This window comes from Coregonus clupeaformis, chromosome 31, assembly GCF_020615455.1.
Source record: "Coregonus clupeaformis isolate EN_2021a chromosome 31, ASM2061545v1, whole genome shotgun sequence".
Classification (NCBI taxonomy): Eukaryota; Metazoa; Chordata; class Actinopteri; order Salmoniformes; family Salmonidae; genus Coregonus; species Coregonus clupeaformis.
In genome coordinates, this window is record NC_059222.1 from 2,754,360 (window position 1) to 2,863,636 (window position 109,277).

Sequence of the window (109,277 nt, forward strand, 5' to 3'; positions counted from 1 at the left end):
AGCTTTACACTTAACTAGCTAACAGTAGCTACTAAGAGTAAGTTTATAACCTACACTTATTTTTTTACATACTGGTAACCAGAGTCGTTTAAAAGGAATTGAAGACATGGGTGACTAGTTAACGTTAGCTTGGCTTTCTCTGTGTGTTTCATACCGTGGGAGGAGGGGTTGGTTCGTTGACAGAGAGCGATGGCTAGCTAATAAGCTAACTATTCTAACTAGCTAACTAACTGGCTGAATAAGTTGACGACGTACTCACTTAAACTGTCAAAACTAACCCAAAACTTTACACAATGTTAGACAAGGACACAAATGATCTGTTTAGTGTGTTAACACACTATTGGTAGTTTGTTGTAACTGAGTATTGGTGCTAAACCGTGTGTTTTTGGAAGCTAGCATGCTAGTTAGCTATGGCATCATAGGATATGGTGCCCTGGGCGGTTTTCACTGAAGAATACTGTACCAAGTTAGCTAGATGAATAAACTAAGTTAGTCTATTCCTAGAAAACATTGAACCGCTGTAGTTTACAACAATTATAATTTCTAAAGTGGAAGTTGGGAGTTATATTTGAGTGTTTCAGTGAAAAGTAAGTGAGGGAGGCCCCGCTCTCTCGCTTCCCCAGATGTTTAGTTAATTTTATTCTGATCTCTTTTGCATTATTGTAGCCTTTTCTGTAGCCTGTCAACTATGTGTCTGTCTATCCCTGTTCTCTCCTCTATGCACAGGCCATACAAACGCGTCACACCGCGTGGCTGCTGCCACTCTAATCTGGTGGTCCCTGCGCACACGACCCACGTGGAGTTCCAGGTCTCCGGCAGCCTCTGGAACTGCCGTTCTGCGGCCAACAAGGCAGAGTTCATCTCAGCCTATGCTACCCTCCAGTCCCTCGACTTTTGGCGCTGACGGAAACATGGATTACCACAGAAAACACTGCTACTCCTACTGCTCTTTCCTCATCTGATCATGTGTTCTCGCATACCCGAGAGCATCTGTCTATCTCCTCATTTGAATTCCATGCTGTCACAGTCACTAGCCCATTCAAGCTTAACATCTGTGTCATTTATCGCCCTCCAGGTTCCCTTGGAGAGTTCATCAATGAGCTTGACGCCTTGATAAGTTCCTTTCCTGAGGATGGCTCACCCCTCACAGTTCTGGGTGACTTTAACCTCCCTACATCTGCCTTCGACTAATTTCTCTCTGCCTCCTTCTTTCCACTCCTTTCCTCTTTTGACCTCACCCTCTCACCGTCCCCCCCTACTCACAAGGCAGGCAATACGCTTGACCTCATCTTTACTAGATGCTGTTCTTCTACTAAACTCCCCTCCAAGTCTCCGACCACTACTTTGTATCCTTTTCTCTCTCTCCTCCAACACTACTCACTCTGCCCCTACTCAGACGGTAATGAGCTGTCGCAACCTTCGCTCTCTCTCCCGCTACTATCTCCTCTTCCATCCTATCATCTCTTCCCTCTGCTAAATCCTTCTCCCTCCGATCTCCTGATTCTGTCTCCTCAACCCTCCTCTCCTCCCTTTCTGCATCTTTTGACTCTCTATGTCCCCTATCCTCCCAGCCGGCTCGGTCCTCCCCTCCTGCTCCGTGGCTTGACGACTCATTGCGAGCTCACAGAACAGGGCTCCGGGCAGCCGAGCGGAAATGGAGGAAAACTAGACTCCCTGCGGACCTGTCATCTTTTCACTCCCTCCTCTCTACATTTTCTTCCTCTGTTTCTGCTGCTAAAGCCACTTTCTACTACTCTAAATTTCAAGCCTCTGCCTCTAACCCTAGGAAGCTCTTTGCCACCTTCTCCTCCCTGCTGAATCCTCCTCCTCCTCCCCCTCCCTCCGATCTCTGTGGATGACTTCGTCAACAATTTTGAAAAGAAGGTTGACGACATCCGATCCTCATTTATTAAGTCAAATGACACCGCTGGTCCTGCTCACACTGCCCTACCCTATGCTTTGACTTCTTTCTCCCCTCTCTCTCCAGATGAAATCTTGTGACTTGTTACGGCCGGCCGCCCAACAACCTGCCCGCTTGACCCTATCCCCTCCTCTCTTCTCCAGACCATTTCCGGAGACCTTCTCCTTAGCTCACCTCACTCATCAACTCATCCTTGACCGCTGGCTATGTCCCTTCCGTCTTCAAGAGAGCGAGAGTTGCACCCCTCCTCAAAAAACCTACACTCGATCCCTCCGATGTCAACAACTACAGACCAGTATCCCTTCTTTCTTTTCTCTCAAACTCTTGAGCGTGCCGTCTCTAGCCTGCCTCTCTCTTGCTATCTCTCTCAGAATGACCTTCTTGATCCAAACCAGTCAGGTTTCAAGACTGGTCATTCAACTGAGACTGCTCTTCTCTGTGTCACGGAGGCTCTCCGCACTGCTAAAGCTAACTCTCGCTCCTCTGCTCTTATCCTTTTAGACCCATCTGCTGCCTTTGATACTGTGAACCATCAGATCCTCCTCTCCAACCTCTCCGAGTTGGGCATCTCCGGCGCTGCTCACTCTTGGATTGCGTCCTACCTGACAGGTCGCTCCTACCAGGTGGCGTGGCGAGAATCTGTCTCCGCACCACGTGCTCTCACCACTGGTGTCCCCCAGGGCTCAGTTCTAGGCCCTCTCCTATTCTTTTTATAAACCAAGTCACTTGGCTCTGTCATATCCTCACATGGTCTCTCCTATCATTGCTACGCAGACGACACACAATTAATTTTCTCATTTCCCCCTTCTGATAACCAGGTGGCGAATCGCATCTCTGGCATACATATCAGTGTGGATGTCGGATCACCACCTCAAGCTGAACCTCGGCAAGACAGAGCTGCTCTTCCTCCCGGGGAAGGACAGCCTGCTCCATGATCTCGCCATCACTGTTGACAACTCCATTGTGTCCTCCTCCCAGAGTGCAAAGAACCTTGGCGTGACCCTGGACAACACCCTGTCTTTCTCCGCTAACATCAATGCGGTGACCCGATCCTGCAGGTTCATGCTCTACAACATTTGCAGAGTACGACCCTACCTTACACAGAATGCGGCACAGGTCCTAATCCAGGCACCTGTCATCTCCCGTCTGGATTACTGCAACTCGCTGTTGGCTGGGCTCCCTGCCTGTGCCATTAAACCCCTACAACTTATCCAGAACACTGCAGCCCGTCTGGTGTTCAACCTTCCCAAGTTCTCTCATGTCACCCCGCTCCTGCGCACACTCCACTGGCTTCCAGTTGAAGCTCGCATCTACTACAAAACCATGGTGCTTGCCTACGGAGCTGTGAGGGGAATGGCACCTCCTTACCTTCAGGCGCTGATCAGACCCTACACCCAAACGAGGGCACTAAGTTCATCCACCTCTGGCGTGCTAGCCCCCCTACCTCTACGGAAGCACAGTTCCCGCTCAGCCCAGTCAAAGCTATTCACTGCTCTGGCACCCCAATGGTGGAACAAGCTCCCCCACGACAGCGGAGTCACTGACCACCTTCCGGAGACACTTGAAACCCTACCTCTTTAAGGAATACCTGGAATAGTATAACAGTAATCCTTCTACACCCCCCCTCCCCCACAAAAAAGGGTAGTTGTCCCACTGGCTATCCTAAGTTGAATGCACCAACTTGTAAGTTGCTCTCGATAAGAGCATCTGCTAAATGACTTAAATGTAAATGTCCTGTTGAAAAACAAATGATAATCCCACTAAGCCCAAACCAGATGGGATGGTGTATCGCTGCAGAATGCTGTGGTAGCCATGCTGGTTAAGTGTGCCTTGAATTCTAAATAAATCACAGACAGTGTCACCAGCAAAGCACCCCCACACCATAACACCTCCTCCTCCATGCTTTACGGTGGGAACTACACATGCTGAGATCATCCGTTCACCCACACGCGTCTCACAAAGACACGACGGTTTGAACCAAAAATCTCAAATTTGGACTCCAGACCAGTGGTTTCTTTGCAGCAATTCCACGATGATGGCCTGATTCACACAGTCCCCTCTGAACAGTTGATGTTGAGATGTGTATGTTACTTGAACTCTGTGAAGCATTTATTTGGGCTGCAATTTCTGAGGCTGGTAACTCTAATGAACATATCCTCTGCAGCAGAGGTAACTCTGGGTCTTCCATTCCTGTGGCGGTCCTCATGAGAGCCAGTTTCATCATAGTGCTTGATGGTTTTTGCGACTGCACTTGAAGAAACTTTAAAAGTTATTCACATTTTCCATATTGACTGACCTTCATGTCTTAAAGTAATGATGGACTGTAGTTTCTCTTTGCTTATTTGAGCTGTTCTTGCCATAATATGGACTTGGTCTTTTACCAAATAGGGCTATCTTCTGTATACCCCCATACCTGTCACAACACAACTGTTAATTAAAATGCATTCCAGGTGACTACCTCATGAAGCTGGATGAGAGAATGCCAAGAGTGTGCAAAGCTGTCATCAAGGCAAAGGGTGGCTATATGAAGAAACTCAAATATAAAATATATTTTGATTTGTCTAACAATTTTTGGTTACTGCAGGATTCCAAATGTGTTATTTCATAGTTGTGATGTCTTCAGTATTATTCTACAATGTAAAAATAAAGAAAAACCCTTGAAAGAGTGTCCAAACTTTTCACTGGTAGTGTATATATATAGGCAAACATTTCTAAAAAACAGTTTTTGCTTTGTCATTTTGAGGTATTGTGTGTAGATTGATGACGGAAAAAAACAACAATTTAATCCATATTAGAATAAGGCTGTCACGTAACTAAATGTGGAAAAAGTCAAGGGGTCTGAATACTTTCCGAATGCACTGTATTTGTCAATTTTTTTTCCAACGACGGTCCGCCAATAAGGCTAGTTAAGGAGGGAAATGATGCCTGAATGGAGGATGCTTTATGTACGAGCCGGTCCATGGGGGACACCAGTGTATTGGTTGGGAACATCAATCCTAGATGATAGTGGCCTCTTGATCTGCACTATCAGCTGCCTAGGCTGATTATTTTCCACCTTTGATCGGGAGATCTCCTCCTGGTACTCCGCTACCACTTTCTGAAAAGCTCGGAAAATCTCCACGGCTACTGCCGTTAAACACAGTCAACGCCTGTAGTTTAGACATTTTCACTCAGTTGGGCATTCGTCCACAAGGAATGTCCAACTCTTCGAGTCAAAACAAACTCGCCTCAATTCTACTTCCTTCTGTGTTTTCTTCAGTGTTCATCAGTAGATGGTAAGTCCTGGAAACAAATAAAAGCGCTGCAAGCTAGATGGGGTTACTACATGCTACAGTAATAGGATTATCTAGGATGATCATCTCTTACATTTACTAAAAGACAACACATTGAAATACGGATTACTCTTGACAATAACATATTGGGACTGATTCGACAGCATCCATCTAACCAGCATGCAGTTCTCAATTGATTGAATTGATCTCTGTCCTCATTTATCCAGTTTCTTCCTTTTCTTTTGACAGGCTGGTCAGATTTCGGATTTAATATTTTACCACAGGCAGAGCAGTATGCTCTTTCTCCCCTGTGGGAGTTTGTATTCCTGTTCAGGGACACTTAAAAAAAGATATATTCCCACACCAAATTATTTCTCCCCTCTCTGTATATGCTGAGTTAGACTATATACTATTTTGGAGGATATATTTGGATGATACTATATCCTTCAAACCTACTTGTTGTGTTGACCAGCACCTTTGGAAAAAAGAGAACACTGACAGCTGCTAGATACCGCATTACATGCATCACTTAGTGATAATAAATAGCCGCAATGAAAAGTTAACCAAGAACGTCTTTATTAAACTACAATATAACAGTTCTGGGCATATATTTCATAAACTGAGAAGAAGCATATTTAATTCACATTTAAATAAAACAGAGCAAAACAAAGAGAACAAACATACCTTTCACAGAACATTGAGGTCATAAAGTAAAATGGCGCCACACAGGTCAGGTCCTTGATAGCAGTAGTCTAGTCATACGTGCAAATCAGAAACTATTTTCCCAGATAAAATACACTGCCTTCATGGTCCCTCGCAAAAGGTGCGTTTAAGACTCACAGGGCACATTTTAAAGCAATTAAACACTCCTACTTTTACAGGGTTTATTCCTTTCACCTTTATTTAGAAACATTCTAAAATAACTCATTTTTAACTAACACCACCATTGTATAATTTGTAATTTCTTGAAATCTAAATGGATGAAAATATTAAAGTTAACATGATCGTTTCCTCCAATGACAGAGGGGATGGGAAAGGCAGTGGCAGAGACACTTTAAAATTCAGCTAGTTAAACCGTGCCCCCCTATCATGAACAGCCAGTGTACATACCATAATGGGCTACAAAACTTTGGAAGGGGATTAAGGTCGGAAACTACATTAAATGTGAATAAAATCTAATACAATATTATTCAAACAATACTTTGGTTTTTGACTGTCTTTGACTGTGGATCGTTCAAGGGTTTTACACCCCATTGAGGGATGCAGGTTTATCGACTATGACTACTTCTCCATCGGCAACCTAGTGTTCATGTTATGTGCATTACTAAGTTACCCAGAAAGCATGCTTCCTTTCAACAGTACACATCCTAGGGGCCTAAAGAAGGGAAAGCCCTGTTATACAGCTCAACCAATCGTTTGCTAGTTTAGTAAGAGATTAACATAAATCAGAAGTGAGTAGGAGATTAACCAATCACTCAACCAACCAGGTGGCACGGTCCAAAACAAGTGTGCGTCACGGTCCCATTTGTGTACCGGTGACTAATCAACCTAGTGTGACCACAGCTTGAGCTTGCATTGGTTTGGCTCCTTTTTTGTTAACGATTCAATAACTTATATCTTGAACTCATTTAAATAACATGATATGATTCCCCTTTTTTTCAGTGACCTACGAATAAAACTAACGCTCCCGTCTTCCCCCATGTCCCTCCACCTTTTTCCCACCTCTGGATTCACCCTGCCCGTGTTCCCCAAGGAAGCGGTTGTTGTAGTGATGGGAAGAAAGGTGAAAACGCTTCCCGTCATAGCTGGGTGTTGACATCCAGAGGTGCCGACTCGCTGTCATCAGTTACATTGACATGTGTTCAGGAAGCACGTAGGAGATGTCGTCCCATGGGTGGCGGTACAGGCCCTGTTTAAGTCTCTTCTGGTCCAGGTAATGACCTAACGATGGGAAGTAGAGAAAGTGATTATTGATTAACTAGACCATATTTAACTACACCTTATAACTTACTATTACTGTGATTTGTGGTTGCCTTACCTAGCTACCTTAAGTTGAATGCACTGGCTGTAAGTCACTTTGGATAAGAGCGTCTGCTAAATGACCAAAACGTAAATGTAGACCTTTCCCTATGCACCGCCATGCTGGACAGACCCATTAATTCATCTATCCAGTACACTGTAAAAAGGATCCTGTAATTTCTACAGTAAATTACTGGCAGAAGAGTAGGTTACTGTAAATCTACAGTAACATACTGGCAGCACAGAATTACATTGGATTGGTGCAAGAAGGTTGGCTGCTAGGTATTAGTATATTACAGCATATTTCTGAATATTTGATCATTTATATCACTTGCACTTCTAGAGGCTTCCAAACTGCCCGTGATTACAGGGCAAAATAGACCAAAAGGACTTGGCAAAACACTCAACCCAGGGGTCGCGTTAGAAATCTGCATTTTCAAAACGCAGAACATCCGCATAAAATTGCATTTTAAACTATTTCACCTGCGTTTTATATTGAAAGTCAACAGTGTTTTTTTGCTTCAATAGAGTTATCAGGGGTGTGCAACTATAGTTTTCCTTCACAGAAAATAAATGAGGACAACACATTCTGTAGAAAATAGCTTCATTTTCATCAAGTAAATGAGCTTACAATGAAAAAGCCAGGTCTTTTTTGCAAAAACGATGCATGGCCATCATATTCCGAATGTTTTTCTTGAAGTTAATCTTGCATTTTAACGGAGAAAAGTAGGCTACACATCAGAGCGCTGTCTGATGCCTGTTCGTGAATTGTTATCCGAGTGGAAAAGTGCAACTGAAGTACAAAATTAGCAGATATTACAATAAGCATTTCAGATCTCCTTTTACAAAACGCAGCAAGATATTTCTTATGCGTTCTCTTTTTTTTTTTATGTCTGCGTTAACACCACTCCTGCAACCAGTAAAGGTTTAAGACTTGCTGCCACTCTGATCTGTCCCCTATACACATTAAATTGTTAGGGCACTACTACCACTAGAGTTCCTGGTTCGAATCCAGGCTCTGTCGTAGCCGGCCGCGACCGGGAGACCCATGGGGCGGCGCACAATTGGCCCAGCGTCGTCCAGGGTAGGGGAGGGAATGGCCGGCAGGGATGTAGCTCAGTTGGTAGAGCATGGCGTTTGCAACGCCAGGGTTGTGGGTTCGTTTCCCACGGGGGGCCAGTATGAAAAAATAAATAAATCATGTATGCACTCACTAACTGTAAGTCGCTCTGGATAAGAGCGTCTGCTAAATGACTAAAATGTAAATGTAAATGTACCACATATCAGTTCAATTGGTACAGCACTCTCAATAACAGGTGCAACAAAAATAGCCACTTAGAAGGCACGCCTCAAAAAAATGTAATGAGCCAGTGATTCTTTCCCCTCCGACAACTTTTTTTTAACAACGCACCCTAATTTACAGTAAGCTGCATTAAACATACAGCAAAACAGCAATACAGTACTTTATCGTTAAATTGTATTGTAATACAATTACAGCAATTGCTAACAGTGAATATGTAATTATATATTGCAGCCTGGCAATGAATATTTGGTGTTTTATATCACTTGCACTTATAGAGACCTTAACAAAGGCTTCTAAACTGGCAGTGAACACAGGTCAAAAACAGATCAAAAGGACATGGCAAAAGACTCAACCATTAAAGGTTTGAGACTTGCTGCCACTCTGATCTGTCCCCTATACACATTCAATTTTTAAATATGGTATGGTACTGTATTTTGTGGGGTACAGCATTCTCACTAACGTGTGCAACAAATAAATCCTCTTACAAGGGATGCCTCAAAATATGTTAATGAGCCAGAGATTCTTTCCCTGCCCACAACATTTTCTCACAATGCACCATCATTCACAGTATACTTTTGTAAATATACAGCAAAACAGGTAATACAGTACCTTACTGTAAAATGGAATTACAGTAGCTAACTAAATGTACACCAATTTGTTACAGTGTAGGTGATCCTCAGTGTTCTTCAGTTAACTGGACATTCAAATTAGTGTTAAACTGATGAGTGAAATCCAGCATATACTGCAGACCTGGGTTGAATTTCAAATATTTGTGTATTCGAACCAGATTTTATATGAGGTGGGTTTAATGTTGTGAGACACCGATCTAAGCCAATGGGACTCACCGATGAAGCCCATACTCCTGCCCAGCACAAAGATCCCGTTCAGTGCACCAATCTCCACAAACTCGTCCGCTTCGTCTCTGTAACGCAGAACACATACACTTGCCAGACTGCAACTACAAAGTCACTATTACAGTCTTCTCTGAAACGTGTTGGGAAAATATAATGTGCACAGCCACTTAATATCTTTGTATGTGAATGATAGGAGGACAAACCTCCATCAGACCTACACACCTGAATTAAAACAGGCCAGCTCAGCTTGCTTTTCTACAAGCGATTAACACTCAGGGAAGAGTCATATTGTGAGTAGCTCGATTTTTAACAGCAATCTCAAATTGACATCAATGAATGCATGATTTGAGCCAAAGTTCACGTTTTGCACACATTCCTTAAGTAAAGATTTGGCCACATGCAAGATATAAAAAGAGAAACGTCCTCTTACCGTGTGAATCCACCACACGTCCTAAGTAGGTCCACAAAGGCCACACCGATGAAGCCGTCCACATTGAGGATCAGGTTGGGTTTCTGCACACAGAGACAGGAGAGAAACAACAATACTTAGTTGATGAATCAATGGGCTTGTTCAACATTGCAGCCGGCATTGCGGCAGACTGATCTACAAATCACTTTGCATCATAAATAACTGCTCATTATTGTTTGGCTGTGAATACTGAGTATGCCCCCGCTCCGCCTCCACCCGCCCCTCTGGGAACCTCTTTCTTAAAGTTAAGAATCCGGATCACACTCGGCGCATGTGTTATTTTTATGCACATTTCTTTCTACGTAGTTGCTGCTCACACTCCCTATCCCTTCACGTTTCTCTTTACTCACCCCCTTCTCAACCACGATGATGTAGCTAGTCTCTGCCTGATATTTCTGAACAGCTGAAATAAAAACCCTGCGGCAATTTGAACGAACATTCCAAAGGCTATAACCTTTTTACCTTCTGTCCTAATGGACATTGCAGTTGCACAAGCAGGACATACGCATTCCCTACACATTGCATTAGAGCAAAAACAATCAGCATTTTCTGAGATGATGTAGGCTAATATTTATAGTTGCTGCCATATCGTAGCCACTAGCCAGAGTTCCTGAAAAAACAACACTACGACTGACTGCCTGTCTGCCTCCTGCTTAGCCAATGTGTACAATGATGAAGAAAAAAGAACATTAAACCGCTAATTAGATTACGTGTCTTGCTTGTGTTTAATATGCTGCCTAGATAGCTGCATGTAACTCCCCATTTGAGTTTTGCATTGGGGCAATGGAACTGTCTCAAATGTGCACACTCAACCTACACGGGGCACCGGGCAATGTCAAAACGAACTCGCCTGCATGTATTGTAACTCAGCAGCTAAGAAGAACATGAAATCGCTAGACTGCCTGTTTGTGTCATGCTTAGGTTTGCAATACTGTTACAACAGACAACAAACAAACTTTGTACGAACATGTCGATCATGTCTTTTGCGTATAAAATGTAAATAGCTGCATGTAGCCTAAATCACCTCCTGAAAAAATTTAATGAAATCGGACGGACGCCAACTACGGTTTCATCTAAATTACACTATAGTACCTGGAAATACGATGACATTGCTAAAGTAGTGAAATATTTAGTAGGAAACAACTTTGCAAGCATTATCATGTCGCCAAATTTACTTTAGACAGAGGGCAATGTTGTCATTAGCTAGCAAAGTTTGTCCAAAATAGCTAGCAATGCTAACGTTAGCTAGCTACGATCCGGTGGCCTCCCCTCAATCTTAGCTAGCTAGCTAACGTCTAAAGTCAAATCAGGTGACATCATTTTTTTACATTTACATTTTAGTCATTTAGCAGACGCTCTTATCCAGAGCGACTTACAGTTAGTGAGTGCATACATTTTCATACATCAAAATGACAAAATGTTTTCCTACTAATTATTTGCCTCCTTTTGAAAGTCATTGTATTTCCAAGCCACTGTAATGCACTTTTGATGAAATCTTCATCAGCGCTTATTGATGATGAATTGAGTAGAATGCTCAGTTGGGCATCAGTTCAAAATTAACCTTCAAAACAATATTGTGACGAATATCTGTTATCACTCTTTCATTCATCCCTCGATCCCATTCATTAGTCCTATAGGGATTTTACTCTATGACAAACAATCTCAGTATACAACACGTTATTGCTCACATATACCCATTAATCATATATCATTATAAAGTTAACATTCACAGCTATCCATCAGAAACATTTATGGAATGTTCAGGTCAACAGAACTTTGACCTTTGACCTCTGGGCCAGTGGCATCACCCCTGAACCTTTTGGACAAATATATATTTTTAAAATTCAGTCTGATATGCGTTTCCATAACCACATACCACATGCGTTAGGCAGTACAAATTATTACATTTTTTACTTATATATAGTTTTCTTTTGTTTCCCCTTTTTTTCCTCCCCAATTTCGATCGTCTCATCGCTTCAACTCCCCAATGGGCTCGGGAGGCGAAAGTCGAGTCAGGCGTCCTCCGAAACATGACCCGCCAAACCGCGCTTCTTAACACCCGCCCGCTTAACCCGGAAGCCAGCCGCACCAATGTGTCGGAGGCAACACCGTTCAACTGATGACCAAGGTCAGCCTGCAGGCGCGAGGCCCGCCACAAGGAGTCGCTAGAGCACGATAAGCCAAACCCTCCCTTAACCCGGACGATGCTGGGCCATTTGTGCGCCACCCTATGGGACTCCCGATCACAGCCGGTTGTGATACAGCCCGGGATTGAACCCGGGTCTGTAGAGACGCCTCTAGCATTGCGCCACTCGGAGGCCCCTTACTTACACATTTTAATGACAAAAATAACAATACACTGTGCTAGGCAGTAGTAGGGTTGTCACTAGTTAACACAGCCACAAAGTATTAATTATGGCTAAACCCCACCTATTTCTAAAATTTCTCTACAAAACCTCACCCTAACCTCACTGCTAACCTTATGCCTGAGCTTGAATTAAGACCAATTTTGACTTTGTGGCTCTTATCTAGTGGAAACACAGTAGTAGGCACTGCATGCAGCCCCTGGAGTGACGCGGTAGCTGCTATGATCGGTCAAGATTTTACAACGCAGTGGACCACTCACGTCCCTTGACCCCTCCCCCACAGCACCGGTTAGATGTCAATGTCATCACTCAGCAAAACGATCGTCACTCAGAGTCTGCAGTGTAGCACAGAGAAAAGATGGATATTCGGAACATCTTTCAAAAGAGAGGAAAAAGAAGCGAGCAGGTTGAGGACGAGCAGGCAGCAGTGGATGAGGTGGAGAGGGCCGAACTGTCAGAAAGTCCAAGTGCAGCAGCAGAGTTAGCCACGGGTTTGTACAGGGTTGGTGGTAGCTAACTAGCTAGTCTCCCTCAGCATAAGGGCTGGCTAATGCTAATAAACTAGCATTAGTGCTCAGCATCCTTAAGCTATTGGGTGTCAGATTTATTCAACAGTACATTTAGTGAATGGGCAAGCTAAGGATGTTGATATAAGTCATGATATTAGATAGTGTTATTTCCAGCGAGTGTATTTGATGGGTTTTGTTTCTGTAGCTAGCTTGGCTGGCTAGCCACTTCGGTAGCTACTGGCTGGCTAGATGAGACCAAAGAGCTAAACGTTTCTGAGTGACACAGTGCCCCCCTGTGGACTGAAGCTGAACCTTACAACAACTTGATATTAACCCTGTTTAAAATGGGAAAGTTTTTTTTTTTTGGCTCATGTCTCTTTTTATTCATATAGGGCAGGGGTCTCCAACAGGTCGATCGTGAGCTACCAGAAGCTCGCAGAACACATGAGTAGGTCGCCAAACCATTCTGAAAGTTAATACAATTTTTCATGTTTTCCACTGCAAACTGTCAAACAAATCTCACAAGTACCAGACACCGCAAGCTAACCATTATTTTACCAGGTATATTGACAGAAAACACAGTGCACTTCTTTCTCTTGTACACTAAGGACCCGGGAAAGAGTTGCAGGGGAGAGAAGACAAGAATGTGTCCATTTGAAAGCTAGAAAAAAATGCTTGCCACATGTTACATTTTCTAAAAGTATATCTCATACTAGAACAGCTTCTTATCTGTCATGTTTGGAGTTGATTTGGTCTGTTATGTGGACACTTGCATTTTTCTTTACAGTTCAGTAGCCTTGGTTGTGTCAGTCAGCATACAGTAACTTTAAAAAGCAACTCCTCCTGAAAAACTACTTCTCATTTAGAAAACAGCCCATGTGGCATCGATATGAGTCAAACATTTACTATACTGTCAAAATGTACTACAAAGTGTAAATCTGATATTTTGGTCATGAAGTCATCAGTGCATCCAAAACGGAGTTTTGTAATACTTATGGTCGTGACTGCATCACAACGTAAAGTGCCTTCGGAAATTATTCAGACCCCTTGACTTTTTCCACATTTTGTTACGTTACAGCCTTATTCTAAAATAGATTTTTTTTTTTAATCCTCAGCAATCTACACACAATATCCCATAATGACTAAGTGAAAACAGGTTGTTAGAAATGTTTGCAAATTTATTACAAATAAAAAAACAGAAATACCTTATTTACATACGTATTCAGACCCTTTGCTATGAGACTCGAAATTGAGCTTAGGTGCATATTGTTTCCATTGATCATCCTTGAGATGTTTCTACAATTTGATTGGAGTCCACCTGTGGTAAATTCAATTGATTGGACATGATTTGGAAAGGCACACACCTGCCAATATAAGGTCCCACAGTGGACAGTGCATGTCAGAGCAAAAACCAAGCCATGAGGTCGAAGGAATTGTCCGTAGAGCTCCGAGACAGGATTGTGTCGAGGCACAGATCTGGGGAAGGGTACAAAAAAATGTTTGCAGCATTGAAGGTCCAAGAAAACAGTGGCCTCCATCATTCTTAAATGGAAGATGTTTGAAACCACCAAGACTCTTCCTAGAGCTGGCCGCCCAGGCAAACTGAGCAATTAGGGGAGAAGGGCCTTGGTCAGGGAGGTGACCAAGAACCCGGTGGTCACTCTGACAGAGCTCTAGTTCCTCTGTGGAGATGGGAGAACCTTCCAGAAGGACAACCATTTCTGCAGCACTCCACCAATCAGGCCTTTATGGTAGAGTGGCCAGACGGAAGCCACTCTTCAGTAAAAGGCACACTTGGAGTTTGCCAAAAGGCACCTAAAGACTCTCAGACCATGAGAAACAAAATTCTCTGATCTGATGAAACCAAGATTGAACTCTTTGGCCTGAATGCCAAGCGTCACGTCTGGAGGAAACCTGGCACTATCCCTACGATGAAGCATGGTGGTGGCAGCATCATGCTGTAGGGATGTTTTTCAGCGACAGGGACTGGGAGACTAGTCAGGATCGAGTGAAAGATGAACAGAGCAAAGTACAGAGAGATCCTTAAAGAAAACCTTCTCCAGAGCGCTCAGGACCTCAGACTGGGGTGAAGGTTCACCTTCCAACAGGACAACGACCCTAAGCACACAGCCAAGACAACGCAGGAGTGGCTTCGCAACAAGTCTCTGTATGTCCTTGAGTGGCCCAGCCAGAGCCCGGACTTGAATGTGATCGAGCATCTCTGGCGAGTCCTGAAAACGGCTGTGCAGCAACGCTCCCCATCCAACCTTACAGAGCTTTAGAGCATCTGCAGAGAAGAATGGGAGAAACTCCCCAAATATATGTGTGCCAAACTTGTAGCGTCATACCCAAGAAGACTCGAGGCTGTAATCACTGCCAAAGGTGCTTCAACAAAATACTGAGTAAAGGGTCTGAATACTTATGTAAATGTGATATTTCGGTTTATTTGTAATAAATTCACAAACATTTCTAAAAACCTGTTTTTGCTTTGTCATTATGGGGTATTGTGTGTGTAGATTGATGAGGGAAAAAAACAATTTAATCAATTTTAGAATAAGGCTGTAATGTAACAAAATGTGGAAAAAGTCAAGGGGTCTGAATACTTTCTGAATGCACTGTATGTGCAAGTTAATACATTTGGCCTTGAAAAGGAATGAGAGGTCAGGGGGTAAGGACAGATTGTTCCAATACCTTACTTTCCTTCCCTGCCAAATATGCCCTCTAACTTCCATGAATGGATTCAAAATAGTAGAAACTATGTTAACTGCAGCATTACGCTTGATATGAATGTATGGTACCTGTAACCTTGACAAAAATGAAAGTAAAAAAAAAAAAATTGGCCTCAGATTATTTATTTTTTAAACCATTAGTTTTTGATAGCTGGAATGAGTTTCCATCCTTTTGCTCACACGTATACGCTTTTGGGGGCAAGTATTCCCTAAAGAAGTAGCCTGCCCCACTAGGCAGAGAAGTGAGAGGCTAGTAGAGTGCAGTACCTTAGAGGTGGTGATCTTTTCCACATCCAGAGCATAATCCAGCATCTGAGTGGCAGGGAAATGCCCCTTCACAAAGTCCTTCAGGATCTGGACTCTCATGTCGGGGTTGTTGATCTGCAATTAAATCAACACATTTAGATCATTTTGCCAGCAAATATATACATCTATCCATTCTGCCACTGAGCTGTAGGGGTATACACACTTTTCTGAACTGATTTAATTGTGAGGCATTAAGATTAAGGATGGGAATCAAATCTTAATTCGAGATTCCCCCGTGTAATGTGTACTTTCTTGCAAATCATGGTGTCAATTAGCAAACATTATAGTTGTGTGTTTACAGAGGCAGCCCAATTCTGATCTTTTGCCACTCATTTATCTTTTGACCAATCAGATCAGATATTTTGCCAATAATTGGTCCCATGTTTCATGAGCTGAAATAAAAGATCCCAGAAATGTTCCGTATGCACAAAAAGCTTATTTCTCTCAAATTTTGTTTACATCCGTTAGTGAACATTTCTTCTTTGCCAAGATAATCCATCCACTTGACAGGTGTGGCATATCAAGAAGCTGATTAAACAGCATGATCATTACACAGGTGCACCTTGTGCTGGGAACAATAAAAGGCCACTCTAAAATGTGCAGTTTTGTCACACAACATAATGCCACAGATGTCTCAAGTTTTGAGGGAACGTGCAATTGGCATGCTGACTGCTGGAATGTCCACCAGAGCTGTTGCCAGAGAATTTAATGTTAATTTCTTTACCATAAGCCACCTCCAAAGTCATTTTAGAGAATTTGGCAGTACTTCCAACCGGCCTCACAACCACAGACCACTGTATGGCATTGTGTGGGTGAGCGGTTTGCTGATGTCAACGTTGTGAACAGAGTGCCCCATGGTGGCAGTGGGGTTATGGTATGGGCAGGCATAAGCTATGGACAACGAACACAATTGCATTTTATCGACAGGAATTTGAATGCACAGAGACACCGTGATGAGATCATGAGGCCCATTGTGAGGCAGTTTTTTTTAAGGTACAGTATCTGTGACCAACAGATGCTTATCTGTATTCCCAATCATGTGAAATCCATAGATTAGGGCCTAATTAATTTATTTCAATTGACTGATTTGCTTACATGAACTTTAACTCAGTAAAATCTTTGAAATTGTTGCATGTTGTGTTTATATTTTTGTTCAGTATAAATTCAGTCAAACAAATTGAGATTGAATTGTTCAAATTAACTGGAAATTGAGCTATATTTAAATTTAAATCCTTGTCATTTACTGCTCACCGATTTGACCCTGTGCCCGATACCCATGATCAGCTTGCCATCCTTCTTCATCTTGTTGACAAACTCCATGGGCAGCATGCCGCTATCGAACGCCTTGCTGAACTGCTTGGCCGCAGCATCCAAAGCTCCTCCAAAGCGGTCCCCCTGGAAAACAATGTCAACAAAGTTTATTCGTCTCTAAACTCTTACAAGTAAAGACAACCCTTTTTGTCAGTGGGCTACATCAAAATTCTCCACTCTTTTCCTGAATTTACACACTTTCTTGCATTCATTTAACAAATGGTGGAAACTCTCTCCAGCCAATGCTTAGTCTTAGACCAATGCTGTGCTTTTTAAATCCACGATGGGGAGTGTGCAAGTGCAGAAGTCATGGTCTTTAAAATCTTCCTTCTCTCATTCCCTTCCTTCAAGACCTTTAATCTGAGAGGTATGGAAGCCATTGGATAGATACTAATGGTCTCTGGACTAGTTGCATTTAAAAATTAGATTTTGAAATCAGGAAGTCACACAGTGTGTGTGTGTGTGTGTGTGTGTGTGTGTGTGTGTGTGTGTGTGTGTGTGTGTGTGTGTGTGTGTGTGTGTGTGTGTGTGTGTGTGGACAAATGCGTGTGTGTATCCTCACAATGGTGAGCAGGCCGGATGTCAGGCTGGAGATTAGGTCCTTGCCGGCACGGGCACAGACTATGGTGTTGTGGGCACCAGACACGGCTGGCCCGTGGTCTGCAGTCACCATCAGGCACATCTCAATGAAATGGCAGGCGTAGCGCGGTAACCTAGGGACAAATCAAGATGTGGGATGATGACTGGAGGGGGAGGAGGAGAAGTGATTGGGTCATGTCAGTGCAAAACGCCAAAGTGGAGTGTGCACTGTGTAACCAGGGTCGTGTTCATTCGTACGGGCACGCAACGGAAAATGTTTTGCAACAGAAAACGAAATTCTGCAGGTACAAAAAGTCCAGGTAATCCTTCCTGGTGTCAGTCCTTTTTCTTCCGTTTGGTGCCAAATGAACAAAACTCAGGTGTGATAAATCTCTGGCCAATCAAAGACACTCCTTATTGATTCATTTAGAGGCAGGGAGAACACGAGCAACTGGAAGACGCTGCAATGTGTATACTAGGGTCCAGTTCATTAGGCACCGACCCAAACAGACTGGACTCCTGTCTCTTTGCTAGGGGGCCAGACTGTACTCTCACCTGCGTTGGAACCAGAGCAGGCCCAGCACGCCTCCCAGGCCCATCTCCTCCTTGAACACCTCGGTGATGGGCATGCCGGCGTATATGAGCTCCTGGCCGCGCTCGTCACAGATGCTGGTCATGAAGGAGGCGGGCTTGCGGATCAGACCCAGCTCCTAGGGACACACAGAAGGAAAGACAATATATATTGTTTTGTTAAAGGGGCAATCTGCAGTCCCAACTATAACAAAGCGGGCACCCTGCCACCAATTTGATAAACAGCTGAGGGTTTGAGGCTGGAGAAATGTAACCACTCTCAAACTCATGGACAGAGCTATGGATACAAAGATTGATCAAATTATAGTGTTAACCATGTTTTGAGGCTATACAGTGTTTGTTTACATTTACATTGTTTACAAACAAAGAAGTAAAACAAGCTTATACTGTATTTTGGGTTCTGATGGTGTAAGAGTTGAACTAAGTGCGTGAGGCATTTATAAGTTCTGTTCTTCAAGAATCAAATGGGTATCAATCATTAATTTTAAAGTTTAAAAAATGGATGTACCAACTGCAGATTGCCCATTTAAGGAAATGGAATGGAAAACCATTATGGTCTCCCAAACGGTTTCTTAGTTGGTGTGTCCACAAAAGAATACAGTAGGTCCACACCTATACTATTGTCAAAGAGCATTTTAATTTTATGAATAATATACAAACGTTTCAGCTAAAAGCATTCTTCAGTGTGTAGGTTTAGTGTCTTGGGGAAGAATAAAAAAAAACCTGAAGAATGAGGCAAGCTCTGATGCTAGTACCCTTGGGAAATTCACCACATTGGCGTTACCAGTACCATGCCCCAACAGAACCATTACTGCTGCCTATATTTACACCTACACACCAATAAAACAATAATACTTTCACTTATGTTCATCAGATATGATCATATACACTAACGTTCAAAAGTTTGGGGTCACTTAGAAATGTCCTTGTTTTCGAAAGAAAAGCAATTATTTTGTCCATTAAAATAACATCAAATTGATCAGAAATACAGTGTAGACATTCTTAATGTTGTAAATGGCTATTGTAGCTGGAAACGGCTGATTTTTAAAAATGGAATATCTACATAGGCGTACAGAGGCCCATTATCAGCAACCATCAGTCATGTGTTCCAATGGCACGTTGTGTTTGCTGTATTTCTGATCAATTTGATGTTATTTTAATGAACAAAAAAAATGACTTTCTTTCGAAAACACTGACCGCAAACTTTTGAACGGAAGCGTATATGTTATGTGATTTATGATATATGGTGCCTTTATAAAGTATTCACACCCCTTGACATTTTCTTGTGTTACAGCCTGAATTTAAAATTGATAAAATGTAGATTTTTTTGTCACTGGCCTACACACACTACCCCATAATGTAAATTATCTGTATGGTCCCTCAGTTGAGCAGTGAATTTCAAACACAGATTCAACCACAAAGACCAGTCACTACAAAGATACTCCGTTGCCGGAGAGGAAGGAAACTGCTCAGGGATTTCACCAGCAGGCCAATGGTGACTTTAAAACAGTTACAGAGTTTAATGGCTGTGATAGGAAAAAACTGAGGATTGATCAAGAACATTGTAGTTACTCCACAATACTAACCTAATTGACAGAGTAAAAAGAAGGAAGCCTGTACAGAATAAAAAATATTCTAAAACATGCATTCTTTTTGCAACAAGGAACTAAAATAATACTGCAAAAAATGTGGCAAAGCAATTACTTTTTTGTCGTGAATAAAAAGTGTTATGTTTGGGGCAAATCCAATACAACATATTACTTAGTACCACTCTCCATATTTTCAAGCATAGTGGTGGTTGCATCATGTTATGGGAATGCTTGTAATCATTAAGGACTGGGGAGTATTTCCATGATAAAAAAGAAACGGAATGGAGCTAAACACAGGCAAAATCCTAGAGGAAAACCTTGTTCAGTCTGCTTTCCACCAGACACTGAAATGAATTCACCTTTCAGCAGGACAATAACCTAAAATACAAGGCCAAATCTACACTGGAATTACTTACCAAGAAGACAGTTAATGTTCCTGAGTGGCCGAATTAGTTTTGACTGAAATCTGCTTGAAAATCTATGGCATAACTTGAAAATGGTTGTCTCGCAATGATCAACAAACCAATTTGACAGAGCTTGAAGAATTTAAAAAAGAATAATGGGCAAATACTCTACAATTCAGGGTGTGCAAAGCTCTTAAGAGACTTACCCAGAAAGACTCACAGCTGTAATCACTGCCAAAGGTGATGTATTGACTCAGGGGTGTGAATATTTATGTAAATTAGATATTTCTGTAATTCATTTTAAATACATTTGCAAAAATGTATAAAAACCTGTTTTCACTTTGTCATTATGGGTTATTGTCTGTAGATGGGTGAGAGAAAAAAATAAATTTCATCATTTTGAATTCAGGCTGTAACAACAAAATGTGGAATAAATCAAGGGGTATGAATACTTTCTGAAGGCACTGTATTATCAGTTATTTGGAAGGTAGAATACCAGGTCTTCTTACCCTTGCCCAGGAGTAGTCCATTGGCACTGTTGGCGGTGGAACCTCCTGAGCGGGAACAATGGTTCCATTGGCCACCAGTTCATCGTACACTGTCCTGTCATAACCCAGAAGCACAGATTAAAGTTAACATGGACAGATTTTTTGGTCGAATTTAGGAATTTCATGACACATAAGCCTAATGAAACCAAGAGACTCAACCAGTGATTTTCAAACCTCACTAGCACAAGCACTGGTTCACACATAGATGACGCGATATATGGCCATTGATATATTTGATGGCTAGAATGATAAGGAGTTGAAGTGCTCATTTGAATTTCCCCTTTAAGCTATGGAAAACGTTAGACAACGTAATTCAACCAAAACCCATTATTTATATTAATAATATTTAATCTTGAGCGGTGTTTGAAGTGCTTTAAAGTCTCAAATTGATGACCCCGTCTTCAGAGCAGTACTGTCTCCATGGTGACTGTCTCCGTGGTTATTGACAGTTACCTGATGATGTCGCCCAGCTCGTCGAAGCTCTTGGGAACGAAGGCTCCAGCGTCCCTCAGAGCTTGGTTCTTAGCCACTGCCGTTTCAAAGGCCTGGTTAGCACAGGCTCCAGCATGGCCAAACTGCACCTGTAGAAGGCATCGATGTACTCATCAATTACAAACAATCCAGACAGAATAAAGGTTGAGTTTGGTCTAGATTCTGGAATATTCAATGGCCCGTCAATAATCCATGACAATGAGCCAATTAGGGACAATTAGGGGCGGCAGGTAGCCTATCAGTTAGACCGAAAGGTCGATGGTTCTAATACCCGAGCAGAAAAGGTGAAAAATCTGTCGATGTGCCCTTAAGAAAGGAATGCTCTCTGTAGCCGATGTGATTAAGACCTTTAAACAGGTTAACATTCACAAGGCCGCAGACAGATTACCAGAACGCGTACTCAGAGCATGCGGTGACCAGCTGGCAAGCGTCTTCACTTAAATTGTAGCAGTATTGTTAGAGAGGGGTAAAGATAATGATTGTTGTACCGCTATCAGACACACACACATCAGCAGAAGAGACTGCCTAGAGTGTAGCCTGTTTGCCAGATAGCCAGTGAAGAGAAAGGATAAGACACACGTTACAACACAGGGGTAACCCAACCAATACTACTGAAGGACATAGAAAGAGAAATGGGCTTAGCTGTTGTATTTTTCCGTCCGACACAATCCTTGGTTGTTTGTTTGACAAAAGCTTGCAACAATGCTTGCTAGTAATCCATGCGATCAGAGGATAGAATGGTTCCAACTCATCAGGAGTAGCGCGATAACAAAGGCCATCAAATTTAGAACTTTAATCAACTAAACACGCTGAAACTACGGAAGACTTCTGCAGAGCTGCACACGCCGTCAAAACTGCCCCGCCAAACGAGAGCTCCTACACAGAGCCGGATGAGCCATCTTTATTTCCTCCTTCCTCACTGCTGCTGCGCTCTTAAATTGGCAGCGCACGGTGAAGGCTCCGTGCAGGATTTCGCCACAACATTTTCAACCTCTCCCTGACCCAGTCTGTAATACCTACATGTCTCAAACAGACCACCATAATCACTGTGCCCAATAACTAAATTACTATCACCCCGTAGCACTCACATCCGTAGCCATGAAATGCTTTGAAAGGCTGGTCATGGCTCACAACACCACCATCATCCCAGAAACCCTGGACCCACTCCAATCCGCATACCGCCAAAAAAGATCCACAGATGACAAAATCTCTATTGCACTCCACACTCTCCTTTCCCACATGGAAAAAAGGAACACCTACATGAGAATGCTATTAATTGACTACAGCTAAGCGTTCAAAAGCTTAGTGCCCTCTAAGCTCATCTCTAAGCTAAGGACACTGGGACTGAACACCTCCCACTGCAACTGGATCCTGGAATTCCTGACGGGACTTAATAGGCAACAACACATCCGCCACGCTGACCCTCAACAGAGGCCCCTCAGGGGTGCGTGCTTAGTCCCCTCCTGTACTCCCTGTTCACCCACGACTGCGTGGCCAAGCACGACTCCAACACCATCATAAAAAAAAACATACATGAAATGAGTTTGAATAGGAAATATAGCAAAATGAATAGGAAATGTAGTCATTGACAAGGTTAGAAATAATGATTTTTAATTGAAATAATTATTGTGTCCTTCCAACTTTGCTTTCGTCAAAGAATCCTCCATTTGCAGCAATTACAGCCTTGCAGACCTTTGGCATTATAGTTGTCAATTTGTTGAGGTAATCTGAAGAGATTTCACCCCATGCTTCCTGAAGCACCTCCCACAAGTTGGATTGGCTTGATGGGTACTTCTTACATACCATACGGTCAAGCTGCTCCCACAACAGCTCAATAGGGTTGAGATCCGGTGACTGTGCTGGCCACTCCATTATAGACAGAATACCAGCTGACTGCTTCTTCCCTAAATAGTTATTGCATAGTTTGGAGCTGTGCTTTGGGTCATTGTCCTGTTGTACGAGGAAATTGGCTCCAATCGAGCGCCGTTCACAGGGTAAAGCATGGCGTTGCAAAACGGATTGATAGCCTTCCTTCTTCAAGATCCCTTTTACCCTGTACAAATCTCCCACTTTACCACCACCAAAGCACCCCCAGACCATCACATTGCCTCCACCATGCTTGACAGATTGCATCAAGCACTCCTCCAGCATCTTTTCATTTGGTCTGCGTCTCACAAATGTTCTTCTTTGTGATCCGAACACCTCAAACGTCGATTTGTCTGTCCATAAAAAAAAAATCAAATCTTCCTCTGTCCAGTGTCTGTGTTCTTTTGCCCATCTTAATCTTTTATTTTTATTGGCCAGTCTGAGATATGGCTTTTTCTTTGCAACTCTGCCTAGAAGGTCAGCATCCCGGAGTCGCCTCTTTACTGTTGACGTTGAGACTGGTGTTTTGCGGGTACTATTTAATGAAAGCTGCCAGTTGAGGACCTGTGAGGCGTCTGTTTCTCAAACTAGACACTCAAATGTATTTGTCCTCTTGCTCAGTTGTGCACCGGGGCCTCCCACTCCTCTTTCTATTCTGGTTAGAGCCAATTTGCGCTGTTCTGTGAAGGGAGTAGTACACAGCGTTGTACGAGATCTTCAGTTCCTTGGCAATTTCTCGCATGGAATAGCCTTCATTTCTCAGAACAAGAATAGACTGACGAGTTTCAGAAGAAAGCCTGTAATCGAACCCACAATTGCTGATGCTCCAGATACTCAACTAGTCTGAAGAAGGCCAGTTTTATTGCTTCTTTAATCAGCACAACAGTTTTCAGCTGTGCTAACATAATTGCAAAAGGGTTTTCTAATGATCAATTAGCCTTTTAAAATGATAAACTTGGATTAGCAAACACAACGTGCCATTGGAACACAGGACTTATGGTTGCTGATAATGGGCCTCTATACGCCAATGTAGATATTGCATTAAAAAAAAATCTGCAGTTTCCAGCTACAATAGCCATTTACAACATTAACAATGTATACACTGTATTTCTGATCAATTCAATGTTATTTTAATGGACAAAAAAATTGCTTGCAAAAACAAGTAAATATCTAAGTGACCCCAAACTTTTGAACGGTAATGTACATTTTAGGAAGATCATCAAGGATCACACAACAAAGCTTTAAAGATTATTTCCATTGTGGTTCTTTTGGAGGGGGAAGGGGTGCAGGAAGGTTAGCCAGCAATGGTAGTGGCAACAAACTATGACAAACAAAATTGTTGCTTGTTTCATAAAATGAGATAATTAGTACAGTTCCATTTCCTAATAAACAACTCTGGACAGGTACATCACCCTTGTCTCACATACTCCTAATATATACAACAATCAATGTCTTATACACTATATATATATATATATATATATATATATATATATAAAAATAAATACAAGTATGTGGACACCCATTCAAATTAGTGGATTCGGCCATTTTAGCCACACCCGTTGCTGACAGCTGTATAAAATCGAGCACACAGCCATGCAATCTCCATAGAAAACATTGGCAGTAGAATGGTCTTATTGAAGAGCTCAGTGACTTTCAACGTGGCAATGTCATTGGATGCCACCTATCCAAAAAGTCAGATCATCACATTTCTGCCCTGCTAGAGCTGCCCGGGTCAACTGTAAGTGCTGTTATCGTGAAGTGGAAACGTCTAGGAGCAACAACGGCTCAGCCGCGATGTGTAGGCCACACAAACTCACAGAATGGGACCGCCGAGTGCTGAAGCACGTAACAATAGTCTGTACTCGGTTGCAACACTCACTACAGCGTTCCAAACTACCTCTGGAAGCAACGTCAGCTCAATAACTGTTCGTCGGGAGCTTCATGAAATGGGTTTCCATGGCCGAGCAGCCGCACACAAGCCTAAGATCAACATGCGCAATGCCAAGCGTCGGCTGCGTGGTGTGATGAATCATGCTTCACCATCTGGCAGTCCGACGGACAAATCTGGGTTTTGTTGGATGCCAGGAGAACGCTACCTGCCCGAATGCATAGTACCAAGTGTAAAGTTTGGTGGAGGAGGAATAATGGTCTGGAGCTGTTTTTCATTGTTCGGGCTAGACCCATTTGTTCCAGTGAAGGGAAGTGTTAATGCTACAGCATACAATGACATTCTAGACGATTCTGTGCTTCCAAGTCTGTGGTAACAGTTTGGGGAATGCCCATTTCTGTTTCAGCATGACAATGCCTCCGTGCTCAAAATGAGGTCCATACAGAAATGGTTTGTCGAGATCTGTGTGGAAGAATTTGACTGACCTGCACAGAGTCCTGACCTCATCCCCATCAAACACCTTTGAGATGAAGTGGAACGCCGACTGCGAGCCAGGCCTAATCGCCCAACATCAGTGCCCGACCTCACTAACGTTCCAACATCTAGTGGGATAGCCTTCACAGAAGAGTGGAGGCTGTTATAGCAGCAAAGGGGGAACCAACTCCATATTAATGCCCATGATTTTGGAATGAGATATTCGACGAGCAGGTCTCCACATACAGTGCATTCGGAAAGTATTCAGACCCCTTCCCTTTTTCCACATTTTGTTACAGCTAAAATTGATTAAATAAATAAGAATCCTCAATATACACACAATTCCCCATAATGACAAAGCGAAAACAGGTTTTTCGAAAGTTTTGCTAATTTATTAAAAATGAAAAAATGAAATACCTTCTTTACCTAATATTCAGAACCTTTGCTATGAGACTTGAAATTTAGCTCAGGTGCATCCTGTTTCCATTGATCATCCTTGAGATGTTTCTACAACTTGATTGAAGTCCACCTGTTGTAAATTCAATTGATTGGACATGATTTGGAAAGGCACACACCTGTCTATATAAAGTCCCACAGTTGACAGTGCATGTCAGCAAAAACCAAGCCACGAGGTCGAAGTAATTGTCCGTAGAGCTTCGAGACAGGATTGTGTCAAGCCACAGATCTGGGGAAGGGTACCAAAAAACATCTGCAGCATTAAAAGGTCCCCAAGAACACAGTGGCCTCCATCATTCTTAAATGGAGTAAGTTTGAAACCATCAAGACTCTTCCTAGAGCTGGCCGCCCTGGCAACCTGAGCAATCGGGGGAGAATGGCCTTGGTCAGGGAGGTGACCAAGAACCCGATGGTCACTCTGACAGAGCTCCAGAGTTCCTCTGTGGAGATGGGAGAACCTTCCAGAAGGACAGTCATCTCTGCAACACTTCACCAATAAGGCCTTTATGTTAGATTGGCCAGACGCAAGCCACTCTTCAGTAAAAGGCACATGACAGCCCGCTTGGAGTTTGCCAAAAGGCACCTAAATGACTCTCATACCATGAGAAACAAGATTCTATGGTCTGATGAAACCAAGATTGAACTCTTTGGCCTGAATGCCAAGCGTCACGTCTGGAGGAAACCTGGCACCATCCCTATGGTGAAGCATGGTGGTGGCAGCATCATGCTGTGGGGATGTTTTTCAGCGGCAGGGACTGGGAGACTAGTCAGGTTCGAGGGAAAGATGAACGGAGCAATGTACAGAGAGATCCTTGATGAAAACCTGTTCCAGAGCACTCAGGACCTCAAACTGGGGAGAAGGTTCACCTTCCAACAGGACAACGACCCTAAGCACACAGCCAAGACAACGCAGGAGTGGCTTCGGGACAAGACTCTGAATGTCCTTGAGTGGCCCAGGCAGTGCAGGACTTGAACCACTCTTACATCTCTGGAGAGACCTGAAAATAGCTATGCAACGACGCTCCCCATCCAACCTGACAAGAGCTCGAGAGGATCTGCAGAGAACAATGGGAGAAACTTCCCAAATACAGTTGTGCCAAGTTTGTAGCGTCATACCCAAGAAGACTTGAGGCAGTAATCGCGGCCAATAGGTACTTCAATAAAAGTACTGAGTAAAGGGTATGAATACTTATGTAAATGTAATATTTCCATTTTTTTATTTTATAAATTAGCAAAATGTTCTAACAACCTGTTTTTGCTTTGTCATTATGGGATATTGTGTGTAGATTGATGAGTGAAACAAACAATTTAATCAATTTTAGAATAAGGCTGTAACGTAACAAAATGTGGAAAAAGTCAAGGGGTCTGAACACTTTCCGAATGCACTGTACTTTTGGTCATGTAGTGTCACAAGACAAATCACAAGACAAATCACAATATGATACACAATAGGCACCAAAAGGTAGACCATATGCTATCCCAGGTATTTTTTCTCACCCACGTACTGTAGTCTTAAGACTCACTTTTGAGACATGCTACTATTTAGTAATTTTTTCAGTGAGAACTTTAAACTGCCTATGGAGGTGATGAATGTCAAATTGTTTGGAAGACTTTCCAAAGAATGGCAGCGGAGTACAAAAAGGTTTCTTTCCCCATACCACTATTAAATCTAAAATAAACAACTTCAGTTTCAGTCCTTCTAGTGGAATAGTTATGGTTATCCTGGACAATTTAATCTGGGAAACTCTCTCCTCCACTTTAAGCCATCTGAGGCTTTCAAAGTGGGAATGGTCAAGACGAGTATGTGATGGAAGTTAATAATCCTGACAAATTTGTTCTGAAACGTCTGCAGTGTTTTTAATTATCTTGGGGCACTATTGTACCAGGAAGAGCACGCATAGTCGAAGTTGCACTGAACAAGAGCCCCTGCTAATGCCACCATTGAATTCTTCTGCATAAATGTGGAGGTTCTTGCCAGAAACCAAATTTTATGGTTCACTTTGGAGTTAACTTTTTGTGCCATTCTCTCCCGTCAGATGGTTATCTAGAACACATCCAAGATAATTCAGTTTAAGTCTTTTGCTGTGACTACTATGTCACCTACTACCACCTTAAAGTTAGGGGATTTCGTCAGTTGCACTTTGGACCCGTACAAGATAGACTCTGTTTTTCCAAGGTGGAGTGACCGCTTATTGACATACAGTGGGGAAAAAAAGTATTTAGTCAGCCACCAATTGTGCAAGTTCTCCCACTTAAAAAGATGAGAGAGGCCTGTAATTTTCATCATAGGTACACGTAAACTATGACAGACAAAATGAGAAAAAAATTCCAGAAAATCACATTGTAGGATTTTTTATGAATTTATTTGCAAATTATGGTGGAAAATAAGTATTTGGTCAATAACAAAAGTTTCTCAATACTTTGTTATATACCCTTTGTTGGCAATGACACAGGTCAAACGTTTTCTGTAAGTCTTCACAAGGTTTTCACACACTGTTGCTGGTATTTTGGCCCATTCCTCCATGCAGATCTCCTCTAGAGCAGTGATGTTTTGGGGCTGTCGCTGGGCAACACAGACTTTCAACTCCCTCCAAAGATTTTCTATGGGGTTGAGATCTGGAGACTGGCTAGGCCACTCCAGGACCTTGAAATGCTTCTTACGAAGCCACTCCTTCGTTGCCCGGGCGGTGTGTTTGGGATCATTGTCATCCTGAAAGACCCAGCCACGTTTCATCTTCAATGCCCTTGCTGATGGAAGGAGGTTTTCACTCAAAATCTCACGATACATGGCCCCATTCATTCTTTCCTTTACCGGATCAGTCGTCCTGGTCCCTTTGCAGAAAAACAGCCCCAAAGCATGATGTTTCCACCCCCCATGCTTCACAGTAGGTATGGTGTTCTTTGGATGCAACTCAGCATTCTTTGTCCTCCAAACACGACGAGTTGAGTTTTTACCAAAAGGTTCTATTTTGGTTTCATCTGACCATATGACATTCTCCCAATCCTCTTCTGGATCATCCAAATGCACTCTAGCAAACTTCAGACGGGCCTGGACATGTACTGGCTTAAGCAGGGGGACACTGCAGGATTTGAGTCCCTGGCGGCGTAGTGTGTTACTGATGGTAGGCTTTGTTACTTTGGTCCCAGCTCTCTGCAGGTCATTCACTAGGTGCCCCCGTGTGGTTCTGGGATTTTTGCTCACCGTTCTTGTGATCATTTTGACCCCACAGGGTGAGATCTTGCGTGGTGCCCCAGATCGGGGAGATTATCAGTGGTCTTGTATGTCTTCCATTTCCTAATAATTGCTCCCACAGTTGATTTCTTCAAACCAAGCTGCTTACCTATTGCAGATTCAGTCTTCCCAGCCTGGTGCAGGTCTACGATTTTGTTTCTGGTGTCCTTTGACAGCTCTTTGGTCTTGGCCAAAGTGGAGTTTGGAGTGTGACTGTTTGAGGTTGTGGACAGGTGTCTTTTATACTGATAACAAGTTCAAACAGGTGCCATTAATACAGGTAACGAGTGGAGGACAGAGGAACCTCTTATAGAAGAAGTTACAGGTCTGTGAGAGCCAGAAATCTTGCTTGTTTGTACGTGACCAAATACTTATTTTCCACCATAATTTGCAAATAAATTCATAAAAAATCCTACAATGTGATTTTCTGGATTTTCTTTTCTCAATTTGTCTGTCATAGTTGACGTGTACATATGATGAAAATTACAGGCCTCTCTCGTCTTTTTAAGTGGGAGAACTTGCACAATTGGTGGCTGACTAAATACTTTTTTCCCCCACTGTATAGCCATTTACTGACATTCAGAAGATCAGCACTGAGGGCTTTCTCAAACACATTTCTGTCTTTGTGGGAAACCAACAGTGCATAATCATCTGCATAGAGGAAAAGGTCACATGTACAGGCAGATTTCAGATCATTTATATACAACAAAGAAAAGTGGATCCAGCACACTCCCTTGGGGTACCCCCCAGTTCAATGTTTTGGGTTTAGACTGGGTCCCATCCACATCCACCATCTGTTTTCTTCCTTGCAGATAAGAGCTAACCCATTTTATGGCTAAATTGTTAAAACCCATGGCTCTTAGTTTGATTAACATAATCTCATGATCCACCTTATCAAACGCCTTTTGAAGATCTAACATAACTATACCACAACATTTCCCTCCATCTACTTCCTTCCTGATATGGTCAGCTAGATATAGTAGGCAAGTGTCGGTGGAATGGTATTTCCAAAAGCTAGATTGGAGCTCATATAGTAGGTTATGTAAGGAAATATAACTGTCAATCTGCACGAACATAACCTTTCCCATGACCTTCGATAAAATACCCAGGATTGAGACAGGCCGATAGTTTCCATAATCCAGCATATTCCGTAATTTATATAGAGGAATTACCCTTGCACGTTTTAGTTCACTGGGAAAAATCCCTAGTACCCTATTCCTACTTATATGTACATATCTACCTCAATTACCTGGTACCCCTGCAAATCAACTCGGTACTGGTACCCCTTGTATATAGCCAAGTTATCGTTACTCATTGGGTGTTTCTCAAAATGCATACTACCGTGCACGCAAATTGGAGCACGGAAGGGACAGAGTATGAGTCCAAATCAAAGTATGCGAAACGAAGCACGGAGGGCACTTCTCAAATGCGTACTCAGTTTGTACATATTTTTAAGCATGCATCGATGCAAGCTTCAACGGAAAGTATGCAAATAAATGACGCAACCACGTAAAAAAATATGCTAAATTTCTTGAAATCAATGGCGGCCATTATTTGAGCTGAAGCAAGAGTAAATACACTCCGACTTCTGAATGAAATGTTGCCTATTCACATCTCATATGTTGCCTGACTACAATATTTTATCATCTTGATACGTTAATAAATACAGTTGAAGTCGGAGGTTTACATACACCTTAGTCAAATACATTTAAACTCAGTTTTTCACAATTCCTGACATTTAATCCTTGTAAAAATTCCCTGTTTTAGGTCAGTTAGGATCACCACTTTATTTTAAGAATGTGAAATGTCAGAATAATAGTAGAGAGAATGATTTATTTCAGCTTTTATTTCTTTCATCACATTCCCAGTGGGTCAGAAGTTTACATACACTCAATTAGTATTTTTGGTAGCATTGCCTTGAAATTGTTTAACTTGGGTCAAACGTTTCGGGTAGCCTTCCACAAGCTTCCCACAATAAGTTGGGTGAATTTTGGCCCATTCTTCCTGGCAGAGCTGGTGTAACTGAGTCAGGTTTGTAGGCCTCCTTGCTCGCACACGTTTTTTCAGTTCTGCCCACAAATGTTCTATAGGATTGAGGTCAGGGCTTTGTGATGGCCACTGCAATACCTTGACTTTGTTGTCCTTAAGCCATTTTGGCACAACTTTGGAAGTATGCTTGGGGTCATTGTCCATTTGGAAGACCCATTTGCGATCAAGCTTTAACTTCCTGACTGATGTCTTGAGATGTTGCTTCAATATATCCACATAATTTTCCTTCCTCATGATGCCATCTATTTTGTGAAGTGCACCAGTCTCTCCTGCAGCAAAGCACCCCCACAGCATGATGCTGCCACCCCCGTGCTTCACGGTTGGGATGGTGTTCTTCGGCTTGCAAGCGTTCCCCTTTTTCCTCCAAACATAACGATGGTCATTATGGCCAAACAATTCTATTTTTGTTTCATCAGAACAGAGGACATGTCTCCAAAAAGTACGATCTTTGTCCCCATGTGCAGTTGCAAACCGTAGTCTGGCTATTTTATGGCGGTTTTGGAGCAGTAGCTTCTTCCTTGCTGAGCGGCCTTTCAGGTTATGTCGATATAGGACTCGTTTTACTGTGGATATAGATACTTTTGTCCCTGTCTCCTCCAGCATGTTCTGGGATTAATTTGCACTTTTCGCACCAAAGTACATTCATCTCCAGGAGACAGAATGCGTCTCCTTCCTGAGCAGTATGACGGCTGCGTGGTCCCATGGTGTTTATACTTGCGTACTATTGTTTGTACAGATGAACGTGGTACCTTCAGGCGTTTGGAAATTGCTCCCAAGGATGAACCAGACTTGTGGAGGTCTACAATTTTGGCTGATTTCTTTAGATTTCCCCATGATGTCAAGCAAAGATGCACTGAGTTTGAAAGTAGGCCTTGAAATACATCCACAGGTACACCTCCAATTGACTCAAATGATGTCAATTAGCCTATCAGAAGCTTCTAAAGCCATGACATCATTTTCTGGAATTTTCCAAGCTGTTTAAAGGCACAGTCAACTTAGTGTATGCAAACTTCTGACCCACTGGAATTGTGATACATTGAATTATAAGTGAAATAATCTGTCTGTAAACAATTGTTGAAAAATTACTTGTGTCATGCACAAAGTAGATGTCCTAACCGACTTGCTAAAACTATAGTTTGTTAACAAGAAATGTGTGGAGAGGTTGAAAAACAAGTTTTAATGACTCCAACCTAAGTGTATCTAAACTTCCGACTTCAACTGTACATGCTGTGTTAGTTAGGGCATGTTTACCTGCCAACATACCGTTGATCACGAGCCCATAATATGTCAATAGGGCTAACTGGCTAGCTACTACTGTTAGCAAGCCAGATAGTCACGAAGAATTGACATCTACCTTGGATAACATTGGTTTTAGGTCATTTTTGCCTGTTAATTATCTGCTTAGCTACATTATTACAATTCACATATAGCTAGCTGATAGTTATGAAGTAAAACGTTTGATTTGTGTATATCTTGTTTAGTCTCTATTGCCATTGTCCTGGCTGGAAGAAGGTTCAGTGAATGGGTAAGTCCATAGTAAGTGATATTACGTATTTTATACAGGATTAGTTAATGTTTGATAATTGAGAGCTGCATAAGGATTTGGAGGATGAGGACATTCCATGAATTTATTTCTGTCACTGGTGGGTGCCAGAAGGTATGCGGGCCAAGATAGCTGAGGGGCAACTTGTGCTAATCGTAGGAGTACGTGATGGAATATCCTGACTAGGGTGCAACACGATACCATCTAGGGTGATCCTATATGTGGTGAGGAGTGACACTCAATAATGGTTGGCAACTGTTGGATAGAATTAGCTTGCAAACAAGTATATAAGCTTAGAGATTTCCTTTGTTCAGTGAGTTCAGATAGCAATGGGCCACTCACGGGCCGTTTGCTATGTGAACCCGGTACCGCAATATTAAATACTTTTAATCAACTCTCCATGTAAGTGTTTAACTATTCTCTTGCATCCTGAATTACTTGATACAGGAGAAAATCATCATAACAGTAAGTCAATAGGGCTAACTGGCTAGCTAGCTAGCCACAAAGAATTGTTAGCTAGCTACCCACAAAGAATTGACATCTACCTTCCATAACATTAGTTTAGGTCATTTTTGCCTGTTTAACTAGCTGGCTAGCTAGAGTACTACAATTCACATATATCTAGCTGATAATTATGATGTAAAATGTTTGCTTTGTGTATATCTTGTTTCGTCTCTATTGTTACCATGGTCCTGGTTGGAAGAAGGTTCAGTAAATAGGGAGATGCAGCGTGAGGTAATACAGTAGGGGGAGTGCGAGTGATTCTCAAATGTATTGTTTTATGCGTTCTCCACACTCTCGTCCTCACAAGAACGTCCTCAAGAGAACGTCCTCGGAGAATGCACTCGGAGAATGAGCGTAGAGCACGGTAGTACGCATATTGAGAAACACCTATTGTGTATCTAATATTACTTTTATTATTACGTGTTTTTTTTCTATTATTTCTCTATTTTCACGATACCGAGTGGTATTGGCTGTGCCTTTGGCCAATGGAGCGGTCTCTGACTGCACATTTTAGAGGCCCTCCTCTTGGCCGCAGAGACAAGGTTTTACTGTTTTAAATGCTAATTTCCTGCAATTCTATACATTTTGCCATGGGGCTGAGAGAAAATGTGCCATTGTAAAGCTAACTTCCTGCAATTCTACACATTTGTGACTTGTTTCAGGAAACTAGGCGTATGTCGCGCGTCACTACTTCACAGGAGAGGCATTTGAACGTAAACATAATTTTTTAACAAAATGCATTATTTGGCAGAAATGCCTTCCGGAACATAATCTTTCATGTGCCTTAATAACAAACTTGTATGCCATCTGTAATACGAATAAAATTGTTAAATTACAAGCCTAGTTGGTTTAGCCACGGAAAAAGAAAGCAACCTTCCCGCTAGCCATAATTTGCTGAGATAATGAGTTTGGATTGTCTTCCATGTAGCAAGCGTCTGTCTATAACATGAGCTGGTCAGTATGTGTACGTAATCCTTTCTAATGCGGCTTTTTTGAAAGATATCACTTAGTAGAACTGCATAAGTGTTGCTCTCCACTTTCTGGAGGACCGAGTTTTGAAATCAGTGGAATTAGAGTATGATAGCTAAGGAGATGGAGAAAATTTTGATTGCAAATACGGAGACGGAGTCGAAAAGAGAACACAGATGGCTCCGGATTACATCTTCAAACTAGGGGCAACCATGGCATCTGCGACAGAGAGGGAGAAGCGTCCATCCATGTATATGGGTAAGATTGTCTAGCTAGATACATTTTCAGATATTACACGTTTCTAATTTAGTCAGAAAGTCATTTTCATTTCAAGTTAAAGTGTACCGTTAGCTAGCTAACGATAGCTGGCTGGCTCGCTAGCTAACGTTAGGTGTATGATCTGTGTAGTAATATTATTCGTATCCCAGAGCCATTTGCATTGCTAGTTATAGTCTAATGTTAGCTAGCAAACATTGAACCTGGTTGGTTAGCTACCTGCAGATTCATGCAGGGTTGTAACATTACGTGTTGGGATTATGGTTCATTGTTTAGCTTGCTAGCTACATGTCTAAACAAAAGACTCCACTATGCAAGTAATCATTTCAATAGAATGTTCATTATGTCACTGCGACAACTGTCGATAGACATAGGGTGCGTTCGTAAATTCGCTCTGGCTATCTACTCCGATTTCAGAGCACTCTTGTCCGAGTGTGCCAGTGCACAGAATAACTGACGAATTTACGAACGCTCAACACCCGCTGAGTATGGCCGGTGTCAGTAAACGTTGGCAAAAAAGTGTAATTAAATTGTTGCCAGCAGCACAGTTGCAGTCACCAACGCTCTGGATAACAGCCTAACCAGCTCTGCTAGGGGAAGTAAAATGGTCAAAGTGAGCTCTCTCTCATTTGTGTCTGGAAGTAGCTAGCAAGCTAGCCAACGTTAGCTTGGGTGATTGACTGCTGCTGTTAGGTCAGAACGCTCAGATCAACCCTACTGTGCGCTCTGAACGCTCCGAGAGCGAAACGCTCTGAATTTACGAACGGACAATCTGACAACGCTCTGAGCACACTCTGGCACTCCAGATTAAATGTACGAATACACACGTAGTATAAACCAGCCTTTAGTCTTGAAATCTTTGGTAGCTTAAGAGGGTGTGAACGATGCTGAATCAACTTTCAAAGCAGAATTACTTTACCATTATTCCTCAACTGTAGTGTATGATATACCATTTTCTAGCTCTGAGTGTTTACTTTTATCCAATGTAAAAAACACAATTTCATATGTTGCGACATAAGACCGAATCGAGCCGGTCGGTCACATTTAGTCATGGCTTATGCCGTGATCTTATACCATCTGATTGACTCATAACAAAATCAATGGGGGCCCCATGGCATGACATTTGAAACATGTTATATTTTCCCTGACTGTCTAGTTTTTATTTTGGTGATTGTTAGTTCTCAAAGATGATCTTATTTAAAAATATATAACACTGAAAACGTTTAACCATCATATTTGTTGGGTACCATGTTGTTAGCTAGATAGCCAGGTAACATGACTAAACAAGGTCTTTTTTTATCAAACCAAAAACTTGTGGCCAACGAGTAGTTTAAAACGGTCCGCAAAATGGTTTATAAAATTATATAACATGTATGCCAATTCATGGTAGAATGGGGTTTGGGCGAGAAACTCGTGGTTTTCATTTATGTAAAGGCTCAAGGATGACTCATTGTGCTCCGTTTTTCCTCTATGGCAATGGCACTCATAGGTTACGTGACAGCGAAGTCAGACTGGCCTGCTTGTTCTTACAGACGCAATGAAAAGATATCTACGTATCCACTTCGCTCGCGTTGCGAGCCGCTCCAATAATTAAACACATTTAACAACAGAAATCCCATCACTGCACACCCCAGCTCCCCATTACAGCTAAATAACATTTTTAAACCTCAGTAGGCTAGGCTAATTGCTGGTTAGGGTATGCGGCTGGCTGCTCACAACTGTCACGCGTGATATTGGATGACGCACTCATTGCTCAATGGGAGATACACTCTACGTCTGCGCACTTTCGTCAGACCCCACCCCCCTCCCACAAACCTTTTTCTTTTTTTTACAGATCTACAAGATTCACGTGGATGATCTATTTTCAGATCAAAATTGTGAATATCGCTGAAAAGTGGCTAGTTTACATCCCTGATAAGTTCTCCCTAGACACGTTACCAAACCAAAACGGCCCACTGACCTCCGAGGAGAACATGGTGGCACAGGTTCCTATACACCAGCACACCACCGGCTTGGTTATCCTGCCCTCCTTGATGCCTTGACAAATCTTATACTCTTCTGTGCCTCCGACCTACACAAGGAAAGGGAGAGAGAAAAGAGATAGGAGAGGAGAGATGTTAATTCAGGATATTTTGTAAATAGAAATCTATAGGATAATTTACCAAATCTAATAGAAATCCAATATAAATATTAGTTCAGAGAAATCTAATATAAATACATGTAAAATATAAATATACACATTGTAAATCATGTTTCATGAAATTGGATGATATTTGTATGAAACCATATCAAAGTATGATGACCAAAATATGAAAACTGACTGTTGCTTCAACATTGATAAAGTTTGATCATAAAGATATTGGTCCCCTACCCCATGTCAAACACTTGGATTAAGGGAATAGGGTGACTTCACTAAGTCATTTTAATACACCAATGGTAACATGATATTATTTTACCTAATTTAAATAAGTTCCGCTTTGTAACCAACATTGGAGAAGGCGTGTTTGCAGAGGGGCGTGGTTTATATACAATGCCTTCAGAAAGTATTTATACCCCTTGACTTTTTCCACATTTGTTGTTATACAGCCTGAATTTAAGATAGATTAAATAGAGATTTTTTTGTCACTGGCCTACAACCAATACCCCATAATGTCAAAGTGGAATTATGTTTTTCAAAATTTTTACAAATTAATAAAAAATGAAAAATGTCTTGAGTCAATAAGTATTCAACCCCTTTGCTATGGCAAGCCTAAATAAGTTCAGGAGTAAAATTGTGCTTAACAAGTCACATAAGTTGCATGGCTGCACTGTGTGCAATAATAGTGTTTAACATAGTGGGATAGTATAAAAGTAATCCTTCTACCCCACAAAAATATATATATATAAAAATATTTTTTATTTTTATTTTTTAAACAATATATATAAAACAAATGAGAATTAAAAATATACTTGAAAAAAATAATACAACATTTGAAAAATATTTTAAAAAATACAATAAAAAGTTGTCTCACTGCCTATCATAAGGTGAATGCACCAATTTGTAAGTCGCTCTGGATAAGAGCGTCTGCTAAATGGCGTAAATGTAAACATGATTTTTGAATGACTACCTAATCTCTGTACCCCACAAATACAATTATCTGTAAAGGTCCCTCATTTGAGCAGTGAATTTCAAACACAGATTCAACCTTAATGACCAGGGAGGTTTTCCAATGCCTCGCAAAGAAGTGCACTTATTGGTAGATGGGTAAAAAAAATTAAAAGCAGACATTGAATATCCCTTTGAGCATGGTGAAGTTATTAATTACACTTTAGATGGTGTATCAATACACCCAGTCACTACAAAGATACAGGCGTCCTTCCTAACTCAAGTTGCCGGAGAGGAAGGATTTCACCATGAGGCCAATGGTGACTTTAAAACAGTTAGAGTTTAATGGCTGTGATAGGAGAAAACTGAGGATGGATCAACAACATTGTAGTTACTCCACACTACTAACCTAATTGAAAGAGTAAAACGAAGGATGTCTGTACAACAAGTCACTAAAGTAATATTTATAAAAATGTGGCAAAGCAATTAACTAACTCATTGCCCTGAATACAAAGTGTTATGTTTGGGGCAAATCAAAAACAACACATTACTGAGTACCACTCTCCATATTTTCAAGGATAGTAGTGGTTGCATCATGTTATGGGTATGCTTGTAAATCGTTAAGGACTGGGGAGTTTTTCTGGATAAAAAATTAACTGAATGAGCTAAGCACAGGCAAAATCATAGAGGAAAACCTGGTTCAGTCTGTTTTCCAACAGACACTGGCAGATGAATTCACCTTTCAGCAGGACAATAAGCTAAAATACAAGGCCAAATCTACACTGGAGTTGCTTACCAAGAAGACAGTGAATGTTCCTGAGTGGTCGAGTTTCAGTTTTTACTTAAATCTACGGCAAGACCTGAAAATGGTTGTCTAGCAATGATCAACAACAAATTTGACACAGTTTGAAGATTTTTGAAATATATAATGTTTCACAATCCAGGCGTGGAAAGCTCTTAAGAGACTTAACCAGAAAGAATCATAGCTTTAATCGCTGCCAAAGGTGCTTCTACAAATATTGATCCAGGGGTGTGAATACTTATGTAAATTAGATATTTCTGCATTTCATTTTCATTACCTTTGCCAAAATGTACACTTTCTCATTATGGGGTATTGTGTGTAGATGGATGAGAAAAAATTAATACATTTCATCCATTTTGAATTCTGGTTGTAATAAGTCAAGGGGTATGAATACTTTCTGAAGTCACTCTACTGGTAGATAGCTACTCTACTGGTGCCAAGATATGACTGTAGGGTGTCAGCAAATATAAAAGTTTACTATATTTATCTATGGCAAAAGGTACTTATGTTTCTCCTTTCATCTGTGTCTGGCCTTAGCTAGTTACTGGCTAGCTAGGTCTTCATGTCAACACATCCATCAGTGCTGCTGTGAACCGCATCACAAGAGACATGCCAAACGGAAGATGCATAAAGAAATTGACATCTATAGCTAGGTTTCGTCCAGTTGGCAACAGATTTTTATGTGAATATCCTAAAATCCACATAAAAACAATGTGTGCATTTTCCCACCAGAGATGTGTTTCCATCAAATTGACTAGTTGTGGATAAAAGGCTGCGCGTGATCACGTAATGCACATAAAACCCTTTGCCGTTAAATTCCCATGTGCCAAATAAAAAATACAACTTAAACGGCTTTCCATCGCATTTTCAACTCTACTGATGGTTTTCTCACAAAAAACTATTGCGTTATATAAGCGAGTGTGCTCACTCTGGTATTGGCACGTGCGCTCTAGACAACAGCTTGCAGATACAGTGCCGGTATAGCCTACATGAGATTATGCTGGACAAAAGAGCGAGATTATTTTGTCAAACGGCAGCCAAGCATCGATGATCTTGTTACCAGAATAAGACCCTCAATATTTATTGGAAATGAGCATCAAGCTCATCACCTTGCACTTTCACCACTCTTTGAAATTCATCATAATCTGTAGCCTAATAAACTGCATGCTTTCCCGACGAGTCATTGCGTGACTCCCAAGGTTACTTCGATATGATTCTTATTATATCAATATTTGGCATTCAAACTTTTCCACGGACATTTCTCGCATAACTCATTTGACCTTGTCTAGCGTGTTTTGTTGACATTTGGAAAGTTTCCATCAGGCCTGTCATGACATTTTTTTATCCGACACGCACTTTACTCGCATAAAAAGGTTGGCTGGAAACCTGGTTACTGATGCAATTTCAATGTTGTTTGAGTTGCTTTATGTATCACCAATTTTGCTTGAGATGATTTTACTGTCTGCATTTTACTCACTGCATCCAAGTTTCTTGACATAGGCCTTTTAAAGAGCTGTCAGTCAAGGCAAGCTCATGAATATACTCTCACAACCCACTCAGCCTGTCTTTTATAACTTCCTGGTAGTTAGCCATGAGAGAAAGAGTACTTTTTCTCCAATTTTGAGCATTTCATTCCCCCAAAATATTATGGGTGATATTTTAGTCACTCAAAAAGCTATTTTACATGGGAATCAGAATGACTGTTCTGGACTTGTAAGACATAATACAAATATACATCTATTAGAAGCAACGCTGGTAAAAACAAGTTGGTAGTGCCAATAAAAAAGACTCACCTCTCCTAGCATCACGATCATCTTAACCCCCGGAGTGTCCTGGTAGCGGAGCACGTGGTCCATGAACGTTGAGCCTGGATACCTACAGGTCAACGCAAATGGAGCTTTAGTAGAGGAACTTGTTTTAAAGAAACAAGGTAGAAGTTAATAGATTATTATCAAGCATTTTATACTATTTGAGTACATAATAAAAACAACCTTACCGTTAAAAGTAAAAACTTGGCCTTCTATTGACAAAGCGTCTCAGAGTAGGAGTGCTGATCTAGGATCAGGTCCCCGCTAAATTATTATCATTTTAAAGGAAAAACATATCCTAGACCAGCATTCCTGCTCTGAGATGCTTTGAGAATACAGGCCGTGGAAGATGGCTCCAGTGAAATAAAGTGGAACCCTTCATCCCTATTTGGAATGGATTCTCTAATTAGCCATTTGCCCTCTGACATCTCCTCTTCCGCCTCCTAATCTTCCTCACCGGTCACCTCCGATGGCCACGCCCTCGTAGACGCCGTCTGTAGTGTGGGAGACTATGTTGTTGAGCTCGTTGGACATGCCTCCTGAGCGGGACACGTAGGCCACGCTGCCCGGCCGGTACAGATTGGAGGCCAGGATGTTGTCCAGCATTCCGCCCGTGTTCCCGATCTTGAAACAGCCGGGTTTAATGCCTCCCACCTGGTTAGAGGAACACACAGAGGAGTGATGGAGGGTAGGCATGGGTTGTTATGCTCTCTTCAGAGACCAGAGAGATGCCAGAGAGACACAATGACAAACACACGTTAATGCTCACTAACAGTAACATGCAGCCATATTAGGTTACAATATTGCACTTTATTAGCAAAGTGCTTACTGTGGCTGGGCCGATGATTGTGATGCCGTTCTCATCGGCCCTCTTGATCAACTTCCTGGTCTGGGCTTCAGGGATACCCTCAGCTATGATGGCGATGGTGTGGATCTGGAGTCACAAAAGTAAATTCCTTATTAGGCGCATTCGAACAAGTAAAGTCAAAATGTCCTTGAATGATAAGGGACATAACTGTTAGGTCTAAGACCATGGCCTTAAACAGCTTTCTATTTTGCTAATAGTATTTACGCAACCATTACGGCAAATTAGTGTTGTTAACATTAACCTTACTCACCACCAGTCATCGTAATCGACGTTAACTGTCAGTACCACTAAACTAGAAAACCTCAGGTGTTATGGTTGGAGGTTGACAGTTACTTCCTGTGTCAGAGTAGGTGATATAACTGTGCAAGGCTAAGTTAGCTTCTACAAGAGCCATCGATACTCATATGTACAGTACAAGTCAAAAGTTTGGACACACCTACTCATTCAAAGGTTTTTCTTTATTTTTACAATTTTTTACATTGTAGAATAATAGTGAAGACATCAAAACTATGAAATAACATATGGAATCATGTAGTAACCAAAAAAGTGTTAAACAAACCAAAATATATTTTATATTTGAGATTCTTCAACCAGCTTCATGAGGTAGTCACCTGGAATGCATTTCAATTAACAGGTGTGCCTTCTTAAAAGTTAATTTGAGGAATTTATTTCCTTCTTAATGCGTTTGAGCCAATCAGTTGTGTTGTGACAAGGTAGGGGGAGTATACAGAAGAAAACCCTATTTGGTAAAAGACCAAGTCCATGTTATGGCAAGAACAGCTCAAATAAGCAAAGAGAAACGACAGTCCATCATTACTTTAAGACATGAAGGTCAGTCAAAACAGAAAATGTCAAGAACTTTGAAAGTTTCTTCAAGTGCAGTCGCAAAAACTATCAAGCGCTACGATGAAACTGACTCATGAGGACCGCCATAGGAATGGAAGACCCAGAGTTACCTCTGCTGCAGATTATAAGTTCATTAGAGTTACCAGCCTCAGAAATTGCAGCCCAAATAAAAGCTTCACAGAGTTTAAGTAACAGACACATCTCAACATCAACTGTTCAGAGGAGACTGTGTGAATCAGGCCTTCATGGTCGAATTGCTGCAAATAAACCACTACTAAAGGACACCAATAAGAAGAAGAGACTTGCTTGGGCTAAGAAACACGAGCAATGGACATTAGACCGGTGGAAATGTGTCCTTTGGTCTGGAGAACAAATTGAAGATTTTTGGGTTCCAACCGCCGTGTCTTTGTGAGACGTGGTGTGGGTGAACGGATGATCTCTGCATGTGTATGGTGTTATGGTGCTTTGCTGGTGAGACTGTCTGTGATTTATTTAGAATTCAAGGCACACTTAACCAGCTTGGCTACCACAGCATTCTGCAGCGATACGCCATCCCGTCTGGTTTGGGCTTAGTGGGACTATCATTTATTTTTCAACAGGACAATGACCCAACACACCTCCAGGCTGTGTAAGGGCTATTTTACCAACAAAGAGAGTGATGGAGTGCTGCATCAGATGACCTGGCCTCCACAATCCCCCGACCTCAACCCAATTGAGATGGTTTAGGATGAGTTGGACCGCAGAGTGAAAGAAAAGCAGCCAACAAGTGCTCAGCATATGTGGGAACTCCTTGAAGACCGTTGGAAAAGCATTCCAGGTGAAGCTGGTTGAGAGAATGCCAAGATTGTGCAAAGCTGCCGTCAAGGCAAAGGGTGGCTATTTGAAGAATCACAAATATAAAGTATATTTTGATTTGTTTAACACTTTTTTGGTTACTACATTATTCCATATGTATTATTTCATAGTTTTGATGTCTTCACTATTATTCTACAATGTAGAAAATAGTAAAAATAAAGAAAAACCCTTGAATGAGTAGATGTGTTCAAACTTTTGACTGGTACTGTATGTCTTTGGATGTGGATTTTGACTATATTTCTCAATATAAGGCTACCCCCCGAGCCTACCTCCGCCAAGGAAGCCATAACTTGAAAAAAAGCGGAATAAACAAAAATATTAACAAAAGACGCCTTTACCTGTGAGTACTGCATGGTTTCTATGGTGCTGTCAAAGGCAGAGCGGAGCGAGGCAAAGCTTATGAGCACGTCCACTTCGGGGTGCTTTTTCATTGCGTCGGCCATGTTCTTATAAACAGGAATCAGGATCTCCTTGTGGCCCCAGTAGAACTTCTGCTTGTGGTCCCCACTGAGAACACAGTCACACATAGCTACATCAATAAATACACCAATTATCACCAGTCTGATCACAAACATGATTATTTAATCACTTACATTTAACATTTTTGTCATTTAGCAGACACTCTTATCCAGAGCGACTTACAGTTAGTGAGTGCATAATTTTTTTTTTTTCATACTGGCCCCCCGTGGGAGTCGAACCCACAACCCTGGCGTTGCAAACGCCATGCTCTACCAACTGAGCTACATCCCTGCCGGCCATTCCCTCCCCTACCCTGGATGACACTGGGCCAATTGCTACCCTGGACGACACTGGGCCAATTGTGCGCCGCCCCATGGGTCTCCCGGTCGCGGCCAGCTACGACAGAGCCTGGATTCGAACCAGGATCTCTAGTGGCACAGCTAGCACTGCGACGCAGTGCCTTAGACCACTGCGCCACTCGGGAGAGTTGGAGCTGGATTAACAATTAGTATTCTAAGGATACATTCTTTCAGTTCATTACGGTCCATTTTGGATTTGGGAAACAAAGATGGATTACCAAGTACATTAGTAATTAGGCTGGCAGATGTGCGAGATGTGACTCACTGGTCTGGTATCTTGGGCTTGTAAAAGGGGAGGTTAGCTCAAATTCTGAGCGACAGTGACTTTGTGATTGGTTCTCATATGCACGCTATTTGCATGAGCAACGCCCCCCACACTTCCTCGTCAATTTGCTATGCCCCCACTAGAGAGGTAAACAATCCAAGCTAAAGCTAGGCTAGCTGCCTAGATAGCCTAGCTAACTAAAAGGAGACAGACAACACTGCCACATAGTAATAATGACCAATTTAAGGCCATGATTCACTGGCAATTTTTTGAGGCAATATTGCAGAGCAATGTTGCTGGCAACGGAGTGGGGTATGAGACACTGGAGCAATGATGAGCAATGAGCAACATGGACATGAATAATAGATTTCATATGAAGCAGCATATACACAGCTCAAAAAAATAAAGGGAACACTAAAAGAACACATCCTAGATCTGAATGAATGAAATAATCTTAATACTTTTTTCTTTACATAGTTGAATGTGCTGACAACAAAATCACACAAAAATTATCAATGGAAATCAAATTTATCAACCCATGGAGGTCTGGATTTGGAGTCACCCTCAAAATTAAAGTGGAAAACCACACTACAGGCTGATCCAACTTTGATGTAATGTCCTTAAAACAAGTCAAAATGAGGCTCAGTAGTGTGCGTGGCCTCCACGTGCCTGTATGACCTCCCTACAACGCCTGGGCATGATCCTGATGAGGTGGCGGATGGTCTCCTGAGGGATCTCCTCCCAGACCTGGACTAAAGCATCCACCAACTCCTGGACAGTCTGTGGTGCAACGTGGCGTTGGTGGATGGAGCGAAACATGATGTCCCAGATGTGCTCAATTGGATTCAGGTCTGGGGAACGGGCGGGCCAGTCCATAGCATCAATGCCTTCCTCTTCCAGGAACTGCTGACACACTCCAGCCACATGAGGTCTAGCATAGCCCTAGGAACCCAGGGCTAACCGCACCAGCATATGGTCTCACAAGGGGTCTGAGGATCTCATCTCGGTACCTAATGGCAGTCAGGCTACCTCTGGCGAGCACATGGAGGGCTGTGCGGCCCCCCAAATAAATGCCACCCCACACCATGACTGACCCACCGCCAAACCGGTCATGCTGGAGGATGTTGCAGGCAGCAGAATGTTCTCCACGGTGTCTCCAGACTCTGTCACGTCTGTCACATGTGCTCAGTGTGAACCTGCTTTCATCTGTGAAGAGCACAGGGCGCCAGTGGCGAATTTGCCAATCTTGGTGTTCTCTGGCAAATGCCAAACGTCCTGCACGGTGTTGGGCTGTAAGCACAACCCCCACCTGTGGACGTCGGGCCCTCATACCACCCTCATGGAGTCTGTTTCTAACCATTTGAGCAGACACATGCACATTTGTGGCCTGCTGGAGGTCATTTTGCAGGGCTCTGGCAGTGCTCCTCCTGCTCCTCCTTGCACAAAGGCGGAGGTAGCGGTCCTGCTGCTGGGTTGTTGCCCTCCTATGGCCTCCTCCACGTCTCCTGATGTACTGGCCTGTCTCCTGGTATTGCCTACATGCTCTGGACACTACGCTGACAGACACAGCAAACCTTCTTGCCACAGCTCGCATTGATGTGCCATCCTGGATGAGCTGCACTACCTGAGCCACTTGTGTGGGTTGTAGACTCCGTCTCATGCTACCACTAGAGTGAAAGCACCCCCAGCATTCAAAAGTGACCAAAACATCAGCCAGGAAGCATAGGAACTGAGAAGTGGTCTGTGGTCACCACCTGCAGAACCACTCCTTTATTGGGGGTGTCTTGCTAATTGCCTATAATTTCCACCTGTTGTCTATTCCATTTGCACAACAGCATGTGAAATGTATTGTCAATCAGTGCTGCTTCCTAAGTGGACAGTTTGATTTCACAGAAGTGTGATTTCTATGGGCAGAACAATGCTAGTGAATGTTAGCCATGCTAGCTAACATTAGTTGCTACTTGCTAGTCACAATATTGTAACGTTTAACAGGTTGCAGTTGTCTAATATGTCACTCGTTTTAGTGTAGAAGGGTTGTTATAACGTTTTGAAAATGTGGGTGATGATTTATGAGCCCTATTCATGGATGTTAGCGGCAAACGATGTCCGAACTCCGAAGGTTTGTGCTAGCTAGTGTTTGGTTATCCCGGAAGGACTGGCTGGAACCAGAAGGGCTGGGGAGGTCCTATGTAAAACAATGGATCATGATTAGTTCAATTCGAAACGGGGATACCCAACCAGCGTATGGTTCCACCTTGAAGTCTGAGGGCACAGCCCCTTCAGCTCTAAAATAAATGTTTATTTTACCCCTCTAAATTTCAAACTGTTTTGTGAATAAGTTCTGTACCTTTCTCAATAGGGTACTCTGCATTTTTATGGCCATCTATAACAATCCACTTCATTAGAAATCCTTGAGGGGGGAGTGAACAAGTGAACACTTCGAGGAAAGCTTTGGGGGAGAATAGAAATTGGGCTCAAGAGTCTTGAGGGACCTACGTGAAGGGGTAGACCATGGCCGCCACAGAGGGCTCGTCTCGTGAGCACACGTAGTCAAAGTCGAGCATGCCTTGCACCGCCCGCGTCTGCATGCCCCATACGATGGCCTTGGTGTTTCTGCTAAACAGCATGGTGGCCTTGGCTGCAGGGAGATGAGAGAAAAGGAGGGAGGGGATAAGAGGAGTAGAAGAAGAAGAAGAGAAGAGACCGCACACACAGGAGGGGGTTACGTACAGTACAGCAACGCACTAAGAACAGAGACGAGCAACAGGGACGAGGAGCACATGCAAATATCAGAGACATGATAGGCTGTTAAATCTGTAAGAATATTGAGGAGAGGCGTCACACATGTTACACGGGAAATGCATCAGGGGGAGGGGTCTCTTTTTTCTGAAAGCAGACAACACCACCAGGGAAGGCAAAGGGACGAGGGGGATGAAGGAACTATTCATTTTAAACAAGTAGGGGGTCTGAATCTGACATGGTATTTCTTCTCAAACATTTGTTTGTGGAAACCTGAGGCAAGCTAAGAAATGTTATGAGAACTGAAACCAATGAGCATGTGTGAGAAGAATTGAACGGGGAATGTTTTGTATTCAAGTTTGATACGTATATAATTGTGTGCATTCCTCGACTACAGAGAAAAAAAAACTAAGAATCCTTGATTTGGGGAAATTGTTGAAAATAATCTTTCCCATCGCCCTCGACATTGACAAAAAAAGACATACGCGAAATGGCAAACTATTTATCTGAAGGTGTCGAGTGAAGTCAAGAGGGACTAGTTCATTATTAGTTAGTGCCTTCGACTTTGTCCACATCTTATTCTAAAATGGATCAAATAAAATAAATACATCTCAGCAATCTACACACAATACCCCATAATGACAAAGCGAAACCAGGTTATACATTTTTGCAAATTTATAAAACATACCTTATTTACATAAGTATTCAGACCCTTTGCTATGAAACTCGAAATCGAGCTCAGGTGCATCCTGTTTCCATTGATCATCCTTGAGATGTTCCTACAACTTGATTGGAGTCCACATGTGGTAAATTCAATTGATTGGACATGATTTGGAAAGGAACACACCTGTCTATATAAGGTCCCACTGTTGATAGTGCATGTCAGAGCAAAAACCAAGACATGAGGTCGAAGGAATTGTCCGTGGAGCTCCGAGACAGGATTGTGTCGAGGCACAGATGTGGGGAAGGGTACGAAAAAATGTCTGCAGCATTGAAAGTCCCCAAGAAAACAGTGGCCTCCATCATTCTTAAATGGAAGATGTTTGGAACCACCAAGACTCCTCCTAGAGCTGGCCGCCAGGCCAAACTGAGCAATCGGGAGAGAAGGGCCTTGGTCACGGAGGTGACCAAGAACCTGATGGTCACTGACAGAGCTGTAGAGTTCCTCTGTGGAGATGGAAGACACTTCCAGAAGGACAACCATCTATGCAGCACTCCACCAATCAGGCCTTTATGGTAGAGTGGCCAGACGGAAGCCACTCCTCAGTAAAAGGCACATCACAGCCCACTTGGAGTTTGCCAAAAGGCACCTAAAGACTCTCAGACCATGAGAACCAAGATTCTCAAGCTACCTCCTGCTGAAGTAGTCCCCTATACACATTTGCACCGCATTACACAGTACAATTATGGATACAAAATTTGTTTTGCATGATGGACTTTTTTAAAATTCATGCAGTATGGAACCGTGGACTATGTGGACTTAAAATAAGGTTGGATTTATGGTAATGCAAAATGGGTATGATGAACTTATCCTTTTTATTAAGGCAATATGGAACTTTGGACTATATGGACTTAAAATCAGGTTTTGATTTAGGGGAAGGCGAAGATGGGTAAGGCTGACCTTTTTTCTTTTTGATTTATTTATTTGTAAATTGTATATTAGAAATACCGAGGTTGGTTATTTATGTATTACTTTTTTGATACGATATGGCCTAATTGTAGAGGTCGGTTATATTATGACTTAAAAGCTGTTATATAGTGCGGCCCTTGTTCGCGGACGTGAATTGGAACGATTTGCTTTTTAAGATAAAACATAATAAATATGAATAGATCTAATGTAGGGTTAGGATAAAGGATTATAGAATTAAAAACCTGCCTAGGTTCTCTATTGGCGTAGGCCATTACGATCCCAAAATAATTGGTGTCATTATCTTTTTACATTAAAAAAATCAATCTCAATATTAAAAATGTAAAGGACATTATTGTTCCGATACACACCGGCAAATGGATTAGGAATTGTCAACAGGGTTGTTGTCTCTATTAGTGTGTGGCGGGCTGGTTAACACTGGGATAAACTGATTCAAGTTAACGGTAGAACCAACACAATAACTGGCTTATGGAAGCACTTCCTTAAGCGAGAGGTATATTATATATTTCAATATAAGCTATTTACGCTACCTTTTTATATTCTTGATCCTAATATATAAGGTGTAAAACAATCGAGGTGATAGAGCAAAGACCCTGGAATAAAATTAAAATGTGTGTGGGTGGAGAGAGAGAGGGTTGGTTTTACAGGTTTACTCGCTCTGGATTATCAGTAACATGTATTCTTGGCTATCGTGCCATGGCTGTCAGAGTCGATTGTAAATTAAACTTGGGTATTCCTTTATGGGTAGTGTGATGCCTAAGACACATGTTTACTGGCAGTTATTAGCGGCCATTAGAATCGATGTTCCTTTTTCATTTTTGGGGGGAATAAAACAGGATATAATGAGGACTACATGAAATAATGTCTTGCATGTAATGGACATAAAGAATTAGTCTTGTGATATATACAGTGGGGAGAATTTGATACACTGCAGATTTTGCAGGTTTTCCTACTTACAAAGCATGTAGAGGTCTGTAATTTTTATCATAGGTACACTTCAACTGTGAGAGACGGAATCTAAAACAAATATCCAGAAAATCACATTGTATGATTTATAAGTAATTAATTTGCATTTTATTGCATGACATAAGTATTTGATCACCTACCAACCAGTAAGAATTCCGGCTCTCACAGACCTGTTAGTTCTTCTTTAAGAAGCCATCCTGTTCTCCACTCATTACCTGTATTAACTGCACCTGTTTGAACTCGTTACCTGTATAAAAGACACCTGTCCACACACTCAATCAAACAGACTCCAACCTCTCCACAATGGCCAAGACCAGAGAGCTGTGTAAGCGACAGCCCCGAAACCTGAAGGATCTGGAGAAGGTCTGTATGGAGGAGTGGGCCAAAATCCCTGCTGCAGTATGTGCAAACCTGGTCAAGACCTACAGGAAACGTATGATCTCTGTAATTGCAAACAAAGGTTTCTGTACCAAATATTAAGTTCAGCTTTTCATGTATCAAATACTTATGTCATGCGATAAAATGCAAGTGAATTACTTAAAAATCATACAATGTGATTTTCTGGATTTTTGTTTTAGATTCCGTCTCTCACAGTTGAAGTGTACCTATGATAAAAATTACAGACCTCTACATGCTTTGTAAGTAGGAAAACCTGCAAAATCGGCAGTGTATCAAATACTTGTTCTCCCCACTGTATATGGTGACTTAATCATCATGGTGTTTTTTAATGGTAAGTTTACAAACATAAGTATAGCCAGTTACAATTGTAATGGCTTAGCAGATCATAAAAAAATATCAATTTTTACCTGGCTAAAAGAGAAAGAATATAATATATATTGTTTACAGGAAACTCACCTCTACAAATATAGATTGGCTTGCGAGGAAAATTATATTTTTGTCATGGGCAAAGAAACTTAAAAGGGGTGATTACACTAATTAATACAAATTTTGATCCGATTGCACAAACTGTGCAAACAGATCCTCAAGCAAGATGGATTCTTTTAAATATGCTATTGGACAAAAAACAGATCTTGCTAACTAATCTATATGGGCCAAATAATGATGATCCACACTTATTCGAAAATATATAAACTCAGCAAAAAAAGAAACGTCCCTTTTTCAGGACCCTGTCTTTCAAAGATAATTCGTAAAGATCCAAATAACTTCACAGATCTACATTGTTTTCCATGCTTGTTCAATGAATCATAAACAATTAATGAACATGCACCTGTGGAACGGTCGTTAAGACACTAATAGCTTACAGACGGTAGGCAATTAAGGTCACAGTTATGAAAACTTAGGACACTAAAGAGGCCTTTCTACTGACTTTGAAAAACACCAGAAGAAAGATGCCCAGGGTCCCTGCTCATCTGCGTGAACGTGCCTTAGGCATGCTGCAAAGAGGAATGAGGACTGCAGATGTGGCCAGGGCAATAAATTGCAATGTCCGTACTGTGAGACGCCTAAGACAGCGCTACAGGGAGACACGACGGACAGCTGATTGTCCTCGCAGTGGCAGACCACGTGTAACAACACCTGCACAGGATTGGTACATCCGAACATCACACCTGCGGGACAGGTACAGGATGGCAACAACAACTGCCCGAGTTACACCAGGAACGCACAATCCCGCCATCAGTGCTCAAACTGTCCGCAATAGGCTGAGAGAGGCTGGACTGAGGGCTTGTAGGCCTGTTGTAAGGCAGGTCCTCACCAGACATTACCGGCAACAACGTTGCCTATGGGCACAAACCCACCGTTGCTGGACCAGACAGGACTGGCAAAAAGTGCTCTTCACTGGCGAGTCGCGGTTTTGTCTCACCAGAGGTGATGGTCGGTTTCGGGTTTTTGTTGAAGGAAAGAGCATTACACTGAGGCCTGTGCTCTGGAACGGGATCGATTTGGAGGTGGAGGGTCCGTCATGGTCTGGGGCGGTGTGTCACAGCATCATCGAACTGAGCTTGTTGTCATTGCAGGCAATCTCAACGCTGTGTGTAACAGGGAAGACATCCTCCTCCCTCATGTGGTACCCTTCCTGCAGGCTCATCCTGACAAGACCCTCCAGCATGACAATGCCAACAGCAATACTGCTCGTTCTGTGCGTGATTTCCTGCAAGACAGTCAGTGTTCTGCCATGGCGAGCGAAGAGCCCGGATCTCAATCCCATTGGGCACGTCTGGGACCTGTTGGATCGGAGGGTGAGGGCTTGGGCCATTCCCCCCTGAAATGTCCGGGAACTCGCAGGTGCCTTGGTGGAAGAGTGGGGTAACACCTCACAGCAAGAACTGGCAAAACTGGTGCAGTCCATGAGGAGGAGATGCACTGCAGTACTTAATGCAGCTGAAGGCCACACCAGATACTGACTTACTTTTGATTTTGACCCCCCCCCACCCCCTGTTCAGGGACACATTATTCCATTTCTGTTAGTCACATGACTGTGGAACTTGTTCAGTTTATGCCTCAGTTGTTGAATCTTATGTTCATACAAATATTTACACGTTAAATTTGCTGAAAATAAACGCTGTTGACAGTGAGAGGACGTTTCTTTGTTTGCTGAGTTTATAATAATCTATTGAGTTCGCAAGCAACGAATGAATCTATTATTATGGTGGGAGATTATAATACGGTTTTAAGTACCTCAATGGATCTTAAAGGAAATCACACTACAAACTATCACCCCAAGCACTTAAGGAGATCACAAATATAATGGATACATTAGAACTAGTGGATATATGGAGGCTGAAAAACCCTGACCTAGTGAGATATACATGGAGAAGGCTTAATCAAGCTAGCCGTCTTGATTACTTCCTGGTCTCATTCTTGCTGGCATCAAAAGTAAAATAAGTATTAATAGGAGACCAAATGCGTATCGGACTACCATTTAATTGGACTCCATATAACTCTTATAGAATTTCCACGTGGATGGGGATATTGGAAATTTAATCAACCCTATCGGATGACAATTTGTTCTTAACTAAGACAAAATAAAATCTTGGGTGAGAACCTCCTTCCCTCAGCCAGAGCATTGAAAATGGGTCGTGGATGGGTATTCCAGCATGACAATGACCCAAAACACACGGCCAAGGCAACAAAGGAGTGGCTCAAGAAGAAGCACATTAAGGTCCTGGAGTGGCCTAGCCAGTCTCCAGACCTTAATCCCATAGAAAATCTGTGGAGGGAGCTGAAGGTTCGAGTTGCCATACTCTTCCCCATCTCCACTCCAGCCTGACGAAGCCTGTGCTTCTGTGACAAACTGGGCAACAACACAAAGTAGTGATGACAAAATAAGCGACAACGGAAAAATGTACTAAACAGTTTGAATAAAAGCCCTACCATGTTAGCTTATCAATCAACTCTAATGCATTGGGTCAAGTGTGCTTTTTTATTTGAAGGCCATGCAAAGCTCAGCTGCTGTATGGGTGCATGCCTTGGCCTTCACACATTGCATGGATACCCAATAAGAAGGGCCAGATGCAGAGTTCAATGAACTAAACATCTACTTAAAAAGGGATTCAACACACACAATACGAAACCCATGAAACTTAGCCATGTAGACCATTCCCTAGGCCTAGTCAGCGGGGGTTCTAGTAAGCCAATGCAGAACATAGACATGAAAGCAACACACACACACACCTCTAAATTGGGGAAGTTTGGGGCAAGACGGGGTAAACCCAAGGAGAGGGGGGAGCAGGAAGGGGGAGCTAGTCGTGGGGGGTTGCACCTGCACTTACCGTAGCAGTCTCCTGTGAATTCATTCTTCACAGGCCACAGCAGTGGACAATGAGCAGTGGCTTATAAGATTTGAGCATGAAAAGACAGGCCGATTACACATCGAAATGAGGGACAAAAGAAAAAACAGAAAAAATTGAAAATGTAGAACTGTGCTGGGTGGTTGGGGTAGATGGGGAGAGAAAAGGTAAAGTGGGGATGGCAGAGGTGAAGAAGCAGACAGAAGGACAGAGGAGGGTGGTGTGTGTGAGAACAGGGTAATTCGTATTCATTAGTGCACAATGCACACTGTAGCAAAACATTTTGCAATGTAAATGGTTTCCTCCAAATGCACTATTATGTGATTTAAATGGTTTCCGTTACAAAACATCTTGCTACAGTTTGCTACGATGTGCCTTAATGAATATGAGGTGTAGGGAGTCTAAACGGTCCCCAAGTTGTCCCTTTTCTTTCTAAACCTCTGAAGACCTACACATGACAAATGTTTGTTATGTTGTGAACAACTGCTTTAAGGGTAGGTTTCCCCAGACACAGATTAAGCCTAGTCCTGGACTTGAAAGCATGCTCAATGGAGACTGGGTTTAATCTGTGCCTGAGAAACCAATGGACAGTGGTAAGGAGGATGGCAGGGCGGCGAGGTTCGCACTAGTTACCTGCTGGAACGCCCGCTTTGGGCTTCTTAGCTGGCGTGGCATCGTTGGCTGCTCTGGGCTCAGAGAAGGAGGCTGTCCTGGTAGATGCTGGGGTCTAGAAGAGAAACAGTGATGGGAGGGAGATGTGAGCTCCCCGAATAGTAATTACAGGGGTATATACAAGTGAACACTAAGGTCTAGAAGTGAGAGAATGATGAGAGGGAGTTTGTTGTGTGAGTAGTTGATTTTGAAGGAGTAGCTGGATTTGACACTGTTAGAAGTTATGACGATCGTCATTCCCATGTTGAATGTAGCGGTTGGTGGGAATAACAGCAGTACTAGCTAGGAGGGCAAATGGTTAGGGTCAATGAAAGTCTTGAGAGGTCAGACTCCCTGCCCGAAATTCAGACTCACTGTCTGAAGTGCTGGCATAATATTTAATAGTATATGCTGCAGTAGTCAGGGTGGGGCCAATTCCTTCTCAATTCAGTCAATACCCTGTGAAAGTAAAGTCACCCTACGTCATACTTCCGGGGTCATGTCATGTCCCGGATCTTTTGAATGGGCTTCAAGATTATATCATCAAATTCATGAAAACAAAATAATTTACAGATATAGAGATACATATATACATACATATACACACACATACAGTGGGGAGAACAAGTATTTGATACACTGCCGATTTTGCAAGTTTTCCTACTTACAAAGCATGTAGAGGTCTGTAATTTTTATCATAGGTACACTTCAACTGTGAGAGACCGAATCTAAAACAAAAATCCAGAAAATCACATTGTATGATTTTTAAGTAATTAATTTGCATTTTATCGCATGACATAAGTATTTGATACATCAGAAAAGCAGAACTTAATATTTGGTACAGAAACCTTTGTTTGCAATTACAGAGATCATACGTTTCCTGTAGGTCTTGACCAGGTTTGCACACACTGCAGCAGGGATTTTGGCCCACTCCTCCATACAGACCTTCTCCAGATCCTTCAGGTTTCGGGGCTGTCGCTGGGCAATACGGACTTTCAGCTCCCTCAAAAGATTTTCTATTGGGTTCAGGTCTGGAGACTGGCTAGGCCACTCCAGGACCTTGAGATGCTTCTTACGGAGCCACTCCTTAGTTGCCCTGGCTATGTGTTTCGGGTCGTTGTCATGCTGGAAGACCCAGCCACGACCAATCTTCAATGCTCTTACTGAGGGAAGGAGGTTGTTGGCCAAGATCTCGCGATACATGGCCCCATCCATCCTCCCCTCAATACGGTGCAGTCGTCCTGTCCCCTTTGCAGAAAAGCATCCCCAAAGAATGATGTTTCCACCTCCATGCTTCACAGTTGGGATGGTGTTCTTGGGGTTGTACTCATCCTTCTTCTTCCTCCAAACACGGCGAGTGGAGTTTAGACCAAAAAAGCTATATTTTTGTCTCATCAGACCACATGACCTTCTCCCATTCCTCCTCTGGATCATCCAGATGGTCATTGGCAAACTTCAGACAGGCCTGGACATGCGCTGGCTTGAGCAGGGGGACCTTGCATGCGCTGCAGGATTTTAATCCATGACGGCGTAGTGTGTTACTAATGGTTTTCTTTGAGACTGTGGTCCCAGCTCTCTTCAGGTCATTGACCAGGTCCTGCCGTGTAGTTCTGGGCTGATCACTCACCTTCCTCATGATCATTGATGCCCCACGAGGTGAGATCTTGCATGGAGCCCCAGACCGAGGTTGATTGACCGTCATCTTGAACTTCTTCCATTTTCTAATAATTGCACCAACAGTTGTTGCCTTCTCACCAAGCTGCTTGCCTATTGTCCTGTAGCCCATCCCAGCCTTGTGCAGGTCTACAATTATATCCCTGATGTCCTTACATAGCTCTCTGGTCTTGGCCATTGTGGAGAGGTTGGAGTCTGTTTGATTGAGTGTGTGGACAGGTGTGTTTTATACAGGTAATGAGTTCAAACAGGTGCAGTTAATACAGGTAATGAGTGGAGAACAGGAGGGCTTCTTAAAGAAAAACTAACAGGTCTGTGAGAGCCGGAATTCTTACTGGTTGGTAGGTGATCAAATACTTATGTCATGCAATAAATTGCTAATTAATTACTTAAAAATCATACAATGTGATTTTCTGGATTTTTGTTTTAGATTCCGTCTCGCACAGTTGAAGTGTACCTATGATAAAAATGACAGACCTCTACATGCTTTGTAAGTAGGAAAACCTGCAAAATCGGCAGTGTATCAAATACTTGTTCTCCCCACTGTATATATACATACATACACATATATATATATATATATATATACACACACACACACAAACACACACACATACACACAGTACCGGTCAAAAGTTTTCAAACACCTACTCATTCAAGGGTTTTACTTTATTTATACTATTTTCTACATTGTAGAATAATAGTGAAGACATCAAAACAATGAAATAACACATATGGAATCATGTAATAACCAAGAAAGTGTTAAACAAATCAAAATATATTTCAAATAGCCACCCTTTGCCTTGATGACAGCTTTCCACACTCGCATTCTCTCAACCAGCTTCATGAGGTAGTCACCTGGAATGCATTTCAATTAACAGGTGTGCCTTCTTAAAAGTTAATTTGTGGAATTAACGCGTTTCAGCCAATCAGTTGGGGGGGGTATACAGAAGATAGCCCTATTTGGTAAAAGACCAAGTCCATATTATGGCAAGAACAGCTCAAATAAGCAAAGGGAAACGACAGTCCATCATTACTTTAAGACATGAAGGTCAATCAATACGTAAGATTTCAAGAACTTTGAACGTTTCTTCAAGTGCAGTCGCAAAAACCATCAAGCGCTATGATGAAACTGGCACTCGTGAGGACCACCACAGGAATGGAAGACCCAGAGTTACCTCTGCTGTAGAGGATAAGTTCATTAGAGTTACCAGCCTCAGAAATTGCAGCCCAAATAAATGCTTCACAGAGTTCAAGTAAGACACATCTCAACATCAACTGTTCAGAGGAGACTGTGTGAATCAGGCCTTCATGGCCAAATTGCTGCAAAGAAACCACTACTAAAGGACACCAATAATAAGAAGAGACCTGCTTGGGCCAAGAAACATGAGCTATGGATATTAGACCGGTGGAAATGTGTCCTTTGGTCTGGAGTCCAAATTGGTTCCAACTGCTGTGTCTTTGTGAGATGCGGTGTGGGTGAACGGATGATCTCAGCATGTGTAGTTCCCACTGTAAAGCATGGAGGTGGTGGTGTTATGGTGTGGGGGTGCTTTGCTGGTGACACTGTCTGTGATGTGTTTAGAATTCAAGGCACACTTAACCAGCATGGCTACCACAGCATTCTGCAGCGATACGCCATCCCATCTGGTTTGGCCTTAGTGGGACTATCATTTGTTTTTCAACAGGACAATGACCCAGCACACCTCCAGGCTGTGTAAGGGATATTTGACCAAGGAGAGTGATGAGTGCTGCATCAGATGACCTGGACTCCACATTCACCCGACCTTAATCCAATTGAGATGGTTTGGGATGAGTTGGACCGCAGAGTGAAGGAAAAGCAGCCAACAAGTGCTCAGCATGGGAACTCCTTCAAGACTTTTGGAAAAGCATTCCAGGTGAAGCTGGTTGAGAGAATGCCAAGAGTGTGCAAAGCTGTCATGAAGGCAAAGGGTGGCTATTTGAAGAATCTCAAATATAAAACACTTATTTTGTTACTACATGATTCCATATGTGTTATTTCATAGTTTTGATGTCTTCACTATTATTCTACAATGTAAGAAATAGTCCAAATAAAAGAAAAACCCTTGAATGACTAGGTGTGTCCAAACTTTTGACAGGTACTGTGTGTGTGTGTGTGTGTGAGTGTGTGAGAGTGATATCTATATATATATATATATACAGTGGGGAGAACAAGTATTTGATACACTGCCGATTTTGCAGGTTTTCCTACTTAAAAAGCATGTAGAGGTCTGTAATTTTTATCATAGGTACACTTCAACTGTGAGAGACGGAATCTAAAACAAAAATCCAGAAAATCACATTGTATGATTTTTAAGTAATTAATTTGCATTTTATTGCATGACATAAGTATTTGATACATCAGAAAAGCAGAACTTAATATTTGGTACAGAAACCTTTGTTTGCAATTACAGAGATCATACGTTTCCTGCAGGTCTTGACCAGGTTTGCACACACTGCAGCAGGGATTTTGGCCCACTCCTCCATACAGACCTTCTCCAGATCTTTCAGGTTTCGGGGGGCTGTCGCTGGGCAATACGGACTTTCAGCTCCCTCCAAAGATTTTCTATTGGGTTCAGGTCTGGAGACTGGCTAGGCCACTCCAGGACCTTGAGATGCTTCTTACGGAGCCACTCCTTAGTTGCCCTGGCTGTGTGTTTCGGGTCGTTGTCATGCTGGAAGACCCAGCCACGACCCATCTTCAATGCTCTTACTGAGGGAAGGAGGTTGTTGGCCAAGATCTCGCGATACATGGCCCCATCCATCCTCCCCTCAATTCGGTGCAATCGTCCTGTCAACTTTGCAGAAAATCATCCCCAAGGAATTATGTTTCCACCTCCATGCTTCACGGTTGGGATGGTGTTCTTGGGGATGTACTCATCCTTCTCATCCTTCTTCCTCCAAACACGGCGAGTGGAGTTTAGACCAAAAAGCTCTATTTTTGTCTCATCAGACCACATGACCTTCTCCCATTCCTCCTCTGGATCATCCAGATGGTCATTGGCAAACTTCAGACGGGCCTGGACATGTGCTGGCTTGAGCAGGGGGACCTTGCGTGCGCTGCAGGATTTTTAATCCATGACGGCGTAGTGTGCTACTAATGGTTTTCTTTGAGACTGTGGTCCCAGCTCTCTTCAGGTCATTGACCAGGTCCTGCCGTGTAGTTCTGGACTGATCCCTCACCTTCCTCATGATCATTGATGCCCCAAGAGGTGAGATCTTGCATGGAGCCCCAGACCGAGGGTGATTGACCGTCATCTTGAACTTCTTCCATTTTCTAATAATTGCGCCAAGAGTTGTTGCCTTCTCACCAAGCTGCTTGCCTATTGTCCTGTAGCCCATCCCAGCCTTGTGCAGGTCTACAATTTTATCCCTGATGTCCTTACACAGCTCTCTGGTCTTGGCCATTGTGGAGAGGTTGGAGTCTGTTTGATTGAGTGTGTGGACAGGTGTCTTTTATACAGGTAACGAGTTCAAACAGGTGCAGCAGTTAATACAGGTAATGAGTGGAGAACAGGAGGGCTTCTTAAAGAAAAACTAACAGGTCTGTGAGAGCCGGAATTCTTACAGGTTGGTAGGTGATCAAATACTTATGTCATGCAATAAAATGCAAATGAATTACTTAAAAATCATACAATGTGATTTTCTGGATTTTTGTTTTAGATTCCACCTCTCACAGTTGAAGTGTACCTATGATAAAAATTACAGACCTCTACATGCTTTGTAAGTAGGAAAACCTGCAAAATCGGCAGTGTATCAAAAACTTGTTCTCCCCACTGTATGTATATATATATATATATATATATATATATATATATATATATATATATATATATATATATATATATATATATATATAGCTACTGCTTGACAAAAAGAAAATATTGGTCGACCAACAGCCTATCGACCAGTCGACTAATTGGGGTCAGTCCTACATTGAACACAAACGTACAGCGGCATTGGTGCTGGAGTTTAGCAGGAAGTTGGCCGTGTGGGCGGCTACTGGAGGCTGGTTGGGGATTGGCTGGTGGCCCAGCGCCATGCCGACGATGGCCGTCATGTGGGTCTCTGTGCCGAAAACATGGATGGGGATACCGGTGGTCTTCCCTGTGGGAAAAATGGACATTGTTGACAAATATTTTTTATTATCCTGACCAGCTGCACAATAAAATGGAAACCTGTCCACTATCTATTGATCAAATCTACTTCAGGGTTGACCAACTGTCCAGGTGTGAGTTTCCCAAAATCATAAAGATCATCTTCAGCATTAAGATCATTGTTTCTCCATTGCCTATCAATGGACTCAAAATTATCTTAGTGCTAAAGATGGTCTTTATGTTTTATGGAAACTGACCCCTGATTCTTCTTTAGTCCACCCAGCAAACGGGGAACATTCCCAGAACATCAGCCAAGATTCCCATTAAGTTTTAGTTAGGGTTTTATCTAAAATGAGGATGATAACAATCCCCCCCCAAAAAAATTGATAACAAAATGTTCTCTTCCTATCTATCTATCTATAGTTGGAATGTTCTCATTACATTCACAAAAATGTTGTGCACAACATGTTACAACCACCACAGAACATTCCCCAAAAGTTCTCATTAAGTTTTCATGCAATGTAATAACAACGTGCCAGTAATGTTGTCCCAGCAAACCAAAATTGGTTCTGTGAAAGTTCTCAGAACTTTCGTTAGCTTGCGGCAAATGTTCTCATAACACAAAAACGATCCTATCGCGCTAATGATTATATTATATGATTTTGCAAGAACGTTTCCAGAACACATTGTCTGTGCTTTAAAGCTGCATTATGTAACTTTTTGGGCTACCAGACCAAATTCACATAGAAATGCGAGTTATAGATCTGTCACTCATTGAAAGCAAGTCTAAGAAGTGGTAGATGTTCTATTTCTATGCTTAAGTTTCGTTTTTTGCGTGTTTTACTTTCCGTTTTTTTAGACCAGCTACAAACGGCTGAAACAATATTTTTGGTTATGGAAAATATATTTCACAGAGGTTTAGATGGTACAATGATACAAAACAAGCAAGTATAGTGTAGAGTAACAAACTGAAATTAGGCGACTTTTAGAATTTAAGCAACCAGGAAATGACAGAGCGATTTCTGCATACTGCATCTTTAAAGGTTCCCAGAATGTTTCATTAGGTTGTGGGAACAGTCTTGTGGGAACATTGTTGGCACATCACAAAAGATGTTCACAAAAAACAGTCCTGTTGTGTGGGTGATTATACAAGGTTTCTTTTCAGATGCAAAAACATTTACCTGATGTTACAAGAATGCTCCCAGAACACTTATGTTTTTTTCAAAAAAAAAGTTCCAAAAACATTTTAGGTTGTGGGAACATTGTGGGGATATGACAAGAGATAGGTTCCCAAAACACATAATATGCTCAGTTGTGATGATATTCAGATGATGTTCGTATCAGGGTGCACAACCATTCCTTTGAAATTGCAAGAATGTTGAAAGAACAGCCTTTTTGAGTACTTTAAAGTTTCCGAGAAGATTTCATTAGGCTGTGGGAACATTAAAAGAGAGAGGTTGCCAAAACAAAATATGCTCAGTTATGATGACATTCATACAATGTTTAAGTTATGTTGCAAGAATGTTGACGGAACACCTGGTCTAAGTTCTGTAAAGGTTTCCAGACCATTTAATTAAGTTATGAGAGTTATCTGGGATGTTGCAAGAATATTCACATAGGTTGCACAGAACATTCCCACAACGTTGCATAATATTCCACAATTTCCCAAATAAGTCTGTTTTTATGACATTCATAGCAAATTTGTTTTAGGTTTAACATAATATTCCATTGATGTTCACGCAATACACATTTTACCTTGTCTTGGAGGTCCTCAGAACATTTAGAAAATTTAAGTTTTACCTAATATTACCACAACATTCTCAGCAGTCACATTTGTAGCTCCTTAAAGCATAAGAAAGCAGATTGGAATACATCTTCATTATGTTTCTCTCCAGATGTAATGACAATTCACACGAGGACTGTTTTGTAGGCCCATTACAAGGTGATATAGACACATATGGCACTTTAATTTCATTCATAGGGCATTTGAACAGTATTTTAAAAAATCATACAAAACACAACCATATTTTTTTTTACACTTCATATGTTGACAATCTGCACATTATTTCATTCATAGGACATTTGAACAACATTTAACCCCCTAAGGTCGATGTCCGCGCACCCGTAAAACTCTAATTAGCATAATAAAAAAATCCCCATAAAAAGCAGCCAGTTTAAGTTAGAGATACGTTTATTTGGATAAGTCTCAATCCACTGCATCCGCCTATGTTGCACTTCCGCATCTGCGGTGAAAGGTGACAGAGCTAGATCAGTGTTTGTCAGACCATGAGACAGCCCGAAAATCGGCCTTCTCACAAAATCATCTGTAGCGTCCTAACAGTCCACAAGCCTCACAAGACTCATCTGAAGGTCCCCCGGTACCAGTTGAAAATTTTAAATGCAAGTACTGTAGTGCATTCGGAAAGTATTCAGACCACTTGGGCTTTTCTAGGGGTGGGCGATATGAGCTAAAATTCATATCACGATATTTTCCACTGTCCAGACGATATCGATATGATATCACGATATATGACGTAAAAAAATATGAATCACATTTTAATATCCCTTCTTGGTTAAATTATATTAGTTAAGGAAAAATATGTATTTGAACCTTATATAACCAGAAAGAGTGAGGCATTGGACCGTATGGACCTGAAAAGTTTTTATTTGTATTGTGCAAACATGCATTCCGTAAACATGAGGTAGGTAGGCCTATATATATATATATATATATATATATAAATTAGATATTAAGTAAAATTAAATAAAAAATAACAGGAGATAAAGAAAATAAGGTAATTACAAATTCAAATACGTGTGTTTGTTTTGGCTACGGTCCGTAGATATGTAAAAAACTAACCGTTTGAAACTAAACCTTTCAAGCCTCAACCATCAATTATCAACAATATCAACAAATCTTCACTAGAACTTTCTTCACAAGTTCCGTGCCAGGAATACCAGCATGTTGACTGTTTCTGGCTTTAGTGCTATTGTGAGGCTTATATAAGGTTCTGTGGTACGACTTGACCATAGATCGGCAGTAGTGGAGAAGAATGGAATGTTATTTATCTCACTGTAAACTCTGTCCCAGCATTCTGTGTAAAGCTGTGGCAGGCATTTTTGGCTAAAATATTTGCGGCTCGGGATCTCATATCTTGGGTCCAGAGTTTGAATCAACTTTCTGAACCCCTCTTTCTCCACAGTTTGAATCGGTACCATGTCCTTCGCTATGTGATTTGTAATCGCAGCTGTGATGTCTATCCATTTTTTGCTCGTCTTCTCATAGCAAGTACCGGCAGCAAATGATGATATAATTGATTGTTGAGTGCGAGTCTGGCTTGTCTTCGGGCGAGCTCCTGGGCTTACTGTCTCACGCATTCTGGTGCATTGTTCATACTCACGGACATGTATGTTTTTTAAGTGATTGAACAGGTTGGTCGTGTTTCCACCTTTTGCTAAGACAACACGACGACACAACTTGCATAGGGTAGTGTTTTGGTCGGGGTCGGAGATTTTAAAGCCAAACCAGTTCCAAACAACAGAGGTGCCCCCTTTCTTCTTAACCAATTTATCCTCCTGCTCTTGAGCAACATCAATTTCTGTGTTTTCGCTCATCCTGGATTGTAAAGTTTTCCCCCAATAGTTAACCTGCCTCCTAACTGCAGCTGCCTGCACACTTCTTTGTTGCTAGCACTACATGCGTGCAACAAGTGCATGCGACGTGCGCTCATAAAAATAGGTCAACATATTAACATACATTCTTTTATTCGTAAGAACCAAGAAAGGTTGGATAAAAAAAAAAAAAAAAAAGATGTAGCTACTTAGTACTATCACTCAGTTGAAATTTGGAACAAAAAAATATTGATGCAAAATTCGAATTTATGAATTCTGAATAAATCGCGGTATCCATGATATTGCTAAATCCATATCATGGCGCGGCACAATACCGGTTTTTACTATCAAACCGGTATATCGCCCACTCCTAGCTTTTTCCACATTTTGTTACGTTACAGCCTTATTCTAAAATGGATTCAATTTTTAGAAATCCTCAATCTATACAGAATACCCCATAATGACAATGCAAAAACAGGTTTTTAGAAAATGTCTACAAATTTATAAATTAAAAACTGAAATCTCACATTCACATTAGTATTTAGACCAGGGGTGGGCAAACCTTTTGGCTCAAGGGCCACATTGACTTTTTGAAACCAAGTGAAGGGCCACATACTATATGTGTGACAAACATGTGAAGCCTTTATTCATTTTCACATTGACACGCAACTACTAGTGTATTGTAGGTGTACATATGCTTGCAGAACAATTCTACCCTTGTACCATCTCTACCCTTGTTTTTTGCGAACAAATTTTCCACAACATTTTCACAAAATTTACATAATTTATATCACAGAAGGTCAAACACACACACACACACACACACAGCATATCTGCCCTTGTAAAGTACAATCAAACTTAGTCACAATAAGCAAACTTAAATAAATATATATATTGTATGACTGGAGACATGCAAAATGTAAAAACAGCAGATGTGTAAAAAAATAAATGATTCTAAAATTTGAGTGAAACATATGGTAAGAGCATCCATTTCATTTGGCATGGTCTGTTTCTGAAAGCACATTAAGGAACAATTCTCATCTCCATTGTGAGCCATATTTACAGTTATCCAATCACCACAGCCAAAATCTGACTGATTAGTTATTACCTGTATCCAAGTGCATTGCTGGATAATTCTGACTGCATAACCATCACCATGAAAAAGCGAAATCCTTGCCTACCCCAGTCACGGTTATTCAAGTCTTAATGTGAACAATAGGTCTGGTCACCTCTCTTGGCAAGGGCATCAAAGTCTGGTGTCATCTCTGATATAGAGATTCCCAGAACAGCTGACAAGTGGCAATTTGTTAAATTTGACCTGTGACGGGATTTGTTGTAATTCATGACTGAGAACGTTTGTTCACACACATATGTGGACCCGAATAAAACAAGCATCCTTTGGGCGTCGTTTTTCATGTTTGGAAACTTTGTTTCATTCAGTGAGACATAGAAATGGTCTATTGTTGCGGCTTTGTACTTCTCCTTCAAAGCACTGTCACATTGGATGTCGATGAGCAATTGTGTGTCGGGTGGTGCTTTCTCACTGTCGAAAGACAGGGGGCATGATACAAGCTCCAGCTCAGTCTCAATCTTGGTGAAGTCTGAGAATTGGCGGGAAAACAAAGCATGCAGGTCGATCAAAGTGCTACTGTATGTCTCAGTGCGGCACTGCGATGTGGGCGCGTTCAGTGCGGCCAGTCAGTCTGTGTCTTTCAACTAGGAGAAGTCGTCAGCTTTAACAACCGTATCAAGGAACATACCTATCTCCCCTCTCAGTTCCCACACACGGTGAAATACTTTTCCAAGGCTTAGCCAGCACACATTTGAATGGTACAACAAGTCCTGGTCCTCTGCCTCTGTCATTGAGCAGCTGACTGAACTGACGATGGTTAAGCCCCCTTGCCCGTATAAAGTTGACAAGTTTTACAACCACTTTGACAACATTTTCCAGCTTTAACACACTTTTAACATGCTTGCTTGAAAAATTACGATTGAGATTATATTCCTTAAAAACGGCAACCCTTTCTTGGCATCTCAGACCTTACAGCCTTATGTCCAATATTAGTAAAAAGGTATTTTTGTGACCATTCTTCTTTAAAAAACACACAACATTAGAGTCCACTTCACATTTTCGCAGCACTAATTTTTCACGTCAAAAGTCGTCAACCAATAAAGTGGCTATGATGACTGAGCACATTCTGAATCTGACTGTAGGCCCAAATACAGAGCGCGCTGCCAGGCTACAGCGCCATCTATTGGAGGTTGTTTGTATATCATGGAATGAGTAACTTTTTGCCAAAAATCGTAACTCAAATATAATAATATTTAATACATTTCAAAAATGTCTCACGGGCTGGATTCCCTCGATCCTGACTAGTATCCCAGTACCTGCCGCTGAAAAACATTCCCACAGCATGATGCTGCCACCACTACGCTTCACCGTAGGGATGGTCCAAGGTTTCCTCCAGACGTGATGCTTGGCATTCAGGCCAAAGAGTTCAATCTTGTTTCTCATGGTCTGAGAGTCTTTAGGTGCCTTTTGGCAAACTTCAAGTGGGCTGTCATGTGCCTTTTACTGAGGAGTGGCTTCTGTCTGGCCACTACCATAAAGGCCTCATTGGTGGAGTGCTGTGGAGATGGTTGTCCTTCTGGATGGTTCTACCGACGTTAAGGCTAATCTAAAGATGGTGCTGGCTAAAGCTAAAACTGGCGAGTGTAGAGAGTATAGAGATATTGTTATCCACGTCGGCACCAACGATGTTAGGATGAAACAGTCAGAGGTCACCAAGTGCAACATAGCTTCAGCTTGTAAATCAGCTAGAAAGATGTGTCGGCATCGAGTAATTGTCTCTGGCCCCCTCCCAGTTAGGGGAAGTGACGAGCTCTACAGCAGAGTCTCAGCACTTAATCGCTGGTTGAAAACTGTTTTCTGCCCCTCCCAAAAGATAACATTTGTGGATAATTGGCCCTCTTTCTGGGACTCACCCACAAACAGGACCAAGCCTGACCTGCTGAGGAGTGACGGACTCCATCCTAGCTGGAGGGGTGCTCTCCTCTTATCTACCAACATAGATAGGGCTCTAACTCCTCTAGCCCCACAGTGAAATAGGGTGCAGGCCAGGCAGCAGGCTGTTAGCCAACCTGCCAGCTTAGTGGAGTCTGCCAATAGCACAGTCAGTGTAGTCAGCTCAGCCATACCCATTGAGACTGTGTCTGTGCCTCGACCTAGGTTGGGCAAAACTAAACATGGCGGTGTTCACCCTAGCAATCTTATTAGGATAAAGACCTCCTCCATTCCTGCCATTATTGAAAGAGATCGTGATACCTCACATCTCAAAAATAGGGTTACTTAATGTTAGATCCCTCACTTCAAAGGCAGTCATAGTCAATGAACTAATCACTGATCATAATCTCGATGTGATTGGCCTGACTGAAACATGGCTTAAGCCTGATGAATTTGCTGTGTTAAATGAGGCCTCACCTCCTGGTTACACTAGTGACCATATTCCCCGTGCATCCCGCAAAGGCGGAGGTGTTGCTAACATTTACGATAGCAAATTTCAATTTACAAAAAAAAATGGCGTTTTCATCTTTTGAGCTTCTAGTCATGAAATCTATGCAGCCTACTCAATCACTTTTTATAGCTACTGTTTACAGGCCTCCTGGGCCATATACAGCGTTCCTCTCTGAGTTTCCTGAATTCCTATCAGACCTTGTAGTCATAGCAGATCATATTCTAATTTTTGGTGATTTTAATATTCACATGGAGAAGTCCACAGACCCACTCCAAAAGTCTTTCGGAGCCATTATCGACTCAGTGGGTTTTGTCCAACATGTCTCTGGACCTACTCACTGCCACAGTCATACTCTGGACCTAGTTTTGTCCCATGGAATAAATGTTGTAGATCTTAATGTTTTTCCACAAAATCCTGGACTATCGGACCACCATTTTATTACATTTGCAATCGCAACAAATAATCTGCTCAGACCCCAACCAAGGAGCATCAAAAGTCGTGCTATAAATTCTCAAACAACACAAAAATTCATTGATGCCCTTCCAGACTCCTTCTGCCTACCCAAGGACGTCAGAGGACAAAAATCAGTTAACCACTTAACTGAGGAACTCAATTTAACCTTGCGCAATACCCTAGATGCAGTTGCACCCCTAAAAACGAAAAACATTTGTCATAAGAAACTAGCTCCCTGGTATACAGAAAATACCCGAGCTTTGAAGCAAGCTTCCAGGAAATTGGAACGGAAATGGCGCCACACCAAACTGGAAGTCTTCCGACTAGCTTGGAAAGACAGTACCGTGCAGTACCGAAGAGCCCTCACTGCTGCTCGATCATCCTACTTTTCCAACTTAATTGAGGAAAATAAGAACAATCCAAAATTTCTTTTTGATACTGTTGCAAAGCTAACTAAAAAGCAGCATTCCCCAAGAGAGGATGGCTTTCACTTCAGCAGTGATAAATTCATGAACTTCTTTGAGGAAAAGATCATGACCATTAGAAAGCAAATTACGGACTCCTCTTTGAATCTGCGTATTCCTCCAGGGCTTAGCTGTCCTGGATCTGCACAGATTCTGCGAGGGCCTGGGATCGGGAGAGACACTTAAGTGTTTTAGTACTATATCTCTTGACACAATGATGAAAATAATCATGGCCTCTAAACCTTCAAGCTGCATACTGGATCCTATTCCTACTAAACTGCTGAAGGAGCTGCTTCCTGTGCTTGGCCCTCCTATGTTGAACATAATAAACAGCTCTCTATCCACCGGATGTGTACCAAACTCACTAAAAGTGGCAGTGATAAAGCCTCTCTTGAAAAAAGCCAAACCTTGACCCGAAAATATAAAAAACTATCGGCCTATATCGAATCTTCCATTCCTCTCAAAAATTTTAGAAAAAGCTGTTGCGCAGCAACTCACTGCCTTTCTGAAGACAAACAATGTATACGAAATGCTTCAGTCTGGTTTTAGACCCCATCATAGCACTGAGACTGCACTTGTGAAGGTGGTAAATGACCTTTTAATGGCGTCAGACCGAGGCTCTGCATCTGTCCTCGTGCTACTAGACCTTAGTGCTGCCTTTGACACCATCGATCACCACATTCTTTTGGAGAGACTGGAAACCCAAATTGGTCTACACGGACAAGTTCTGGCCTGGTTTAGATCCTACCTGTCGGAAAGATATCAGTTTGTCTCTGTGAATGGTCTGTCCTCCGACAAATCAACTGTACATTTCGGTGTTCCTCAAGGTTCCGTTTTAGGACCACTATTGTTTTCACTATATATTTTACCTCTTGGGGATGTTATTCGAAAACATAATGTTAACTTTCACTGCTATGCGGATGACACACAGCTGTACATTTCAATGAAACATGGTGAAGCCCCAAAATTGCCCTCGCTAGAAGCCTGTGTTTCAGACATAAGGAAGTGGATGGCTGAAAACTTTTACTTTTAAACTCGGACAAAACAGAGATGCTTGTTCTAGGTCCCAAGAAACAAAGAGATCTTCTGTTAAATCTGACAATTCATCTCGATGGTTGTAAAGTCGTCTCAAATAAAACTGTGAAGGACCTCGGTGTTACTCTTGACCCTGATCTCTCTTTTGACGAACATATCAAGACTGTTTCAAGGACAGCTTTTTTTCCATCTACGTAACATTGCAAAAATCAGAAATTTTCTGTCCAAAAATGATGCAGAAAAATTAATCCATGCATTTGTTACTTCTAGGTTAGACTACTGCAATGCTCTATTTTCCGGCTACCCGGATAAAGCACTAAATAAACTTCAGTTAGTGCTAAATACGGCTGCTAGAATCCTGACTAGAACCAAGAAATTTGATCATATTACTCCAGTGCTAGCTTCCCTACACTGGCTTCCTGTTAAGGCAAGGGCTGATTTCAAGGTTTTACTGTTAACCTATAAAGCGTTACATGGGCTTGCTCCTACCTATCTTTCCGAGTTGGTCCTGCCGTACATACCAATACGTACGCTACGGTCACAAGACGCAGGCCTCCTAATTGTCCCTAGAATTTCTAAGCAAACAGCGGGAGGCAGGGCTTTCTCCTATAGATCTCCATTTTTATGGAACAGTCTGCCTACCCATGTGAGAGACGCAGACTCGGTCTCAACCTTTAAGTCTTTACTGAAGACTTATCTCTTCAGTAGGTCATATGATTGAGTGTAGTCTGGCCCAGGAGTGTGAAGGTGAACGGAAAGGCTGGAGCAACGAACAGCCCTTGCTGTCTCTGCCGGGCCGGTTCCCCTCTCCACTGGGGTTCTCTGCCTCTAACCCTGTTGCAGGGGCTGAGTCACTGGCTTGCTGGTGCTCTTTCATGCCGTCCCTGGGAGGGGTGCGTCACTTGAGTGGGTTGAGTTACTGACGTGATCTTCCTGTCTGGGTTGGCGCCCCCCTTGGTTTGTGCTGTGGTGGAGACCTCTGTGGGCTATACTCGGCCTTGTCTCAGGATTGTAAGTTGGTGGTTGGGGATATCCCTCTAGTGGTGCGGGGGCTGTGCTTTGGCGGAGTGGGTGGGGTTATATCCTTCCTGTTTGGCCCTGTCCGGGGGTTTCTTCGGATGGGGCCACAGTGTCTCCGGACCGCTCCTGTCTCAGCCTCCAGTATTTATGCTGCAGTAGTTTATGTGTCGGGGGCTGGGGTTAGTTGGTTATACCTGGAGTACTTCTCCTGTCTTATCCAGTGTCCTGTGTGAATTTAAGTATGCTCTCTCTAATTCTCTCGTTCTCTCTTTCTCTCTGAGAACCTGAGCCCTAGGACCATACGTCAGGACTACCGGGCATGATGACACCTTGCTGTCCCCAGTCCGCCTGGCCTTGCTGCTATTCCAGTTTCAACTGTTCTGCCTGCGGCTACGAAACCCCTACCTGTCCCAGACCTGCTGTTTTCAACTCTTTAATGATCGGCTATGAAAAGCCAACTGAGAGACCTGAGCCCTAGGACCATACGTCGGGACTACCGGCCGTGGTGACTCCTTGCGGTCCCCAGTCCGCCTGGCCTTGCTGCTATTCCAGTTTCAACTGTTCTGCCTGCGGTTATGGAACCCCTACCTGTCCCAGACCTGCTGTTTTCAACTCTTAATGATCGGCTATGAAAAGCCAACTGAGATTTATTCCTGATTATTATTTGACCATGCTTGTCACTTATGAACATTTTTGAACATCTTGGCATGGTTCTGTTATAATCTCCACCCGGCACAGCCAGAAGAGGACTGGCCACCCCTCATAGCCTGGTTCCTCTCTAGGTTTCTTCCTAGGCTTTCGCCTTTCTAGGGAGTTTTTCCTAGCCACCGTGCTTCTACACCTGCATTACTAGCTGTTTGGGGTTTTAGGCTGGGTTTCTGTACAGCACTTCGAGATATTAGCTGATGTAAGAAGGCCTATATAAAATAAAATTGATTGATTCTCCCATCTCCAGAGGAACTCTGGAGCTCTGTCAGAATGTCCATTGGGTTCTTGTTCACCTCCCTGACCAAGGCCCTTCTCCCCCGATTGCGCAGTTTGGCCAGGCAGACATCTCTAGGAAGAGTCTTAGTGGTTCCAAACTTCTTCCATTTAAGAATGATGAGGCCACCGTGTTCTCAGGGACCTTCAAAGCTGCATATGTTTTTTGGTACCCTTCTCCAGATCTGTGCCTCGACACAATCCTGTCTCGGAGCTCCACAATTCCTTCAACCTCATGGCTTGGTTTTTGCTCTGACATGCACTGTCAACTGTGGGACCTTATATAGAGAGGTGCGTGCCTTTCTAAATCATGTCCAAACAATTGAATTTACCACTGGTGGAATCAAATCTTGACAAAAAAGGATGCACCGGAGCGCAATTTTGTGTGTCATAGCAAAGGGTCTAAATGCTTATGTAAATAAGATTTGTTTTTTATTTCTAATAAATGTGTAAAAACCTGTTTTCGCTGTGTCATTATTGTGTGTAGATTGATGAGAAAAAAAATGTATTTAATACATTTTAGAATAAGGCTGTAACGTAACAAAATGTGGAAAATATCAAGGAGTCTGAATACTTTCCGAATGGCACTGTATGGAGACGGTTTAGTGGGTTAAATGCATGTAAAAAATAAAATCACTCCTGATCTTTCTTATATCTTTGACAGACATCTCAGAACAAATTAACTTTAGATTTTTGGGGTGGACTATCAGTTGTTGTATGAAGTCAATCTGTTATTCAATGCGTTTGTATGGGCTAGTAAAAAAATCAACAATTAACCTATTTTTTTCAATTTTCACCTAAAATGGCATACCCAAATCTAACTGCCTCAGGACCTGAAGCAAGGAGATGCATATTCTTGATATCATTTGAAAGGAAACACTTTGAAGTTTGTGGAAATTTGAAATTAATGTAGGAGACTATAACACATTAGATCTGGTAAAAGATCATACAAACAAAAAAACATGCTTTTTCATTAAATTTTTTCATCATCTTTGAAATGCAAGAGAAAGGCCACAATATACACTGCTCAAAAAAATAAAGGGAACACTTAAACAACACAATGTAACTCCAAGTCAATCACACCTCTGTGAAATCAAACTGTCCACTTAGGAAGCAACACTGATTGACAATACATTTCACATGCTTTTGTGCAAATGGAATAGACAACAGGTGGAAATTATAGGCAATTAGCAAGACACCCCCAATAAAGGAGTGGTTCTGCAGGTGGTGACCACAGACCACTTCTCAGTTCCTATGCTTCCTGGCTGATGTTTTGGTCACTTTTGAATGCTGGCGGTGCTTTCACTCTAGTGGTAGCATGAGACGGAGTCTACAACCCACACAAGTGGCTCAGGTAGTGCAGCTCATCCAGGATGGCACATCAATGCGAGCTGTGGCAAGAAGGTTTGCTGTGTCTGTCAGCGTAGTGTCCAGAGCATGGAGGCGCTACCAGGAGACAGGCCAGTACATCAGGAGACGTGGAGGAGGCCGTAGGAGGGCAACAACCCAGCAGCAGGACCGCTACCTCCGCCTTTGTGCAAGGAGGAGCACTGCCAGAGCCCTGCAAAATGACCTCCAGCAGGCCACAAAATGTGCATGTGTCTGCTCAAACGGTCAGAAACAGACTCCATGAGGGTGGTATGAGGGCCCGACGTCCACAGGTGGGGGTGGTGCTTACAGCCCAACACCGTGCAGGACTTTTGGCATTTGCCAGAGAACACCAAGACTGGCAAATTCGCCACTGGCGCCCTGTGCTCTTCACAGATGAAAGCAGGTTCACACTGAGCACATGTGACAGACGTGACAGAGTCTGGAGACGCCGTGGAGAACGTTCTGCTGCCTGCAACATCCTCCAGCATGACCGGTTTGGCGGTGGGTCAGTCATGGTGTGGGGTGGCATTTCTTTGGGGGGCCGCACAGCCCTCCATGTGCTCGTCAGAGGTAGCCTGACTGCCATTAGGTACCGAGATGAGATCCTCAGACCCCTTGTGAGACCATATGCTGGTACGGTTGGCCCTGGGTTCCTCCTAATGCAAGACAATGCTAGACCTCATGTGGCTGGAGTGTGTCAGCAGTTCCTGCAAGAGGAAGGCATTGATGCTATGGACTGGCCCGCCCGTTCCCCAGACCTGAATCCAATTGAGCACATCTGGGACATCATGTCACCACCTCATCGGGAGCATGCCCAGGTGTTGTAGGGAGGTCATACAGGCACGTGGAGGCCACACACACTACTGAGCCTCATTTTGACTTGTTTTAAGGACATTATATCAAAGTTGGATCAGCCTGTAGTGTGGTTTTCCACTTTAATTTTGAGGGTGACTCCAAATCCAGACCTCCATGGGTTGATAAATTTGATTTCCATTGATAATTTTTGTGTGATTTTGTTGTCAGCACATTCAACTATGTAAAGAAAAAAGTATTTAATAAGATTATTTCATTCATTCAGATCTAGGATGTGTTATTTTAGTGTTCCCTTAATTTTTTTGAGCAGTGTATTATTGCAGTTTAGGCGGAATCTAGATTTTGGCAACTAGATGGTAGCAGTGTATGTGCAAAGTTTCAGATTTATCCAGTGAAGCATTGCAATACTGGACTATTTTGTATCAAGCCTGCCCAAATGTGCTGAATTGGTCAATTGACACATTTTCAAGTACATAACTATAGAAAACATACACAAATGATATGGTAATACAAAATGTAAGTTCACACACTCCCAGGAATGTCATACATGATGGATCAATAGCTTATACACTAACTTTCACACATCTAGATGGCCGGTGGGGTGGGTGTGGAGCCAGAGACAGCAGGGATTCAAACTTTAGATCCCAGTTCCTACATTTGAATATAAAAATGGATTTTATCAAATAAAACTATGCTACATTTTATCTCTGGGACCCTTAGGATGACAAATCAGAGCAAGATTACTGAACGCAAGTACATTATTTACCTTCAGAGGTGAATGTATCAAACCAGTTGCCGTGATACGTTTTGTTGTTGTTGTTCACTCTCCTCAAACAATATCATGGTCTTTTTTCACTGTAAATTGGACAGTGCAGTTAGATTAACAAGAATTTAAAGTTTAGAATGCAATTAGTTTAAATCAGCTGTGTTTGCTTGGGATGGGGAAAAAGTCTGACAATATACTCTGGCCCCTGAGGACTGGAAGTGCCCGTCCCCGTTTTATACTAACACTATAATCAAAAAGGCACGACTGGACAGTTTTTGTGTTATGAGAACATTTCCCGCGACCTAACGAATGTTCTGGAAACTTTCACAGAACCAATTTTGATTTTCTGGACAGTGTGCAGTATGTTCGTCTTTTTTTGCGGACAGACGGAGGCACACTCCAACACTCAGATGCAGTATTTGTATTTAGTGAGTCCGCCAGATCAGAGGCAGTAGGGATGACAACACATCATTTTGATACGTGCAGGAATTTGACCATATTGATGTCCTGCCTGAGCATTCTAAATGTAATGAGTACTTTTGGGTGTCAGGGAAAATGTATGGGAGTAAAAAGTAAATATTTTCTTTAGGAATGTAGTGGAGAAAAAGCAAAAGTTGTCACAAATATAAACAGTAAAGTACAGACAAAAACGACTTAAGTAGTACTTAAACTATTTTTACTTAAGTACTTTACACAACTGGAAATATCTCATTTACATAAGTATTCACACCCGAGTGAATACTTTGTAGAAGCATCTTCGACACCGATTACAGCTATGAGTCTTTCTGGGTAAGTCTCTAAGAGCTTTCCACACCAGGATTGTGCAACATTTGTCCATTATTATTAAAAAAATTCTTCAAGCTCTGTCAAATTGGTTGTTGATCACTGCTAGAACACCATTTTTCAGGTCTTGCTATAGATTTTCAAGTAGATTTAAGTCAAAACTGTAACTCGGCCAATCAGGAACATTCACCGTCTTCTTGGTAAGCAACTCCAGTGTAGATTTGGCATTATGTTTAGGTTATTGTCCTGCTGAAAAGGTGAATTAATCTCCCATTGTCTGGCTGAAAGCAGACAACCAGGTTTTCCTCTAGGATTTTGCCTGTGCTTAGATCCATTCAGTTTATTTTTTATCCTGAAAAACTCACCAGTTCTTAAAGATTACAAGCATAACCATAACATGACGCAGCCACCACTATGTTTGAAAATACGGAGAGTGGTACTCAATAATGTGTCGTATTGGATTTGCCCCAAACATAACACATTGTATTCAGGACAAAAAGTTAATTGCTTTGCTTTTTTTTTTTTTTTACCTTAGTAATTACTTTTATTCTGTACAGGCTTCCTTCTTTTCACTCTGTCAATTAGGTTAGAATTGTGGAGTAACTACAATGTTGTTAATCCATCCTCAGTTTTCTCCTATCACAGCCATTAAAACTATTTTAAAGTCACCATTGGCCTGATCTTGAAATCCCTGAGCGGTTTCCTTCCTCTCCGGCAACGGAATTTGGAAGGACACCTGTATCTTTGTAACGACTGGGTGTATTGACACACCATCCAAAGTGTAATTAATAACTTCACCATGCTCAAAGGGATATTCAATGTCTGCTTTTTTTTTTTTTTTTTTACCCATCTACCAATAAGTGCCCTTCTTTGCGAGGCATTGGAAAACCTCCCTGGTCTTTGCGGTTGAATCTGTGTTTGAAATTCCCTGGACCTTACAGATCATTCTGTGTGGTGTACAGAGATGAGGTAGTCATTCAAAAATCATGTTAAACACTATTATTGCACACACAGAGTCCAAGTAGCTTATTAATTTGTAAAAATGTCTAAAAACATAATTCCACTTTGACATTATGGGGTAGTGTGTAGGCCAGTGACCAAAAATCTAAATTGACTAACACAATAAAAAGTCAAGGGGTGTGAATACTTTATGACCAGTAGCAGGGTTATCTGGCTAGACTTCTGCATTACTTTATTACTCCCTTAATTCCTCAATCCCCTTATCACATCTGATAGGACGCGATAGGTGAAAGCAATGTGGCAGAAACTAAGCGGCATCAACGCTTCAACTAAGGTCTGTCCCAAATAGCACCCTATGTGCCCTGGTCAAAAGTAGAGCACTGGTCAAAAGTAGAGCACTACTTAAGGAATAAGGAGCCATTCAGGATGCAGTCCTGGACAGTCGTCTCGGATCAGAGAATGGGAGTAAACGTTGGCAGAAGGGAGGAGGGGGACAATTGCTACGTTTCAATTCTCTATCCTTCTCCACAAGTGTGCATTTGTTTACTCCACCTCATGCATTGTTTTGATGCAAGCATGGCTGGAGGGAGTTACCACCATATTCATCACACCAGTCCATTCCTTCTAAATCCATGAGGGGGAGTGTACAAGTGCACACTTCGGGAGTAGGGCAGAGAAACGGAATGTAGCCAACTTGTTGGAGTGAATGTGCAGCCTGGACTCACCCACTTCTCCCATCACTCTCAGGCCCTCCTGGTAGTTGGGGCCGCCGCGACGCACAAAGATGGTGACCTCGTTCTCCTTCAGGGGTCCCTGGTAGTCTTTGATAGCCCTGACGATACCCTAGTGGTGGACAAGGGGAGAGCACAACATGGTAAAATATATGGATACACATGCCTTGTTCAAAGCATGGGATTAAGGCAGGCACAATGGCTAGGGATGGACGAAATCTGCAGGGTGGTTTTTCAAAATCTGCTCTTATAGAATTTTGTATATATGAAACTGTAACATGTTTTAGATTGTTTACTGGCATTATTTGGTTTGATTGAACAGATTCTAAAATGTTAGAATTTTGCCAGGAAGACTAGGCATCAGCTCATGTGGATCCAAATAGAGAACCTCTGTGTCCGAAATCGGTTTTGCCTACTACTTATTAAAACATACTGTATACTAATCCTACTATATACCATTTAGAAAGTACTGTTTAGTATAAAAGCATGCATTCAGCAACAAATAAACATACTAGGCTCACCCATACTGAGAAATCGTCATCTAAATGCTCAATTGCGTTGTTTCCCGCCCTTTGTCCATTTTGCTATAGCCCATCCTCTTATCTGATTATCAGATGTTGTCAAACACACATGGGTCTGAAAATATGCATCTCTTCCTCAATAGTGTGCAGCAAATACTAGATGAAAAGTCTGAGTAGACTACATGACCAAAAGTACGTGGACACCTGCTCATTCCAAGATTCTGGGCATTAATATGGATTTGGTCCCCCCTTTGCTGCTATAACAGCCTCCACTCTTCTGGGAAGACTTTCCACTAGATGTTGGAACATTGCTGCGGGGACTTGCTTCCATTCAGCCACAAGAGCATTAGTGAGGTCAGGCACTGACGTTGGGCGATTAGGCCTGGCTCGCAGTCGGCATTCTAATTCATCCCAAAGGTGTTTGATGGGGTTGAGGTCAGGGCTCTGTGTAGGCCAGTACATTTCTTCCACACCTATCTCAAAAAAACATTTCTGTATTGACCTCGCTTTGTGCACGGGGGCATTGTCATGCTGAAACGGGAAAGGACCTTCCCCAAACTGTTGCAACAAAGTTGGAAGCACAGAATAGTCTAGAATGTCATTGTATGCTGTAGCGTTAAGATCAACCTTCACTGGAACTAAGGGTCGAATGGCGGCGAGCTTTACACTTATCCAGCCGACGCTTGGCGTTGCGCATGGTCATTTTAGGCTTGTGTGCAGCTGCTCAGCCATGGAAACCCATTTCATGAAGCTCCCGACGAATAGTTATTGTGCTGACATTGCTTCCAGAGGCAGTTTGGAACTCGGTAGTGAGTTTTGCAACCGAGGACAGGCAATATGTATTCGCTATGCGCTTCAGCACTCGCCGGTCCCGTTCTGTGAGCTTGTGTGGCCTACCGCTTCGTGGCTGAGCAGTTTTTGCACCTAGACTTTTCCACTTCACAATAACAGCACTTACAGTTGACCGGGGCAGCTCTAGCAGGGCAGAAATCTGACAACCTGACTTGTTGGAAAGGTGGCATCCCATAATGGCGCCATGTTGAAAGCCACTTAGCTCTTCAGTAAGGCCATACTACTGCCAATGTTTGTCTATGGAGATTGCATGGCTGTGTGCTCGATTTTATACACCTGCCAGCAACGAGTGTGGCTGAAATAGCCTAATCTACTAATTTTAAGGGGTGTCCACATACTTTAGTTTAAATATAGAGTATGACATCGTGTCATTTAAAGCATACTCAAATGTTAGAAATGTTACATACTATAAAAGTTTATATTTTCAAATTCCCGATCAGCCTACTATTTAGAACGCAAGTACAGGTATTTCGGACATGGCCAATTAATATATTTTCAATTACAAATTACTTCAAGGGGCTCATACACATTCTGCACTCGTAGATTCTGTCTGGCCCCATCAATGACACAGCACTAGGCGAAGACCGTTATTGGGCGCCTTACTTTGAACGTGGCCGCCACGTTTGTGAAGTTAGCGATGCTTCCTCCGATGATCAGCACTTTCCCTGGCGAGGCAAAGAGAGAGAACTATGTTGTTAGTATTAATGCCGAGACTTCACGTAACAACGAACATTATCTAGTTTGACAATGCGGTAACACACTAAGAACTGAGCATGTGATAGAACTGAGTGGTGCACTGTGAGTTAAATAGTCCAAATAAATGGAATTTGTCTGTGTCCAAAAGTAATTTAAGTGTAACTAGTAAAAAAACTAAAAAAAGGTCAACACATTATATTGCTCCACATTTATTGATGAAGATCAATAAATGAATTAAGAAGATCCCAACTCGGATCAAAATGTTGGAATAGAGGTGGTACAGGAGCAATACAGTCTGTGGGACTTTTTGCTTCTATATGCATTGTTTTTTGTGATATAGTCCAAATGTAATATGAGCTGAATATGCCAATGTTGATTTCAAAACTATAAGAGGTGCATGTGGGCAACCCTGGCGAGCGCCCAGGTGTAGGGTGAAGTTGCCACTAGACGTTGATCTTGGGTCAGTTCTGCACGTTCCCACAAATGGTTAAGGTTATGATTGGGGTAGGGGAAGCTGAGCAAGTGCCAACCTTCGTGGTGCTTCTCTCTGGTCATGAGTGAGAGGATGGTCTTGGCGTAGTCGTAGGTCTGTTGCTCGCTGGGCGCTCCCGAATACTCCCCGTAGTTGGCCAGCTCATCCACTCCACCCAGGTCACAGATGGTGTCACTACGTTCAAGGGGTCAGAGTCAAGGACAAGTGGTTTCTTCCCAAATGGCTCCCTATTGCCTTTATAGTGCACTACTTTTGACCAGGGCCCATAGAGTAGTGCCATAAAGGCCTGATTGGTGGAGTGCTGCAGAGATGGTTGTCCTTTTGAAAGGTTCTCCCATCTCCACAGAGCAACTCTGGAGCTCTGTCAGATTGACCATCGGGTTCTTGGTCACCTCCCTGTCAACTGTGGGACCTTATATAGACAGGTGAGTGCCTTTCCAAATCATGTCCAATCAATAGAATTTACCACAGGTGGACTCCAATCAAGTTGTAGAAACATCAAGGATGATCAATGGAAACAGGATGCACCGGAGCTCAATTTTGAGTCTCATAGCAAAGGTCTGAATACTTATGTAAATAAGGTATCTGTTTTTATTTTATTTATACATTTGCAAAAATGTTAAAAAGCCTGTTTTCGTTTTGTCATTATGGGGTATTGTGTGTAGATTGAGAACATAAAAAAAAAATCCCTTAAGGCTGTAACGTCACAAAATGTGGAAAAATGGAATGGGACCGAATACTTTCCTAATGCACTGTATAGTGTAACCTACCAATCAATGTATATCAAGTGCCGTGGAGGGCACAATCTTACAATGGTGCAGTCCAGAAATGAGAGCATTAACATCAATGCCAAAAGCCTGGGCCTCTGATGGAGACTGTAGAACTGTCATCAACACATGCTTCAGTATTCTCCCTTCTCTCTAGGAGCATTTGTGTGCTCAGGCCCTATAGGCGTATCGAAAGGATCCCACCCTGATCACCAATGTAGCGGACCGATGTAGTGACAAGTGCCTTAGCAGAATGCAATCTAAAGCTTGTGTGGTCCAGAGACGAGAACTCTACCATCTATGGCAAAAGACTGGGCTCCTGACGGGGACAATACAATTCTGGGAATCCTCCAACTGCATGTTAAGAATGTAAAATAATCTGCCTGTCACCTGTTAAACTGATACTACATTGAATTTAGTCTTCGAGGTGCTCAAACAAGCATGTGTATTTGTAGTTGTTGTTCTTCAACACTAAAATGCACTAGAAAAGACAACAGCCAAATGCATATGTGGTCTCAATGTCTAAATAGTGACGGCAGGCCTAGCTCAAACTGCAGGACTTAGTGAATAGATCATGGGCGACAAAAGTGAGAGATAATGAATAATGATGCTCAGACAAGCCCGTGTATCTGTAGTTGGTGTTCTTCAACCCTAAAATGCACTAGACTGTTTAAGACAAACCCCAAAAAGAAAAGCCAACAGGCAAATGCATATGTGGTCCCAATGTCTAAATAGTGACAGCAGGGCTAATTCAAACTGCAGTAGGATGGTTCTCCTCACAGGTGAGTGAATCAGCCAATACTTGGTTGATCTCTGGGAGCAGGACACAGGAGAGCTGAATAGATCATGTGAGACAAAAGTGAGAGACCAGAATGAATCAAATAAATCACAGCAAAGGAATGTAGTTTGTGAGCTAGAAAATGAACATCCTGACAGTCTGAGGCAGGGTGCTCTGCCATCATCCTACTCCAACTATTGACAGGGATAATGTGGCATTTCTTATTTGTCAGTATGAATGAAGTTAGTGGGTCCTGCCTTGATTAGATTTATACTACTTGTCCTACACATTTTTGTCTTAAATTATTACTTGGAATAAACTGATAGCTAAAACACTCCTTGTCCCGGAATGAGATGCTACCTAGTGATATTTGCTCCTGCTACCTAGCAACATATCTACTTGTTGTAACTTGCCAGCTAGCTACATTACTAAGGTTGCTGTGTTCTAAGTTGGGTGTCATTTTACAGCTTGCGTTGCTGGTATCATGTTTCTATAACGAAATAGTTAGATTACAAATAAATTAAAACTACTTAACCTAATAGCAGCTGGTCAGACGGAGATCTCTCTTGAGATGTCACTAGCTGTCTACTACCTTACATACGGATAACGTGATTGGCAGACGTGATCAGCAGAGATAGTACCATGGATAGTACACAAGTTTTGATTGGTTTAAAGTTTAGTACTCGGCGGTGTTTGCCTGTCCAGCTAGCGAACATAGAAGTATTTTGAAAAATGTGCACAAATTGACATGGCCAACAAATGGAAATGTGTTCAGAATAAATTTACACAACGTAAAAACCAGCACGTCCCTCGACAGAGATCGATCTCCTCGAAAACTAAAGCAGATGGCTTGCTACGGCCCACCACCTAAATTACAACCATGGGGTTGGCAGGAGCACAAACAGATCTGGAACTAGGCTAGGAACTTTGGGAACGTTTCCGTAATTTTGCAAGCCTACCTGTAGACTACGGAGGCTCCTCCACCTGCCACCATGGTCCAGATCCTTCCCAGGGGGTTCAGGATGGTGAGCTTTAGACTGGCCCCGCTCTTGGCATCCAAATCCGCGATGTAGGCCTCCTAGAATAGGTAGACAAGGATGTGTCACTAGGGCATATACCCTGTGTATCCGAGGGCAGCAGAGAAATCTTAGTCACAGGTTATTTACCCCACCAAAATCTATACAAGTTGTTAGTTCCATGGATTTCAAGTTCCCATGAAAAGAAAAAAATTGATAACATGCATTTCAAGGAAATGCTGACAGCCCTAGCCATCGGCCTGGAGAAACAAGCAAAACCATCAGCTGAGAGAACGGTCAGTCATTTCTGGGGCCATATGTACAATATCAAGCTTTTCATAGTAGGGGTGCAGATCTAGGATCAGGTCCTCCCTGTACATGTAATCTTATTCATTGTGATCCAAAAGGCAAAACTGGATCCTAAAATCGTCACTCCTACTCAGACGCTTGATTCAAACACTATATACAGTGGCTTGCGAAAGTATTCACCCCCCTTGGCATTTTCCCTATTTTGTTGCCTTACAACCTGGAATTAAAATTGATTTTTTGGGGTGTTTGTATCATTTGATTTTACACAACATGCCTACCACTTTGAAGATGCAAAATAAGTTTTATTGTGAAACAAACAAGAAATAAATAAAAAAAACTGAAAACTTGAACGTGGATAACTATTCACCCCCCCAAAGGCAGCAGTAATTACAGACGCAAGCCTCTTGGGGTATGTCTCTATAAGCTTGGCATATCTAGCCACTAGGATTTTTGCCCATTCTTCACAGCAAAACTGCTCCAGCTCCTTCAAGTTGGATGGGTTCCGCTGGTGTACAGCAATCTTAAGTCATACCACAGATTATCAATTGGATTGAGGTCTGGGCTTTGACTAGGTCATTCCAAGACATTTAAATGTTTCCCCTTAAACCACTCGAGTGTTGCTTCAGCAGTATGCTTAGGGTCATTGTCCTGCTGGAAGGTGAACCTCCGTCCCAGTCTCAAATCTCTGGAAGACTGAAACAGGTTTCCCTCAAGACTTTCCCTGTATTTAGCGGCATCCATCATTCCTTCCAATTCTGACCAGTTTCCCAGTCCCTGCCGATGAAAAACATCCCCACAGCATGATGCTGCCACCACCATGGTTCACTGTGGGGATGGTGTTCCCCGGGTGAGGAGAGGTGTTGGGTTTGCGCCAGACATAGCGTTGTTGCCTCTCTGATTAATGCCCTTCTTGCCTGGTCCGTGAGTTTTGGTGGGCGGCCCTCTCTTGGCAGGTTTGTTGTAGTGCCAATATTCTTTCCATGTTTTAATAATGGATTTAATGTTGCTCCGTGAGATGTTCAAAGTTTCAGATATTTTTTTATAACCCAACCCTGACCTGTTTGGAGAGCTCCTTGGTCTTCATGGTGCCGCTTGCTTGGTGGTGCCCCTTGCGTTGTGGTGTTGCTGACTCTGGGGCCTTTCAGAACAGGTGTATATATACTGAGATCATATGACACTTAGATTGCACACAGGTGGACTTTATTTACCTAATTATGTGACTTCTGAAGGTAATTGGTTGCACCAGATCTTATTTAGGGGCATCATAGCAAAGGGGGTGAATACACATACACGCACCCCTTTTCCGTTATTTATTTTTTAGAATCATTTGAAACAAGTTATATTTTTCATTTCACCTCACCAATTTGGACTATTTTGTGCATGTCCATTACATGAAATCCAAATAAAAATTCATAAAAAATTACAGGTTGTAATGCAACAAAATAGGAAAAACGCCAAGGGGATGAATACTTTTGCAAGGCACTGTATATATACACAGTTGAAGTCGGGAGGTTTACATACACCTTAGCCAAATACATTTAAAATCAGTTTTTCACAATTCCTGACATTTAATCCTAGTAAAAATTCCCTGTTTTAGGTCAGTTAGGATCACCACTTTATTTTAAGAATGTGAAATGTCAGAATAATAGTAGAGAGAATGATTTATTTCAGCTTTTATTTCTTTCAACACATTCCCAGTGGGTCAGAAGTTTACATACCCTCAATTAGTATTTGGTAGCAATTAGTATTTGGTAGCATTGCCTTTAAATTGTTTAACTTGGATCAAACGTGTCAGGTAGCCTTCCACAAGCTTCCCACAATAAGTTGGGTGAATTTTGGCCCATTCCTCCTGACAGAGCTGGTGTAACTGAGTCAGGTTTGTAGGCCTCCTTGCTCGCACACGCTTTTTCAGTTCTGCCCACACATTTTCCATAGGATTGAGGTCAGGGCTTTGTGAAGGCCACTCCAATACCTTGACTTTGTTGTCCTTAAGCCATTTTGCCACAACTTTGGAAGTATGCTTTGGGTCATTATCCATTTGGAAGACCCATTTGCGACCAAGCTTTAACTTCCTGACTGATGTCTTGAGATGTTGCTTCAATATATCCACATAATTTTCCTTCCTCATGATGCCATCTATTTTGTGAATTGAACATGCTGCTGCCACCCCTGTGCTTCACTGTTGGGATGGTGTTCTTCGGCTTGCAAGCGCCACCCCCCCCCTTTCCCCCAAACATAACGATGGTCATTATGGCCAAACAGTTCTATTTTTGTTTCATCAGACCAGAGGACATTTCTCCAAAAAGTACGATCTTTGTCCCCATGTGCAGTTGCAAACCGTAGTCTGGCTTTTTTATGGCGGTTTTGGAGCAGTGGCTTCTTCCTTGCTGAGCGGCCTTTCAAGTTATGTCGATATAGAACTCGGTTTATTGTGGATATAGATACTTTTGTACCTGTTTCCTCCAGCATCTTCACAAGGTCTTTTGCTGTTGTTCTGGGATTGATTTGCACTTTTCGCACCAAAGTACCTTCTTCTCTAGGAGACAGAACTTGTCTCCTTCCTGAGCGGTACGACGGCTGCGTGGTCCCATGGTGTTTATACTTGCATACTATTGTTTGCACAGATGAACGTGGTACCTTCAGACGTTTGGAAATTGCTCCCAAGGATGAACCAGACCTGTGGAGGTCTACAATTTTTTTTCTGAGGTCTTGGCTGATTTCTTTTCATTTTCACATGTTGTCAAGCAAAGAGGCACGGAGTTTGAAGGTAGGCCTTGAAATACATCCATAGGTACACCTCCAATTGACTCAAATGATGTCAATTAGCCCATCAGAATCTTCTAAAGCCATTACATTAAATGTCTGACCCACTGGAATTGTGATACAGGGTATTATAAGTGAAATAATCTGTCTGTAAACAATTGTTGGAAAAATTACTTGTGTCACGCACAAAGTAGATGTCTTAACCGACTTGCCAAAACTATAGTTTGTTAACAAGAAATTTGTGGAGTGGTTGAAAAACAAGTTTTAATGACTCCAAACTAAGTGTATGTAAACTTCCGACTTCAACTGTGTATATATACAGCTCTGGAAAAAATTAAGAGGCCACTGCAAATTGTTCTTAAATCAGCATCTCTACATGTATGACAGCCATTCCATTCCAGTGTCTGTTGAATTCCAACACAGGCACACCTCATTCTACTGAAATAGGTACTGATTAGGTGATCACCTGAACCAAATCTTATTTAACGGGGAAAAGTATAAAAACCACTGCTGTGGTCATCACTATCCTCTTGCAATAGGACCAGTTGGATGGCAAAAACAGTGCTAATAGTACCTCAAAAGTAATAATCAAAAAATAACTATTGACCATGCCAAAAGAGTTGAAAGGGAAAGTTGAGTGAGGAAAAGAAAGGTTCAATTCTGGCTTTACTGGCAGAGAGATACAGTGAGCGTCAGCTTGCTTCCATCCTTAAAATGTCAAAGACGGTGGTTCATAAGAACAAGGTCAAGCAGCAGACATTGGGGACAACAAAGCTACAGACCGGCAGATGGCGAAAACGACTCTCTACTGCCTGGGATGACCGCCAACTAATTCGAATGTCACTCAACAACCGTAGGATGACATCAAGTGACCTACAAAAAGAATGGAAAACGGCAGCTGGGGTGAAGTGCACGGCGAGGACGGTTCGAAACAGGCTCCTAGGGGCAGGTCTGAAGTTGTGCAAAGCTAGAAGAAAGCCCTTAATCAATGAGAAGCAAAGAAGAGCCAGGCTGAGGTTTGCAAAAGACCATAAGGATTGGGCCGTAGAGGACTGGAGTAAGGTCATCTTCTCTGATGAGTCCAATTTTCAGCTTTTCCCAACACCTGTTCATCTAATGGTTAGACGGAGACCTGGAGAGGCCTACAAGCCACAGTGTCTCGCACCCACTGTGAAATTTGGTGGAGGATCGGTGATGATCTGGGGGTGCTTCAGCAAGGCTGGAATCGGGCAGATTTGTCTTTGTGAAGGACGCATGAATCAAGCCACGTACAAGGTTGTCCTGTAAGAAAACTTGCTTCCTTTTGCTCTGACATTGTTCCCCAACTCTGAGGATTGGTTTTTCCAGCAGGACAATGCGCCATGCCACACAACCAGGTCAATCAACGTGTGGATGGATGACCACCAGATCAAAACCCTGTCATGGCCAGCCCAATCTCCAGACCTGAACCCCATTGAAAACTTCTGGAATGTGATCAAGAGGAAGATGGATGGTCACAAGCCATCAAACAAAGCCGAGCTGCTTGAATTTTTGCGCCAGGAGTGGCATAAAGTCACCCAACATCAATGTGAAAGACTGGTGGAGAGCATGCCAAGACGCATGAAAGCTGTGATTGAAAATCTGGGTTATTCCACCAAATATTGACTTCTGAACTCTTCCTCAGTTAAAACATTACTATTGTGTTGTTTAAAAATGAACTTATTTTCTTTGCATTATTCGATGTCTGACAACACTGCATCTTTTTTGTTATTTTGACCAGTTGTCATTTTCTGCAAATAAGTGCTCTAAATGACAATATTTTTATTTTGAATTTGGGATAAATGTTGTCAGTAGTTTATACCAAACACATACCTATAAATAGTAAAAGTAGAAAAACTGATAATTTTTGCAGTGGTGTCTTAATTTTTCCCACGGCTGGCTGGCTGGCTGGCTGGCTGGCATGCATGCCAGCCAGCCAGCCGTGGAAAAAACGCATGTCAAAAATGTTAGAAATTGATTTGCATTTTAATGAGGGAAATAAGTATTTGACCCCTCTGCAAAACATGACTTAGTACTTGGTGGCAAAACCCTTGTTGGCAATCACAGAGGTCAGACGTTTCTTGCAGTTGGCCACCAGGTTTGCACACATCTCAGGAGGGATTTTGTCCCACTCCTCTTTGCAGATCTTCTCCAAGTCATTAAGGTTGAGGCTGACGTTTGGCAACTCGAACCTTCAGCTCCCTCCACAGATTTTCTATGGGATTAAGGTCTGGAGACTGGCTAGGCCACTCCAGGACCTTAATGTGCTTCTTCATGAGCCACTCCTTTGTTGCCTTGGCCGTGTGTTTTGGGTCATTGTCATGCTGGAATACCCATCCACGACCCATTTTCAATGCCCTGGCTGAGGGAAGGAGGTTCTCACCCAAGATTTGACGGTACAAGGCCCCGTCCATCGTCCATTTGATGCGGTGAAGTTGTCCTGTCCCCTTAGCAGAAAAACACCCCCAAAGCACAATGTTTCCACCTCCATGTTTGATGGTGGGGATGGTGTTCTTGGGGTCATAGGCAGCATTCCTCCTCCTCCAAACACGGCGAGTTGAGTTGATGCCAAAGAGCTCCATTTTGGTCTCATCTGACCACAACACTTTCACCCAGTTCTCCTCTGAATCATTCAGATGTTCATTGGCAAACTTCAGACGGGCCTGTATATGTGCTTTCTTGAGCAGGGGGACCTTGCGGGCGCTGCAGGATTTCAGTCCGTCACGGCGTAGTGTGTTACCAATTGTTTTCTTGGTGACTATGGTCCGAGCTGCCTTGAGATCATTGACAAGATCCTCCCGTGTAGTTCTGGGCTGATTCCTCACCGTTCTCATGATCATTGCAACTCCACGAGGTGAGATCTTGCATGGAGCCCCAGGCTGAGGGAGATTGACAGTTCTTTTGTGTTTCTTCCATTTGCGAATAATCGCACCAACTGTTGTCACCTTCTCACCAAGCTGCTTGGCGATGGTCTTGTAGCCCATTCCAGCCTTGTGTGGGTCTACAATCTTGTCCCTGACATCCTTGGAGAGCTCTTTGGTCTTGGCCATGGTGGAGAGTTTGGAATCTGATTGATTGATTGCTTCTGTGGACAGGTGTCTTTTATACAGGTAACAAACTGAGATTAGGAGCACTCCCTTTAAGAGTGTGCTCCTAATCTCAGCTCGTTATCTGTATAAAAAGACACCTGGGAGACAGAAAGCTGTCTGATTGAGAGGGGGTCAAATACTTATTTCCCTCATTATAATGCAAATCAATTTATAACATTTTTGACATGCGTCTTTCTGGATTTTTTTGTTGTTTTTCTGTCTCACTGTTCAAATAAACCTACCATTAAAATTATAGACTGATCATTTCTTTGTCAGTGGGCAAACGTACAAAATCAGCAGGGGATCAAATACTTTTTTCCCCTCACTGTACATATCTAGTCCCTCTCATTCCAACTCACCTCGGGGTAGGCTTCTCTCCCAAAGGGTGGGGGGAACTCCACGTCACCCCACTTGGCCTTGCAGATGTATTCGGCCGTGGCATCAATTTTGGCTGCCATGTCGAGGATGAACACGCCATCTTGGGTGACCACTGGAGAGAAAAATAAATGCCATAATACATAAATGGAGAGTTGAAGACAACAGCTGATTTGCATTGAGAAATTAAAAGTGAGTGGTACTGCTGAGCCATTGTTGTAAAAGCCTGGCTTTTTAGTGCATTTTCACATAATTCAAGCAGGTCCAGATGGCATTTGCATTTCATATACTTTATACCACAGTGATAAAAAATAAAAATAAACGAGTTACATATGGGGATATTATTTGACGATATATTGTATCGACAATATTTTTGTGCTAGTTTGCTGTACCTGCACCAAAGCTCCATTATTTTTCCTAAATACAGTGCCTTCAGAAAGTATTCACACCCTTTGACGTTTCCCACATTTTGTTGTGTTAAGACTGAATTTAAAATGGATTAAATTGAGATTTTCTGTCAATGCCCTACACACAATACCCCATAATGTCAAAGTAGAATTATGTTTTTCAAAATGTTTACAAATGAATTACAAATGAAAAGCTAAAATGTCTTGAGTCAATAAGTATTCAACCCCTTTGTTATGGCAAACCGGACCGGTGATCTAGCCCACACAGACAGCTCAAGGACTTCCCCCTTCTCTCAACCTTTCCCTTCAAGTCCACCCTCTTCATATGATCTGCCATATTACAAACCACTCCGCTTTACTCTTTATTTTCATAATTTGTTTTTAACAAATCTGTGTTTCTTTTCACTCTCAAACCCACATCCTTCCATGCATTCACTGTAACAGTTTAAGTTCCAATTGCTTTGGTCTGGGGCGGCAGGTAGCTTAGTGGGTAAGAGCGTTGTGCCAGTAACCGAAAGGTCGCTGGTTCTAATCCCCGAGCAGACTAGGTGAAAAATCTGTCGATGTGCCCTTAAGCAAGGCACTTAACCCTAATTGCTCCTGTAAGTCGCTCTGGATAAGAGCGTCTGCTAAATGACTAAAATGTAAAATGTAAATGTAAATCTAAGTTCAGGAGTAAAAATGTGTTTAACAAGTCACTTAAGAAGTTGCATGGACAATAGTGTTTAACATGATTTTTGAATGACTACCTCATCTCTGTTCACTACCCATACAATTATCTGTAAAAAAAAACTAAAAACAAAGAAGATATTGAATATCCCTTTGAGCATGTTGAAGTAATTACACTTTGGATGGTGTATTAACACACCCAGTCACTACAAAGATACATGCGTCCTTCCTAACTCAGTTGCCGGAAAGGAAGGAAACCGCTCAGCGATTTCCCCATGAGGCCAATGGTGACTTTAAAACAGTTACAGAGTTTAATGGCTGAGATAGGAGAAAACTGAGGATGGATCAACAACATTGTAGGTAATCATAACATAATTGACAGAGTGAAAAGAAGAAAGCCTGTACAGAATAAAAATATTCCAAAACATGCATCCTGTTTGCAACAAGGCACTAAAGTAATACTGCAAAAAATGTGGCAAAGCAATTAACTCTGTCCTGAATACAAAGTGTTATTGCATTTGCCCCAGAAATACAACACATTACAGAGTACCACTCACCATATTTTCAAGGATAGTGGTGGCTGCATCATGTTATGGGTATACTTGTGATCGTTAAGGACTGGGGAGTTTTTCTGAATAAAAAAATTAACGGAATGGAGCTAAGCACAGGCAAGATCCTAGAGGAACCTGGATCAGTCTGCTTTCCACCAGACAGTGGGATATGAATTCACATTTCAGCAGGACAATAACCTAAAACAAGGCCGAGTATACACTGGAGAAGATCGTAAATGTTCCTGAATGGCCGAGTTACAGTTGACTTAAATATTTTGCAAGACCTGAAAATGGTTGTCTAGCAATGATTAACAACCAATTTGCCAGAGCTTGAAGAATTTTGAAATGTTGCACAATCCAGGTGTGGAAAGCTCTTAAGAGACTTAACCAGAAATATTCACAGCTGTAATAGCTACCAAAAGTGCTTCTACAAAGTATTGACTCAGGGGTGTAAATACTTACAGTGGGGAGAACAAGTATTTGATAACCTGCAAAATCGGCAGTGTTTCCTACTTACAAAGCATGTAGAGGTCTGTACTTTTTATCATAGGTACACTTCAACTGTGAGAGACGGAATCTAAAACAAAAATCCAGAACATCACGTTGTATGATTTTTAAGTAATTAATTTGCATTTTATTGCATGACATAAGTATTTGATCACCTACTAACCAGTTAGAATTCCAGGCTCTCACAGACCTGTTAGTTTTTCTTTAAGAAGCCCTCCTGTTCTCCACTCATTACCTGTATTAACTGCACCCGTTTGAACTCGTTACCTGTATAAAAGACACCTGTCCACACACTCAATCAAACAGACTCCAACCTCTCCACAATGGCCAAGACCAGAGAGCTGTGTAAGGACATCAGGGATAAAATTGTAGACCTGCACAAGGTTGGGATGGGCTACAGGACAATAGGCAAGCAGCTTGGTGAGAAGGCAACAACTGTTGGTGCAATTATTAGAAAATGGAAGAAGTTCAAGATGACGGTCAATCACCCTCGGTCTGGGGCTCCATGCAAGATCTCACCTCGTGGGGCATCAATGATCATGAGGAAGGTGAGGGATCAGCCCAGGTAGCTTAGTGGGTAAGAGCGTTGTGCCAGTAACCGAAAGGTCGCTGGTTCTAATCCCCGAGCCGACTAGGTGAAAAATCTGTCGATGTGCCCTTAAGCAAGGCACTTAACCCTAATTGCTCCTGTAAGTCGCTCTGGATAAGAGCGTCTGCTAAATGACTAAAATGTAAATGTAAATGTAACTACACGGCAGGACCTGGTCAATGACCTGAAGAGAGCTGGGACCACAGTCTCAAAGAAAACCATTACGCCGTCATGGATTAAAATCCTGCAGCGCACGCAAGGTCCCCCTGCTCAAGCCAGCGCATGTCCAGGCCCGTCTGAAGTTTGCCAATGACCATCTGGATGATCCAGAGGAGGAATGGGAGAAGGTCATGTGGTCTGATGAGACAAAAATATAGCTTTTTTGGTCTAAACTCCACTCGCCGTGTTTGGAGGAAGAAGAAGGATGAGTACAACCCCAAGAACACCATCCCAACCGTGAAGCATGGAGGTGGAAACATCATTCTTTGGGGATGCTTTTCTGCAAAGGGGACAGGACGACTGCACCGTATTGAGGGGAGGATGGATGGGGCCATGTATCGCGAGGTCTCGGCCAACAACCTCCTTCCCTCAGTAAGAGCATTGAAGATGGGTCGTGGCTGGGTCTTCCAGCATGACAACGACCCGAAACACACAGCCAGGGCAACTAAGGAGTGGCTCCGTAAGAAGCATCTCAAGGTCCTGGAGTGGCCTAGCCAGTCTCCAGACCTGAACCCAATAGAAAATCTTTGGAGGGAGCTAAAAGTCCGTATTGCCCAGCGACAGCCCCGAAACCTGAAGGATCTGGAGAAGGTCTGTATGGAGGAGTGGGCCAAAATCCCTGCTGCAGTGTGTGCAAACCTGGTCAAGACCTACAGGAAACGTATGATCTCTGTAATTGCAAGCAAAGGTTTCTGTACCAAATATTAAGTTCTGCTTTTCTGATGTATCAAATACTTATGTCATGCAATAAAATGCAAATTAATTACTTAAAAATCATACAATGTGATTTTCTGGATATTTGTTTTAGATTCCGTCTCTCACAGTTGAAGTGTAACTATGATAACAATTACAGACCTCTACATGCTTTCTAAGTAGGAAAACCTGCAAAATCGGCAGTGTATCAAATACTTGTTCTCCCCACTGTATGTAAATGAGATATTTCGGCATTTAGTTTTCAATAAATTTGCTGACATTTCTAAAAACATGTTTTCACTTTGTCATTATGGGATGGGGTATTGTGTGTAGATGGGTGAGAGAAAAAAATAATATTTAATCAATTTTGAATTCAGGCTGTAACAACAAAATGTGGATTAAGTCATTGGGTATGAATACTTTTTGAAGGCACTGTAGGTTGTTCTCCATCTCTTTTTAAATAGGGAGACAATTTGTTTTCAGCTATTTTATTTCCATGACTGATCAAAAATAGTTCTCATGGCTCTGGCTTGTCCCTCTGCAGCCGGCATATGGTGAGCAGTATGTTTGGAACATCGAATTGCAATAAATTCACAGTACCGAATTGCAACACGTAACATACTGGCACCTAAGTATCGTTAAAATATCGTCTCGTGAGGTCTCTGGCAATTCCCAGCCCTAGTACAAAAAGCTCCAGGATCCGGACCATACAGGGACATATGAAAGCATCCTTAATTAAATGTCCAAGTAAAATAGCCTTAGTAAAACAAGTGTACTTACCCAGTGGGTTGATCTCCAGGTAAGTGAAGTAAAGGTCCTCATACAGGTTAAAGAGACCCACAACAAAACTGGCCAGGACCCTGCATACAACAAACAAACATCAACAGTTTAGATCAGAGGACAGCCATCTTGGAAAACTGCATGTAAGACCACATGGTAAAGCGTACACAAGATAAGTCTTTTTTTATTGGGGTTTTAAAATATATAATAATAAACTATCTAAACATTCCTAAAGGTTTTCACATTAGCAGGAAATAAAAGAATGGAGTGAGATTAATATGAAAATGGAAACAACTTGTATTAACCTACTCCCTATTACAATATAACGGTTAGAACATCTGTCGCAATGGCACTCTATTCCCTATAAATCAGGGGTATTCAACTCTTACCCTACGAGGTCCGGAGCCTGCTGGTTCTGTTCTACCTGATAATTAATTGCACACACCTGGTGTTCCAGGTCTATAGTAAATCAATGCCTGATTAGAGGGGAAGAATGAACAAATATAAAAAGCAGTGGAACTGGCTTCTAGGTCCAGAGTTGAATTTGAGGGCCCTATATAGTGCACTACTTCTGAACAGAGCCCTATCGGCCCTGGTCAAAAGTAGTGCACTATATATGGAATATTGTGCCATTTGGGATGCACACACTGAGTTTACAGAATACTAGACAGACAATCATCACTTGAACTTCTGGAACCCCCCAGGGTGAAACAGTGAGCTACTCACCACACCGACAAGACAAGCGTCCCAAATGGTACCCTATTCCCTACATAGTGCACTACTTTTGACCAGGGCCCATAGGTCAAAAGTAGTGCACTATATTGTGGACACAGCGCAATGACCTTGGATGAGTCCTAAATGGCACTCCATACCCTATATAGTGCACTACTTAGGGAATAGCGGTGCAGATTGGGACGTATCCAAGTTAATTTCACTGTATCCACTGTCCAGCCTAATGGGGAGTGCATGGCCTGTAAACACTATAAATAACTGAGACGTTTGTAATTGAGTCAGACTCTTGTCATGGGTGGGAAAGTGGAGAAAGAGGGAAATGTTAAGTACTCCCACTAGTTCACCACAGAATGACACAGAATGTTGAGGGGGACACCATAATACCGTGAAGTGATCTAGTGAAATCACTAAACCTCAAATCACAGTCAAATTCCAAGCACTGTAACTGTTATAACCACAAATAGGTGCTACGTGGCATAACAAAATCCAAGTCCAGGCACTTGTGTGGGTTTGAAAGAAAAAGCCTTTAATGTGTGGCCTAATTAGTAAGTCATTATTAAAATACACCAATGCGTATCGGTTAATGCTTTCATCAGGGCGTCTCAACACCTAGAATTGTAGCCCGAGTCCTTCATACTCAAGTCCGAGTACAGTCGCGAGTCCCTTGGTATTGCTAAAAGATGCGATCCAACAAACTTTGAAGCTACATTTCGTAACATCGAAAGCGAAATGGCTTGGTGATGAACATTGCAGGTTCCTCGTTCTACTGAGACTTTTTAAAGCGGTTGTGACTCAGGAGGTTACAGTGCATGTACAGTACCAGTCAATGGTTTGGACACCTACTCATTCAAGGGTTTTTCTTTATTGTTGACCATTTTCTATATTGTAGAATAATAGTCATCAAAACTATGAAATAACACATATGGAATCATGTAGTAACCAACAAAGTGTTAAACAAATATATTTTAAATTTGAGATGCTTCAAATAGCCACCCTTTGCCTTAATGACAGCTTTGCACACTCTTGTCAGTCTCTCAACAAGCTTCATGAGGTAGTCACCTGGAATGCATTTCAATTAACAGGTGTACCTTCATTAAAGTTAATTTGTGGAATTGATTTCCGTCTTAATGTGTTTGAGCCAATCAGTTGTGTTGTGACAAGGTGGGGCGGGGGGGGGGTATACAGAAGATGGTCTTTTACCAAATAGGGCTAAGTCCATATTATGGCAAGAACAGCTCAAATAAGCAAAGAGAAAACAACAGTCCATCATTACTTTAAGACATGAAGTTTCAATCAATACAGAAGATTAAGAACTTTGAACGTTTCTTCAAGTGCAGTCGCAAAATCCATCAAGCGCTATGATAAAACTGGCTCTCATGAGGACCGCCACAGGAAAGGAAGACCCAGAGTTACCTCTGCTGCAGAGGATAAGTTCATTAGAGAGTTACCAGCCTCAGAAATTGCAGCCCAAATAAATGCTTCAGAGGTCAAGTAACAGACACATCTCAACAACTGTTCAGAAGGGACTGTGTGAATCAGGCCTTCATGGTCGAATTGCTGCAAAGAAACCACTACTGAAGGACACCAATAAGAAGAAGAGACCTGCTTGGGCCAAGAAACACGAGCAATGGACATTAAAATTTGTCCAAATTGGAGATTTTTGGTTCAAATCGCTGTCTTTGTGAGATTTGGTGTGGGTGAACGGATGATCTCCGCATGTGTAGTTCCCACCCTAAAGCATGGAGGAGGTGGTGTTATGGTGTGGGGGTGCTTTGCTGGTGACACTGTCTCATTTATTTAGAATTCAAGGCATACTTATCCAGCATGGCTACCACAACATTCTGCAGCGATACGCCATCCCATCTGGTTTGGGCTTAGTGGGACTATCATTTGATTTTCAACAGGACAATGACCCAACCCACCTACAGGCTGTGTAAGGGCTATTTTACCAAGAAGGAGAGTGATGGAGTGCTGCATCAGATGACCTGGCCTCCACAATCCCCGGACCTTAACCCAATTGAGATGATTTGGGATGAGCCGGACAGCAGAGTGAAGGAAAAGCAGCCAACAAGTGCTCAGCATATGTGGGAACTCCTTCAAGACTATTGGAAAAGCATTCCAGGTGAAACTGGTTGATAGAATGCCAAGAGTGTGCAAAGCTGTCATCAAAGGCAAAGGGTGGCTATTTTAAGAATCTCAAATATAAAATATATTTTGATTTGTTTAACACTTCTTTTGGTTACTACATGATTCCATATGTGTTATTTCATAGTTTTGATGTCTTCACTATTATTATACAATGTAAAAAATAGTAAAAATAAAGAAAAACCCTTGAATGAGTAGGTGAGTCCAAACTTTTCACTGGTACTGTATGCCTGCAGCTGAAAGCAAAGGTTGGGGAGAGGACAGACTTTCTCAATGCAAGCAAAAAAAACAAAAATGCACAATCAGCCTCCCTCCTTGTTTTATGTGGCATCGGCAGTTGAGCGTATGCTATCTGTGAGCATTGGTGATCGGATCTTTCACACCATAAATATTGTGAAGCTTAAAAAAATGTGTGCTGGAGAAAAGAAAAGGGACTAAACTCTGTAACCCCTGTATAGCTTTTTCTTTAAAGCAGGGGTGTCAAACTCAATTCCGTGAGGGCAGAGTGTCTGCGGGTTTTCGCACCTCCCATGTATGTGATTGATCAATTAAGGTAATTGATATGTTAGGAACTCCCCTCACCTGGTTGTCTAGGTTATAACTGGGCATGAACTGAAGGGAAATAACAAAAGCCCTCCAGCGATTGAGTTTGACACCCCTGACCTACGGCTCTCGGACACTTACTCTTTCTTGTTGCCCGGCACGTGCGTGAGGAGCTGCTCCTCGACAGTGTCCTCGCTCAGCTTGTCGTCCACTCCCACCAGCAGCCTCTGGGCCTTGGCGTCCACGTCCCCCACATCAATGCCTCCCTCGTGGTGGAAGAGCACGTGGTCTCCCTCTCGGGTGGCGTAGATGCATATGTAGAACTCTTCCTCCTGCAGAGCACAAAAGGAGGGGTAGTAAGGGATGGAATAAAAGTTAGAGGTAGATTGTTTTGATAGTTATATTACAGTGCATTCATTAAGTATTCAGACCCCTTGACTTTTTCCACATTGTTACATTACAGCCTTATTCTAAAATGGATTCCGTTTTTTTTCTTCTTCTCCTGATCAATCTACACACAATACCCCATAATGACAAAGCAAAAACAGGTTTACATTTTTTTGTTGCAAAAAAAATAAATATACAAACTGAAATATGACATTTACATAAGTATTCAGACCCTTTACTCAGCACTTTGTTGAAGCACCTTTGGCAGCGATTACAGCCTCGAGTCTTATTGGGTATGACGCTACAAGCGTCGCACACCTGTATTTGGGGAGTTTCTCCCATTCTTTTCTGCATATCCACTCAAGCTCGGTCAGGTTGGATGGGGAGCGTCGCTGCACAGCTATTTTCAGGTCTCTCCAGAGATGTTCGATCGGGTTCAAGTTCAGTCTCTTGCTGGGCCACTCAAGGACATTCAGAGACTTGTCCCAAAGCCACTCCTGCGTTGTCTTGGCTGTGTGCTTAGGGCCGTTGTCCTGTTGGAAGGTGAACCTTTGCCCCAGTCTGAGGTCCTAAGCGCTCTGCAGCAGGTTTTCATCAAGGATCTCTCTGTACTTTGCTCCGTTCACTTTCCCTTAATCCTGACTAGTCTCCCAGTCCCTGCCGCTGAAAAACATCCCCACAGCATGATGCTGCCACCACCATGATTCACCGTAGGGATGGTGCCATGTTTCCTCCAGACGTGACGCTTGGCAATCAGGCCAAAGAGTTCAATCTTGGTTTCATCCGACCAGAGAATCTTGTTTCACATGGTCTGAGAGTCCTTTAGGTGGCTTCCGTCTGGCCACTCTACCATAAAGGCCTGACTGGTGGAGTTCTGCAGAGATGGTTGTCCTTCTGGAAGGTTCTCCCATCTCCACAGACGAACTCTGGAGCTCTGTCAGAGTGACCATCTCTGGTCACCTCCCTACCAAGGCCCTTCTCCCCCAAATGCTCAGTTTGGCTGGGCGGCCAGCTCTAGGAAGAGTCTTGGTGGTTCCAAACTTCTTCCATTTAAGAATGATGGAGGCCAATGTGTTCTTGTAGACCTTCAATGCTGCAGAAATGTTTTGATAACCTTCCCCAGATCTGTGCCTTGACACAATCCTGTCTCGGAGCTCTATGGACAATTCCTTCGACCTCATGGCTTGGTTTTTGCTCTGACATGCACTGTCAACTGTGGGACCTTATATAGACAGGTGTATGCCTTTGCAAATCATGTCCAATTAATTGAATTTACCACAGGTGGACTCCAATCAAGTTGTAGTAACATCTCAAGGATGATCAATGGAAACAGGATGCACCTCAGCTCAATTTCAAGTCTCAAAGCAAAGTATCTGAATACTTAAGTAAATAAGGTATTTATGTTTTTTAAATACATTTGCAAACATTTCAAAAGCTGTTTTCACTTTGTCATTATGGGGTATTGTGTGTAGATTGATGAGGAAAAGTGTTTATTTAATCAATTTTAGAACAAAATGTGGAAAAAGGGAAGGAGTCTTAATACTTTCCGAATGCACTGTATATTGATATTGGCCAATCCACGTACAGCTACCCCTCCTCATAGGTAGTACATTCAAGACAACCTCACACAAATTACCTGTGTATGTGCAACAAACGGTTCAATGAGAAAGTTCTTCAGGATGCCTTTCGCTTTTGCCACCTGGTGAGAAACAGTAAAATAGATTAATTCAACATTTAGTTTAGTATTATTCTGTGGCAAAGGGATATGAAGCTGTCTGAGGGAATTGTATTTTCACATTATGAAGCACTGTGGAAAAGCAACACACTCAATTGTGGAAAATCATGATTCTGCATAAATGCTCTATTCTGCAGAAAAATGCTATTAATGATCCATTCTGCTGAAAAGCTGGCCCTAGAAAGAAGTGCAGTAAAATCAAAAAGAGCATCGGCCCTAATAAGGTTGTTTTGGCCGTACTAGCCTCCTGACATTGGCATTACATAACCTCTGACCCCTTGCTTCAGGGGTTCTAAACATAACTCTGAGCCCTCCGGTCATGGCAGTAGAGAGACAGATGGCAACAAGTACTGTCTGGCACTTGGTGAACATGCCGCAGTTCACAAACCAGGGTCGTATTCATTAGTGCACACCATAGGACAGGGTTCCCCAACTGTTGGTCCACGGGTGATTTTATTTGCCCCCCAAGAGTTTATAATTGTTGGACATATGACTGTAAAAACACCAGCAAATCAGCTCCAAATGATTTTAATTTTGGAGAATCTGTTCCAAAGTATTCCCACGCATAATATAGAGATATGTGATTGTATACAAATGTAAGCAAGGTTTTAAAATTATTATGTTTTAGTCAAACATATCCGTTTGGGCTTCTTGCGGTCAATTTGCAGTCTATTAATTATTTGTAATTAAGTTCCAGCCCCCTAACCATCCGTTCAAGAAGAAAAAAATAACCGTCCCGTGGCTGAATCTAGTTGATGATCCGTGCCATAGGAAAACAGTCAGAATACGACTCGGGTCCCTAAAACCTGGTCTCCCTAACTTGCTCCCTCCGAGTTAAATCAGACAGGCTCATTGTAAGGAATTTTGAAAGTTCCTATCCTTTCCTCTTTAGAAGGTGAAAAGAGGAAGGCCTGTGGTCTGGACACTGTGGACACTGTGGACAAAGAGTCTGAAGACTGGTTTTCTGACACAGTTGACACAATCCACGACACAGTTGACCGCAGCTTGACAATACTGTGGTCACGTTGTGAAGAACACAGGGAACAGTGTAACTCGGCGGCATATTGCATAACTCGTGGTTGAGCTGTGATGAGCAGTGTGTCGTGGATTAGCAGCCCCTGAAAAAGGCACCCGTCCGCATGCCACACATTCACAGCATTAACAAGCCCAGAGCAGCACACTGTCAGGGAAGGGGAACCTGCCAATGAGCAGAGAGCATTGTTCCCTCAAGCACCGCCATCTCACTACTACCTCTGCAGCTCTGATGGACAGCTAGATAAGAAAAGCAGGCCTAGTTCCATTCTTGTTTGGAGATCTGAACAAGCAGGATGGGAGGAAGCAAAATGGAGATGATGGCTCCATGCCAGGTCTCCCTGGAAAACAGTGGCAAGTGTTATTGGAGTGGACTATCCTGGCTAAATAGATTTTGTAAAGGCTACACTAAGCACTACAATGGCTAGGCCTATAGATTAAAGTCAAATTGCTTTCACCCATCCAGCCTTTTTAATTCTGCAAACATCAAGGCTGTATACTAGGTGTACAAACACGCTCCAGCTCTCCCACAAACTCCTGTAACTTTCTAACTCCTGCAGCAGGCACCCACCTCCGCCAGTGTCAAATTGGCTGCAGCTATAAACTTTGTGGATCCAAGCCAAGGAAAAAACAGGGAACCTGGCAGTGGAGTTTCTGTTTACGAAGTTGAGGGAGGAGTAGGGTGAAGTTGCTCCTACATGCTGATCTGGGGTCAGTTTGGTTAAGGTTAGGATTGGGGAAGGGAAAGCTGATCATAGATCTGTAACTAGGGGAAACTTCACACTGGAGAATGCATGCATACAGAAAGAGACAGCGAGAGCGTGAGCAAAAAGAGAGAGAAACACAGAGAGCTACCAATCAACTCACGGAGGTCTCTCTCATGAGGCGGGGCTTGAGCCACTCCCGCACGCCCACCAGGTCCAGGTCAACGCCCACCAGGCCCAGCTTCCCTCTGCCCTTGATCAGCTGGTCTGGCTTCACCACCAATCGCTGTAGGGGGAATGGACAACACCAATGTTAGCATGACAACAGCACACAGGGGATTGTTTCTCTGTCTTTTGTGCCTGGACTTGTCTACCGTTCACCCGGTGATTGTAAATATATTGGTTGTGTGATAGGGTTGTCACGAAACCAGTGTAGGAATGCTCAAAAGTATAATAGCAAGCAAACAAAACATTAAGCCAAAATCATTTGAGGAAAACAGCACTAGATAGTTACAAGATGGCGCTGACAGACACTGTCACCCTGTTTCTAGCTCCTAGCCAACTTTGCAGGATTTTTTTTTTTTTTTTTACACTATTTGCTCAGAACCTTTCTTGTACCTACAGCCAAGAATAACTTTGGGATATTAGATCGCTGGTCACTCATCAGAAATTCGACTTCCCTGACCTGGATCCTTTGTTTGAACTTCCAGAGGCAGCTCTATTCATCCCGGGGGCTGCACCAAAACGCTAACGCACAAGAAGAGGAAGTAGTGGGGCCCTAGTCAGAATCCGGCGGCGTGCATACAATCCACCGCTTCAGAGTATATTACTCACTTACGTTCAGTCCCTTGACAATGTAGATGAGCTCAGGGCGAGGATCTCCTTCCAGAGAGACATCAGGGACTGTAACATACTCCGTTTTACAGAATCATGGCTCTCTCCGGATATATTGTCCCAGTCCATTCAGCCAGCGGTGTTCTCCGTCCATCACGGGGACAGGAAAGAACTCTCCGGGAAAAAGAAAGGCGGAGGGGTTTGTTTCATGATTAACTGATTGTGCGATTGTGGTAACGTACAGGAACTCAAGTCCCTTTGTTCTCCAGATCTGGAATACCTTCATTACCTCGCAAGATAATTTTATTCGGTCATCGACGTAAAATACTACCGAAATTCTATCAACACATCTCCTGTGCTACACATCATGGACCCTGGATCATACCTACTCTCCTTTCCTGGACGGCTGAAAGGCCCTAATTTCTGCAAATCAGATCACGCCACTAAAGGAAGCACTCATGGTAAGGACTGTTCAACGTTGGTATGACCAATCAGAATCTATGCTTCAAGATTGTTTTGATCAAGCGGACTGGGAAATGTACCGGGTCGCATCAGAATAGTATCGACGTATACACTGACTGGGTTCATCAGGAAATGTATAAAAGGATATTGTTCCCACTGTGACGATTTGAACTTACCCTAACCAAAAGCAGTGGATAGATGGCATCATTTGCGCAACACTGAAAGTGCGAACCACCGCATTTAGCCATGGCAAGGTGACTGGGAACATGGACGTGTACAAACAAACCAGCTAGGACTCCTAAGGCAATCAAATGACAGTACAGGGACAAAGTGGAGTCGCAATTCAACGGCTCAGAGACGACATGTATGTGGCAGGGACTCCAGAAAATCACAGCTTATAAAGCGAAAGCCAGCTACGTCGCACACACAGACGCCGAACTCCCAGACAAGCTAAACACCTACGCCTGCTTCAAAGAAAACCTCGAGCCGTCGACGGAGAGCATCCTGTCGGGCTGTATCAACACCTGGTATGGCAATTGCACCATCTGGCTCTCTAGAGGGTGGTGCGGTCAGCTCAACACGTCACCGGGGGCACATTACCTGCCCTTCAGGACATCTACAGCACGTGGTGTCACAGGAAGGCCAAGAAGATAATCAAGGACCTCAGCCACCTGAGCCAGAGCCTGTTCACCCCGCTCTAGAAGGCAGAGACAGTACAGGTCATCAAACCTGGGAACGAGAGACTGATAAACAGCTTCAATCTCCAAGCCATTAGACTGTTAAACAGTCAGGACTAGCCGGCCTCCACCCAGTACCCTGCCTTGAACCTTAGTCATTAAACACTGGACACTTCAATAATGTTACATACCGTTTTACCCACTTTATATGTATCAGTGCATTCAGAAAGTATTCAGACCCTTTGACTTTTTCGACATTTTGTTACGTTACAGCCTTATTCTAAAATTAATTAAAATTATGTTTTCCCCCCCTCATCAACTTACACACAATACCCCATAATGACAAAGCCAAAACAGGTAAAACAGGAAAATTGGGTATCAGTATCATGAAACTGGTATTGTGACAACGCCTAGCACTGTGTGATTATTTGTTAATGTACAAGAAGGTGAGAAAAATGTCCTTGCTGGAAGACAATACAATTTTATTGTACCTCGGTCAGTAGCCATGGGTGGTCCTGCGTCAAGCGGTCCCAGTCCGTCTCTGAGGTGACACTGGCGTAGCGGAAGCGGTTCTGCACGGCCGCCGAGGTGCAGATGTGCTTGTAGAGGAATTCCTTCCCCGTCTGCTCTGAGATGGCTTTGGCCGACATGGCGAATCACTGGCTCACTATCTAGCAGAGGGCCTGGCATGAGAGGGAAGAGGTCAGAAAAGATTCAGGAGCAGTTAGTACCGGTCCACACAGAAGTCCTTGAATTTGTAAGAGGAATGTTACCCTCCTAGAGTCGATTGACACACCGGTGTTTGTCAGACCATGTCATCCCGAAAATCGGTCTTCTCACGAAAACGTATGTAGCGTCCGAAACGGGTTGACCTAAAAACTATTATGACCACTCTATTGAAAGGGGAGACTCTCCGTTTTGGTCTTCGACACCCACATGTCACAGGACTCATCTGAAGATATCCAATACCATTTCTTTTTTTTTAATGAATTAAAGTATAAAGGTAGTTTTGCACCTACGCCCAAAAAGTAGTTAAATGTGTAAAGAAATAAATAAATAAATATATATATATATCATGAGCTTTCTTAAATATCCTATATATAGGACAGACACTTCATAACCTTGTTTATTAAGATTTATTTTTTGACTGTCTTTGCCATTTATGAATATGTTATTCAATGCGTTTTTCTGGCCTATAGTAGTAAAGGCCAAATATAATATTTTATCCAAATTTGTTTTAATATTTTGGGGGGGATACATAAAAGGGTTGTAAAATTCAAAAAAGCTAAATGATCCACGGTAAGACCATCTTAAAACAACTCCATATGTCAGCTTAGAACTACTTCAGGCTCAGGGTTGTTCACCAGTCACCACCTGTTGTGCAGATTGCACTGTGTCAGGGGAAACTCAAGCCTCCATAGCTGCAGAGTATCTGCTTTGTTTGTTCTTGCCTTTTAATTAGTGGCCTATTTTGACCTCAGAAACCAGGGTGCAGATTTATCAATAGCCGGCAGAAGCGAGAGTAGTAGGCTAAATTATTATATGGTGCAGAAAGAGACTACCATCTGACAACATGCGCAAACACTCAATATGAATTTAAAGACAGAGCTGTATGAGAGGATGACAATCAGAATGTGTGTTGTGAGAATAGTGAGCAGCCTGCTGAATATGAAATCCAATATATTGTGTTCAATTTCTCTCCTGATCCTGACCGCAAATGGAATTGTGTACTAATGAAAATATATGCCAAAAACATGTTATAGTTATGTTGTTTCATTTTAGGTCTACTGGTAAATTTAAGACGCGTAAACCTTTTTCTAAATCTGTCCCCAGTTGTGGTTCAATCAAAGGAAAAGAAAACCAGCTGGACTGTCACTCTTTAGGACAGGTGCGATGTTCTTCTGTCTCAAACGTATTTTGATGTAACCCCCGCTCTGGTCTGTTTGGAATTTTGATTGCTTTAATTAAGTTGATGGCATGTTAAACCAGGGGGTTTTGGGCTGGCTTTGGGACAATACAGCTCTTCAGCTTGCAGACACGACAGCTCTTCAGGAACATGGAGTCCTAAAATACAACCACGTCAAACCCACTAATCAGTGTGGGAACAGCACCCTCCAAGGACACCGCAGGTTACTTTCAGGAACTAGGCAAAACAAGCAAACACTAGAAAACTGCCAAAACGTCACCACACCGAATGGGAGAAAATCCAGATGTGCAAAGCTGATACAGACATACCCAAAACTACTCGAAGCTGTAATCACCGCCAAAGGTGATTCTACAAAGTATTGACTCAGGGGTGTGAATACTTATGTCAATGACATATCTGTACTTCATTTTCAATAAATGTTCAAACATTTCTAAAAACGTGTTTTCACATTGTCATTATGGGGTATTGTGTGTAGATGGGTGAGAAAAAAAATCTATTTAATCATTTTTTAATTCAGGCTGTAACACAAATGTGGAATAAGTCAAGGGGTATGAATACTTTGAGGGTACTGTTACACCGTTTCTTCTAAGTAACTTTTATGACTTGAGAGGCATTTTTTAACTGTCTTGGACGTTGTCACTTAGCTACAAAGATTTTGGTATTTTATTTTTTGTGTAATTTTACCCCCTTTTCTCCCCAGATCTTGTTTCATCGCTGCAACTCCCCAACGGGCTTGGGGGAGGCAAAGGTCGAGTCATGCGTCCTCCGAAACATGACCCGCCAAGCCGCACTGTTTCTTAACAACTGCTCACCAATGTGTCGGAGGAAACACTGTTCAACTGATGACAGCTTGCATGCGCCCGGCCCACCACAAGGAATCGCTAGAGCACGATGAGCCAAGGAAAGCCCCCCGGCCAAACCCTCCCCTAACCCGGACGACGCTGGGCCAATTGTGCGCCGCCCTATGGGACTCCCGTTCACGGCCGGCTGTGACACAGCCTGGGATCGAACCCCAGGCTGTAGTGATGCCTCAACTACAGCCTGGGTGATGCAGTGCCTTAGATCGCTGTGCCACTCGGGAAGCCCAGCTACAATGATTTTTGACACAACACTGACATGAAATACTTTCCAAGTAAAAGATGACTTAATAATTGATTGATTACCGTCATCAGGCATTTGCATAAGCTATGTAGCCATCATCCTTCCCCGACAGAGTCAGCCATGACTTAGCAATAGGTTGCTGTTCATAAATTCATGCCAATATTAAAATCCATGAGACATTATTTGAAATCCTTTATGAGTAAAATATAGTGCAAGGGTAAATTACATAATATCAACCCAATCAGGGCCCATAGTAGCTAGCTAGCCTCTGCGAATCAGAGTGTGGACTGGACAAACCTACGCTCATCTCTAACGTTTAGATAAAAACAATTCAAAACAGTCCCTTTACAAGTCAGAATGTTGAATACACCTCATTTGAACTTACTCTACCTGTCTTCCTCTGATTTCATCCTTCTGCTGGTGGAAGTTTTAGAAGAAATAGCCACAGGGAAGTATTATTAAACCGACTTCAAAAAGCAGGTCTCGGTGTATGGCGATCACGATTTGTTTGCTCATCAATAAGGCATGCACACAAGACAGAGGTAAAGGCAAGTAGTGCATGCTAACCAAAGTCTAGCAGGTGCTTACATGGTTTTGCACATGTGCCAGGTGATAGAAATATCAAAGGCGTTTTCAAAAGTCCATTAATAATACTTTCCTGTGGCTATTGTGTCTCTTAATTTTGACCCGAATAAGGACCAACCACACAGACAAACGGTAGAGTAAGTTCATATGTAATTTTATTCAACATTCTGGCTGGTAAGGAAACGTTCCAAGTTTTTGCAGTGCTTTACAGGGCTCTACAGAGATACGATTTTACTCGCATATGCGCCTAAATATTTTGCTGTGTGACCTGGAATTGTAATTCAGGAGCACCAGTGCGCCTAGATAAATTAAGGGTTCTAGCTTTAACTTGGAACTGACAGCATTTTAGTAACACGAAATCTATTCAAATCTGTTCAACCCCCAGGAAGTATGACATTTTTAAAAATGTAAAACTAAAAACTGACAAGTAAGCATTTAGATATGGTAATTTCACACATTTTTAGAATGTTTGGGAATGATGTATCCTAAGACATTTGTGAAAATTCTATAGCAGTATAGAGTGAGAAAGCGGCTGTGCGTTTGGACAATAAAATAAAATAAATTGGTCATTTAGCAGACGCTCTTATCCAGAGCGACATACAGGAGCAATTAGGGTTAAGTGCCTTGCTCAAGGGCACAGACAGATTTTTCACCTAGTCAGCTCGGGGATTAGAACCAGCGACCTTTCGGTTACTGGCACAACGCTCTTAACCACTAAGCTACCTGCCGCCCTATTAGTAGACACTGCAGTAAATAAAACATCTGTCTCGTCCAGGACCGGAGTCTACGCAGACCGGTGGACCATTGCCAACCAGAGCTACAGTAGGCCTTTATGCAAACAAGCCATTCGGCACACAGGCCTGCCATCCTTCACTTTGAACTGGACTGTGTGTTTACAGGCAGTTGTAACAGCAAGGCTTTAGAACGTATTCGCCAACCCCCACAAAATACACCTGAATGGATTCCTGCAAATATTTAAATACCATGGGAGTCCTCTTACATTTGGGAACTTTACAGTCCTATTGATCAAACAACCATGAAAAGGGTAGGCTCTCTCTCCCTCAGTTCAGCACATCAACAACACCAAAATCAACAACTAATGCTAGCCAGAGCAAGATGAACTAAAATCTAAATGAAGGAACATTAGATAAACCCTCAAACTTTTTCAGCTAGTTGCCCGTCAAAATTGCACAGATAAACGATGGGGAATTGTAGCCTACTCGTCCTTCTGTGCAGCTTGCCTGCAACCAAGCTAACTGGCTAAATTTGGCTAGCTAGCTACTTCCAGACACAAATAAGAGAACACCTCACTCTGACCATTTTACTCGCCCTAGCAAAGCTGGTTAACTAGGCTGTTTACATGTTATCTAGAGTGTTCGTGACTAACTATTACTTTTTTTTTTTTGCATTCGTTTACTGACACCGGTCATATTAAGCTGGTTGCGCGTTCGTAAATTCATCAATTATTCTAAACTCTGCTCTGGCACACAGACGAGTGTGCTCTGAAATCTGAGTAGATAGCCAGATTGAAGTTGTTCAAGTCCTTGCTGGCTAACCAAATGACACTTGCATCTCTAGCTGTGTATAGCCACCAAAAAACGAATCGAGGGGAAAAAGTCAGTCACTCACCTACTCCTCCAATGACATGACATGCTCCTAGCAGCTAGCTAGTGTCAGGTTCAGTGTTTTTAACGTGCTACATAAATAGATACGCTAGCCTATTAGCCACGTTATGATTGACTTGTGATCACTGCCATTGCTAGTTTGATTGTATTGACATTCCCAGCCTTAGTTACATTTGTTCGTTTTTGTCCAAACTCTTGAGTCATTGAAACTGAAACAGTGCATCCCGAATGGAGGCAGCAAACGATGTACCAGGCCAGCTGTGATTTACAACTTCATAGCAATATTTTTTGGACTACCAAGAAACGTATTGGTGAATTATATTAATCATGCATTGAACTGCATCCATCTATTCTGCCAACAAAGCCTTAGTGTACATCATGGAATGTTGAGTCAAAACCTCATAGTTAGTTTTGTAGCATAAACTTTTTGACTGATATGATTGCCTGTTTCTTTCATATATGCAAAATTGTTAACGCTGTCAGTTCCACTTTAATATATCAAATATATTTATTTGTGCGCATATATTTTTCAATTTAGGCGCACACGTGCTCCTTGTACAAAAGGTCGGTGTACAGACGTGCTTTATTTCAGACTGTAAACAGAAAGCTTTTATCACTGTCTGATTTACTAGGCAGCTAACTAGATAACGAACAAACATACGTTTGCTACAAAGACGCACAACACTTCAACTCTTCACAACACCTTATTGTGATAGTGGTTAGCAGTAGCTAAGTAGCTATTAACATTGAGCCCGGAACATCCTCCTGAGTTGGTGATTGAACGCAGATTACAAAACTACCTACAGTATCAGTTACAGAAAAAAAATGTGTATCACATGTTAGATAGCTTGCCAGTGAGCTACTCAGTCCTGGCTTGGGGTAGGTAACAGCTTTAGCTAAACAGGCACGTTAAAGATGGAATTGCTGGTTGCTTGTTAGCTGGCTAAATTAAATAGCTAACGTTAGAGGACACACTCACCAACACTTTGTTGGCAATTTAGTCGCTGCTGAACTAACTACAACTAGCTACACTACACTAGTAGCTAGCTAAGTAGGGAAGGGCAGATTTGACACCGCCAGAGGGTTTCCACTAGCTTCTATATACACAAAGTCAGATTCCACTGCCACAAAGTCAAAATGGCTAAATTAAGGTTAGGCATAAAGTTAGCAGTGTGGTTAGGTTAAAAATAAAATGTTAAGAGGAATTGAAGAAATGGGCGGGGTTTATTACTTTGTAGTGACGACCCCGCCAGACGTTCCTAGCATCATGCTCGCTAGGTAAATTTCGAAGTAGCTATACATGAAGAAAGTCAGAAAATATAGAATCATACCTTATGAGAATGCCACGTCCTATGGATGTACAAATTGTGTCCTTGTTGCTACTAACTAGCTAGTTTAGAGGGCTCCGCAATCTACGCCAAGTACAGCCGTCCTCTCTTGCCACCTCACTTCTCTCGTTTTTGTCGCCCCATAATCTGCCGATACGATTGCGACCTCTCTCGGCTGTTCCATTGGCTCAAACATAACCACGTGGGGATATCCCTCCACGCCATTCACGCCCACTACCAGTGGGCAAGGTTTCTTCTTCTTTAAGTTTTATTGACGAATCGTAACCGACTGACTTGCATACACCGACACTTACTGTACTGGAGTGTGAGGCCGCTCACGACCTATCTATACCAGTATATTCTCTAAACTAACCCTGAATTTCTAATAAAATAAAATAATTCCCTACAAACCTCACTACTCCCATCACCCCGAATCAATGTTTTAATTTCCCCTCTACCCAACTGCACCTGTATATCCACAATATTATTTTTCACTGCTCTTTTTGCTATTATATGTACTATATCATTTCCATAAACAACTGGAAGAGCAGGAATCCAATAGAACTGAATTTCGAAACCAATTCTTTGTAACACCAACAACAACATCATTACTTTTAACCATAAATCCTCACGTTCTGACAATCCAGATCTTAAACTACACAAAACTCATGCAGAGTCCGAACATATTACTACTCTTCTTGGTTGCACCTCATCTGTAATACAACAATTATCGCAACCATTTCTGTTGAATATACAGATACATTTGTTAGTCTCTTGCATAGATTAACATCGAACTCAGGAATAAATACACCTGCTCCTGTCTTCCCATTCATGGGATCCTTTGAACCAACTGTATACACAGCAAGACAATAATAAAACTGATTACTAATATATTGATCCACTATTGTTCCTACATTATCTTCTTCACACCACTATTTATTTTCTTCTATCAGGCTAAGATCAACATGTGGTCTTGTATAAAACCACGGTGGTACATTTCCTATTGACACAGATGGCCCTATAACAATATCTCTGAGTCCATATTCCTCAACCCTTTTTCCAATCTCTGTGCCAAAACCCCTCTTTTGATATCGTTCATATTCCCAGCAGTCTTCCAATACCATCAGTGTATTTGGAAAGCCATAGTCAGTCAATAAATAATATAATAATACTTGTAGGAAAGGTTTTCATCTTTAGCTCACAATCTGTGGAAACTACACGATTAGAAAGGTTCAAAATGATTGTAAAGCATTACAGCACAATTGAAAAATATATGCCACATGGAAACCAAACGAGGGTGGTCTATGTTGATAGGTGGGATGGGCTGAGAGTTGCTGAGGGGTGGGATTAAAGAGCTTATGTTTGGTAATGTATTATTGTTATGTGATTGTTTTATATAAAAGTACCATGAATGTAAAATGTGTATGTAAAATGTATATGTAAAATGTAT

At 42.3% G+C, this 109,277-nt stretch overlaps 1 protein-coding gene across 2 annotated transcripts; it reads right to left on the reverse strand.

Moving 5' to 3' along the window:
• Positions 1-5,747: 5,747 nt before the first annotated feature.
• Positions 5,748-107,987, reverse strand: LOC121547175 (ATP-citrate synthase). Of its 2 annotated transcripts, XM_041858307.2 has the most exons (29): positions 107,831-107,987; positions 101,753-101,944; positions 99,452-99,574; positions 97,454-97,516; positions 95,572-95,762; positions 92,011-92,090; positions 87,580-87,710; positions 80,985-81,103; positions 78,518-78,654; positions 77,895-77,956; positions 75,913-76,030; positions 59,270-59,424; positions 53,605-53,698; positions 52,954-53,013; positions 46,366-46,507; positions 43,125-43,293; positions 41,047-41,151; positions 40,675-40,871; positions 40,203-40,284; positions 36,483-36,593; positions 21,224-21,351; positions 20,732-20,825; positions 18,194-18,348; positions 17,622-17,772; positions 17,000-17,143; positions 15,710-15,823; positions 9,800-9,882; positions 9,361-9,437; positions 5,748-7,134 (listed from the first exon to the last, which is right to left on the reverse strand). In XM_041858307.2, exons 2-29 carry the CDS (start codon positions 101,909-101,911, stop codon positions 7,040-7,042), a joined length of 3,339 nt encoding a protein of 1,112 aa, XP_041714241.1. In that variant the 5' UTR covers positions 101,912-101,944; positions 107,831-107,987; the 3' UTR covers positions 5,748-7,039. The 2 variants fall into 2 exon arrangements, with proteins under 2 accessions (XP_041714241.1, XP_041714242.1); XM_041858308.2 differs by lacking the exon at positions 52,954-53,013.
• Positions 107,988-109,277: the final 1,290 nt, after the last annotated feature.

Coding starts and splice junctions, on each gene's coding strand:
- LOC121547175 (XM_041858307.2), bottom strand. CDS start 101,911: ATGTCGGCCAAAGCCATCTCAGAGCAGACGGGGAAGGAATTCCTCTAC. Junction 97,517..99,451: donor GCCTCATGAGAGAGACCTCC/GTGAGTTGATTG, acceptor GTTTCTCACCAG/GTGGCAAAAGCGAAAGGCAT. Junction 36,594..40,202: donor TGATCGTGATGCTAGGAGAG/GTGAGTCTTTTT, acceptor TTCCTTGTGTAG/GTCGGAGGCACAGAAGAGTA.